Source organism: Cavia porcellus, unplaced genomic scaffold (genome assembly GCF_034190915.1).
Source record: "Cavia porcellus strain 051 isolate PalLab524CR breed Dunkin Hartley unplaced genomic scaffold, mCavPor4.1 scaffold_30, whole genome shotgun sequence".
Taxonomy (NCBI): domain Eukaryota; kingdom Metazoa; phylum Chordata; class Mammalia; order Rodentia; family Caviidae; genus Cavia; species Cavia porcellus.
This window is the reverse complement of record NW_026947513.1, coordinates 39,606,418-39,750,596: the sequence shown is the minus strand read 5'-3', so window position 1 is coordinate 39,750,596 and position 144,179 is coordinate 39,606,418. Positions and strand designations below refer to the sequence as shown.

The window sequence follows — 144,179 nt, the reverse complement described above, 5'->3', positions numbered from 1 at the left end:
GACCAGTTTCCCATTAGTGCATGTCAGAGATCTAGTGTTTCCACCATCGGACCTTTCCTTAACATAGCTTTGCAAGGCTATTTGAAGAAGACAGACATTTTCATCATTTGGGCATTGCTGATGCATTGCAATTCATGTAAGGTGAGTGACATGTCTTCATCATTCATGACCATTTGGATGTACTTCAGGTTATTCTGAGGCACTGATTGGTATGATAAGAAGTTTAGAGATAGACAAAAGTTTGCAGGCCTTTGTTGGTATGGAGTATTCATTTGTTGCTTTGGTTACTTTTATTTTCTCTCCTCTTCTTATCACTTTTCTTCTAGGATGGTGAGCAGGTTTTCTTTACCATCTAGAAGTTGTGTCCTAACTCAGTGTGTTATAGTCAGGTTTTTATGATGATGGTACTGCCACAGGAGTATCTTTCCCACTATACAAATGTAAGGGGTCCTGTTTTGTGATACTTCGGAGCACTCAGGTTGGCCTGGGTGCATCCCATGTTGACACAGGTGTACCCTTTGAAGAGGGTGAAGTTTAAGCCGGTCCACAGAGACAATACATGTCCTTCCTTTCGTTGTATTTGGGGCTTTATGTAATCTATTTGGGGTGTTAAACCTTTTTGGGGCTTTTTTTATAAACAAAACTGGAGTTCAAAGTTGTTGAACTGTTTGACAGCACAGTTCGGTTTAAGAGACTTGAAGCAGCTAGGGACACTGGAGTGTGTTTGGAGACTGTTTATGATCTGCTCAAGAAGAAGATCTCTTGTGCTACTTCCTAACTTCTTAGTTACCCATGAGTACGTAATTTTATTATTATATTACATGACTGTGGCATTGAAAGTACAATCCAATTTCATGCAGTTGTCCATAAGAAGACAAGTTAAGTTTTGAAGACAAGGTAAGTTTTAGAGTGACTTTGAAGACAAGATAAGTTTTGGAGTGACTTTGCCTAGGGTAATATTCATAGATGCTTTGTTTGGTCTTTTCTGGCTTGTGACCATGCATGTGTGTTGATGATAGAGATTTCTTATCAGGGTTTAAACTTCCCTTTATTGTGGCCAAATGACATTGATTCATTCTAACTTGGTGGTGCTTCAAAATATTTTTTCAAATTACTGTTTGCTAGAAAGTCTTTGTCTCTTGCCACTTCTTTAGCTAGAAAAATGGAGAAATTTGATGTAAGATGGCTTGACTTGATATTTTTGTTCGTCAGTGGAAAATACTGTTCTTAATTTTTTTTTTTTTTTTTTTTTTTTTTTTTTTTTTTTTTTTTTTTTTTTTACTGGAGGTCTTTAACAATGGAACCAGGACAAAATGTGTGAACTTCTTGTAATATATCTTAGAACCTGAGGCAAGAACTTCTCCAATTGATTCTAGGATCTACAATAAATTAAAGCAGAGAAAAAAATTTAAAATCATATTAACTATGCAAGACTTTGCCTTTGAAAGCATTTCTAACCTTGCTACAACCAGTAATCTTACCTTCAGACATTTAAATTTAAGAGTAAATATTTCTTCAGACTGTAAAAATCATGCGAATATTGTAACCTTTTAAAAAATAGTAAGTGGGGAATCCAAGGCTTCTTTATACATATGGAATGCGTATGTGTATTATATGTTCTGATTGTGAGTGTACTTGTGTTAATGTATTGTTGAGAAGATATAAGATCAAGGATAAGAGTGCACAGTGAATAAGAAAGCATGAAACCAAATGCTCATTTTTAAATATTTAAAGCGTAAGATGTCTTTAGAATAGTTAACTTGCACTATGCCTATGTTAGTCCATCAGCACTGTATTTTAGGAATTCGACTTTTGAAAGAAAATTTTCATTTTTAAGTGGTTATAAGAAACACTGAATGGGGGCTGAGGGTTTAGCTCAGCAGCATAAGCGCCTGCCTTGCAAGCAGGCAGTCGTGAGTTCGATCCCTGGTACCGATAAAAAACGAAAAAGACAAAAAAAAAAAAAAAAAAACACTGAAGGAGGTAAAGAAAATATAATTAATTTTTGAGCATAAATAAGGACCAAAATATATAATTGATATTGTGAAAAGGGAAGAAAGTGTTCAAATGGGACAGAGAACCAGAGGGGTGAGGGGAAAGGAAAGAAAGTAAAAAAAAAAAAAAAAAGTGACTAGAAAAAGAGGAAAAATCAGAAACAAAACTTTTGTAAATAAAGAGAGGAAGAGGGCTTGAAAGGAGGGTAATGGAAAGGACAAAAAAGGAATCAAGTTCTATCATGCACATGAAAAAATTCCCCAATGAATATGCTCATTATGTATCCTAAAATGTGCCAATAAACTTAGTTAATTATAACAAAACCAAAACAAAACAGTGAAGGGAAAAAAAGTCTCCTGGGAATCTGAGTCAGCTGAGCATTGAGATAATGTGGCACAAATGATAACACGGTGTGGCTAGACACTTTTTGAGTTTAAATGGTTTAGTTTGCCCCAAAATATCACGTAACTATAGTGTTTGTGAATACTGCTTCTGGCATTAAAAGAAGGGCCCTGAGAGGCAGGATTCTGCTGGACTGTAGATAGGAGAGTTGCCAGTTATAAAGAAAGTGGCTTTTAAGTCCCTGATTGTCTCGGGGGAGAAAATAAAATGAAAATCATCCTCTTCGTGAGTACCAAGGCGGGGCATTGTCTGCCTGTTCCCCTCCCGAGGATGGTCTTGACTACACAGATTTCAGGATTTTCTATTTTATGAATCCTCCCAGGAACAGTTTCTTAAGCAAGTGTTGCTTACCTAAACCAAAAGCTTTTACTGGGTTGCGTTGTTCAGCAGAAGTTGAGTCAGAAACAAACATCCTGCAAATAAAAACAATCCAAAAGTTATTAGATGTGCCAGACATGGTGGTGCAGGACTGTAATCTTAGCACTCGGGAGGCTGAGGCAGGAGGATCATGAGAGTCTGAGACCAGCCTGGTCTACAAAGTGAGCTCAAGGCCAGCCTGAAAGGCATGGCAAGACCCTGTCTGGAAAAACAAAAACAAACAAAAAAAAGCCAAAAAAATAAAAATTTATTAGACCTCATCTAATAGTATTGCTAGTTTATTATTATTATTCTTATTCTTTTTTTACTTTTAGATGTTCGAGATACCTTATGATTATATTCACTGTACATAATGGGTTGATGTACATACCACATTTTAATTTTTACCTTTCTTCAACCCCTTTTAATTATTTGAATATCAAGCTCATTTACTTATGAGACGTTTCAAAGTTAATTATTACATGTGCAGATTGAAAACCAGATTAATAGACAAAAAAATATGGAAATATGTAAAACAATAGCACTATGACATCAAGTACATTTTAAAATACATTATCCATTGTGGATTAAGATACCTCTTAATTTTTTCTTTTAATTCATTTTATATACATATGAAATTTTATATATCTGTATTCCATTATAGATATATATTATACATTTCATTATATATTATATATTTTAGATAAATATATTTTATATATACTATATATTTTCATTATATATCATATACTTTATATTGTGTACTTTATAATATGTAATATATTCATTGTATATTTTTCATATAAAAGAAGCCAAGTGATGTTAAACTTGTGTGTCTTTTTTTTACTTAATGTTATGATGCAGTGTGTTAATTACATTTATTTTTCCACAAATGACTCAAATTCATCCTTCTTTAAGGCAAAGTAGTACTCTTTAGTACTCTTTTCTGTAGAAACATCACCTTATCTTTCTCCATTATCTGTTAGTGGACATTCAGATTGTTTCCAAGATTTTGCCATCATGAATTGTGCTGGTACAAACATGGGGAGATAGACATCTCTGTGTAATGATGCTTTTAACTCTTTTTGAAAGACAAATAGCAGGACAATAGCATGATAAAATGGAATTTATCATTTAGTTTATTGAGGAACATCTATCCTGATTTCCATGGTGGGTCTAATCTATTTGAGAGCTTCCATACTAAGCCTATAAAGAGAAATTAACAGCTTTACTTCATGCATTAACTTGCATGTGAATAAATTCTGCCCAAACTGCTCCTTACCAGTTTCCCAAAGAGCTGGATTCAAGTTTCCATGGATACTTACTTCCATAACTCTGGAATGACACATGATGCAAGAGGTGTGAGGTGGGACAGATTTTCTCTTCTGTAGTTTATGGATCTTTCTAGAGCTTGTGGAGTTTTCCAGTTTTAATGCCCATGATTAGTAAAGTTTCTTTATTGCTGTTCAAGTGGGCCTTCTTTTATCTAGCACCATTTGCTTTTGCTAATACGAGAATTTGATTAAAGCATAATTCATTGTGATCTATTTAATATTTGAGTTCAAAGTCCCAAAAATGACTTCAAAGACTTGCAGGAAAGTTTTCTATGGGAGAATTTCCACATGTAATTTCCAGGTAGTGACTAAAATTTTGAATTTGGATATAAACATTACCCTGTGCTTTTGAGATGTCTTGTATTTCATTGGCAATGTAGAGGTAATTGTTAAACCTAGATTAGATGCATATGTGAACAAGGCAGTTGAGTTATTTATAATTAAAGCACTAAAGTTATTTGCTAGATATAAATTAATGTATTTTGATTCTTAAAATTTATAAATGATAATATAATTGAGTCTATTGAATTATTTAATCAATACTGACATAGATGTATAATACTGATATATGATTAAAATATATGTGAAATTTAATAAGCTTCAGAATAACTGGTGCAGAGGGGCAGTAAGTACCAGAAATTGAAAATTTGTGCCAAATTATGTTAATAATTTAAAAGTAAACTTTAAATATTAAAGTTAAAAGATGTTGAGAGTTGTATTTATTCATCATTTTAAGATCTACTAAAGTTAGTAAATATATACAAGCACAAGCCAGTTAGTAATCTAATAAGTCAGTTTTAAGAAAAAGATGTTTTACTGTGAAGAGATAAAGGCTAGGATTTAGCAGGTCTATTAATGGATTTACCTGCAGGACCTAATTTGAATCTTTTCAAAAGATACTGAAAAGATTTGCTATTGTGCAAAGAAAAGCCGGTATTATTTTACTGCCTAATCTTGCTTATATTAAACACTTTGAAATGTATTTTATTTTATTTCATTTAAAATCTTATAAAATTTAGTAACAAAGATTCATACTTTTCATGTCCCTAGTGTGTTGTGTATTCTTTTCTTAGTTTATAGCACATGTATCTGTATATGACACTTATAAATTTGGAATATAAATATGAGAATTATCGTTCTTTTTAAACTACTGATCATCTGTGAGTGGCATGGCATAATTTTAAAATGATCTAAAATTTATGTTTTGTTGTGAATTGGTCATACATTTTGACACTGTATATTTAGGGAAAACTTTCTAACTAGAGTCAGATTTTTTTAAGAAAAATATTTAAGAAAAAAATTTAAAATGTAATATCCCAGGATAATGTCATAAATTTTGTATTTAAAACAGCAAAGCTTTGCTAAAATCCAGATTATTCACAGCTATTTTGTGAATATCTACACTAATATGCTGGAAGATTTAGAAGAAACATATTTCAAGATTTGAATTATTAAAACTGAACCAAGACAGTATACAAACTCTAAGTAATCCAATAACAAGCAGTGAAATGGAAGTAGCAATAAATATCACTGCCAGCTAAGAAAAGCCCAGGTCCTGATGGATTCACTACTCAGTTCTGAAGAAAAGATCTAACACCAAAATGTTTCCAAACTTTAATATAATTGAAAGCAAATAAGTGCTCACAAAGTCATCACTGGAATCTAGCATTTGGCTAAATCCAAAATCCAAAAATAGACAATGATTCACAAGAGTGAGAGGGGAAGAGAGGAAGAGAGAGAGACAGAGATAGAGAGAGAGAGACCATGAGAGATTTAATATATCCCAATCAAAATACCAATAGCATTTCTTATAGAAGTAGATAAAAAATTCTGAAACTCATATAGAATCAGAAGTGTTATAAAAGCAAAATTGGTACTAAGAATAAAGTAGAAATCATCAGTCTCTGATTTGAAGTTATATTTCAAAGCTACAGTGACTTAAATAAAAAGCACGTAGCAGCACAAAAAGCAGACATCCGCTTCAATGAATAGAATAAAGGGTGAAGAAACAATACCAGGCAAACTCAGCAGTTAGATGTTTAACAAAGGGCCAGAAGCATACTTTGAGGAAAGATAGATGGTTCTGGTAAAAAATAAATGGTTCTGGTAAGAGTGGATATCCCATACAAAAGACTGAATCTAGACACAAACCCCTATCCCACTATGTACTAAACTAAAAATAAATCAAAGATCTAGATGTTAAAATAATTTACTGTGACATGAAATAGATAAATTGCTTGAAGAAAATTCTAGCCATGGACTACATGGACTGAAAAGAATTTCAAAGACATTTAAGAAGTACTACCAAGAAATATAAATTAAATATTAAATTTTAAAAATCTGCACAGTAAGGAAGAGAATGAATACATTGAATTGACAAACTGCAGAGTGTAACCAAGTTGCTAGCTATTTCTCAGAGAAGTAATATCTAGAATATTTTGAAACATTTTTATTGGCACTTTTTAGATATACAGAATGATCCCATTCATTACAGGGAATTTGTACCTATACATGGTACCTAGATTCTTCTTTTTCTCCATATGTTCCCCATCTTTCATTACAAATTTTGTTTCTAACATGAGTGAGCATATATCACTGTGATAGGCTGCTTTTTTTTTTTTTTTTTTTTTTTTTTTTTTTTGGTCTTTTCATTTTTATCGGTACCAGGGATCGAACTTAGGACCGCACACTTGCAAGGAAGGCACTTATGCCGCTGAGCTAAATCCCCAGCCCCCGATATGCTGCTTTTAATATTTTGGGAAGATTCCAAGAGAAATGTCTGGATTAAATAAAACCACTAGTCTTAGTTTTTGAGGAATCTCCACTAATTGCTGTGGTGTTAGTCTACACTCCCACCAACAGTGAAGAAAGATTTCTTTTTCTTCACAGCCCTGGAACCCTTTGATATCAGTTGATTTGACAAGAGTCGTTCTTTGTGGAGTGAGATGAAATCTCATTTTTGCTTTAATATGCATCTCTCAAATGACCCAGTGATGTTTCACACATTTTAATATGTTAATTTGCACTTTGTACTTTTCTTTCTGAGAAGTGTCTATTTATTTCGGATGCTCGTTTTTGGACTGGGTCATTAAATTTGGCAGGTCTGATTTCTTTTAGTTCTTTATATTTCCTAAATGTTTGTGTTTTGTCTGAGGAACAGTTAGCATAAATATTTTCCACTTCATGGATTGTCTCTGCACTCTGTGGGTGGTTTCTTTTGCTGTGCAGAATCTTTTGAGTAAGATTAAATACCAGTTGTTGATATTTTGTAATATTTTCTATGTAGTTGGAGTTTTTTTATTTTCTTTTATTCACAAACTCTTTGCCTACACTTACATCTTCAAGAGTCCTACCCTCCACTGGCCAGGGATATAGCTCAGTGGCACAGTGCCTGCCTGGTAAGCATGATCATGAGTCAGATTCCTGGCACCAAAAATAAATAAATAAATAAATAAAAACAAAGATAAATTAAGAGTTATACCTTCCAATAGACTTAGTGTTTCTGTTTTAATATTTATATCTTTCATCTATTTTAATTTTGGATTAGTGCATGATGAGATATGAGTTTAGTTTTAATCTCTGGCTTGAGGAAAGCCAGTTTTTCCAGTGCCATTTATAAAAAAGTCTTTCTTCCAGTGAACACATTTGCACAATTTCTCAAAGATCAAATGGCTGTGTGTGTTTGACTGAGTTTTTCTGCATCTTCATTTTCTAATTTGTTCCACTGATCCTCAGGTCTATTTTTTTTTTAACAGTATCATGCTGTTTCTGTCACAGAAGCTCTGGAGTATAATTTGAAAGCAGGAGTTGTGATGCTCACATCTTACCTTGGTTGTCCAGGATTGCTTTTGGTATTCTAGGTCTCTTCTGGTTCAAAACTATTTTTAAGAATGTTTTCTCGCTTCTGTTAAGTATGCCATTTCTATTTTTAATGAAACTGCATTAAAGGTGTATAACAATTATGTAACTGGAGCAATTTTGATTACATTTCTTCATTCTACCCCAAAACAAGGGATTTCCTAATATTCTGTAATATCTCCTATTTCAGAGTACTGTGGCTTTTAATACAAACATATTTTACTGCCTTCCTTAGATTGATTCTGAAGTATTTCCTTTTTCCCAACTTTTGTGCTAGGGGCACTTTTTTCTGACTTGTCAGTGAATTTTTATTTTTGAACAAGAATGCTAGTGAGTTTTGAGTTCTGACTTGGTTTCCAGCTATGCTACTGAATTTGGTTATTAAACTAGAAGTTTTTTGTGGAGTTTTTGGAGTCTTCTTTGTATAACGTCATACCTCATCCACAAATAATGATAATTTAACTTCTTCCTTTTTTATCCCATTTTTAAAATTAACTTTTTGCCTACTTGCCCCAACTAATGTTTCCAAAACTATATTGAATAGGAGTGGCAATGCTGGTCCATCTTGTCTTGTTCCTGATTTTCAATTGAAAACTTTCAGGTTTTGACTATTTTGTACAGTGCTAACTGCTTGTTATAGATGGATTTTATCAGATTGGGATTAAGGCCATTTATTCCAATTATCTGTGTTTTTTTTTATCATGAATGGGTGTTGGCTTTTGTCCAACTCTTCTTCTCCACTTTTTGACACAATCTTGCTTTTTTTATTGTTTCTGTTAACAGGATTTTTTTGTGTCTATTCATTAGACAAATTGACATATAATGTTTGATAGAATCCTTCTCTAATTTTGGTATCATGGTAATGCTTGATTACGGGAATGAGTTGGTAGTATTGCTTATTGATTCTCTTTCAATTTCATTAGAGATTTTGAGGACTAGTAGCATTATAGATCTGAATTTCTATGGAATTCATCAGTTAATCAGTTGGCACCTCTCATTTTCTTAGTTTGAAGTTCTAAAATTATACTTGAATTTCACTGATACTCATTTATTTAGAATATTTCTTATTGGTTCAATTTAAGCAAGTAATATTTATCTAGGAATCTATACAATTCTGTTTTCTATCTTAGTAGAATAGAGGTTCTCAAAGCAGGTATTAAGGACCTCGATTTGTGCAGTGTTTATTGCAATGTCAACTTTTTGATTTCTAATTACATGGATTTAAATCATTTCTTTTCTTTTTTGATGAGATTGGCTAAGGGTTGATTTATTTTGTTTAATCTTTCAAAGAAACAACTCTTAAATTCATTGATTCCTTGCATTGCTTTCTTAATCTATTTTCTGCTCTGAGCTTTATAATTTCCTCTCATATGTGTTTTGGGCTTGATTTGTTCTTCTAGGAGCTTTAGATTCAAAATTAGATTGGTGGTGATCTCACTCTGTTTTTCTGAAGCAAAAATTTAACATTTCTTTTTTAGGACTGGTTTTATTAGAATCCAGAAGTTCCAATAAGTTGTATCTGAATTACTATTTAATTGTAGATAAGCATGGGATAATTCCACTTCCTTTGCATCTTCTTAATCATGATCTATGAACTAGCATGTGGACTATTTTGTAGAACATCCCATGTGCACCTGAGAAGAATGTGTATTCTGATGTGGGGTGAAACATTTTGTAGACAACTACATCCATTTGTTCAAAGGATTGGTTTAGTTCTAGTATTTCATTGTTAATTTTTTTCTCTAGATGATCCATTTGTGATAGTGCAGCACAAAATGTGACCTGGTGGGTCTGGTTAGTCTTAGTGCTTGTTTGATTTTTTGTGTCTGTTAAAGTTTACTTATACAGTTGGGTAAACTGGCATTTGTTGCTTATTTTATTGTTATTTCATCCTCATACTATTCTTTTAACAACTTTAGTGACCTACTTTGTCTCTCTGGCTCAGTCTTGATTTGACATTCATTTTGTCTGCAAGTAGAATAGCTACTCCTTATTTTCTAGAATTCTTTTTTTTTTTTTGGCAGGTATGGGGAATTTTATTTTATTTTTTTAAATTTTATTTAAAAGGAAAAAGAGAAAAACAAAACAAAACAAGGTGGTGTAAGGGTACAAGTAATACAGACTACAAAAAAAAAAAAAAAAAAAAAAAAACTGTAAGAAATCACCAGTTAATAGATTACACATTATCATCTTAGAGACAGTTGCTCAAGTCACAGTATCAAAGCATACAAAGTGAACATTCAAACAAAGAGATTGCAAATATTTGTGTTCAATGATCCAACCAAAAACTTTAATGTGGTCATCTGTTAAACACCCCTAAACACACTTGCAGTTGTATCCTTTACAGCACTTTTTTTCCCTCTCTTTTTTACAACAAAATTTACACATTTTGGGTTTTATTACTCCTTAGTTCTTACTACTTTTTTTTGGAAGAGAATAAAGTCTAATATGGTAAAACAAAGCTGTCAAGCAAAAACAAGGGTAGACATAGCACATGATGTAAAAACAGAGTACAAGGTTATCAACAATGGTTACCATAATGCCTCTTGCTTCCTTAAAAAGAATTGTCTATCTCATTAGGTATTATAAAGTTGAACTAAACAGTAAAGAATAAGACCAATAAAATCTAAACATTGTAAACATTACAGGACATCCAAGGGAGATAATAGTCAAACCAGAATTGGCATCATAGTGAATCTTATTGCCTTCAAACTAGTTGCCTATACCCTCAAACTTGATACTATCATGCAAAATGGAACAGAGTCTAATCATTCAAAACAAGATAGTGGGAGTATTACAGGACTTCAAGTCAAGTTAATAGGAAATCAAAAATGTTACTATAATATATCCTGCTAATTTTTTAAAAATTTTTCACCTTAATTAAAAAATCATAAAAAAATAACTAATTTTTTTAATGAATGAGGGAGAGACTGAGATAAAAGAGATAAACAGCATAACAATACAGATCAAAGCATGACTGTTTCAGCAACCTAGTGCTTCACCACCAAATAACCCAACTTAATAGTAGTTACCATAGTGTCTGTCTTTTTCCTTTAAATATTTGAATATAACTTCATATTCTATAGCTTCAAATATTTCCATATCAAGCAGCCCAGAAAAAAGCTATTCCAATTAATAAGTGAAAACTTTACAAGGCTTCATGGCCACATAATGGGGAATCATGATTAACATATACTTTTATATATTTGAATCATTACTTACATTAGGGAAACTATTCGGTATTCACACATGCGAGATTGATTTATTTCACTTATGAGTATGGTCTCAAGCTGCGCCCATTTATTGATAAATATCTCAATGTGATCCTTCTTTATAGCTGAGTAATACTTTATTGTATAGAAACACCACAACTTTTTTATCCATTCCTCAGTTGATGGACACCTAGGTGGTTCAAAAATCTGGCAATTTCAAATTGTGCTGCTATAAACATAGGTGCACATATATCTCTGTGGTGTGATGCTTTCAGTTCTTCTGGGAATATGCCTAGAAGTGGAATAGCTGGAACAAAGGGGACTTCCAATCCCAGCTTTTTGAGAAATCTCGAGACAGACCTCCACAAAGGCTGTACCAGTATACACTCCTACCAACAGTGCAGGAGAGTTTCTTTCTGCCCACAGCCTCTCCAGCATTTGTTGTTGGTTATCTTGATCCTGGCCATTCTTTCAGGAGAGAGATGGAATGTCAGTGTGGTTTTAATTTGCAATTCTGTAATGACCAATGATGATGAACATTTTTTCATGTATTTATTTGCCATTTGTATTTCTTTATATGAGAAGTGCTTATTCATCTCAGATGCCCATTTCTGGATTGGATCTTTGAATTTTTGGGGTTTGAGTTTTTTAAATTCTTTATGTTTTAGACATAAGTCCATTGTCTGAGGGGGAGTTCACTAAGATCTTTTCCAGTTTGTGGGTTTTCTTTTCACTATGCTGGAGATTTCTTTTGACATGCAGAAACTTTTTAATAAGAGGTGGTCCCAGTTATTGATTCTGGGAAGTATTTCCTGTGCGATTTGAGTCCTGTTCATGAATTCTCTACCTACCCCAATGTCTTCAAGGTTTCTACCCAACTGGTCTTCCAATGGATTTAGTGTTGCTGTTTTAATATTCAGATCTTTGATCCATTTAGATTTTAATTTAGTGCATGATGATAGGCATGGATCTAGCTTTAGTTTTTGGCAAATGGAGAGCCAGTTTTTCCAACATGATTTATTAAAGAGAATGTCGTTCTTCCATTGAAACTGCTTGGCTCCTTTATCAAAGATAAAGTGGTTGAGTGTGTTTGTAGTTGTGATTGTATCTTCAAATCTATTCCATTGATCTTTGTCTCTGTTTTGGTTCCAGTACCATGTTGATTTTACTACTGTTGCTTTGTAGTATAACTTCAAGTCAGGGATTGTGATGCCTCCTGCCTTGCCTTTGCTGCTTAGAATTGCCTTTGCTATTCTAGATCTCTTCTGGTTCCAGATGAATTTTATGAGTGATTTGTCTAGATTTATAAGGTATGTTGATGGTATTTTTATTGGGATTGTATTGAATCTGTATAATAGTTTGGGCAGAATGGCCATTTTCACAATGTTTGTTCTTCCTATCCATGAGCAAGGGATATCTTTCAATTTTCTGAGATCATCTTCAATTTTTTCAGTGTATTATAATTTTCACTGTATAAGTCTTTCACTTCTTTCATAAGAGTAATTCCTAAATATTTCATTTTTTGCTTACTAGTGGGAAGAGTGTCGCTTCTCTTATTACCCTCTCTGTGATTTTGTTGTTAGTGTATAGGAATGAGATTGATTTCTGAGTAGTGATTTTGTATCCAGCTATATTACTGAATTTATTTATTATATCTAAGAATCTTTCAATGGAGTTTATGGGGTCTTCAATGTAGAGTATCACATCATCTGCAAACAATGATAATTTAACTTCTTCTTTTCCTATCTTTACCCCTTTTATTTCTCTCTCTTGTGTAACTGCTCTGGCTAGTTCTTTCAGTACTATATTAAATAGGAGTGGTGATAAAGGACATCCTTGTCTTGTGCCTGATTTTAAAGTAATGGCTTTCAATATTTGGCTATTTAGTATGATGAAACCAACAGAAACCTATTGGTGTCTCATAAATGGCCTTTATTATATTGAGGTAAATACTATCAATTACAATTTTCTGTAAAGTTCTTATGATGAATGTATGTTGAACCTTATGGAAGGCTTTTTCTGCATCTACAGAAATGATCATGTGATTCTTACTTTTGGCTTTATTGATATGGTGGATTACATTTATTGATTTATGTATGTTGAATCAGCCTTGCATTCCTGGGATGAATCCCACTTGGTCATGTTGTGTAATCTTCTTGATGATTTGCTGCATCCTCTTTCCCAATATTTTATTGAGAATTTTTGCATCTGTGTTCATTAGAGAGATTGGTCTATAGTTCTCTTTTTTAGTTGGGTCTTTCTCAGGTTTTGGTACTAGAATAATATTTGCTTCCAGGAATGACTTAGGAAGGATTGCTTCCCTTTCAATTTCATTGAAGAATTTGAGGAGTGTTGGTATTAGGTCTTCTTTGTATTTCTTGTAGAATTCTGCAATGAATCCATCTAGGCCTGGGCTCTTCTTTGTAGGTAAGGACTTAATTACATTTTCAATTTCGTTAATAGAGATTGGATTATTCAATAGTTTTACATCTTCTTGATCTAGTTTTGGTACTTCATATGTTTCTAGTAATCTGTCTATTTCTTCTGTGTTATCAAACCTTTGAGAGTGGAGGTTTTCGAAATAGGTGTTGGTGATCTTCTGTATTTCTGTAGAATCTGTAGTGATTTCACCTTTTTCAATTCTTATTGCATGAATTTGAGCTTTTTCTTCCCTTTTTAAAATAAGGTTGTCTAGAGGCTTATTGAGTTTATTTAATCTTTCAAAGAACCAACTCTTTGATTCATTGATTCTTTGGCTTGTTTTCTTAGTCTCTATTGCATTGTTTTCTGCTCTGATTTTTGTAATTTCCTCCCTTATTTTGGCTTTGGGCTTGACTTGATCTTCTTTTTCTAGCTGTTTGAAGTGTAGCATCAGGTTATTTATTTGTATTCATTCTGTTTTCCTGATGTGGGAACTCAGTGCAATAAATTTTCCTCTGAGGATGGCTTTCATTGCATCCCAGAGATTCCCGTAAGTTGTACCTTTTCATTTTCTTTTATGTATTGTTTAATTTATTCTTTAAATTCCTCTGTGACCCACTGATTATTCAATAGTGTGTTATTCAATTTCCATATGTTTGTGGGATTTTTGCAGTCTCTTTTGTCACTAATTTCTAATTTCAAAGTGTTATGATCTGATAACATGCAAAGGATGATTTCAAATCTTTTGCATCTGTTTAAATATGTTCTGTGAATTAATACATGGTCTATTTTAGAGAATGACCCATGTACTGCTGAGAAGAATGTGTATTCTGATGTTGTTGGGTGGAACATTCTGTTTATGTCTATCGAGTCCATTTGTTGACAAGTGTGATTCAGTTCTGTTATTTCTTTGCTCATTTTTTGTCTGGTTGATCTATCCCTTGGTGTCAATGGCATGTTAAAGTCTCCTGTTACAATTGTGTTATTGATAATTTGATTTTTCATTTCTGTTAATAGTTGTTTTATATAACTGGGTGTTCTGCAGTTTGGTGCCTATAAATGTAAGATAGTTATCTCTTCCTCTTGGAGTTTTCCCCTAATGAGTATGTAGTGACCTTCTTTGTCCTTTATGATCATTGTTGGTTTAAAGTTCACATTCTGCAAACAGAATGGCTACTCCTGCTTTTTTTTTTTTTTTTGATTCATGTTGCGTGAAATATTGTTTTCCATACTTTGACTTTCAATCTGAGAGTATCCTTCTGGGTTAGATGGGTTTCCTGTAAACAGCATATGGTTGGACTTTGTTTCTTGATCCATTCTGCTTGTCTGTTTCTTTTGATTGGTGCATTGAGGCCATTTACATAAATGGTTATAACTGTAATATGCTGGTTTATTGTTGACATGTTATCTCTCTGCTGTTGCATCTTTATCTTTCTGTTCTGTTTAATTATCTGCTTTGCTTAGTGGTTTTTTTCCTTTGTGTATCTAAACTGTCTCTCAATATTTTTTGCAGGGTTGTCTTGGTGTTCATGAAGTTCTTCAGCTGTTCTGTGTCATGGAAGTATCATATTTCACCATGGATTTTGAATGATAGTTTTGCAGGTTACATCAGTTTAGGTTGGAAATAATTTTGCTTTAGGATGTGGAGTACTTCACTCCATGTTTATCTTGACTTTATTGTTTGTGCTGAGAAGTCTGCTGTGATTCTGATAGGTTTTCCTTTATAAGTGATCTGTCTTTTCTGTCTGACAGCTTTTAATAGTCTATTCTTGAGTTGGATTTCTGGGATGGTGATTATATATCTGGGTGTAGTTTTATTTTGGTTATGAATATTTGGAGTTCTATAGGCTTCACTGAACCTGCTGTCGGTTTCTGATCTCATGCTTGGGAAATTTTCAGCTATTACTTCTCTAAATATCCTCTTGACATCCTTTATGTTGTCCCCTTCTTTTTCATTAATCAATCCCTATCAATCTTATATTGTTTTTCTTTGCATCATCTTGCAGTGGTTGAACTGTTATTTCCTGATTCCTTGTTATTTTTAAAAGCTCTTTTCTTTCCTGTTCACTAGCTGCAATCCTGTCTTTAAGGTCTGAAATTCTATCTTCACTTTCAAAGAGGCGATTTTTACACCTTTCAGTGGAGTTTTTTATTTCCAGTGTAACTCTGTGCGTTTGCTTTATGTATTCTGTTTGTTTCTTATATTGCTCATCTAGAGATTCTATCTTTTTGTTTAGCTCCTCCAATTTTTTAACTGTGTTTTCTTTAGATATATTCAGAATCTCTTTCATTTCTTTTATCATTTCTTCTTTTACCTGGGAGATTATTTCGAGATTGAATTCCTTTAACTCTTCCTGGATTTGTTTGTTTATTTCAGTAGCTATTATGCCTGATATTTGAGGTATATGGCATATATTTTCTTCTATATACATCACTCCTAGGGTTTCTTCAGATGGGCTGGAAGTTTGAGGTTTTAATTTCGTCTTTCATTTTGTCATTTTCCTATATTTCTGTGTTTCAAGTTTATTTGAAAGCTTCCTCAGGGTCTGTTGGCAATCCACTTCTATGTTCGCAGCTCCTGGGACTCTGGCACCCAGTTCCGCCAAGCTGCTGTGCCTCTAGAACCAGTGGCCCTCTTCTGCCTGTTTAGTACTCCATAGTTCCAGATAAGCTGGGCTCCAAGGACACTGTGTGCCTGCCTGCTTCCTGGAAACTCCTCAGTTCTCCCAGCGCAGCCGGAATGGGGAGGTGGATGTAGGCGCCTCAGACACATTTAGCCACTTCACTGCATACAGAAGCCTGGAGGGTTCCAAACAGTCTGGGCTTGGGGCAGAGTGCACTGGGCACTTACTGCAGGCCATGGGGCCTCTGTAACTGGTGATGCTCATCTGCTTACTGAGAAATCCACAGTCCTCCAGACACATGGGGAGGTGGATGCAGGCAGCCGAGATCCACCCAGCCGTTACTCTGCATCCAGATGGTGCAAGAGTCCCAAACGGGCTGGGCTTTGGGGATAGTGTGCACCTGCTTGCTTGCTGGAAACTCCACTTTTCTGGATTTATTGTGTAAGCAGTATTGTTTCCATCCTTTGATTTTAATTCTATGAGTTTATTTTTAAGTGAAATGTGCTTCTTGTATCCCACATACTGTTGGATCTTGTTTTTTGATTCATTCTGACAATCTGTTTTTTCCATTGGTGAATTGAGATAATTTACATTGATAAGTATATGTGACATGTATTTATTTGTCTTTGTCATATAATTTTCTTATTGGTACTCTTTCTTTGCCGTTCTATTTAATTGTTTGAATTCTCTGTTGGATTGTTTGTATTGGAGTTCAAGGTGTTATAGTGTCTGATATCTTTTCCTAGAGTATTCTTCAGAAAATTTTGAAATTTTGATTTGTTATTCATGAATTTCTTTGGTTATTATTTGTCATATAAGTATCTTATCTCACCATCAATTATGAAAGTTAGTTTTTAGGGGTACATTATTCTGTGTTGGAAGTTGCTTTCTTTTAGTGTTTGAAATTCTTCAAATTTTCCTTGACTTAAGTTTTGTCAATTGTAATTCTGATGATTTTCCATTTATGGATGGTTTATTTCTTTTCTCTGACAGCTTTTAATATTTAGTTCTTGTGTTGAATTTTTAGAATCCTGAGTATATGTGCTTTACTGTAAAATTTTTTTTGTTAGCATGGCTAATCAGAGTTCAGTGTGCCTCATTTATCTGTATGCTAAATTCTGTTTCTATGCATTCCTACTTCATTGTTAATTGTATACATCTGGTTAGAATTATAAACTTTAGTCCATTTAAATTTCAGAATGAGTGAGAGGTAAAAATGGCAGAAAAATTACTCCTGGTACCTGTTTAGAATGAATGATAGCCATGAAGCATGACCATAGGTGCCTGTCAATGAAGGTTAAGTTTTATAATTATATGACTGCAGACTCCTCAAAATGATTTTTAATAGCTTTAAGTATCTTAAATTTTGGCACACACATGTGAATTCAAAAATAGATACTACTATATTAAAGAATCTTTGAGTTTTCAAAGTTTGCTATTTCATAATAAATATGACTCTATTTACCATATTGCAGTCCAAATTATAGCTTGAAAGTATAAACATAATTCTTTGGTGACTGATTTAAAAGTACTGATAAATTATAGACATCTACACATATATTTATCTCTTTATGTTTATGTGTGATGTTATAAATATGATTTGTGATGTGATTAAATCTTTAAAGTGTTGGACCAGTTATATCAATTTATATTTGTAGCACTTTCATTGTGTTATTTAAATTCTGAGCGACTCACCTTTTGCATTTATAATAATAACTGTCTCAGAGTTAGTAAGTAGACAAGCCCTGAGTGCATTTCCAGTCTATAATAAGCCTCAGATGAGCACTGGATAATATTATGCTAATGTAAAGTATTCTAATAGATCTAACTTTAAAAATACACTAACCCTTGCAAATATTGGGTCATAAAATCTTTGTCTCAATGAAAACCACATGATAATCCTAAGGATTTATAAGGAAGATGATTTTCTATATAATGAAAGAAAATTTTTCAGCTTCCTGAAAAAAATGACCTTCATATATCTCGTCATAAAACTTAAAATATTTGAGTCATGCTGTATATATCTTCATAAAATACCATTGCTGATTTGTATCTCTGATATTCATTTTATTCTTATTTATTAGTACATGTTTGCAATACATGAATTTTATAGTCATCTTGGGGAGTTGGTATGTATACATAAGACAGTTTGATTCTTGTTTTAATCCTCTTTTTCTCTCCTGTATTAATCCTCCTCTAATGTCCCTTTCCAATTTTTCATTCTTGTTGATATTATTAGTCTTAGTTTATGTGTATAGCAAAGTCCACATTTGGTGAAGTTACTAGGGTCCTGCCCATGGCTTATATTCACTTCTCCTATTTGCTCATGCCTTCATTGATTTTTAAATTATGAGGGCACACAGTTCATTTCCTTATTCTGTACTGTACTTTCCTTATATTTCTGATGCATTTTAAATTTTCACAAAGATCTATGCACTGGCCTTAATCTTTTCCCCGATAAACAAAGAAGGTACGTTTAACAAAACTAAACTGAGTTTTGATTTTCAAATTAAACATTTAGATTTTGTTAGGTCATGCTTCTCACACTAGTTATTAAAATTACATAAGGAGTGTCTAATTTTGTTTCTAAATATGTGGACATGAGTGTTTTTATTTTCCCTGTTCTTTCTGTGTTGATGGAGGATCAGTACAGACCACATCAACATGGCAAGAAAACTCTGGAAGAAGATAGACAGACGTGGCTCACATCCCAAAACAAAAGGCAGCGTGCAGGACAGAGAAAAGCATGGAGACCTGAGGGAAGGGTGCACCTGAAAGTGTGAAACCTTCCAGGGTGACGCTGAGAACAAGAGAGGAAATGGCCCCAGGCACCTGGAGAAAATGCCACGGGCAGCACTGAGGCAAAACCTGCAACTGGGTTGTACTGAGTTTGTACAAATTGTTCGAGAAAAATTTTTTTTAGTAAACAGACTTTTAAAATATGAAAGGATAAGTGAGATAAGTAGGTATTTAAGGTGAGGGTTCACCGGGACCAGAAACTAAGTTTGGTCTGCACTTATTTTTCTCTACTCTTTCTTGGATATTTTAATTTTACAAGAAACTGGACTAATTCCTCATTTTCTTATAAATGAGTAAATCTCCATCCATTTTTTCTTGTTTTTCAGGAAAATATTTAATTGTATGGTAATCTTGATGAAATAGTATCTTCTTCTCTAGTCTGATTTATTAATTAAAAATAAGTTTACAGTGTCCCATATTATACTTTTATAGACATTAACTGTATAATAACCACCTCTGGGAATTATTACAAAGTTTTCATTTCTACTTGTTTATTATTACTGATTTTTGCATACAGAGAAAACATTTAAATACTATTTGCAAAACACAGACACAAAATTGGATAATGTTAGTAGTAGTCTCATTTCAAGTTAAATGCAATTATTATCATATCTAATGCCACATAGTGCACAGTGGCAGAGTTGGAACTAAGGTCCCCTCTGTCACTTTGAACCTCACAGCATTTTCTCCGTATAACAGTGACACTTACTGTTCTGATAAAGCAAATATCACTTTTCTGCCATCTGAATTCATTTACCGATCATTATTTCTTTCCATAATTCTAGACTATCAGTTCTAATCTGCAAATGTATAAAACTGACATTTTTCATATTATAATGACTATTCTTCATCTCTTTCACTCTCCTGCTATTATATGTGATATTCAACTAAAATGTTATATCAATTATTATCTTCTAGTTGAAATATTAACATTACTGAGTTAAATGTTACTGATTCAAAAATTTCAGGAATTTATAAAACAGATCAAGATAGAAAATATACATTCAGGAAAAATCATATCCTTTTGAAATTCAGAAAATAATTTATTTTTGTATCTAAGGCCCTTTCTGCATTTAACCTAATGAATCAGAATTCACTAACAGCTCATTGATATTACTACAAATGGGAAAATCATAGAAAAATAATGCCATATATTACACTTAAGAGAATAACATATTTAGGCTAATCAAGGGATCTGGACTAGTGCTGCTGTCTGCCTACTTATGCATGTATTACTGGTAAAGTTCAGCTTTCTATTCTATTATAGTCTTTTAAGTTCATAAAGGTAGAGAACAGGATAATAAGATTATTCAATGACTAGACCATTGATCTGAACTTTTGGGCAACCCATTGAAATCACATTGCATGTACTAAACATCTTCTATTTTCTGAAATGTGTTTACTTTTCATGAATTGCCCTATTACATTTCATAAAAAATTATAAGAATCATAATATTATGAAAATGCAAGAGATAATGGGAAATGTAAGATGAACTATTAGTTAGAATAAGAAATTTATGAACCTGTGAAATTTTTATAAAACAATGCTATTTTCTAGATGCATATTGCTTATATTTAGATTAAGCTAGTCAAGAATACTATAGTATGAAATATGCTGTGATGTTCACTTATGTCTTATATTTCTTCTTTTTTATAATTTTTAATGAGAATAAAACCAAACAAAATAAAACAGAAAAAATCCAATTAGAACAAAACAATATAAGTGATACAGGATTTCAAAACAAGATGATAGGAAATCACCAATGGCTACTATAATGCCTCTTTTCTTCAAGATAGTTGCCCGTGCCATTATATGTAGTAAAATAGAATGAAACAGAACAGAGTAGAACCAATTAAAAACAAAACAATGAACACAATACAGGACTTCAAATAAAGTTAATAACAAATCCAAAATATCTACCATAATATATCTTATCTTTGACATAGCTGTGTAGGCCATCAGATATAATACAATTTAACAAGACCAAAGCAGAATAAAATCAAACTAAGCAGTGAAAAGATTCAGAATGTTAAAACAACGTAACAGGGAATTAATAATGGCTACCACCTTCAGAAGGAGATCCCCCAAAGAGGCTATATTGTAAGTTGTTATCCTCTAAATAGATGATCAGACTACCAGCTTCAGGCCTGCAAAGTCAATGAAACACTGAACACTATGAGCATTAAGCTTTAGTTTTCTTCAATAGCAATCGTTTCTGCTTGTGTTTCACTTGATCACCTGGTCGCTCATTGGAGAGCAGGGACACGTTGGCTCTCCTCTGTGCTGTAGACACCTGGCATCTGGTTCTCCTCCCCGTGGCCCACAAATGGTGCTGACCCACAGAAAGTGGCTGGCTTCTTGTTCTCCTGATGATTCTCAAAAGATGCCAATTCACGGAGAAGGGCTGGCGTCTGGTTTTACTCCCTGTGGTCTTTGCGTGGCTCTGACTCAGAAGAAGGGTCAGGCTTGCTCTCCTTCCCACTTCCCGTGAATGGCACCTGCCTTGCAGGAAGGGGCTAGCAAACTGCGCTCCTTGCAGCTCTCAGGTGGTGTCGACTCACAGGAAGAAAGTGACTTCTTGTTCTCCTCTATGTCTTTCTAAACTCCATTTTTTAAAAAGTCGTAAAATTTTCTCATTCTCACTGATGCACTATAACTGCAAGTCATTTAAGAACTACATCTTTGGGGCTGGCGTTTTAGCTCAGTGGTATATGTGCCTGCTTGGCAAGTGCGAGATGATGATTTCAATCCCCCGGATCAAAAGACAAAAAGAAGAGTCACATCTTTTTCTCACTCATCCATCTATCCCCTAGGTTCAGTGTTTTTCAACATTTATTTGGATAATATTACATGCAGATTAAGAGGATAGATTTTGTTTTGAAGTCTTTTTCACCACTTCTGAGACGGGTGGTGCATGCCTATGCACCAGCACTAGAGAGGCTGAGGCAGGAGGATCGTCACGAGTTTGAGACCAGGCTGGGCTACAAAGTGAGCTGAAGTGCAGCCTGAATTGAATAGCAGGACCCTGTTCAAAAAGACAAAAAAATTAATAGTGCTGAGTAGCTATTATAAGTCAAGAATTTTTCTATAGTTTGAATACAAAGTTTTGGAAAAAATAGATCTATTTTCTGTCTTACACGTCTTATGGTCTGCTGGAATTGTTGGCTGTCTAAATAGTGCAGATTTTTGGGTGATTACAAAAATGCTTTCTTTGTTTATTTACTTGTTTATTTATTCATTTTGATGTTTTGAGACAGACTTACTGTGTAGCCCAGCTGGTCTCAAATTCTCAATGATCCTCCTGTCTCAACTCCCAGATACGAGTGTTGAGTTTGCCAAATATGTTATTTAGCTAGACTATTGACCAGTTGTTAAGGAAAACTGAATTCAGAAAACTGAACTACTGTCTACAGAGAAAGCTAAGACATAGTTATGAAAACATACATAAATGCATACAGATATTCAAAATTCAGACACTAAGCTTTAAAAATCTATAACGCAATTATGGAAATAAATGCAATATATACACTTGTTCTTAGCCAAAAAGTAGAGGAAGGAAAGCAAATGATTCTCTGTGATAAAAACTGAATTAATAGGCAGAAAAGTTAGAATATTCCATGTAATGCTACAAAGCAGAACACGTCTGTTATGAGTTGAAAATAAGCAATACCCAGTATTAAGACTTATTCTGAAGCTATTATAATAAAATCAGTATAGTGTTAAGAAAAATAATGGAGTATAAACACTGAAAATTTAGAAATAAAGTTATACAAATAATATCAGCTTGTCTTTGACAAAGAATTGTTGCCAATTCAATGTGGAAATGACAGTGTTTTCAAATACTGGCGTTGGACTTACTGGAGAATCTTATACCTTTCACAAAAATACCACAATAGGAATTACAGATGTACATGTAAACACAAAACTATGTACCTTCTATAATGGAGTATAAGGAAAATCTAGATATTTTATATTTGATAATCACTCTTTAAACATACATAAAATACACAACATACAGTTTATATAAAACATTTTATATTATAGTTTATGTTATAAACTATTACTGCCAAAAATAGCCTGCTAAAATATTGAGGCAAACAAGCCACACATTTAAAAGAATATATTTATAAAACAGATTATTTGAAAAAATATGCAAAATATATTTAAAATATAAAGTGTCTGAAAACTCAACTATTTGGAAACAAAATTGCAAAGTGAAAAAAACCCCTGATTATACAACACAAAACTGAATTCATGCAAATTGGAACCCAGATTGGTAAAATTACTCACCATCATATAATGTCAATGAGCAGCACATTAAAACAGTAAGACAACATGCTGTGATACACCAGTGCAATGGCTAAAATCCAAAGCACAGACAACTTCAGTCATTCTTAGTGACATTGCAAAATGGTGTAGACAATGTGGAAGACACTTTTCTGTTTTTTATGAAGCTAAATCTAAGCCTACAATTCAACCTGGAATCATTACTAGGCATTTGCTCAAATAAATTTTAAATTACATCTTCACAAAGACCTGCACATTGATGCTTATAGCATAGAAATTACCTTTCAATAAGTGACTAGACAAATGAAATAGGTTGCCCTCATGTGATGGGATATTATTTAAAAAAAATAATGAGCTCTCAGTATTTAAAAAAAAAACAAAAAACAGAGGAGACTTAAATGCATAATGAAGTGGAAGAAACCAGTCTAAATAAAAATCACTCCATATTGAATTATTCTGGAAAAGTACAATTATGAAAATAATAAAATGACCCTTCAGGGTTCAGGAGTTAAGAAGTGATGAACAGATAGAACACAGTATGTTTCCAGGTGAATAGAATTATTCTATTTTTATATTGTTATGGTGGACACATGATTTTATCTATTTTAAAAAATTTGTACACCTGGAAAACATAGTCTAAAGGATGTTTGTTAATAATAACCTTTCTTACAGCTTGCATTTAGATGACCCCTGAGTTTCACATGCTCATGGAGGCAGCTGAGTCTAGCATTTGTGCTTGGTTCATTGTGTAGCTCTGGACTTGGTAGCCTGAGTGCTGCTGCATCCACCCGGGGCGGTAGCTGGTGTACAATATACGGGAAGGAAGAGAGTGTTCTTTTCCTTTTTGTATCCCTTTTGCTCTTGTTGCTTGTGGCTGCCATGAACAGCTGCCCCTTAGCCACACTACCCTGCCTTGGAACCAGCGAAGTATGGACTGAAACCTCCTAAACTGTAAGCTAACTAAACCTTTCTTTCCTTCATTTTGAGTGTTGGATATTTTTCTCAACAACAAGAGAAATGTGACCCACACACATTTCGATAGTCTTTCTTCAATCATAAATAAAAGCATTACATTATGCAAGTTGTTAATAGGAGAAATTGTGCATTGAAATTAACAGTGATATATAAAAAACTATATTTATGTATAAGTTTTGTATAAATTAAAACTGGTTCTCAAATATCTTTTAATCTTTAAAATGGACTGAGACGTAGCTCCTTAAACAAACAATAAGTTGAAGTAAATGTTTCTGTTAAAAGATAGAAAGCTATGAAAGTAAGAATAATGATATCTCAATCTTTTATTTGTCTTGATTTAAAATAATTAATGCAATTAGAATAAAGATTCCAACTTTTCACCAAATCTTTTTGTATCATTTTTTAAAATAATACTTTGAATTTCTGTATATTTTATATATTGATCTGCATATTCTGGAATTCAAATATTAATTTAGAGTGTCCTCACTATGATTTATATAATACTAATGTTATGTAATACTATACCAAATAAATATCATTTCATTTTAAAAATTACTGCATATCTACACAGAAAAACAATAAGTGGCATAAAATCTGAAATTTCTCTCAGATTGTTAATTGACATAGAAGTATATACATGATTTTACTCCTTTCAGTTCTGCCTTTTCCTTAATTTTATTTTTTATATTCTTTTTCATATTATTATTTTAGTGGGTCAATATTTGCTTTGCAAGTTTCATTTTGGAATTATCTAACAGTCAAATTTTGAAATGAAAGTAAAATGATTCATTCGGGGGCTTTTATTTTTTAGTCAACTTTTCTTAACTAGATCCAATTATGGAAACTCATAATTATTTGGGATGAAGGGCTGGTAAATTAACTGCAGATGTTTCCATTTCACCAGGTTTCTTCTCATGTCCTTTGGCTGGTATAACTCTAGGAAATAATTCAGAATAACACATTTTCTTTTGCTGTTACATCTCTATCTGAGATGTAACTCAGTTTTCTGATTTGTCTCAGGTCCCTAATTATTCTTTAATTTTCATATTCTTGGCACTTTTGAAGAGTACTCTTCAGGTCCTTCATCGAATGTCCCTGAATTTGTCTCTCATATGTCTTCATGGGTAGACCAAAAATAAGTTTTGAGAGCTACCGGGAAGTAAGGCAACCTTTTTTTTCTCTGGAATAGTGGCTACACAATAGCAAAATGATTTCTCATAGTGACATTGGCTTAGTCACATGGGTAAGTCATGCTCAGTCTGCCATTATTCTACCATATGAAAGTTTTTATCTTAATTACTTCTCATTTATTATTTATATTAAATCTGTGACTAAATGCAAACTTCTCTTGAGATCATATACGTATATTACTTGGAGTTGTGTAAGAAAACGTGTCCCTTTATTTATTTATAAATAAACCTGTGTTGTATATCCTCTCCCTCTGTTGTTACCTTGGGATCATAAAACCTATGTTTCATATCTAAGTTACTTGGAATCTGGAATGCAATCCATCTGCCATCCATGTAGCTACCATTTAAACATCAGTTTCACCTTTACTGCCTCTGCAAACAGGTCTTCCTGCTTCAAGTTTAGCCTGTCTACAGTGATTTTTTTAAAGACAATAGCTTGAATGATCTTGCTTTGTATTCTAGAAGACAGTTTCATAATCTGTTCAACATACTACAGAAGTTTCTTGTGTTTCACAAAGACCTGCAAAGCTTTGTATTGTTCTGTACCCTGTTTTCTCTCTAATCTCATCTACTATACTAATTCAATGTATGTTTTAAAACTGACACGCATTAAAACATAAATAACTCGTTTGTTTGTTCTTGAATATGATTAATTTTGTGTGTAGTGCTGTGGAGCATAAAATGTTAATGGTGTACATCTCAAGTGCATAATGTCAGGTAAGAATAAAATCTATAGTATTATATTTATTTATAAAAGGAAAAAAACTAGCTTCACACAGGCAACAGAAAATCTCTCTTCATAGATTTATTTTTTATTTATACTTTATAGTAATATTCTAGACTATTTTTTATTTATACCTTTTCAAATTACAGCAGCATATTTTTCAATTGTTTGTTCTCCTTATATCCATGTCCAACTGTATAGCCAATCTCTTTCTAAAATCCCTTTCCAAATTGTGTTACATTTCATTATTCATTCTGAGACTATCTGTATTTGCCATAACTTAGTGTTATGGAAATTAGTTTTATAGTGTATATTGTATATGGTTTCAATGATTTTATAGACCTCAATGTGTAAAAATGTTAATATAAAACTTATCTCCTGTTTTCCAAGTCATGACATAGTTCTATGCATAGAGAATCTTAAAGCTTGCCATATTTTACTTCTTTATATGAAGAATTTACTATATCATGCTATATAAATTACCTTCTTAAGCTATTTTACATGTATAGCACTGAATGATGTTTATTTGGAGCTTTAATAATACATATGTCTATCAAATATATATGATTTACATCTGCCAGTAATTTCTAATTCGCACTGACAATATGTTAAATAATAGACTTTTTGTAATGAGAAGTACATAACTCTGCTAAACTTAAATATATCTAAATTTCAATGTGCATGTAATCGTGTGCTGTGTTTGAATATGTGTGCATCCAGAATTTAGAGATACCAAGAGCTATCTATTCTTTCTTTGTTTTGGAATTTCAGATAAGAGTGGCTATATTAAGAATCAGAGATAAAAGGGGGAAATAATTCAGATGCTGGTAAAACAATACGCCACACCACAGACTTCTCAATAGTGCTATATATAGAAATAAGATCAGCGTTGTTTTCAAGCCTGCTAAATAAAACCGGACTGTCGGGATGGCATGGCACTTGACTAACCAGTCTGTTTACAGGATAGATTCTCCATCCAGTTTGCACAATGTTCAAAAGGCAAAATTTCCTTCACTCAGAACGCAAAAGAGAATCATTCTTTCAAGGATTTGCAAGGTCCTCAGTGAGCGATGACCTGAGAAGTTTTCACACTCTGTCGCGGTTTGTACTCTCAGCATGCCCTCTAAGATCTCCAGTCCTCAAACATGCAAAAACTGCTCACTTTGAGATTGAAATACTTGATGCTCAAACCAGGAAACAGATATGTATTGTGGATAAGGTGAGTTTCATTTGTTTATTTATTTACTTAAATTTTTCTAATTTAACTCCAACATTAATGACCACTTGGGTAAATGCTGACAGCCCTGCGTAAAATGAATTGTTCGTTTTTAATTTTAATTTTAAGATGAAGGCAGAGATAGTTTATTCACGGTTTAAGGAGAAAGTGTTCGCTGCCTCTTTTATACCCACTTTAAATTAATTACATGATGACTAACAAGTAGGTTCTGGTTTTCCTGACCCTGTTGACTAATGTCCAGAAATAAAATTCTTACTGACTGATATCTCAGTCTACATGATAATTACCTTTAGATCTGTTCTTAAAGCACTTCAATAAATATAAATATTATCATGGAGTTTTAATAATGTTTACAGAAAAGAGGGAGCAAAAGGCAAAGATGTCACTAATAGCATTATTATGTATATATCACAAAATTTAGGCATTATATGTTTGGGCTACTCAAATATATGGTACCAATCTATAGTCGTATTAACAAATGTGTCACTAAGCAATGAAAAAATATACACATCTTGGGTTAGAAAATTAAAATATGAATATATGTATAATATATATTTACATATAATGTATGTAAAAATAGATATATGTACTCATGGGTAATATTCTAAACATTTTTTCTTACAAGTATGAAATAAAAATACTAGTTTAACTTATGAAAAAGATTAATATTTTTAATATAAAAAGAATAATTTGTGTTACCATGCAGAAATTTTAAACAAGTTTTTGTTTTTACCTTAAAAATAAAATTTAATCATTTATCCCACATAACCATTCTCTAGTTGAGCTTCTAGAGAAAATGAAAATAAATTGCTCACTACTTTAAATTTCCAAGAAGACTATATATGTAGTTTCATGTTTATTAATTATAACATTATGGACAATTGCATAATGTTTATTTTCAGATATAAAAGAAAGTTTGAGACATTTCATAAGTTTATGTGGTTAATAAGTATGAGACGCAAATCCACTTCCTTATATATAATTTTAAACAGCATACTTTTTCTATAATTCTACTGGAGCCAAATATAAAACAGAATTTTGATATATGAATTTTATTCATGATATAATTTATTTCTGTTTATTGCATCAGCAAATTACTTGGATTTTTAAAAAAGTTTTATTTAAATCTAAAACCTAACTTTCTCATCCAGAAATTGCCAATATTTACAATAATTCACCATAAGAGTTCAGGACTGAGGAGAAAAGCATTTATTGAATCAGGAGAAGATGGAATGAACAGAAAATAAGTCACAGATTTTCACTTTGGAGTAATAAAAAGCAAATTGGTTTTTAATGATTTCTCATCTGCATTTAGATTTTCTGCTTTTGAGAATTTATTTGAAGATAAGAGGGTAACCTTACAAATCTGAGTATTGATTAAATTGAGAAAATTATGCATTCAGCCAGGCATTCTTCTTTAGCGATGAGAATTTTTCTTGGGAAGCTCGTCTTTGAGCCTGAGAACTTGTATTTGCCTCTGAGTGGTAAAACCTAACAGAAGCTCAGTAGGCTCAACAGGGATTAACTGGATTCCTGGACACGGTTCCTGCACTCACGTGTGTGGCATTCAGTTTGGTGTACTCACATCTGATTTTGCAGAAAAAATAAGTTTGTGTTGTGTTGTTATTTTATAATTGTTATTTTATTGTTTTATTTTAAAATTATATACTTTATAATGTTATTTGTGATATTGATTTACAGTAGTAGTGGCAGGGTTAAGCAAAAAATGGATCAATTTATACATTTTTCTTCCAAGTTTTAGTCTTTTAAATGTGAAACATAAAAATTTTAATTTTTTAAAACAACATAATAGCTAAGTAGTAGGATGGGATAAAAATGCAATTTTTTTTTTCATTTGGATGAACCCAGTATATAAAAGAAGTGTTGTTTAAAACTTTGTTCAAATCTTTCAGTACTTGCTGTGTTATGAAATATGATGAGCTAAGTGAAAACAATGAACTTTGGCATTAAGCATAGCTGGACTCAATTCTTTCTGAGTCCCTCCTGTATATCAAAGGTTAGGAAAGACAGTTGCTGATCCCTAGCATTCTAACATATATTCATTTAGTGTGTACCCTAATAAAACTTTTCTAAATCTTACAATGAAGAGCAATAGTAATATACAAGGAAAGCTCAGAATAATGCCTGGACCACAATCTACAATTGAAACAAAATTACTTTTTCGGAATTTTTAATAATCATCCTAAAATATGCGAAATATATATATGTGTGTGTGTGTGTGTGTGTGTGTGTGTGTGTGTGTGTGTGTACTTAAGAAAAGTTAAAGGATGAGTCTTTTTACAACCAGCACAGAATTTAAATTTTATTGCTTGATATTTGATTATCCATTGATATGATTTGTTGTAATGCTTACTTTAGGTGGAATATTTTCCAGTATTTTGAGTAGACCTCATGTATCTAGTTAAATTTGCTTTTGCAGAAAATTTCCTTTTTGTCCAGACAGTGCAACTCAAAATTTAAGATAGACTAAGCAGACTCAAAATATTGTAGTGATAATTTCTGACAATAAAAAAATACATGAATCCTATTCTATTACTTAAACAGACACTCATATGTACAAATTCATGCAGATAGACAACAATAATCCCAAACTATTCCCCGGCTCTGCCCCTTTTTACCACTGCCTTACTGGAGTGTTCCTGCTGTGTCCTCCTTTCTCTTCTCATTCTGTCTGCAGCTAATCCTCTGTCAGGACTCTGAACTGAAACCTGCTGAAGTCTCAATAAAGCAGAGGAGATACATGGCTAAATCTGTAGGTGCATTTTAATTTTGTATGTCAGTATACCGGTAGTGTAAATCACACCTTCCTGTCTAAAAGTCATTTGAATTTCATTTGAATTATATATTCATATAATGTGTATATTATGAATGTGTATGCTTAAGTTCCTATACTAACTTACAGAGAATGTCATTAGCTTTTTTCTTTTTTGTCTAGTGACTCCTCATCATCTTATTTACTACCTATAGATTGTCACGTCAGTCTTCAGAATTTTTTTCCATTTCTAGAACTTTAGCATACTGAGCCACAGAGTGTAAATACCATGTACTTATTGATGATGTATAAACTTAATGAATGCACCTTTCCTTTTCCCCCAAGCTCTAAAATAATCCTGTCCCGATCTGTCTGTCTGTCTATTCATCTGGTTCTTTCTCAGGTATCTCAGAGTTAGCACATTTACAACTGAGCACTTAGTCCTCTGCCAATAATTTTCCACAGAATCCTCCAAGTAAGTATGTGACAACTAACTACATCCTTATAATTGCTGAGGCCAAAGACTTGGAGGAAACAAGCTTCATCTCTGACACTCACACCCCACAAGCAATCCATCTTCTTGATAATACCATCAAAGGTCTCCAGACTGGCAAATGCCCATGACCTCTCCTGCCTGCACTCCCAACACTTCATCCTGCTTGTCCTTGGCAACTTAGTATTATCTCCACACAGCAACCAGCAGCAACCTGTTAAAGCGTGTCAGGTGCTACCACTCCCTCATCAAAACTAGTCTGTACTTGCAAATACATGACAACTGTCACATACTCTTGTAGGCTTTTCTTAACTATGTAAAACTGAAAAGTCTGCCAAGTTTCCTTAGACTCTTTAGTTTTTTAATGCTCTATAAGACCTATTACCACCTAATCACCTAGGTGATTTTATTTGTTTATGTTTGTTTTTTAATGCTCTATAAGACCTATTACCACCTAATCACCTAGGTGATTTTATTTGTTTATGTTTGTTTTAACTCAACTATCTTTTGCATTTAAAATAGTGCATAGCAGAAAAAGTTTACCCAGCGACTGTCAAATAAATGAACATTTATGAAGAATAATTAGAACTTGCAATGCATTAATGTTTAACAGAGACAGCTTTAAGGTACAGAGCTGTAATAATTGAAAATAAATTTTATATTCAAATTAAGTTATTATTCTAGCTTGTTTTGAATAGGGATGCACATAATTTAACTTTGTATTTGTCTATAATTTATTAGTAGGTAATCATGTTTTGATGATTCAAGATAACATTTTTCACTAAGCATATGGAAAATATTTATTTTAGTTACTCAGTTTATTTCCACGTATGATTAAAATAAGTAGTCAAAGATGATAAATTGAAAAGGTATAATGGAGACTCTTAGAAGAAAAACTAAATTTTACCAGTGAATTATTTCTGTTTGTTGCCTATCCTTGTCTCACTTCTATTTTTGAAAATGTCAGGAGCTTATCTCGTGATAAGTCATTGATTCAAGAGCATGGCACAGCCGCTCAAAACAGGGCTGATAAATGTTCTGAGTATCTTCCCATTCGCTTTCCTTTGATCTTTCCGCAAGGAAACTGAGCTTAGCAGTCCTCTTTTTTTCTAACATATGTTTTCTCTATATTATAACTCTCAAAAATTTTACCAAAGAATTCTAACATTAAACATTGAAGCATTCACTAATTCTCCAGGCTTGTTAATCATAGTACTTTTTTAAGGGGAGGCACTGGGGATCAAACTCACAACCTTGTGCCTGCCTGGCAGCGCTTGTGCTGCTGAGCTAACTCCCTGGCCCTGGTATTACTAATTGTAAAGACACTAGTCATCACCAGAGAAGAGTAGAGGAAAGTATAGAATAACAAACCAACAATTGTACTTCACTAATTTACTTAGAGATTTGGAGAATATTTAATTGTGGACACTGTTACTTTTAATGTTTTAAGTTTCACCAGACACTTGGCACATTCATTCTTTAATGTCATTATCTGTAAATTTGAAGTGGAATTTGCATTAGAATGACCTCTGACAGTGTTCAAAAAACCATGCATATGCCAATGACCCATGTCCCCTCTTTCCCTTGTTACTTTTCCTCTGTGTAATCCTTCCCTCCATTCTAGTCTCCTTGCCTCTTCTCATCTTTTACGAGGCAGGATGACCTGAAGACTTCTGAGATTTGTGTTCAGATAGACTTGAATTTTAAAATAAATCTAACAGTATATTTTTGTCCTTGTGCATAGCTCAGTATCTCTGACCCTTACAATAGTTTCCTACAAATGACTTAGAATTTCTCCTTTTTAAAGAGGAAGAAATTGGGGCACAGAGCTGAAATGATACAAGCATATGGTAGAACCAAGCTTTAAAACCAGATAGCACATAATGTATGCTTCACTTTTCAAAGTTTGATTTAATAAGTTTTTAAAACAAGATCCTAGCACACTGCCCCTGAGAGCTCTTACTCATCTGACTTCTGACTCACATAGGATTTTTAAGGACAGGGAAGTAATTTCAAAAGATACCTATTAGCACTTCCATTAGAAATAAAGAAGGGATCTTAAGTACCATATTTTATCTTTAAGATACATGTAGTAAAGATATGTGTGTTCATTTAAACAAAGGAATTAAATCTGTTTTTAAGCCTGTAATATTAAATTAAGGGCAAAAGGCAGAATCACAATTTTATATTTTAAAAAATCATATGATATTAGTCATCCCTCTGAAGCAAGTGAATGAACCTAAACTTTTCTGGGCATATAGGCAAGACCCAGTATCCATCATCACTTTCAAATGTAAATGTGAATTATATAAAACAGCTTATAGCTCTAGATTCCAAAGATGCAATGTGTATGTATTAATATAATCTATCTTGAATTAAATTTCTCACCCCAAATGGCAGATGTATTATGTTGCAAATATTTTTAATGTCATGAGAGACACAGTGAAGCACTGGTTTATGCCTACAAATTCGACTTATTTATGTTTGTATTTAAGCTTTACAAATGCTTATTTTACTATCTGAACAAGTTACTTTGGAGACTGATGCTTGAGTTTCCTTCAATCATGATTATACAATCACTCTATATTGTATGTGAAATGTACATTTGTTTAATGATTAGTGTTCTGTAAGTGAAAGTTATACTTTAGATCTTAGCAACCTTTAGATAGTACTAACCTGGAAAGTTTCATTATGCTGAGGTGTAAAACAAGTAATACATTTCTAGTATGTCTATTACACTTTATTTTTTGTATAAAATTCATTATATTTATTATTGTTATCTGAAATGGTTAAAAAGGGCTGTTAGTATTTTCCAAAGAGATAACCTCTTTAAAGTTTTTAAATATTTTTGAGATTTGTTTTATTATTCTCAATAATTTCACACTTTTTGAAGTATAATGTTACAATATCATAGACATGTGCACTGCAAAGTTATCAAATTAGGGTATTTGCTACATAAATAAGCTCAATATTTATCTTTTTGTTGTGAAAACTATTCATATTTTCTGCTCTATTTTAAACTTAAAATAATCGTTATTAACTATATTCATCTCACCATGTAACAGAACACCAGAATTTGTTTTTCTTGACTATTATCTAAGTGTAATTTTGCACATAGTCACTAATGTGTCTTTTATCTCCATCCACTGCTACCCCACAGGGGCCATTTCAATACCATCAGTTCTTGCATTTCAAATCCATCTGTCAAGTTCCAAAGCACATGCACCTGTTACATATGCAATGAGATACGATGTGTATAGAGATGTAAATATTGTATAGCAAATGAATGGTAAATATAGGATGAATATGATCTAGAAAAGTATGCATGAGAAACATTATAAATAATTATATGCTGTTATGTGCATTTCAGCAAATTCTGGCTATGATTTACATTTAAATGTACCATCTATCATGTAAGCATAGTTTTTGTAGTTAAGCTATGGTTATTAGTGCTTTCTGAAACATGAGATGCAATGATTCCCTGTTTAGAAGTATCTCACGGATAAATACGTTTTGGAAGATGCACTTAGGAAAAGTATATCTGAAATATATAAGATCCATGACTTCCAAAGTTTCAATACTTATACTTGTGAATGTTAGACTTCATAATTGGTTAATTATACATAATTATTTATTGAGATATCTGTTCACGGGTTTTATTAAGTGCTAATAATTATTGCCTCAGAAATAATTCCTATTCTCATATATTTTATCTTTTCCTGAGGAAGACAAATAGAGTAAACTAATTTTAGATTTAAAGACACGTAAACATTGCAAGGGAGGGCAAAGTAATTTGAGTGGTAAAAAAAGGTAGATAACTTTGTCTGTGGGTCAGGGAAATACCTTAGAGAAGTGATATCGATGCATGTCCTGGGCAGCACGTGAATGAATGGAATATAGGCAATGATGGATACTTTGAAGTTAGAAAGAAGAAGACGTGATTGATTGTCAAGGGTGAAGTTTGGGAAATGTGCGTGTGTGATGCCATTGCCCTCAGTAACTGAAGGCTCTGAGAATGGTATAATTTACTGTGTCTGTTTTATGGTACTTGATTTCTTCGTTTTTCATGGAGGCAAGTCGAGAGGCCAGTAGAAAGAACTGTATTGGAGACCTTTGGTGAGTCAGGCAAGCAGAGAAAATCAGTCATCTTTTGTTGGTGAAGATTTTTTTTTTTTTTTATTTAAGAGGAAAAAGAGAAAAACACAAAACAAACCAAAGCAGTGTAAGGGTACACGTAATACAGAACTACAAAAAAAAACAAAACAAAACAAAAAACAAACAAACAAAAAAACATAACAGTAAGAAAACACCTGTTAGTAGATTACATATTATCATCTTGAAAATAGTTCCTCAAATGAAGATTTTGAACTCAAGAGAATATTTATTTTGAAATTAAAATTGTAAGTTGATCCATCAGTCCATTAGAGGAGAGAAGAAAAACTGTAAACAATGGAATAAGTAAAAAAGGAAATAATTGACAACAGCAGCCTGGTGATTTGTAATGCTTCCAAGAAAAGCAAGTAATAGTTTGATTTCCAAGATAAATAAAGAAGACAGAGAGACAGGGAATGGGCGTCAGTCAGACAGGCAGGGAAAATGGAAAAAGTTGTACCAGAATGGCTTCACCATGAGAATTTCAGTCAAAAGATGAGATTAGTAGCATCATATTTATGAAGACGTACAGTCTTTAAATACTCCAAACATTTCTTGTATTGAGTATTGTAGTGGTCATTGCTGCTTTTAAATAAATGACCCCAAAAATCGTGATTTGAGGAAAAATCCAATCTGGAATTTGGCATTGCAATGCACTGTGGGAAATAAATCCAAATGTGCTGGAAAATACTTTGTGGCGCCAGATTTTTGGACGATGTACTGATACCCTTCTTCAGATCTATGTTCCTTCTTACACTGTCTGATCACATTATTGGGATGGCTTTCAAACGCTTCTTAATCTCTGCATGTGTTCAAAATGCTGTGCTACATACCATTGCTGGAACACATTTTGTAATTTCCATTCCACTAGTTTGGGTCAAATTTCTTTTTCCTACTGTTTATGTTCCAGCCTGTTCAAATTCCCATTACTTCGTAGGTCACATCATTTCATATGTCACATAATTTCTTATGTCACACCATTTCATATGTCATTGTATGCTACTTGTCTTATAAATGGATGTGTTCTTCATCTTAGTAACACTTGTATTTAGTATCCACCGTGTGATTTATGTGGTCTAGAATTCAATAATGCTTTTTTGCAAACTATTTCAGAAAATCAAAATAACAACTTTGTATTTATTTAATCTCATAATGCTGAGTAAAATGAGGCTTGTATTTAAATACCTATAACTAGTTTTCAGTTTTTTTCATGTATTTTTAAAATATATTGGTCCATAAGAAAACTGAAGTGAAAGAAAACTGATCTTCCTGTATAGTTTGCAAAACACTGATATACACAGATGATGTAAAAATGACCTTTTCAACATTATCATGGTTGGACACATCAAGTGCCTTAAAGTTGTAAAATAAATATACCCTGGATGTAAAATTAAAACATGGCATGGATTCTCTTTGATTTTATTCCAAAGACATCATTTACTTGATAAATAATGACTTTGAATGATTTGTGTTTTAAAATAGAAAACAAATTACTGCTAAAATTTAATTAAATTTTGGACCAATGAAAAATGAGAAAAACCTTTTTTTAAACATCCTGCTCCAGCAAAGTAAACTCGTTATACAAAAAAGAAATATAGCCCTTTAACAAATAAAAACTAAGTTGAGTGCATTATACATTTAATGGAAAGTGTGTTTCCTATTAAATCAAAATTAAATGAAGAAAGTGAATCACTGAAAACACATGATTTAAAAAAAATCTATTATCTTCTTTTGAAGTCCTGTAATGTTTACAATATTTAGGCTTTATTGGTCTTGTTCTCTACTGCTTTTTTCAATTTTATAATACTTAATGAGATAGACAATTCTTTTTAAGGAAGCAAGAGGCATTATGGTAACCATTGTTGATAACCTTGTACTCTGTTTTACGTCATGTGCTATGTCTATCCTTGGTTTTGACTGACATCTTTGTTTGCCATATTTCACTTTATTGTCTTCCAAAAAAGTAATAACAACTAAGGAGTAATAAAACCCAAAATGTGTAGATTTTGTTGTAAAAAAAGAGAGTAAAAAGTGCTCTAAAGGATACAACTGCAAGTGAGTTTAGGGGTGTTAAATAGCTGACCATATTAATGTTTTTGGTTGGATCATTGAACACAACTGTTTGAAGTCTCACTGTTTGAATGTCTACTTTGTATGCTTTGATACTGTGACGTGAGCAACTATCTCTAAGATAATAATGTGTAATCTATTAACTGGTGATTTCTTACTGTTTTTGTTTTTCTTTTTTTTTTTTTTTTTTTTGTAGTTCTATATTACTTGTACCCTTACAACGCTTTGTTTTGTTTTGTTTTGTTTCTCTTTTTACTTTAAGTAAAATTAAACAAAAATGTGTGAGCTTTAGATCATATTTCTATATAGTAAAGCTAGCAATAAAGTCTTAATTATATCCAAGCTAGATATAAAGATTTGAGTGTTACTCTGTTTTTCAAATCAGATAAGCAACTGCTTTGTGACTGGCTACTTTACTGAGCTTCCACGCCATTAAAAATCAAACATCACCTTACCATAAAATACATGAATACTTGGAGGGAAAATTGTAAATTTTAAAACAAATTGTACTTTGATACACAAGTTTAAATCAAATCATACTAAGAAAAGAGGAAATAAGTATTTTGTCTAATATAATTTCAGCATGATGATGTGAATCAAAACTTATCCAATTGTAGAAGACACTTAAAAATCATAATATATGCAGTTCAGCACAGTGGCTTGGCTGGTACAGAATGACCTACCCAGAAAGAAGAATTAGCACACTGAGCCAAAGATGCAGGGGCGTCAGAAGCAAGGCTCGGGGTTGATGTAACTAAATGTGTGGTGTCGTGGTGTGGAAGGAGCCAGCAGAATGAAGTGGCATATTTAGGACTGAGGGAGACTCCTGATGAACGTCTAAGACACTCAGAGTCTTTTCCTACATATTGCCAGTCACTTCTCACATCTCCCTTCAGAAAATCAAATACAACAACCAGGAGGAAAGTAGAATGAGTAAGAGAAAAGTTGAAGGGAATTCAGTAAAACTGAGAGCTCAGCTTTGGGAGCCTGTTCAGAAGTGCCACGGTTGGGAGCGAAGTGACATTAGGACCTGCTTAGGCTCTGCAAGGCCTGCAGGACTTGTCACCAATAACCTGCTTTGGTGTCAGGCAAGGTCCTGGTATTATCTCCCCTTGCATTTTGTGGAGATAACTCATCCTACTGAAGGAAAGCTGAAATACCACATATGTCATAGAGACCTGAGTAAATTAGCACATAGCTAACAAATTGAAATACAAATAAGTTAATGCAAAATTCTTAAATATGTTATATTGCACACGTATCATTTCAATAGATTTTTACATTGTAAAGAATGTACTAAAGATCATTTTTTCTGAATATGTGTATAATCTGTTTTTGCGAAAAAATATAGAGCAGCTTGAAGTAAATATAAACATTTGAGCACCTCTCTAGGATGCCCTTAATTCTTAGGAAGTACATGTATATTCACAAACACATACATGCACAGACTTTCTCTCTGTCTCTCTCTCTCTCTCTCTATCTCTCTCTCTCTCTCTCTCTCCCTCTTTTTCTTTTTTCCTCTAATTTAATCTTTACTGCCTACCAACCATGTATTACTTTAGTCAGTTCAGGCTGCTATAATAATATTACCACAGACTAAATGGCATGATAAAAAAAATTAGAAATTGATGTCTTACAGTTCTGCAGGGTAGAAAATCCAGGATTCAGTCACCAGTGGATTCAGTTTCCAGGTCTGGTGAATGCCCTGTTTCTGTTGTGAGCTAAGGCAGTTCTTTGACTCATTAGAAAAGGAAATTAAAAATAAAGCACATATTTACTGAAATAAGAGCTTTACTTGGAAAGTCAGAAGGAAGAAATGTTTCTGCTAGGCTTCTGGGCGGGCCACACGCAGGGTTCCAGGCCGGCCCACCTGCTAGGAGGCCAGCTTTCAAAGGAGGATGTGCACCAGGCTCTGGAAGAGCACTGTCTCGGTGTATCGCTGGCACCCACGTGGCTAAGGAATGGTTTTTCTCTCCAGGAGAGGACTGGCTCTTTCTGTGTGACCTAGACATGTGGTCTTTTGTCTTTCTTGGAATCCAGGTGATCATAGGTTTAGGGAAGCAGCTGGAAACTTCTGAGTGTAGCTCTGTGTGCCTGCACATTTCTTATTTTGATGTCCTTAAACTTAGAGAATGCTATCCTATAAATTCATCGCTAGTCAAATAGCTCCATAACAGATACCTTCTAAATCATCAACGTATCATCCATTATGGGGTTGAGAAACGATTTGACCCAAGATTTGTAGTAAACAGGGATACAAAATGAAGATTAAGATGCATTTGGCTTTTAGTTTAACACTGCACATTTATAGGCCTGAATAAAAGTCCTGGTTCATAAGAAAATTGTTTTTTAAGTCATCACTGTCCCCAAAGAACACCCAAGTCATGCTTTCACTGAATAGCATGTAAAGGCTCAGCACTCTGCCTTTTACCATCCTTATGGTGTCCTGAAAAAAGTCTTGATTCTGTCACTTCCTACAAAAACAATCATTTCCTTCTTATGTGCCCATAAATAAGACGGAGCTGGGGAAATCTGCACTCACTCTTTTCTGGGGAACTAATGTAATGCGTGAGGTTAATTCTTGTTATTAAGAAAATTTTCTTTTCACTAACCTTTGGCTCAATGTCATCAAATGTTCTTTTCCTTCAACTATTCTTTTTATTTTTTTTTCTTTCATTTTTACCGATACCAGGGATCTGCTTGCAAGGCAGATGCTTATGCCACTGAGCTAAATCCCCAGCCCCCTCAACTATTCTTTATTAACCAAGATTTTCACAAATTATCAGTGATTTAAGCAACATAGGAAAATAAATGTTCCATTATTTTATATTTTAAATTATCTAAACTTTAGAGAGATCTGAAACTGTAAGCTTTCAGCAAGTGGAGGTTTCTGGACCCAACTGATGCTCACTGAGATCTTATGCTTCCAGGAATGGAAGCTTAAATAATTTTAATTAGCCGACTCGTCAATTTAATACTTTGCTGAAAACTATGCAATGAAACATCTAATCTCTACGTATTCTTGAGTTACAAAATCATAAGTAATCTAAAATTCACATGTTCTTATACTGCATCTTTTTGCTGTGGAAATTATGCTATGTGCAGAGTTATATGAGAAAACTCGAAGTTTTGGAGTGAAATCGTTGTTTGAGGGTTATGTTACCCCTAGCGTTTGTCCCATGTGTTACCTTCAAGGCTAATTATCATAATTCTAGAATGTTGCTTTCATTGTTTCCTTTCTTCCTTTCTCCTTGCTCTTCTTCCTTTATTTCCTCCATCATATTTATATTTTCTGCCTCTGCATCCACAGGTTTACTGGATCATTGATTGAAAATTATTTAAAGTGGTATAAAGTGGTCTGAACATGTATAATCTATAGACTTTTTATTCTGCTCACCATTCTTAAATTATGATGATATAGTAACTATTTATACAACATTGACATTATGTTCCATATTATCAATATTCTAGAGAGATGTTTTAAATTATAGAGGAAGATGAGTACAGAGTATAAGGATGAACAAATACTAAGTCATAAGGAACTCAGTCAGCAGACATTGATTCTGCTGTGCTGGTGTGAGGTGTGGGAGTCCTAGAACCAAAGACCCATAGATACCAAAAGAAGACTCAGTGGAACTTTGCCAGCTGCTAAGCACTATAACAGACATTTGCAACACCGGCATGAAAACCAAATCCAAAAAAATTTTTCCTGCTTCTTAGATGTTCATACAAGTTTAACGAATAATCACATGTAAATATCAAGCATAAATTGTATAACTCAAGCTAAGAGACAGATCTGATTACTGTGCTGACTGAGCCCAGATAATAGTTTTCTTTTCTGCTGAAGAAATTGTATGTAACTTTAAAAATCTCTTCCAGTTATAAATAGTCTTGACACAGCAGAATTGTCTTGTGGTTATCCCTAATAGTAAAGGGCAATCTCCTAAAGTAGAAATTGTCTTCTCTAAGCGCCTCACATCGTTGGCCTTTCAGGCTTTTGCTGAAAGCAAAATGTTGCAAGGACACCTTTGGAAAGTTTAGAAATTAGTGCCAAGTTAAATTTATTACTCACTTAAGAGTTTCAAATGTCTGATCTTCTCAGGCTCAATACCATTAGTATATTATATTTTATTAGTGGATTTTCAAACCGCCTATCATCCAGTAATTTTCAGTCTCCTTTGATTTTCTGGAATTCAAGTGAGAAATAACAGATCAAAATCCACCACCACATAAACCTTAGGAAAGTCATGCTCATATATTTTCTTGCCAGAAGTTAGTTCTCTCTTAGATAAGCTTTTAATTTTCTACTTTTCTAGATAACAGATACTAGACTTGATAGTTGATATTAATTTGAAATAAATGAATGATTTGCTTCTACTCACTTGCAAACTTCTCATTGAAGTATCCTGTGGGGAAAAGAATGGATTAATTACTATCTGTACTTTCCTTGTTTCTTTCTAATCTGTATATATTTTAAAGCCTCTAAATGACAATAGTAGAATTGCTGTCTGTCTAACTCAGTCTATCATTTCTCAGTATTGATCAATGTACTACTGAATGCAGAGTTATTATTGCCTTCTCATAAACTTCTTTTAATAATTACTGGTTATAATCAGAATTCAATTGAATCAAGGATTTAACAGAATATCATGGCAGTACAATCTGCTACTAAACCTTTTTTGCTGATGGGAAAAATTTCAAAAAACATTCTAATATTATTCATGTAGTACCTTTACTGTAAGAGCTATTTTATATATATTTTTAAATCTTGAGATAGTAAGGCTACAAAAGATAAAAACATTAATAGTATTACCTATTGATCATAAACACAAAACATACTTTGTATTAAAGTGAAAAGAAAAAATAGATTTTTCAACATGTAAAGAATAAAGATATGCGTTTTATTTTACATTTCAATGAAGAATTTTGACATTTTATAAACATAATCTTTTCATAAAGCCGTTATATAAAAATGATGTCTTTAAATTAATGTCCCATGTGTGACAGCTTAAACATGTAAATGCAAGTTGTGACCTCAAGTATGATAAGTGCCTAAAAAATGATTACAGTAAAGAATGAATCATTATTAATATACTTCAAAATACTCTGCTTTGTTTCAAACACACTTATCCTACCTTTTTTACCCTTTCTAACGCAGTTCTGGACAATCTTTTTTTTTTTTTTTTTTTTTTTTTTTAGTGTCTTTTGTTGTAGTGCTGTGAATTTGTGAATGATTTAAATTGATTTTCCTGCACCTTTCTATTTCATTTTTTTCACTATATAAGGTTCTTGCAGGGTTAAAAACTAGATCCAGAAACAACTATCTGCATGAAATTCATTTTGTATTTTAGTAATTGTGTAACCTTGATATATTATTCAACAATTTTGAGTCAGTTTTTTCATCCATAAAATGGAGATAAAAACTATAGAGATTATTAAGCTATAGAGATAGTATGTTCACTAAATTATTTCATGAAACTAAAGTTCTTAGTAATGTCGTGAATCCATTAATTATTTAATTACGTTATTACAAGAAGCATCATTGTATATGTTTTATACTGTTATTTCTTTTTCACATAATAATTTTAAATATGGAAAAAAATAAAATAAATATTTTAATTATAGCTTAATAGTAGCCAATAAATTCATTTCTGAAGTAAGTATTGAAATCTCTATTGAAGTAGCAGCAAAGAGCATATATGATAAAGAAAGCGTTGAAATGGACCTATTATAGGACTTGTTAAAAGCCTATAGCTATTCCAGTAAGAAATTTCATGTCTATGGGAAAAGAGACAAAGCTACAAATCAGGATAGTTCTTTTTATCCTTATTTCCTAGCTTATGTATTCATATCACTTCTTTACATTTACCATTGCCTTGCTTTGGTTATAAATTCTACAATTTTCTTTTCTATATTTGAGTCAGTGCAATGAATGTACTTTTGAAAGCCACTACACAAATTCTATGGATGATTTTTTTTTTTCAAAATGGATTCCTATAAGGTACTGAAAAGAAAAGAAAAAAAAACTCATCTTACAAAGAAAAGGTTGTTGCTATCATGATAGTTACAATATTGCTATTATAAAGGTCAGAGACTGTTTCCAGACATAGTAAGAGTGGGCAGGAATTTTTATTAGCAAATGAAAAACATTGAAAATACTATGTGTATATTATCAAATCATAGTGTGATGAAACAAATCAATGACAAATGATGCCATAAGAGCTATGCAAACACATAGGAGTTAATCACTGCCCTCTTGAATAATCAGTGGGTCACAAAAGAAATGCAAGATGAAATTAAGTAGTTCCTACCGTCAAACAATGCCAATATGATATACTGCACCCTGTGAGACATAAAGAAAGCAGTCTTAAGAAGAAAGATTATAGTGATGAATATTTGTATTAGGAAAACAGTGAGTACAAATAACCTAAGTTTGAATGTCAAGGTCCTAGAAAAACAACAATTTAAAATCAAAACTAGTAAAGAAAGGAAATCATAAAGAACAGAGCAGAAATTAATGAATTTGAAACCTAAAAAAGAAATCATTGTATCAAAGAGTTGGCTCTTTGAAATAAATAATATAGGTAAACCATTAGCCAATCTTATTAAATAAGACTATCTCAGCCCATCCTATTAGAATTGAAATAGGCAAAGAGCATGAGTTATCGGAGATCAACCAGGAAGATATAAAAACCCCAAATAGTCCAATAATGGTAAATGAAATTGCAGAAGTAGTTAAAAAAGTCTATGAACTAAAAAAAGATCAGAGATTCCAGTGAATTCATTGATGAATTCTGCAACAACCTTACAGAAAATCTAACACCTATACCCTTCAAATTATTTAATAAAATCTAAAGGAAAACAATACTGCTGAAGCATTCCTAGGAACAAGCCTTACGTTGAATTCATTACCAGATAAGAACTCCATCATGACAGAAAGCCATACATCAATGTCTTTAATAAATATAGAGCAGAATTCTTCAATAATTTATTGGCAACCAAAATACAGCAAATAACACAAGAATGTCATACATCATGACTACGTAAAATTCATTCCATAGAAGCAAAATAGTAAAAGTAATACACTGCTTAAACAGAAGTAAGGACAAAAGCCTGGTCATCTCAATACATGCAGGAAAATATATTTGACAGACACTAAGATACATTGATGATGCAAACTCTGAGGAAAATAATTATACAAGGTCACTATCTCTATCTGATGAAAGGCATCTGATACAAATCAATTATCCAAATCATATAAGGTAAAGAGAAGGTGTAAACTTTCCCTCCAAGTCAGGAACAAGATAAAGATTCTTGCTATTACTGCTGCTTTTGAACTTAATTGTTGAAATGATAGCCATTATTTGGAGATGACATGACACTCTACTTAGAATACCCCCAAAACTTTCCCAAATACTCCTGAATTTACATCTCAATTCAGTAGAATGGCAGCATACAAAGTTAACACTCATAACAATAACATTCCAATGCACTATAATAAGTATACTGAAAGAAAAATTAGAGAAACAATGTCATTCATAACATAAACAAAAATTAAATCCTTAGACATTACCCTAACCGAGGATTGAAAGAGCTTTCACTGATTGAAAACTACAGTTGTCTGAAAAGAGATTGAAGAGACTATTACAGAAATGAAAATATATGCCTTGTTCCTGGAGAGGCAGAACCTAGATAGTCAAAATGGTCGTATTTCCAAAATTATGGTTTATGGAAATCTCAATCAAAATATTAATGCTATTCACCACAGCACTAGAAAAAAGAATCATAAGTTCATATGGGAACCTAAGGAGACTCAGTGTAGCAAAAGCAATTGTACGGCTTTTAAAAATATTAATTAATTAATTAATTTATTTGTTTATTTTTGGTACCAGGGTTCAAACTCATGACCCCATGCTTGCAGGGCAGACACTTACGCCACTGAGCTAAATCCCAGGCCATAGCAAAAGAAACTGTGAGTAATAAGGGCAATACAAGGAGTACCAAGTCACAGTGATAAAAACATCATTGTATGGTCAAAAGCATAGAAATGTGTATCAGTGGAATAGAATTAATAATATAGAACCAACTACAGGCTCACCATATGTTTAATAAAGGGGTCAAATGGTTTTGCCTTTTTAACAAATGGTGCTGGTAAACCTGGCTACCTACATATTGAAGATTAAACCCAGACCCATAGCTCTCATTATGCACTAAACAAAAATCACAATGGATCAAAGATCTAAGTATTAGCACAGAAATACTTAACCTGCTGTAAGACAAAATAGGTGACTCTTGAAGACATATCTTAGTCAAAGACATTCTGAGTAGAACTGCAGTTTCACAAGGCATAACACCAAGAATCAACATCAGGATCACAGCAAATGGAAAACTTTCTGCATAGCAGAAGAAGACTACCTTGGGAGAGACAATCTACAGAATGGGAAAAACTGTGTAACTCCAACTCTGCCTCAGACAAAGGACTAGTATGTAGAAGATATCAATAAATCAAAATATTAGACACCCAAAATTTAAAGATCCAACAAAATTAACACGTGACACAGAATATATCAGAAGAAAAAAAGTACAGATAACCAGTAAATATTTGAAAAGATGTTAGACATCATTGGCGTGGAAATTATAACAACACTGAGACTCTATCTCAGGAAAGAATGGCTCTCATCAAAAAATCAAACAGTAACAAATGCTAATGGGACTGAAAGGATAAAAGGCATTCCTTCATTATTTGTGGGAGTGTAGACTGGTACATATGCTACGCTAATCAGTATAGAGATACTCCACAGAGCTAAACATCTATTTGACTGAGCTATTTCCCTTCGAGGTATCTTCCCAAGGAATTCAGCTCAGTGCCATAAGCACCTGCCTGGCAAGCACAAGGTTTTGAGTCTGATCCCCAGAAAAATTTTTTTAAAAAAAACTAGATTAAAACAATTTAAAGACATCATATTACATAAGCAATACGCGTATCCATGTTTATATATATAATATATATATATATTATATATATTATATATATTATATATTATATATAATATATATATGCCCTTATTTATATGTATATTCATGTTTATAACATCACAATTCATAATAAATAAATTCTGGAAACTGTCTCTCTTCCCATTAACATATGAATGGATAAAGATAATACAGTCGTTATACACAATGGCATAATATTATTTCACAAAGAAGGGTTAACTTTTTGTAGAAGAGTGAACGTATATGACCATAATATTATGTAAAACTAATCAGTTGCACAATCTTAAACATTGCATGATATTCCTTATATGAGAAACCAAATATACAAATAAAGTACAATAAGGAAATCAGGAAAAATGTGCTATATGCTATTTTTATACCAAACGTTGAAGTCAAGATAAATTTGGAATGCCTTTCCTTCTTGTATTTTATATACCAACAATGCTTTAGATGGTCAGTATACATGAACTTCTGTTTGAGATGTGCATAAAAAGAAAAGAATGAGCCTATGAAGGGTATAGAGCATGATCTGACTCAGAAATCAAACTTTATTGGTGTGAGTGTAAAATTTTGAAAATCCTTATTCTAGAAAAAACCTACACTATCTTGACTAGTGCACAACTTAGTACTAAGAACAGGATAGGATGGAACATTAAATAATGTTACGTTTTAGGTGTCCATCGATGGATACAGAGGAAACATCGTAAGTTAGACAACTGAAAATCCAAATGATACAGATGTAAAATAAATTGTGTGTTTCTCATGGTAATTTGTAGTGTACAATAAGAATGAAATAAAGTTGCTTATATAAAGAAAGACAGCAAGAGATACATGGGTCACCATCAGGACTCTCCCATGGGTAGCTGGTGTGGGTCAGGAGAAGAAAAAGCCAGCCCCATTCCCTTGCACATAAAGGCTGCCATTGGGGCATCCTTGGCTATAACCAGTGTGGGCTGGGAAAACAAGCAGCCAGCTCCACCCATGCACATGCACCAGCTACCATCGGGAACCTTCTAAGGGTAGCCAGTGCCAGATTGGAGAAGAAGCAGCCAGGCCTGTCCCTTGAGCCCGATGGCCACCATTGGGGACCTATAGCCAGTATGGGAAGAACAACCAGCTAGTCATGCTTTAGAAACTCCATGCATGCGTGGAGTAGCCAGCCCCACACCCTAGGAATCTAGGTTAGGAGAAACACAGTTACCTGACCCATTCCCCTATACTGTGGATGGCATCCGGAGGATGGGTGAATGAGCTGAATGAATGAGCAGAAGGCAATAGGCCTACAGTCCACACAGAACACGTCCAGGATACACAGACAAGGAAAAGATGAAAGTCACACACCTGGAATTTCTGGAATGATGGCAACCCAAGTAAGGAAACTGCTTCCCGAGGCTGTAAAAAAATTTAATAAGAAATAATATCTCAAGTAAAAGAATAAAGGACAAACATAATGAAAACGTTGCTGTGTGTATATAAAAAGACAAAGTGAAAAAAAAATAAAATAAAGACGGATCATCGCAAAATGAAGGAAACCTAACAATAACAACAACAACAACAAAAAAAAAAAACCGAGACAGTGAGCCCAAAATGACTCAGCAAGCACAAGAATGCAGCCTTCCAAGTCATGAGCTTAGTGATTCATGTCTTTCAACCAACCTGGCCCCACTTCCTAAAATCACATTAAATGTGAACTCATCCATGAATTAATTCCCTGGTGAACACGGGACCCTCATTGTCCAATCACGGTCCAAACCTTCACATTTGCATACACGAGTCTTTTGCAGGCACATTGGATCAAACTACAGCAACTTTCTTTGTAAAACTTAAAATGCATCCTAAGCTTAACTGTAAACCATTAAACAAAATAACACGTAGAAAATCCAGAAGAATGTGAATTTGTTGATGGACTTTTATTTACAGCACTAAAAATATAATTTAAAACAAAGAACTGGTAAACTAGAATTTTAAAAATTAAAAATACGTCTTTACAATCACTCTCAATAGAGTGCAAAAATCAGCCACAGAGAGGAAGAAATTATTTGCAAAAGTTTTATCTGACAAATTATACATGATGTATGAGAGAAGTAAACCAAGAATCCTAAAATCTAGCAATGAGTAAAGAAATAACCCTATCAGAAAATGGGTTAAACACTATGGAAGAAACGCTAACTAAGGAGATACAAAATGAGATTCTATAGTGTGATTCCATATTCTGCAAGAGGCAATGCTAATGGAGGCTGAGGCGTATGTGGGGTAAATGGGTAGGACACAGAGGAGTTTTAGGGCAGCGACATGCTACACATTTGTCTAAATGCAAAAAATATCATAATACCAAGGGTTCACCCAAATGTAAATCACTGACTTGGACTGACTATTCTATGAGGTTGATCAAGTATAAAAATTACAGCATTTTGGTAAAGGATGCTCATAATGGAAAAAAGCCCCACACATGTTGGGGCTTCTGTACACAGAATATATTTGTGCCTTACATTTAATACTGCTGGGAAACTAAAACTGTCCCAGGGAATACATATAGTAAAAACTAGAGGTAAAGTAAACCAATACATTTCAGTCATTTGTGACTGATCTATAGACTTTACTTATCTGTGGGTTTACAATGGTAACGCTCAAATTTAATATGAATTTTGGAATCAACACTTGTTATAGCCTGTGGCAGAAATTTACTGCTTACCAAAAAATTAACAAGGCCAAAATTACCTATTTATCACCTCTATTCTCTTTTAGTTATATATATGCTCATTTGCTTATCCCCTAATGTGAAGGCTGTAATTCTAAATAAAATTCTATATAATTTACTGGGAATAATACTCATATTTACACAGGTAAGCAGCTTTAGTGTGTGGATGCATGTGTTTAAACACTTAATGTTGAAATTTATTTTCTTTTTGAATTGCAAAGGCAAAGTTCATACTGTCAAGATGTATTAGCAATATATATATATATATATATATATAATAGCATTTTATATGATATAAGAAACATATGCTAGTTTATGTCGATATGCTATTTTGATCTTCTATTTGACATTATTTTGGTTTATAAAGGAACATAACTGATGTAGTTAAATATTTCTTATTTCTTAAATAAGAAAATATAATTAAACTTTAAAATTAAATGTTTTAAAACTGACATTTCTGTAGTGGCTCAGTTTTATTCATAACAAAAATTCTTGCTATCCTATGCACTAAAACACATTCTAAATTTGTACAAAATATTTCACATAGGTCACTTTATATTTTTGTTATAATTATGGAGAGTACCTAATACATCTGGGAAATCTGAAGAAAATTTTCAGCTTCGCAACATTTTTTGCAAAAAAAGCCATTTAATGGAATTTTTTAAATGTAATTTTAAAAAAATTTCTTATTAATCAACTCTGAAGCATTGTTTCTTCTAGGTTAGTAATAATGCAAGAGGTTGTCAGTCAGTTATCCTGTACTGAGCATTCTGTATTTGAGTGCTCGTGTGTTTGTGTATTTATACCTCTAGATATGATGATTTATTTAGTTTATCTTTTTATTTATGATTAAACATACAGAAGAAAACTAAAAAAGCAATACAGACAACACAAAACCAAGTACAATAACAGTATGGGTTTACAAAGCAAGATGATAGGAATTTGACAATGGTTGTAATATTGTACATTGTTACCTTCAAGAGGCAGATTAGATTAACTGCTTCGATTAACAGACACAAACATGTAAAAGTGATCTAAACATCTGAGTATTAACTGTTCTTTTCTGATAATTAATACAAATAGTATAATCAGGTTAGCTATTATATATGTATATGTATATTTATATATATGTGAAACTTTAGAGATAAAATTATGTTTGAAAATTTAGAGATAAAATTTCACTTTAAAAATACCATTTACCTTGTCTAGTTTCTATTTCAAAATCAGTTTTCTTTGATGAAAAATAAACAATAATTAAGAGAATTTTGTGTTTTTTATGTAGGAATACTTATTTCTCCCATTTGTAGAAATAAATTATGATTGTGAAAATGCATACAGTAAGTGATGCGTTGATCATTAGTCTTTTTTTAACATATTGAAAAAGTAGAAAAGCAAAAGTCATTATGAAAAAACTTTTGAAGACGCCGCTGTTAGCAGAGAATCACATATGCTCTGTTAATGGCCATATTTTTTCTCTTTATACTGTGAACACCAGATAAGGTACTGCAAGAGCAGATAAGCTGAGGATTGTGGCTGATTAAATGTCTGAATCACTCTAATGTTTCATTTTTCACCTAAAAAGGCCATTGAAAGGACAGTCATGAATTTTTTTTTTTCAAATCACCACTTTAAAACATGTTCAAGTCAACAGGAATTTTAAAAATTCGTTATTATGAGTTTGTAATACAACCTACTGAATATGTAAATTTATTTCAGGAAAACATAAACTCAGCTTTGAAGATGTACAAATCTGAGAAAATACATATATTAGATTGTCCTTACAAGTATCCTGCTTTAAGGAAAAGCCACAGATTTTAAAAAGAGAAGTTTGTGAAAGAGTACTTATCTTATTAAAGAACTTCAAATTGTACTCTTTTGAGGGGACTACATGCACAACTACATTTTAAACTTCCACAAAATTGATTTTCTTATGTCTATTATATTACCTTTTGACATAGAATCTATTCTTGCTGTTGATTTTGTCCTTAATGTACTTATAGGTTCAGTAAGCAATGTGTAAACATCAGAGAATGTGGTTTCATAATATACTCGATGAACACACATCAAACTGTAGTTGAAGGATTACTGATCATGTAAATTATTTATATCCAAACTAGATGCCCCCTAAAATAATAAATATACTATAAAAAACAGCCTGAGTGTTAGGTTCCTCTGTTAGAGGAAGCAGAAAGCAATATGTAAAAGATCTAAATAAGTAAATAATATTGAGATAAAATAATGAACAACACTGAAATAAATCATGCTTATGTAATGGCTATAGGTATTCAAGGCCAATACTTAAAACTCAAATGAAATATCACATGTACCAGTGTAAATATATCTGCTCTGCAAACTCTTTTTCAAATTTTATCTTATGCATCATTCACTCAGAAATTATAAATATTTCATATCTTTAAAATTTTCATACATAATGCTTTCATACATAATGCTATACATAATGCTTTATGTATAGCATAACACAAATGAAAATTAATACCATTTTCTAGTGCTTACTGCTTACAATTCTTATTATTTTTTTGTACTGGGGATCGAATTCAAGATCTCACGCTTGCTACGGAGGCACATATGCCACTGAGCTAAATCCCCATCCTTGGTATGTTATTATTTTAATATAACATATTACAACTAAACATGTTATGTATAAATTCACAATTATTCATATCTCTTTGAAGAGAAAGAGTTTGAAATAAATATATTCATTTTTAAATTTTTAGTATATTTAAAATATTGCTTATGGTATAATAATTTTGATAATATCCTGCAGATTTATTGTGTTCTAAGCATTTTATATATTTTTCCAATTGTTTCTTCTTTAAAAATCATATGAAATTTTTAACTAAAATTAGAAATAAAATATATACATGTTCATTATACATTTCACTGGTACACTATACATGGTCAAGGAAAGGAAATACATTTTTTAAAAGATTAGTGGGTGAGTTTTTATCAACAAAGAGGGATAAGCGGTGGAGGGGAATTTTGTGTTGCAGGTGTTGTGAAAAGTCAAAAAATATTATGAAGGTTTGAGATGCTTTACTTGAACCATCACCCTCAATATGTTTATAACATATGTCAATAAAACTTTTATTGATTTTTTTTCTAATTTAGAAGTAGCATTTTTAGTGGCTGAGAATCGAATTTTGGAAAAAAATATAATATGTGCTTAAAGAATACAAAAATAATACATGTTGTATGTAATTTAATGTACCTTTAAAACATATGGCCTATTAGTAACATAATTACAGGGTTCGTGTAGGAGATTATTATCTCATGATATTCTGAAGTAAATTTTTCCTTGTCATGTCTGTTAATCTCAAATTTTCTCCTTCTGGAGTGTTGAAAAAGTCTTTTTCTTTTGTTGTGCATTGTCATACTTTTAATCAATTGTCTATTGAATTTTTATAAATGAAGCTAAATATTTGGACAGAAGAAATTCATTGTGTATTTTAAAAATAAAAAAGTGGTTGAATGTACATAACAGCATCATTATTGATAAGTATAAAACATTTTAAAATTAATTTAACTAACAATATTATAATTATAATGAGTCAAGTTTATGAAATATATCAAACAAAAGCTAATGGAAATTATGTATATTGTGTAATATTTCCCTGTTTTATACATAATGTTTTCCTCATAAATAGATGAATAAAGTTATTAATATTTGACTTATAGTTTGTTCTATTTTTCTCTTTATTTCAGGTGACACAATCGTCTACTGTTCATGATGTTAAACAAAAATTTCATAAAGCATGTAAGTCTCATCTGTAATTTAGAGTTTATGTTGATATCTTTTTTCCATTGGTTCAAATATATCTGTAAGAATAAATTAAATATGATGGTAAATTGTAATGCATAGAAAACATTTTGCAGAAACCTCAAAAATGGTTTTATATCTAATCTTGACAGTAATACAGTCTAAGCTAACTTATTTTTAAACTTCAATGTTCTACATTTCTATTTTTATGAAATATTTTCAATTCATATTTCAATTTTGTTTTTTCTAAAAGAAAAATTCATATGTATCAAAAGCATTAATTACTATTATTCTTTAAATTTAAATATATTTAACAAAAATTCTATTACATTTATACTGGACAGATTTATTACATGTGGGAATTTTCAACAATAAATAAAATTTTTATTTTTTAATTTTATTAATACAGAGTTTTTAGAATTTATTTGAAAGTGTTTATATTTTATATGATTAAACTACATTTTCATTTTTGTAGTTTTTCTGGAAGTTTATACCAATGGTTCAATGTAGCAAAAATATCTGACATGTGGATATCTCCCAAATACTCATGACCCAGCACACATGTAGATTTCACATTATAAACGTTCCTTATCTGAGGAGCGTATTTGAATATGCCTAAACCATTACATCATAATGACCTAAAGCACTGAAATTCATTCTTCCTATTGAACCTCTATCAACTTTTAATAAATTTGGATTTATTTGAATAATGTTTCTTTTGTAAACTTCTAATTCAATTCATTAAACTTAATTATGCTTGAGTGTAAAATAGACTAATTGTATTATTTTGTGAAAAATAAACAATGTTCATTGAATATTTTTATATAATATGTAATGTATAATAAATAATTCAGTGAATGTAGAGGTGTTATTATTAAAATATGAACAAAGAATATAAATAAAATTCTATAAAATTATGTACATAAAATATTTAAATAATCAGGACATGTAACATTTATAGTTATTTACAGGAAATCTATTTAGAACAAATAAGTGAAGCAAAAAACATATACAGGAAACAACAGAATTGTTTTAAGTATTATTATCCAGACCAAAGTTTTGAAGACGCTTAGTTTGAGTCAAATAAACTGAAATAGGTTAAAGATATGCAAAATTTGGATATGTTAAAAAAAATAAGTGTGCAAGCAAAGCATCATGCTAAGGAGGGAAAAGAGAGAAAAAGAAAAGATAAATAATGAGAAGAGAACTGAAAGTATTTTTATTATAGAATTAACATGTAAGAAAATGTGTACATTTAAAAGATAATGTGCTAGAAAACATATTATTTCTACCTTCTGAGAATGACAAATCAAAGTCCCATCTATGTCCTAAAGAGCATGTATCATCATCTTGTTGGAAAATTACTTTTGGTACTCATATAGAAAATTATGTAAAATCTTAAAACTATAAAGATACTGTTATACTTTTAAGTGATCCATGGTCTGTTTCTAGTAATTAGCAAGGTACAGGTAAGCAAAATGTAGAAACTGTAGAAATATTAAGTTACTTAACTAGGCAATTTAAAATTGTATACAAATACAGTTAATTTTAACTTTTATATTAAGATTTACTACTCTTATTCTCTTTTACAAACACAGCTTTAACCTTTTAAAGACTTCAACTATGACCTTTTCAACTTCTTGAAAATTACTATTATTTCAACAGTGTATCAACTACTTGAAAGCTAGAAATACTATTCCAGCATATGTACATTCATTACACAGTATTTCAAAATCTTATTGTAGTTTAGTATTTATAAAATTCAGAAACACAAAAACATTTTGGCTGTACTACAATATAGAAAATATTCAAAAGTTAATTCAGTTGTAAACAGTGTTTAGCGTATTAAAGTAAAAATCTTGAGAAGTATTGCAAACACTGAGCATCTGAAACATTTGGATAACAGAAATTTTTTAAAGAAATATGGTGATTATTATAAGACCTTAACTTTTCTTAACATATTTTAAATCAAATAGCATTGAATTCTTTTTCCGATGAGTAAACATTTGCAAAGGACAACAGTCATGTGCATATGAAACCACCACAATCAGGCTTTGTAAAGCTACTTATTTTCTGAGAGCAACTGATTTTTTTATTTGACATTTGTGACATTATTTTTTCAAGCCCTGGAGTTAGAATACACATTGTTAATCTTAGAAATAGGTATATAAAGAAATCAGTCTTATCGGAAAACTGTGTTCCCTAAAGGCAGAATTCCTCAGATTATCATATACCAATTGATACAATTGTTCCAATCCTATGAATGTTAACTATTTTGTTCTAAGAACTTATAGAATTTATAGTATAATCATCTTAGCTATCCTAAGTGTGTTTATAAAATTTTAGATATTTTTTCTTTTCCCTTTCTTTTCCTTTTTCCTCCTTTTCTGTGAGATATTATTTTTCTCTTTAAGCAGATTCTTATCCTTTCACTGTATTTATTGAGTTTGTGGCTGGTAGTTTCCTTTACACTGGCCATTCTTTCATTGCAATTTTAATTTGTGTTTCTCTAATGATGAATGATGCTGGACATTTTTTCATGTATATATTTGTCATTTGTATTTCTTCATCTGAGAACTGTGTATTCATTCCCGATGCCCACTTTTGAATTGGGTCTTTGAATTTGGGGTTCCATTTTTTTAAATTCTGTGTGCATTCTAGACAGAAGTCCTTTGTCTGCGGGAACATTCACTAAGATTTTTTTTCCCAATTTGTGGGTTTTCTTTTCTCTATGCTGTAGATTTCTTTCGACATGCAAAAACTTTAATGGGATGCAATCCCAGTTATTGACTGTATGAAATATTTCGTGTGTGGTTTGATTCTTTCTCATGAATTCTCTGCATATCCATTTGTATTCAAGAATTTTACCCACTTTGTCTTCCAAAGATTTAGTGTTTCTCTTTTAATATTTATGTTTTTGATTTTAATTTAGTACATGGTGATAGGCGAGGGTCTAGTTTTAGTTTTAGTTTTCAGCATATAGAGAGCTAATTTTTCCAACACTATTTATTGAAGAGACAATCTTTCTTTGAGTGGACACGTTTGGCCCCTTTATCAAAGATAAAGTGGCTGAGTTTGTTGGTAGTTGTTGTATCTTCAACCTATTCTACTGATATGCAGGCCTGTTTTTATTCCAGTACTATACTGATTTTATTACAATAGCTTTGTATTATAACTTCAAGTCAGGGATTGTGATGCCTCCTGCCTTGCTTTTGTTGCTTAGAATTGCCTTTGTTATTCTAGTTCTCTTCTGGTTCCAGTTGAATTTTAGGAGTGATTTCTTTAGATCTGTGAGGTATGCTAGTGGCATTTTGATGGGACTGCCTTAAATCTGTATAACAATTTTGGGAGATTGGCCGTTTTCACAATGTTTGTTCTTCCTATCCATGAACAAGTGATGTCTTTACATTTTCTGAGATCCTCTTTGATTTCTTTCTTCAGGGTTTTATAATTTTATCTGAGTAGATCTTTTATATCTGTTAGATTAATTCCTAAATATTGAATTTGTTGTATGCTATTATGAAGGGTGTGGCTTTTCGTATTTCTCTCTCAGTGGTTTTGTTGTTAGAGTGTAGGAATGCTATTTATTTTTGATGGTTGACTTTGTATCTAGCTACATTACTGAATTTATTTATTATACATAGGAGTCTTTCAATGGAGTTTTGGGAGTCTTCTATGTGGAGTATTATGTCATCTGCAAATAATGATGATTTAAATTCTTCTTTTCCTAATCTTACTCCTTTTATTTCTCTCTCTTGTCTAATTGCTCTGGTTAGCACTTCCAGCACTTAATTGAATAGGAGTGGTGATAATGGACATCCTTGTCTTGTTTCTGATTTTAGGGAAAAGGCTTACTATTATTGGCTGTTTAGCATGATACTGGCTGTTGGTTTGTCATAGAAGGCTTTAAACATATTGAGATAAAGATCATCTATTCCCAGTTTCTGTAATGGTTTTATCATAAATAAGTGTTGGACCTTATCAAAATCCTTTTTTTGCTTCCATAGAAATGATCATGTGGTTCTTATTTTTGGCTGTATTGATATGGTGGGTTACAATTAATGATTTGTATATGCTGAACAATACCTGAATTCCTGGGACGAATCCCATTTGGTCATGGTGTATAATCTTCTTGATGATTGGCTGAATTCTATTTCACAATATTTTATTGAGAATGTTTGCATCTATGTTCATTAGGAAGATTGGTCTGTAGTTCTCTATTTGGTTGGATCTTTCTCAGGTTTTCATATTAGAGTAACATTTGCTTCTAGGAATGAGTTAGGAAGAACTGTTTCCCTTTCAATTTCATTAAAGAGTTTGAGGAGTGTTTTCATTAAATGTTCTTTGAATTTATTGTAGAATTCTGCAGTAAATTCATCTGAACTTACTGGACCAGGGATTTTCTCTATTGATAGGTTGTAATTACACTTTTCATTTCATTAATTGAAATTGTGTTATTCAGCAGTTTTACATCTTCTTGACAAAGCATTAGTAATTCTTCCATTTCTAGGAATCTGTCTGTTTATTGTGTTATCAAGCCTATGAGAATAGAGATTTTTCAAAATAGGTATTGATGATCTTCTGTATTTCCACAGGGTCTGTAGTGATTTCTCCCTTTTCATTACTTATTGCATGAATTTGAGTTTTTTCTTCCTTTTTAAAATAAGATTGTCTAGAGGTTTGTCAATTTTATTTATTATTTCAAAGAACCAACTCTTTGATTCATTGATTCTTTGGATTGTTTCCTTAGTCTCTGTTGCACTGATTTCTTCTCTGACCTTTATAATTTCTTCCTATCATTTTGGTTTTGGGCTTGACTTGCTCTTCTTTTTCTAGATGCTTGAGATGTTGTATCAGGTTGTTTGTTTGCGCTTGCTCTGTTTACCTTATGTCGGAGTTCACCACAATAAACTTTTCCTCTGATGACTGCTTTCATCGCATCCCACAGGTTCTGGTAAGATGTATTTATATTTTCATTTGCTTGTAAATATTGTTTAATTTCTTCTTTAATTTCCTCTCTGACCCACTGATTGCTAAAGAGTGCATTATTCAATTTCAAAGTGTTTGTGAGGTTTTTACAGTTTCTTTTGTCATTAATTTCTAGTTTTATGGTGCTATTATCTGATAACCTTCATGGGATAATTTCCATACTTTTGTGTCTACTTCAGCGTGATCTGTGGGATGGTATATGATCTATTTTAGGGAACATTCTATGTACTGCACAGAAGAATGTATATTCTGATGTTGTTTGGTGGAACACTCTATATATGTCTACTTACTCCATTTTTAACAGGTGTGATTCAGTTCTGTTATTAATTGCTGATTTCTGTCTAGTTGATCTTTCTCTTTGTGTCAGTGGCATGTTAAGGTCTCTTGTTATAATGGTGTTATTGCTTATTTAAGTTTTCATTTCTCTTGTATAACTGGGTGCTTTTGAATTTGGTGCATATATATTTAAGATTGTTATTTATTCCTCTTGAAGTTTTCCCCTAAGTAGTATATAACGCCTTACTTATCTCTTTGGATCATTCTTGGTTTGAAGTTCACACTGATGGCAAACAGAAAAGCTACCCTTGGGTTTTTTTGGGAACCCTGTTGTATGGAGTATTGTTTTCCATCCTTTGACTTTTACTCTTTGAGTTTCTTTTTGGGTTAGATGTGTTGTCTGTATACAGTACATGGCTGAATGTTGTTTCTTGATCCATTCTGCCAGTCTGTTTCTATTAATTAGTGAATTGCAGCCATTTACATTAATGGTTATAATGTATATAAAATTATATATATATATATATATATATAACATATATATACATATATATAACACATATATAACACACACACACACACACACACACACACACATATATATATATATATATATATATATATATATATATATATATATGTTTACTTTTGCCATGTTATCTTTCTGCTGTTGATTCGTTACCTTTCTACTCTGTTTAACTGCTTGCCTTGCTTAATGGATTTTTCCTATAGAATGTTTTTCACTATTTGCGCGTTTGGTGTGGTGGTCGTGAAGTTCTTCAGATGTTGTTTATTATGGAAGTGTCTTATTTCTCCATCCATTTTGAAGGACAGTTTTGCAGGGTACATGAGTCCGGGTTGGAAGTCATTTTCCTTTAGGATATGTAATACTTCATATCATGCTTTTTTTGACTTTATTATTTGTGTTGAGAAGTCTGCTGTGTGTCTGGTAAGCTTTACATTATAGGTTATCCTTCTCTTCTCTCTAGTAGTTTTAATATTCTGTTCTTCTCCTGGATTACTGGGATGTTGATCATTATATGTCTTGGTGTATTTTTATTTTGGAGTTCTACATGGTTCACTGATCTGTATGTCAGTTTTCATTCTCATGTTGGGGAAAGTTTCAGCTATTATTTTCATAAATAGGCTTTTGAAATAATTTGTGTCATCACCTTCTTTTTCATTTATACCTATTAATCTTATGTTGTTTTTCTCTGCATCATCTTGCTGTTTTGCATCTTTGCAACTTGAATTTTTATTTCTTGCTTCCTTGTTGTTTTTAAAACACGTTTCCTGTTCACCAGCTGCAATCTTGTCTTTGAGGTCTGAAATTCTATCTTCACTTTTATTGAGGAAGTTTTGCCAACTTTTAATGAAATTTTTGATTTCCTGTATATCTCTTTGAATCTGCTTCATGCATTCTGTTTGTGTCTTATATTGTTCTTTCAGAGTTTTGCTCCCTTTGCATTGTTCCTCTAATGTTTAACTATGTATTATTTAGATGTGTTCAGCATTTTTTCGTTACATTTATCATTTCTTCTTTTACCTGGGAGACTATTTCTGATCTGAGTTCTTTTACGGCTTCTGGAGTTTTTCTTTACTTCAGTTGTTATCATTTCAGGCATTTCAGGTATATGGGTTATAGTTTCTTCTGTGTCCATGTCTCCTAGGCTTGCTTGGGTTGGGCTGGAATTTTGAGATTGCATTTTGCTCCTTCATTTTCATCTTTGTCGTATATTTTTGGTTTTGGAGCAGTGTTTCAAAGCTTCCCCCATGTGCTAGGAATTACCTGGTCCACTTTTAACTCCCAGAGCAGACTTCAGCCAACTGCTAGCTCCTTGGAGTTCATTGGGCCTGGCCCAGTTAGCACCCAGGATACCTCCCATGCATCCTCAGGTGACTTCTGAAGCGAGGAGTGAATTTCCAAGACTGTGCTCTGTGATGAGATTCAACCTGAATTCAGTGCCAGGGATTGAATTCAGACCCCTGATAGCTGCTTGGAGTTTCCTGGGTGTGGCCCAGTTCACAGTTCATTATTTCATTCAACCTATGTTTCCTATTCTTTATAAGAAGTGGAATTTTTTATTTCATTTAGAAAAACCTTTCCTTTACTCTGTAACTTTACTTCTCTTACAGAAAGATAAACACTTCCTTCCTCACATGATTCAAGTGTTTGTGTTATGGATATTCTTGTCTCTGTATCCATTGAGGATATCATTAAAGTCTAAATTTTTTCAGCATCTCCAAATACTTGCTTTATAACTGTTAACAGATTTTTCCTGCTTACAACTTACCCTTAGCAATTGATGAATTCTTTTCTCTATCCATCATTAACATTGATCTTTTATTTTTTACTTTTATTACTATAGTTTTGCAGTACACAATGATTAATTCATTGCAGTAAATACACACGTGTATGTAACACAATTCGTTTTATCTTCTCCACTGTTATTTTTCCATCATCAGATTTATTTGTCTCATAAAGCCTTATAATGTTAATTATCATTTATAGAGATCAAAACGCAGATGAATAGATCAAAAACATATAGAACACATAAGACAATGACACTATGTCTAGGTACTCTTCTAGATATCATCTGTGCTGGATCTCTCTTTCTCTCTCTGTCTCTGTCTCTTTCTCTCTCTCTGTCTCTGTCTCTTTCTCCTCCTACTGTCCTTTATTTCATGCTTTATTGAGTTTCGTGAGAGAAATCATGATAGTTTTTCCTTTTCTAGCATGTAAATAATATTAATAAGGATAATTTTTGTTTCATAAATTTAAACTGATATTAATCATTTACGCATCAGAGTGTAAAAGACTAAAATGAGGTACTGGTTTTTTTTCTAGAAGTTCCAAGAAAAAAGTGCTTTAGTCCTCTTATTCAGCACATTGCTAGGGAATACACAGCTCTTGGAGATCCCCTGTATTCTCTGCATGGCCTTCATTATCTTCGGATCAAATCTTGTTTCCCATCTTCCCTGTACTTTTTTATTTTATTTTATTTTATTTTTTGCATTCAGGGTCAAATTCGTGACTTCACACTTGCAAGTCAGGTGCCTATGCCACTGAGCTGAATCTCTGGCCTTTTCTTATACTTTGAATTTAACTTCTGGGTATTTATTCTACCTGCATAGATAAGGAAAAACATGCTGTTTTCATTTTATTTTCACAACCTTTTAACCATTTAACATGCCAGATTTATAAATCTGATTTAGAAATGGACATCTTATTATGTTGTGGACAATTCACAGTGGAAATAGTAATTTTACATATTTCCCTATGCAATAAAAGGGAGGATTACTGGTACCACTCATCTGAGATTTCCCATTGACTCTTCCAAGCATTAGATCATCTATGCCTTCTTAAATTATCTCAGAATTATACTCCAGGTCAAGATACATCTAAACAAGATTATCTATTCTCTCTGGAGTCTTAGGATGAGTTGCAACCCTTTGCTAGCCCCACCTGTCACTGTCCACAGTTAATAAATAGTGGCTGCTCTGGCAGTGGGAAGGTTTGGATCCAGTGACATTGACTTCCCAGCTGTTGTTGGAATATGATACTTGACTCTCTTACTTTATTTCTCTCACCACATTCTTGAGATTGACAGTTGGGGACAGAGCCCAGCAGTGCAAGCACCTATCTGGCAAGCACAAGGTTGTGAGTCTGATCTTCCATACCAAAAAATATATAAATAAATAAAACAAACAAGGGCCATTATTTCATTTACTATACATAGTTCCATACTCTTGTCTCTTTTTAAATAATCATTCAGTAAGTATATTATCATATTTGTACATGTGTATATCAATTTTTGGGTGAAAACAAGGATATAAAAATTTACTCTTATGTTTATTGTTGACTAGATACTATTATGTGCATTTAATATCAAATGCAAAATGGCTTAAATTTTGCATTTTTTGTCACTGCTATTTCAAAATAAAATTCCACAATTTATTTTCCAATTTTATTTTTCATTAGAACATGTTTGCAGTACATAATGATTATATTCTCTGTGGGGAATAAAAGTATTTACAGTGTTTTGAAACCAGGTTTAATTTTACTACAAGAGAAAATTCATTGCATTAAATATAGGTGTTTTAGTGAATGGAGAAATTTATTTTGTCTCATATGAAATGATCAGCATCAGTAAACTTTTCTGTTTTTAATATTTTGTCTTGATGGCTAGAAAGCATCTTCATCAGAGAGGAGTGTATTATCCTAGTTACAGGGATCATGTTAAATTGGATTCTATTTTGTTTATCTGTCTATATGTCTCTCCTCTGGTGGCACAGAGTTTACTTTGTAATACTGGCTTTTGATGATGATTGAAGACTGTTTCTAAAAGTAAATTCTCTTTACTTGTCTAAAAGCAGTTTGCGCTGTGCTTGGATTGATTCTTAACCAATTTCTCAATGCACTGGAACAATATTTGAATTATTTGTGACTGTTGGAAAACTGTGAGGATCTTGAAGTAATGGACTGTGTTCCACTGCAATATTCTTGATATGAGAAAAACATCAGCTTAGAGAATGAAAGTTCCAATTTAAGAACTAAAAAATAATCATATGATCAATATCGGTTTAATTTACTTTTTCAGGTCCCATGAGGACTTGACTCAGCAACTTTTCACAAATACTTATTTTAATCATGACATGATACCACCTCCTTATGTACATTAATAAAATTTAGTGTATTCACTGGAGTGATTTCAATCATAATATTTTGTTCTAGAACAATACTATGTATTGAAATAACTTCTAAGGTATCTTTTGCAAAAGTAAAAGTACATTTTAAAAAATGCAAAGATAAATTTCTTATATAATCAGATTCTTATCCTTTTCAGTAATCAATTTTGTATGTCACACCATGTTGTAAAATCTATAGTGTTTGTACACCCAAAATATCTTTGTAACATGTATTTCATTGTTATTTGGCAATAATTAAATGAACTAACAGCTGAAAAATTACCTAACATATTTTAAAAATAAATATTTTGCAAGCAGCAAGACTATGCATATCAGAGTTGTTAGAGATCTCGGGAGAAACAGAACCAACTGTGTGTGTGTGTGTGTGTGTGTGTGTGCGCGCACACACCTACATGTTTGGAGATAGAAACAGAGAGAGAAAGAGAGAGAGAGAGAGAGAGAGAGAGAGAGAGAACAACTGCAAATGCACCGTTGTTCTGTATCTGTGAATTCACAGTGACAAAATGTACAGTCAGTGTTAAAGATACTGATGCTATCTCTGTCTCTAATTTCATATAGCACCAACACATTTACACAAGAAAAACTACTATATGAGCAGGGATGTGTCATATTCTAACTAAACATAGTGGTTCACAACCGAGTGAAAACCTCAGCAGAAGTTAAAATACATCTGTGTGAAGCAGTGTTGTCATTCAATGTCGGCCATGTGAACAACTTTGAGGAACTTTGTTTTCTCCTTTATCATCATCCCAGGGCTGCAGTAGAATGATGCCATCACCTATGCTGATGGTCAAAGTCATCTCTCTCCTCCCAGCTCACACGGATCCATAGCATGTGTATTAATTATGGTTTTCCAGAGAAACAGCACTAACAGGATCTGAAGAGATAAATGAATACAGGAGATTTACTTTGATTGACAGTCTCATTGCATTATGCAATTTGAGAAGTCTCAAAATATGTAATCCTCATTCAATAAATAGAACCACAAGGAGTTGTAGCCCACAGCCTTAGAACCACCAAAGCCTTGAATGTAAATCATACTCTAAGCCTAAATAGTGAAGCTTTCAAGTGTCAGCACTGGAAAGGTGGAAAAGGTAGGTGTCCTGGTTCAAGATGAATAAATTTACTCTTGCTATGCCCTTTGTTTTGGCAGTCCCTTAACAGATCAGTAACTGGCTATCCACACTGGCAGGCGACAACTTTTTTACTGGGTCAGCAGACGCAAATGCTAATGTCTCCCAGAAGCATCATCACGACACAACCAGAAATAATGTTTCAGAAGCCATCTAGACATCCCTTAACACAGACAGACAAAACCAAACCTAAAGTGTTTGTCAGCCACCCCAAGATTCTGGGAAGATCTCTGGGTTTCTAGGCAGCAATTCATGAGGCAAATGAACTCATGATGGGCCTCATGCTCTTTTCTCTGACTTCTAGAGTTTGGAAAGAGTTCTCTTTAAACGAGAACTGTCATGATTTGCTATGCAGAAAGCCATGGACAATGTTAGTTGAAATTAATTCATCATTAATTTATCCAGGCTCCAAGTTGCCTGCTTAAGTTGTTCTGATATATGAATAATTCACATCATTTTAAGTTAAAGCAAAGAATCATTCTTGCTTTGTTTCTGATTTTAGAAAGAAGGTTCTCAGTTTTTTTCACTTAATATGATTTTGGCCATTGGCTTGTCATAAATGTCTTTTATCAGATTGAAGTCCTATCCTTTTAAACTTATTATATCATGAATGAATGTTAGGTTTTGTTCAAGCTTTTATCTGTGTATACTGATATGATCATGTAATTTTATTCATGCTTTGTGTGATGTATTTATTGATTTGTGTCTGTTGAACTATTTTTACATTCCTCTGATATAACACACCTCATCATAATGTATCATCTTTTTGACCATAAAATGTCCACTGTCACAACTCCTGTACAGTATAATATTTGAAACATTAACCTGAAAATCAGAAGTAAAAGCGCTATGTATAAGAAAGGACGAAAACAAATTATTCTGATGAGCATATGACATGATTCTTTATGTAGAAGACCCAAAGAATTTACCTCCAAAGATTTCTAAAGCAAATAACTAAATTCAACAATGTAGCAGAATAAGAAACCAATACATATATGCCAACAGTATACATGTACACAAATGCCATGCTTACTGAGAAAAAATTAGAAAAAAATACCGTTCCCAGAGTATCAAGAAACTAAATTCTTAGGAATGAACCCAACAAAGGAAGGGAAAGTTCTCTACAACAACAACAAAAAAACATAAACTCTGAAAAAGTATATTGGAGAGAATATCAGAAAATGGGAGAGCATCCCCTGTTTCCTTCACTACAGGAACCAATGTTATCAAAGTGTCCAGACTTCCAAAACTTACATGTTGATTTAAGGTAATTCCAAGCAGAATACCAGCAGCATTCCTCACAGAAACAGACCAGACAATCTTCAAATTCATATAGCAATAAAAGAGAACCCAGGAAAACAAAAGCATTTCTGGATAACTAACAAAGCAAGAGGCTTCACAATCACAAATTTCAAGTTATATAATAAAGCTATTGTATTAAAAACAGCAAAGTTCTAATAAAATAAACTGACCTATGCATCGGTGGAAGAAGATAGAGAAACTCTTCCAACACATGCAGATCCATGATCTTTGACGAAGGGGCCACAGATGTGTGCTGAAATGTAGTCCCTTTAGCAAATGTCAGTGGGAAAACTGGCTATCCTAATTTTGAGGACTGAATCTAGATTCATATCTGTCTCCATGTAGAAAACTAAATCAAAATGGATCAAAGACCCACCTAGTAAAACAGAAACACTTAACCTGCTGGAAGATAAGGTTAGTTAGACTCTTTAAGTCTTAGGCATAGTAAAGGACTTACTGAATGGATCTGCAATTACACAAGAAACAACATCAAGTGTCAACAAATGGGATTATGCCAAATCAAAAACTGCTGCACACTAAAGGGGACAACCAACAGAATACAAGGGTAACCTGCAGATGGAGAAAATTTTGCTAGTATCATTTCAAAGGACAAATATATACATATATATGTATATATTTGTCCTTTGAAATGTGTCCTTTGTGTATAAAATCTATGTATTTTAAAAATCTAGACCACTAAAAACCTTAAATGAAAGGCAACTGAAATGAACAGACACTTTTTCAAAGAATAAACACAAATTTCCCATAAATGGAAAAAATATAACATGCTGACCATTAGAGAAGTGCAAATTAAAACTACACTGAGTTTTTATCATACTCTAGAACCAATGGTGACCATCAAGAAATCTAACAAAAGCAAATGCTGGTGATGCCAGGGTGAAAACTGAGCTCTCCTGTGATGTTGGTGAGAATATAAACTAGGGCAGCCATTATGGAAATCAGTGTGGAATTTTCCAATAAATTAAAACCAGAAATTCTATTTAAGCCAGCAATTTCACCATTAGACATTTAACTTAAAGGTTAAAGACATAATATTACATCGACAGAAGCATATCAAGGTTCAGAGCAGCCCAATGCACAACAGGCAAAGCTTCAACGCAGACTAAACAAGTGAACTGATAAAGAAAATGCGGTGTCTATACATGGTGAAATAATACTCAGATAAAGGATGAGTGTGGGCCTTTTGCAGGAAAATGGAAGCACATTCTGTACATATTGTTAAAAGAAACAAATCCAACATACACTGTTACACACCAAATATTTCCCTTTTTATGAGAAATCCAAAGTATAAATCAACTGAGGGGAAAATAAAAGATAGATAAAAGGTAACAGGGAGAGAGATCTATTGTAGATGGGAAGGGGCACAGGGGACAAGAGAGGGTGAACATGGAGAGAGGGAAAGAAAAGGCATTAAGATGCACCAAGTGTGTGTGCCAAATAAGCACCATGAATGTAACTGTTTTTATTACAGATATGTACTATTAAATTAGAATTTAAAAGCCATCGTCATTCACACCACTCTAACACTAAAAAAGAAACAAGTCAAAATCATTCTCAGGCATTTAAAGATTGTAATTCCTTCTTCCTTTATTTTCTCTTACCAAGTGTCCTCTGCTGATGTTGATGGTTGGCACTGCACATCTGCTGGGCCATTTTCTTCTGTGACTCAGAGCCATCACTTCTGAGCCCAGGTCTGTGCATTAAATGACACTGGAAACTATTGGTGTTCTGTTCAGGACACAGCACTACTGTTTGTGTATGTGCACAAACAAGCCAGTGTGTTTGATGCCTTTTACCATGTTAGTTTTCCAATCTTAATTAAAATACATTCCTATCCTGTATATTCCTATTATTCACACAACATGTCATACAGTGGATTATGTTCCATGAATACAGCATTTATCATAGTTCATAAGTAATTTCTGACTCCAATATTATAATGAAATTGAAAGCCTTAGTTATCTATCTAAATATTCATCTCTATAAAGACAATAGCCTATATAATAATACTGATACAGATATATGATGTGATATATTATGCATATATAGAATATATATATCCTCAAAATAAGGATTATGCATCGGATTTTCACCTGTGATTTTGCTTCATTTTTTCCCATTTTACTTGTAAATACAAAATTGACAAAGGGAATTGCATCAAATTAAAACACTTCTGCACTGCATTGGAAATTGACAGTATCAAAGAACAATAGAATTATATGATTTAGTGGTTTGCTTTATGATCACTTATGCATTCCACAAATATGCATAGTGCATTGTGTGTAGAGGTAAAATACTTTCTTGTCTACAAGAATTAAGGATATTTATTTTCTTCTATGTACCTGGACACTGAGAAGAAAAGTGTTTTCTGGGAGAAGAAAAAATGTCCTCGATAGGTTATAACATTGTACAGTCTCTATTTTTTCTTTTTTGTCTAAAAAGTTATAGGCTGTCTGGGCCACCCCCAGGGACCCTCTCTTAATCCAGAGCACTGGGCAGCCAGATGTGAGAGTGTCCATGCACCACCCCAAGCCCCGGGAGAGTTTAAGATCATCACTCCCAGTGGTCAAGGACCCACTCAGCTTCCAGCCACCTAAACTCTTCTAGGTTTGTGGGAGGTTTTGTGGCCCAACTAGATTATGAGAAGTGACCTTCTTCAATCAGGGGAATTGAGGGCATGTGAAGTGAGTTTCAGAACATTGGTCCTTGCCCAGGGAATGCTTTGGACTATCATCCACAGTGGTTAGGTGCCCACCCAGCTTCCAGGAACACCTGAGGTGACACAAGAGGTCCTGTGGGCCTGACTGGACCATGTTCAGCTACCTCCATTCATCCCAGGAGCTGAAGGCATAGAAGATGATTTCCAGCACACCCAGGGGAAGCCTTGGAATAACACTTGAAACACAGAAATATAGAAAAAGGATAAAACAAAGATCAAAATGCCATCTCAAACCTCCAGCCCATCCCAAGAAAGCATAGGAGCTATGTACATAGAAGAAAATATATGCCATACACCTGAAATACCTGAAATAATAGCAACTAAAATAAAGAAGCAACACTGGGAAGCTTTAAAGGAATTCGAACTAGAAATAATCTCCCAGGTAAAGGCAGAAATTATAAAAGTAATGGAAGAGGTGCTAAACACATCTAAAGAAGACACAGTTAAAAAATTAGAGGAACAAAACAAAAAGAGAGAATCCCTGGATGAACAATATAAGAAACAAACAATACATGAAGCAAATTCAAAGATATATAAAAGAAATAAAAAATTCCTTTGAAAGTTGTCAAAACCACCTCAACAAAAGTGAAGACAGAATTTCAGACCTCAAAGACAAGATGGCAGCTAGTCAACAGTAAAGAAAAGATCTTTTAAAAACAACAAGGAATCAGGAAATAACAATTCAACAGCTGCAAGATGATGCAAAGAAAAACAACAAAGAGATAAATCAAAAAGAAGGGGATAACACAAATGATATCAAGTGGATATTTATAGAAGTAATAGCTGAAAATTTCCCAAACATGAGAACGGAAACTGACATTAAGATTAGTGAAGCATATAGAACACTGAATAGCCATAACCAAAATAGAACTACACCCAGACATATAATGATCACCATCCCATAAATCCAACATAAGAATAGAATATTAAAAGCTGCCAGAGAGAAAAGGCAGATCACCTATAAAGGAAAGCCTATCAGAATCACAGCAGACTTCTCAGCACAAACAATGAAGTCAAGAAGAGCATGGAGAGAAGTATTTCAGATCCTAAAGGAAAATGATTCCCAACCTATACTGCTGTACCCTGCAAAACTGTCCTTCAAAATCGAAGAAGAAATAAGATACTTCCATGACAAAGAACAGCTGAAGAACATAATGAACACCAAGTCAACCCTGCAAAAAATACTGAAACACAGTTTAGATACACTTAGGAAAAACCAGTAAGCAAAGCAGACAATTAAACAGAATAGAAAGATAAAGATGCAACAACAGAAAGATGACATGTCAATGATAAACCAATATATAACACTTAAAAACATTCATAAATGGTCTCAACTCATCAATTAAAAGTAACATACTGGCATAATGGATCAAGAAACAACATCCAACAATATGCTGTCAACAAGAAAACCATCTAACACAAAAGGAAACTCATAGACTGAAAGTCAAATGATGGAAAACAATACACCATGCAACAGGAAACCCCTTAACAAAGCGGGGTTAGCTATTCTGTTTGCCAACAATGTGAACTTCAAACCAAGAATGATCAGAAGAGATCAAGAAGGTCATTACATACTGATTAGGGGAAAACCTTGTAGAAGAGATTACAATCTTAAATATATATGCACCAAATTCCAGAGCACACAGTTATACAAATCAAGTATTTTTAGAAATGAAAAATAAAATAATCAATAGCACAATTATAACAAGAGACCTTAACAAACCATTGACACCAAGGGACAGATGAACCAGACAGAAAATCAGCAAAGAAATAACAGAACTGAATCACACCGGTGAACAAATGGACTTGATAGACATATACAGAGTTTTCCATCCAACAACATAAGAATATGCATTCTTCTCAGTAGTGCATGGGACATTCTCTAAAATAGACCATATAATAGCTCACAGAACATATCTAAATAAATGGAAAACAGTTGAAATTATTCCATGCATATTACTGGCTTATAGCACCTTGAAATGAGAAATTAATAATAAAAGAAACTGCAAATATCCCGCAAACATACGGAAATCATTCAATACACTCGAGTAATCAGTAGGTCACTGGGAAAATTAAAGAAGAAATTAAGCAATACCCAAAGCAAATGAAAAATACAAATAAAACTTACCAGAATCTGTAGGATGCAAAGAAAAACAGTCCACAGAGGAAAATTTATTGCACTGAGTTCCCACATGAGGAAAACAGAACAAATACAAATAAATAACCTGATGCTACACCTAAAACATCTAGAAAAAGAAGAGCAAGTCAGCCCAAACCCAAAGGAAAAGAGGAAATTATAAAAAATCAGAGCAGAAATTAATACAATAGAGACTAAGAAAACAATCCAAAGATTCAATGAATCAAAGAGTTGGTTCTTTGAAAGAATAAATAAAGTTGATGAGATCCTAGCCAACTTTATTTTAAAAAAGGAAGAAAAAGCTCAAATTCATGCAATAAGGAATGAAAAAGGCAAAATCAGTACAAATTCGGTAGGAACACAGAAGATCATCAAACCTGTTATAAAAACCTCTACTCTGATAGATTCGATAACACAGAAGAAATACACAGATACCTAGAAACATATGAAGTACCAAAGCTGGGTCAAAAGATATAAAGCTAACGAATAACCCAATTTCTATTAATGAAATTGAAAATGTAATTAAGTCCTTATCTACAAAGAAGAGCCTAGGCCCAGAGAGATTCACTGCAGAATTCTATAAGATATACAAAGAAGACTTAATGCCAACACTCCTCAAACTCTTCAATGAAATCAAAAGGGAAGCAGTCATCCTAAGTCATTCCTGGGAGCAAATATTCCTCTAGAACCTAAACCTGAGAAAGGCTCACCTTAAAAAGAGAACTACAGGCCAATATCCCTAATGAACCCAGATGCAAAAATCTTCAATATAATATTGGCAAACAGGATGTAGCAAATCATCAAGAAGAGTATACACCATGACCAAATGGGATTCATCTGAGGCATGCAGAGATGGTTCAACATATGTAAATCAATACATGTAATTTACCATATCAATAAAGCCAAAGTAAGAATCACATGATCATTTATACACATGCAGAAAAAGCTTTTGATAAGGTCCAACATTCATTTAGGTTAAGAACCTCACAGAAAATTGGAATAGATGGTCTTTACCTCAATATAATAAAGGCCATCTATGACAAACCAACAGCCAGCATCATGTTAAGTGGCAAAAAACTGAAGGTCTTTACCTTAAAATCATGCACAAGACAAGGATCTGTTTTATCACCACTCCTATTAACATACTATTGGAAATACTAGCCAGAGCAATTAGACAAGTGAGAGAAATAAAAGACATAAAGATAGGAAAAGAGGAACTTAAATTATTATTTGCAGATGAAATGGTACTCTAAATAGAAGACCCCCAAAATTCCATTGAAAGGCTCTTAGATATAATCAATAAATTCAGCAATAGCTGGATACAAAAGCAATACTCAAAAATCAATAGCATTTCTATGCACTAACAACAAAATCATTGACAGAGAAATAAGAGAAGCCACACCCTTCACACTAGCATCCAAAAAATGAAATATGTAGGAATTAATCTCATGAAAGAAGTAAAAGATTTATTAAGGGAAAATTGTAATGTCCTGAAAAAATAAATTGAAGAGGATTTCAGAAAATGAAAATACATGTGTTGCTCATAGTTAAGAAGAATAAATATTGTGAAAATGTCCCTTCTCCCAAAACTGTTATACAGATTCAATGCGATTCCAATAAAAATACCATCAACATACCTCATAGATATAGAGAAATAAATCCTAAAATTCATCTGGAATAAGAATCGACCTAAAATAGCAAAGACAATTCTAAGCAGCAAAGGCAAGGCACGAGGCATCACAATCCTTGACTTGAAGTTATACTGCAAAGCAACTGTTGTAAAATCAACACGATATTGAAATAAAAACAGATCTGAAGATCAGTGGACTAGATTAGAAGACTAAACCACACTACAAACACAATCAACCATCTTATCTTTAATAAAGGGGCCAAACATGTTCACTGGAAGACCAACAGCCACTTTAATAAATGGTGCTGGAAAAATTGGCTCTGCATATACCAAAAACTAAAACTAGACCCATGCCTATCACCATGTACTAAACTAAAATCTAAATGGAGCAAAGATCTGAATATTAAAACAGAAATAATAAATCTGTTGGAAGACAAATTGGGGAAAAACCTTGAAGACATAGGGGTAAGTAGAGAATTCATGATCAGGAATGCAACCTCACGGGAAATATGTCCCAGAATCACCATAACTTATATAAAAGTTTCTGCACATCAAAAGAAATCTCCAGCATAGTGAGTAGAAAACCCACAAAGTGGGAAAATGTCCTAGTGAACTGTCCCTCAAACTAAGGACTTCTGTTTAAAATATATAAAGACTTTTTTTAAAAAATCAGATCCCCAAAATTCAAATATCCAATTTAAAAATGGGTATCTGAGATGAATACACAGTTCTCAGATGAAGAAAAAAATGGCAAATAAATATATGATAAAACGTTCATCTTCATTGGTCATTAGAGAAATGCAAATTAAAACAACACTGAGATTCCATCTCACTCCAGAAAGAATGGCCAGGATCAAGAAAACTACCAACAACAAATGCTGGAGAGGCTGTGGGGAAAAAGGAACTGTCCTGCACTGTTGGTAGGAGTGTAGCCTGGTGTAACCATTTTGGAGGTCAGTCTGGAGATTCCTCATAAAGCTGGTTTGGAAGTCCCATTTGATCCAGCCATTCTGCTTCTAGGCATATTTCCAGAAGAACTGAAAACATCATACCATCGTGCTATATGTGCACCCATGATTATACCAGCATAATTTGTAATAGCCAGATCTTGGAAACAACCTAAGTGCCCATCAACTGAGGAATGGAGAAAAATGTTGTGATATTTTTATACAATGGAGTACTACTCAGCTACAATAAGATCACACTTAAATATTTATAAATAAATGGACACAACTTGAGACCGTACTCATAAGCAAAATAAATCAAACTCACATGTATAAATACCATATAGACTCTCTAGTGTAAGAAATGGTAAGAATACATAAAAGTATATTGTAATCGTGATTCCCCATTATATTACTTTGAAGCCTTACAAAGTTTTCAATCATTTACTGGAATGGTTTTATCCTGGGTTACTTGATTTTATTGTCTATGATGGTATAAACAGCTATTTTGAAGAAAACAAGACATTATAATAGCCAGTGCTGATTCAATATCATCTTGTTTTGAAGTCCTACCATGCTTTTGTTCTTCTATCTCCATCAGTTCTATTGTGTTTTATCTTATTGGATTTTATTATGTGTGATAGTATAAACAAAATTTTTTATGGACAAAGAGATAATATAGTAACCATTTTTCATTTTCTGTTATTTGCTTCTGAATGCCCTGTAATAATTTGATTCTCTTAAGTGGTTTTATACTATTTTGTTATGTTTGATACTAAAATGTATGAATGTATACTCAAATATTTCAAGGAAAGAGACACTACGGTAGCTACTGTTATGTCGGGTTGTCTTGTGGTGAAATACCATGTTGTTTAAATTGTTCTGTTCTGATCTGTTTTGTTATGTTCTCTTTTATCTTTATCTTTTTAAAATAAAAATTTATAATAGATGTTAATTGCCTCAAACATTAAAACAACTAAAAAGACTCATTAAGCAAAATACACTATCCTGACTTGAAATATTACTTGAAAAATTTTTGACAAAATAACATTTTCTTTATAGTAACATGAAATACAATGAATAAAATTTCCTTTTGGTAGAAAACTAAATTTGCTTAGCATGTCTTAGGTAAATGTGGATGAAAAGTGTATGTGTGTGCATATATGCATGCATATTTTTCTTAGTGTCAGTAAATAAAAATCCAATTATTGGGTGATTTAGGAATGATGTAAGAAATGTTTCTTGATTTATTTTGTTAAGCAAAAACTGCATTTGATTTTTAATATTTTTAAACAATTATATTGTTTGCTTTATACTGAAAAACAGTAACTAGAACTTCATAAATAGAATAATGATAACAGTAAGATATGGGTTTTGCAATTGTTCATGTATATTTTGTGGAGACGTTGTATGGTTTTATAATACTAAGTTCACAAGTTGAATGCTATACTACGTGAACACATGAAGATGTAGATTATTAATAAATATTCTTATTACAGTATTCAACTTTACCTGAGTCAGTTTGGCAGATAAGCGCAAGATTCTTAACTATTTTATCCTTATCTTTGTTAATTTCAGCAATAGCACATCTTCCTTACTGTTATTTACTTTACATTTTTACTTTATTCCAGAGATGTAAAACTCTTTAATTTTATATGTTGTTCATCTCTTAGGAATCCTTTAACTGCTTGTATATTAACTATGATTATTACTTTTTTCTTATTGATTATTTTTTCTTATCTCTATTTCATATTACACATAAATTTTAAATCAGATTTTTTGAAAGATATAATTCAAAGATATATGTCATGTGTTAGTTGTATTCTTAAAACTAAAAGTTTTTTCCAATAAATAAATGTTTCACAAATAAATGTTATACCCTAATGACTTCTTATATATTTGACCATTATGCTTTGTCTCACTTATGTCATAGTATTGTAATAGACATATTTATCATTTCTAATAATTATTTTTTGTTGCTTAATAAATAAGAGGTAAGTTTCAGAGAAATAAATTTCCCCTAGATAACAAGACAACAGGCAGGTAATATTCTATGATTTAACCATAGATCATCCTTACCTATGGACTTGGCACTCAACCAGTAACAAAACAGTCTTGGAGAGGAAAATAATTCATCACAAATAACTAGTCTTATGTTTAGTGAAAATCATGATGCATATATAATTTCTCCAAAATATGATTTGAAAATACCATGTATTGATTGAAATCTCATAAAATCACCCATTTCTCTGTGTAAGGCAATCTTTTAATCACTGTGTGTTGAGTGGTGATCAAAATTATCACAGGTACCTCTTCTTAGGGACAATGGTAAGGAAAATGCATGGTAAATAGATTCATAGATACCTAAACTAACTGTACAGAGGGGAGAATAAAAACAGGATCATAAGGAAAACAACAACAACAACAAAAAAAAAAAAAAAACTCTGTGCTGTGCAGCTAGGACCTGATCCCTTTGGAAGTACCAGGGGAGTTCTCTCTGAGTAATCAGCAAGGTAAAGAGTAGAAATGGAGGGTAACAAGAGCTATGGTAACCACTTTGCAAGATGGAGAAAGGCTAGGGAAATAAAGTAGTCCTAACTGCCATGGTTGAATTCAGACAGGGACCATAGAATAAAGCTTATGCAGAGAAAAAATTTGGAGAAATGAGGAATTTATCGTAGTGATTATGGTAGGATTATTTCTGGCAAGTCATTCTTGATCTGAAGAATATTTACTTTCCTTTTCATATTTTAGCACATATTCATAATATGGAAATTACTTTTATTGTAACATTTTCATAAAAATATTTGAGAGAAGATGTTAGTATATGTAAGCAGAAATAAAAGTGATTACCAGAAAGAAGGTGCTGATTTTTCTTTTGGGAGTTATTTGTTGGCTAGCATAAGGCTCTGCAAAAGAGGCACATGGCAACGACCACACTTGAATGGATGTAGGCTCTAAAGAGGGGGAAAATCAGGGAGCCAGGGATTCAGCTCAGCAGCTTAGTGCCTCCCTGGCAAGTATAAGGTCATGAGTTTGATTCCAGGTACCACAACTAATGAAAATCAAAATAACATTAAGAAGCAAACATTGATATGGAATTTTAATGGCAGAAAAAATATTCTGAGATAAAATTATCAGGTATTAAGGTGAAAAGACAAGAGCATAATATGTGCAAGAAGACAAGTTAACTATCTTAGTTACTTTTTACTCATTACCGAGACAAAATATCTGATTTCCAAAATTGGGAAAGGAAACATTTATTTCTTAAATTTTTTGAAGGTTTTAGTCCATACTCTCCCTTTGCTCCAAGGCAGGATGGCATGGCGGGGCTCCAATACATGGGACCTGCAAACAGCAAGGTGGAAACTGGCAGGAAGGAAGACATACCATCCTGCCATTACATTTTATGTCCGCCCCACCCCTATATGGGTGTAGTACTAAAACCATTAATTCATGCTGGACAATGAACCAATCACAAATGCACAATGCAAATGCATGAGGCCTGAGGCCACTGTCATATACCATGACATTATACCCCTGGCCCCCATATTTATGCAATTCCTTTATCCAAAGACAATGAGTCCATCTCTAAGAGTTGCCAAAGTCCTAACAGTTTCAACACTGCTGAGAAGTCTAAGTCTCAAGTCTCTTCTGATATCTATGGCAAACTCCTAACTGTAACATCCTGTACAAATGAAACAGGGTTAAACATATCTGAAATGCAAAGGCACAATGTAAACATTACCATTCCAAAAGTTACAAACAGGGGAATATAAAGCACTGCAAGCAAAACAATTCAATATCGAGCAGGATGAACATTAAATCCTAGAGTTTTATGTTCTGCATTTGAAGCAATCGGGTTGCAAGCTCCAAAAGGCTTGGTTGATTCCAACGCCAAGGCACTTCCAAAGATTTCAGCTTTGGCAGCTTCTCTGTTAAACCCTCTCTGCACACTTTTTGCAGCTTTCCTTGGATTATCCACATTTCTGGCTTTTCCAAACTTTGGGGTTCTCCAGTGCATATTTGCCTTCACTTTATATCTTTACAAAATGCCCTCTCAGGGGCACACTGATTGGCCTCCCAGGCCCTTTTCAATCAAGGTGGAAGTCATCTTACCCTCAGAATTTGTGCATTTTCATTGCACCTAAAATCAGCACCATGTGGATGCTTCCAAGGTTTGCTGCCAGCTGCAGGAGTAGCCAGGCTTTTTTCTCTCTTGGCTGTAGGGCTCACTGGGCTCTGTGAACCTGATTGTGAAAAAAGCTTCTCTGTGTTGCTGCCATTCTGGAACCTCATGAGGCCTCCATTGCTATTTTGAAGCATAGTGCTCTGCAACATTTTCCTATGAGCAAAGTTTTTCACTTTTGCAGTTTTGAGGCTGTAAGGGATGTAGATCTGCTGCTTCTTGGGATACCCTCTGGCCATCTTTCTTATTGCTCCATGTTTTTTCTCAGCTCTCAAAGTCTCAGCTCTGTCTTTGCAATTCACAGCTTTACTAGAGTTTTTCTTCTCCACAAACTCACAGAACTTTAAATTATTCTGCTGGGCTCTTTTCTCTTGATTTGCAACATAAGATTCGCCAGAATCCCCCAACAATAGCCATGCCACAGCTTCAACATTTGCCTGCCTTGAAATTTCCTTTGCCAGATTAATCAGTTCATCATCCTTAATCTTAGTCTCAGGCAAAGTCTTTGGGCATGAGCAAAATGCAGACGAACTTTGTGCCAAGCTCTAACACACATCATAGGGAGTCCAACAACCAATGCAGTTCTTCTTCCCAGCAGAAAACTCCTAAACCTTGTCTTTAACATCAGGCTTTCTCTCAGCCTTTTGATCTCCTGAGCTCTGACCAGAATCTCCTCTACAGAACACCTTAAGTTGCTCTAGCTTTATGCATCCAGGCAATGTGTCTGAAACTTTCCAAACTCTGCCCACATGTCATTTCTAATACCTCTTGAAAAATATGGTCAGGTATAATCACAGCAACAACCCCACTCCTGGTACCAAATTCTGTCTTAGTTACTTTTTACTTTTCACTGAGACAAAATACCTCATGTCCAAAGTTGAGAAAGGAAAGGTTTATTTCTTACAGTTTTTGAAAGTTTTAGTCCATATTCAGTTGGCTCCAATGCAGGGTGGCATGGCAGGGCCGCAGTTCATGGTGACAGCAAATAGCAAGGTGGAAACTGGTAAGAGAGAGAAACATACCTTCTTCCTGCCATTATATTATATATTAGCTCCTCCCCTAGTGGGTATGGCACTGACACCATCAATCCAAGTGCTAGACAATAAACCAATTACAAATACACAATGCAAACACATGAGGCCTGGGGGTCACTGACATAAACCATGACATTAACATTAGTAAATTTCTGCGCTATGCACTTTCCATTAAAAATAGAGAGCACATTTTTAGAGCAGTTGTTTGAAGCAAGGAGTGCTCCTCACACATAGGGTGGCACACAAGTGAGTTTCTCATGAGTGACAAAAATTGGGGGAAGACAATTAAAAGAAGTTTTATATTAAATAAAAAAGGTAATTTTAAAGTAAAATTTGATGATGTAATATGTTATGCAGTGACAAACCCTGCATATCTGGAAACATCAGAGAATCCCTGGACAAGTGGATAGTGAGGTTAGATTAGTGGTTTTAAACAAAGAAGCTTAGTAAGTGCCACTGTGCTAATGGATGCTCAGGGAAGTTTGTTAGCTGGTCATGTTTAATGTGAATGGAGTGCAGGTGTGATGCTCAGGGCTGCATGGTGCTTCCTTACAAGTTGGTGAGTAATCAGATAAATAGACAGCTTTCATTTTAATTAGTGAAGATAATTGGTTTAGTCTCTATATATTTCTTTCTATTTCCCACAATTTTTATTTTGCACCTTGCATAGCACTGTATTGTGTATTTGTTGTTCTATACCTCTTTCTTTCATCCTCTTCACAATTTGGGGTTTTTGTTTATACAGCTTTGAAATTGTGTTTTTAGAACCATATCTTTATTTTCACACCAAAGCCTTGCTCCACAGTTGCTGATTATGCAGTGTGATAGCAGCCTGTCACTCTGATGAGAGTGCTTTGGAGGAGCACACTTTCTAGCTGATCAGCAAAACCATACTTTTTATTGGTACTGATTCTCATTAAATTTAAGTTGCCTTTGAGTATGAAAGAATTACTCCGATTTTTTAGGATACATATACATTATCATATATTTTATATTATTTATATTGTATATTATCATATACATTATCATATATTTCATAGTTGAAACATTAATGTCTTCTTGGCACCCTTGTTTTGAAGGTTGATAATTACCTATGTGGCATTTGGAAGACTGCAAAGAAATAGTTTTCTTACAAGGAAAAAAAAGATTGGCTTATTTCTAGTGAAGCTTTACACTGAATGAACTATTTGTAACAAAATAACTAATTCACCAGTATTCTATCAACAAAAAATGTTTTTTAATTAATTAAGTTTATTGGTATATTATAGGTATACACAATGATCACATTCATCACTGGGAATTTGTACTGTACATGATATATCATGAATCATTCTGTTTTACCATTACTCTAAGATACCTTCAATTTCTCTTACTGTCTTATTTACAAAAGCTTTGTTTCCATTTTTTCTTCTTTTCTCATTTTCTTTTCTTTTCTCTTCCTATCCTAGTCCTTCTCCCTAGTCACCATCCCATTTGAACATTTTCTTCCTATTTCCTGATATCTATTATATATTTTGGTCTTTATTTATACTTTTAGTTTCTTGCACCAGAGAAACCAAAGAACTATTTACACACATATTTCCGATGAATTTCACTTATGGTTGCAACGTGAATCCATTTACCTATAAATGTATCAGGTTTATCTTTCGTTATACATGAGTAGTAGCCCATTATATTAAAAAAATCCCCACATCTTCTTTATCTCATCAGTTGATGGACATTTGGGGTGCTTTCTAGACTTATTAATTACAAATTCTGCCATTATAAAGATGTATATGCATATAATATTGTGGCATGATGCTTTCAATTCTTTTGGGAAGATACAAAGACATGGAATACCTGGGTTGAACAGAGCCTCTAGTTTTACTTTTTTGAGGAATCTTCACACTGATTTTCAAACTGCGTACACCAGTCTTCACTTCAACCAACAGTGGAGTGGGGTTCCTTTTATCCATCATTTGTTATTGGGTGATTATAAAAGTAATTCACAACAACAAAGGCAAAGTGGAAAACCTCACAATCCCGGGCTTGAAATTATACTACAAAGTTACTCTGACATAAATAGCATTGTATTTGGGAAAAAAGGTACTGAGGATCAATGCAATAGATTAGAAGTTGCAGAAACAACTTCAGACAGACTCACCCATCTTATCTTTGACAAAGGGGACCAACTTCTTCACTAGCAGACAGAAAACCTCTTCCATAAATGTTTCTGGAAACATTTTTCCACACGCTAAAGATTAAAACTAGACCTATATCTTTCATCATTCGCTAAACTAAATTTGAGATGAATTAAAAATCTAAATATTAGGACAGAAACACTAAATTTGTTGGAAGACAGAATAGACAGAACTCAAAGATTTTGGTGCAAACACTTATCAACAAGATCCTGATCTCAAAGGAACTATCATGAGAATCTATAACAGGAACTATTATAAAGAATCAGCTCATCTTACTAAAAAACTTCTGCACAGCAAGAGAAAACACGAACAGAATGAAGAGACAACCCACAGGGTGGGGAAAATTTGCCATCTCTCTAGACAAAGGCTAATACATACAATTTACAAAGAACTCAAAAATAAATCGGATTCCTCCCAATTTTAAGACCTAATCCAAAACTTGTTATTTGAATCCAAAACATTTGAGATGAAAAATTAAAAACAGCAAATAAATATGTGAGAAAATGTTCAAGCAATTGTCATCTGAGACATGGAAATTAAAACAGATCTGAGATTCCATCTCACTCCAGAAAAAAATAGCAATTATCAAAGAATCGACCAAAAAGTCAATTTTGACACATTAAAAATATAATTTTGGTTAATAACATTCTTAGGAGACATGAGAAGAATTCATGATCTTTTGCTTGGATTTTAGAATTTCACTGCTTATAAAAGATGTAACCATACTGATAAAACAATATTCTGACGGTGGCAAACGTAAGACTCTGCCATGCCACTGAATTTTCCCGATCTTTTGGTAACATTTCCTATCACCTAATCACATTTCATACCAGTGAAAACTTTCCATTGGAACAGGGCTTTTGTCAGGCAGGAAACAAGAAAGTTACACACAGTGTAAGAAAAAATCTGAGGGAAATATGAAAAAAAATTAAAAGAAGTGTTAGCTTGGCAAAATACGAAATTTTACTACAAACTTCACTCAATTAAAATGATAAATGTTTTTATTAAAATATAAGCTTAGTCAATATTTTACTAATATAAATGAAACATAAGAATCATATTTAAAATATTTTAATGCATTAAAATACATTAAATGTGAGAACATATTTAAATTTGTGCTAATTAGTTTTATTTATACTACTAGATTTTATTTCACTAAAAACAAAGTTTTGTGTTAACATTTCTTATTTATAAGAGAAAAATCTTTTTGTCACTCTATTTACTATGAATACTTTCAAGATAATGAAACACATTGTAAAACTACTGTTCTTTTCTTATTACTTCATTACAAAATTTTATCTTTATCATTTCATAAACAAAAACTGAGCAGATAAGTTATGAAAATTTTAAATAATTAGGATAAATAGAAAAATATTTTAACTCTTCCTAAATAGTTCAAGGTTTTCAAAATGGCTTATCCAAAGAATATTTCCCATTTTGTATATCATGATTGTGTTAAGTTTTGTTTTACAAGTATTGTTAATATTAGCACTATTATCATTTAATCAGATTATACAAATAGTCTGCCATTTTTATAGGATTGCTCACACTTATCACAGTTTGTGTAATATAAATTAGTTTATCCCATTCTCCCCTTTATAATCATTTTTTCATTTTGAAGTTGATCCTTTAGAACTTCAGTTAATGGCAGAAAGAATTTAACTGACAAAAAGACTCATCAGTATATTTTCCTTTTTAATTTGACTGTAGTTTATTTGAAATCTTATTGTCAAATACATTGTGTAGCATCTGTCTTCCAATTCTAACACTGATATCCTTATATTTCCTAATATATCTTGTCCTTAGTTTTTTTTACTGTATGTTTTTCTGTTTTTGTTTTGTAGCCCCATACACACACACACTTAGTAGCCGTTATATCTTTCAATAGTGCTTTTAATTACTTTTTTACATTCTGCTTCTAGAATTTCAGTTTTATACATGTTAAATTTTTCTCATGGCCCATTGTTTTTATAACCTATAGCTTTTTCTATTCCATAGACTTACCTCATTTTGTTTCAGTTGAGAAATTTTGCAACTTGGAGTTTGATAATTTTCTCTCAATATTGAAATTATACTCTCTAAATGCATAGAATTATACTCTCCTCTGCAAAGAATTCTTAAGTTCACTTATTTTAATTTGTAATTGTTTAAAATGGTTTGGGGTTTCTTTCTATAGTTTCCAGATGCTTTTGAAAAAATCTCCAATTTTTTCTTATTTCTACATTAATCATAGTTACTTTAAGCATATGTCTAACATACAGTGATAATACTAGACTTTAAGATTATGGGTCACTTTAATGCAAACAGGGACTGGGATGACTCACATTTGGGCTTCATTCCCGGTAGGAAATGATCTATTCTGACTTGAAGCTTACTTTAGGCTTCTAAGTGGAAAACTGGACGTTCCTCAGGTCTTCACCTCGGCTGCCCATAGAGTTGGACAGTGTTCAGCCATTTGTGGGTCACTGCAGTGCTCTTCCCAGCTCGTCCGCTTTTTAGTGACTGTATACAATAATGGCAGAAATCCGAGGACAGTATTGCCCCAGAGTTCCTTGGTTTTTCCTCCATCCTTAATCTTGGCTTATTAGTATTTCTTCTTAAAATCACTCCGTGGAGAATTTGATAAAATAATTGTCATACGTTTATAGTTTTGCCACTAGGAGGGAATGAATGAAGCATGCAGATTTCCATTACAGCTAGTGTAATATTTTTGCTTATGTTCTGAGTGACTGATGACATGCTGTCATTTATGTTTAGTTCCTGTTACTTGATCTGTGTGCAGTGTATCTGCATGCAGGTCTTGTGCTATGTGATCTACACTGAATTCAAAGAATTTCTTTGTCTAATACTAGACAAAGAAATCCATTCTTTTTCTTTTTTTCGGTTTTTGCTTTCATTAACATGCTTGTGGAACAGTCCTCATGAGGAGCTGGTAGATGCACATCGCACATCTTAATTCATTTTCTTCCCCTTCACCCTCCCTCTCTCCTTCCTCCTTCACTCTCTTGGTCCTTCTCCCATTTGTAAAAGATCTATCTACCATACTGTCTTAATCCTTTTATCTTTGCACCTTCAAAGTAATTTTTCAAGTTTATCTTCTAATTGACCCTGCAGTCTTTTGCCTGTACTATAAATTGACTATGCTATTCTTCTATTTCGTTTTCATCACATAGAAATGTGTCTTATTTCAACAAATTTAATTTGTTCACTTGTCAAGTCTGTAATATTTATAGTATCATGCTTCTTTTCTTGTGTTTTTGGTTCTACTTGATAAATCTTTAGGCATCTTTATATAAACTTCAATGATTGATACTCTTCATTTCTGATGCTTTCTGAAACTCAACTTGTTATTTATGGTAGTCTTTGGATCTTCCTATTTGTAAATTAATGTTCATATCATTCTTAAAATTTAATTTGCTAGGGCTGGGGATGTAGCTCAGGGGCACTATTGCCTGTCGGGCAAGCACGAGATTCTGAGTTTGATTCCTGGTACCAAAAAAAAAGAAAAAAAAGAAAAAACAAAAAGTTAAACTGATAGCATATTTGCATGCAGGTCTTGTGCTATGTGATGTCCACTGAATGACTGGCTCTCCAAAGGATTTCTTTCTCTAGTATTAGGTGCCTCAGAAGTAGTACAGCTTTAGTATTTCAATTAAATAATTCTTAAAACATAGAAGAAATATACACTTGAACACCAAAACCTAATGTTGACCCTCAACTGAGGGTTCTTCTGCTCAGTTTGACCTGAAATCAGGAATAGACTAAACGCAGCAATATTAGTGTGAAAAGATCTGAAGTTACAATGTCAGAAGCTATCGGTTCTTAGAGTTAATAGTCTTTCTTGCTACTTGGAGATAGCAGTTGGTGGGTTTTGGGGCCAGCAGTCATTAGTGTCATCCATTTTAGTATCAAAAGTCAGATTACTTTCTTTGAAATACAAATCTTGTCAGTGTCAAATCTAGTCAAAATGTATCACCTAAAAAAGAATCTACTGGGATTTATGCAGCAGTGTAAAGAAGAATGGCGCACAGAGAGATGGAATGGAGGTATTGCAAAGTTCCTTATATAGAGAAACAAAAGTGCTTACACATTTGCAGTGTGGGACTTTCTGTTTAGGCATGCACATGAGAGTGACTCCTTGAGACTGGACTGAGGATGTTGCAGATCAGCTGTGAGATGGGGTCACTTGGGAAAGACTCATGACCTTAGCTTTCCACAGTCAAAGGGAAGATGAGGAGAGGCTTTGGGGCATCCGATATACCCAATGCTGGCTGCAAGGCATTTCAGACAGTATCCACACAAGAAAATGAAGCTCCTTTTGGGGAGTGTTGAACCTTACCCTGCTCTTCACTATCAAAGCACGACCTGCTGGTTACAAATTATCAGGGAAGAGGGATTTTTTAATCTATGCGTAGGGAGAGAGGAGTATATTTTACCTGTGCAAAAGGGGGAATTTGTTACCAGTTTTGTACTTTGTAAAAAAGTTTGTTCAAGAGAATGCATATCAACTCAGGTGCACCTCCTAAGATGTTGCACCTTTTCGTGACACTGCATAGGAATTAGAGAAACCGTGTGAACAAAAATAACATCAGTTTTCATTTTTCTTAAGACTGGTTATTTCCTCTTCTGGTTTGTCATCTTTTTATTTTAGAACCCATTTTATTTAAAGGAAAAATATGCTAACATAAAACTTCAAAACACATTAATCAAGGGCAACAGTGGTACATGCAGTGAACATTACCATCCCGAATCATTCGCCTAGAATACAAAGCGTCTGCTTACAGCTGCCTGAAAAATATCAGCACGAACTTTCTCTTCACGGAACTCAAAGATGGCTCAATATTTTTATTAGCAAAATTTCCACTTTATCTACAAGTAATAAGTATGTCTATTCTCTGTATTCCAACACAAAATATATTTTCTGCATTCCCAAAGATTGTGGTAGTGTTTTGTTAATAGAATTGTCTTTTCCATTGTATAGATTGCATGCTTCAAGAAATAATTATCTTTTTGCTTTTGTCTAGAATGTTTCCTCCCATCCACCACCTTTATTTTCCCCCCGCATCAGTGTAGCAGTTGACAGTGTTGATACGATTGTGTTGGTACTTGCTTGGGGATTGGAGTATCCAAATCCTGGGTGCTGCATAGGTCATGGGAGCAGAGCTGTGGAGTCCTCTCTGGATCCTCACCCTTCATCTGTGTTCCTTGTACCATTTCCTGCCTCAAAGAGCTTCTCTGTCCTGTTATTAAAATGTACAATGTCAGTAGATGAATTTTAAACATCTATTTCATATTGCATATGAACATTCTTTGATAATGTTTTTATTATGTTGCAAATTAACCTTAATGTATGCCTTGAAGTTTACTGAAAGGATATAATAAGAAGTTTCTAAATATTATTTTTTGAAAAGTACAGATTTTTTGTTTTGTTTTGGTTTGGTTTTCTTGAGACAGGGTCTGATTGAAGTTACATATGGATTCAAACTCACATATCCTGTTTCCCCACCCTCCAGAGTCGTAGGATTACAGGCATGTGCCACTACATCCTGCTGCATGGAGTGGAATGTGAAAAGAAAGCAATGTGTGTCTTAGTGCTTTCAGGTCACCTTTGATATCTATTATATATGTGACACGGAATCAATTTTAATTACTTTAATTTAAAAAAAGTCTCAGCTTTCAACAAAAATTAATCTTAGCATTATCTTTCTGAGTAACCCCATTTTTATTCCATTAATAATGTTTTGTCTTCTAAAAATAGTTTCCGCTTTCCGCAACTTGATCTTTATATGAAGCATATTATGCTTCAGAATCATCATATGCGAAGCCACATCATGACCTGGTGTCAAGATAACTCTTCCTGTCACTGGTCTCTTCCTTAAAGAGTTGCATCTGTAACCAGGTGCAGAATTCAAATAGGCTTTTATTTAAGCATGAAAGTTCCATTACCATTTATTTTTTTGAAAATTAATTTACTTTTCTTGTGCTTATTTTTACCTAATTTTTTAATTCATTCACATTATTCTCTTTATTTCTTACCTGATAAGATTATTGTGAAATGTGATATTGATTTTTTGGTGTCAATTTAGGACATAACTTACAAATGGGTCATTAGTGATAATTACCTCATTAAAATATATTTTTCGATGTAGCAAGATATTTCTTCTTTGTAATTTTATTACATGGATACATGAATAGTTCCAGTTATCAAGGCAAGAATTGTAAAGAATGGTTGATGTATGATAGCAATCACATACTGTGATATAAAATACTGTGACATAAAATACTGTGAGAGCACATGCAGGGAGTTCGAGTGTTCCTCATGCAGCTGTGAGCCAGTTGGCCAGCAATAGTATACTCAGCATTATACATAACCTGCTAATTGATGCAGCTTTCTGTGGATCCTCCCATTACACATGTGCTTTATGTTTTATAGATTTCATTTTCTGCTTTTTTTCCCAGTCTAATCCTCTTCATGCCAAGAGTCCAGTTCTTACCTGCCTTGAATGGGAGTTTTAATATAACATTTACATTATAAAGCATTATGAAAATGATGTGTGAAATGAATATTATTAACATAGGCGAAATATGCCAGCTTATATATACTTTTCATAGTAATTCAATTATTGTAAAATACAAATAGATTTGCAAAGGTTTGAATTTTGTTTACTACTCTTAATCTGCTTATGAACTCAAAAATCTGTGAGCATTCTCTGTAGTATTAATTAGATTGTCAGCTTTGGTAGATTGATTTTTATACTAGTAAATATCAAAAAACAGTAAGTGTCTATCTAAATATTTTCTAAAATGTATACAATTTTAAAGTTTTGTGCATTATTCCTCTTTGTAATATTGTGATTTTTTGCTTAGAAATAATTGAACATATTTAAATAATAATTAAACATATTTAATAGGTCATTGTCCTTCTTAGCTATTTTTGAGTGGAAACCTCCATGCTTTGTTTTTTGCAGTTCATAAAAAAATTGTTTTCAGAAGCTCAGTCTTATAATGTCACATTATCAACACTCTTGTTTACATGTTAAAACAGGAAGTTTTGAACATAAAAATGGTACTTGTGGAACATTCCTGTACATTTTTTCAGTTTATTGTATATCAGATAAATTTATTTAGCATTGGACGTCAAGTAATTAAATATTCAATAAATATTTTAAAATAAGTGATACAGAATTCAAGTAATGGATTATATTCTGCTACTTATGAATGAATTTTCATTATGGAAGTGTATAACACAGATGCGTTAGTTTTCTTTACACAAAGCATTTTTTAAAATTTATTTCTGACAATGGTATAAAGAGACTATACAAAAATGATGTTTCTGCGTTAATCAATACATTGGTAATTTCATAAATAATAGCTTATATCATCCTGACAGAGTGCCTCATTTTCGTACAGAAGATAATGCACTCTCAAGTGAAAAAAATTGATACATATGATGTGAGATCAAAGGTTCCTTGTGTTAGGTAAGTGTGGTGATTTTGTTTGCTGATGAATAGAGAACATAAAGTGCATAAGTCAGAGATGACACAGGTTGGTACAGGTTCGAAACCGGAACTTATCTATGTAACAGGTAACAACATCAATATGCAGAAAATCACCAGTTTGAAGCCTCCCTTACAAACTATTTCATTTGCTGTGCAGCTCTGCGGGCCCATGCCCACTAAAAGAGGTCACCAGATGCAGCTTTGATATTGTATAAAAAATTTATTCTCTTACCAAGAGCTACACATAATCCGTTTTCCAGGGGGAAATGTTAGATTTTTAAATTATGTTCATACTTTTCCTGATGATCAAATGTTATGTTTCATTATCAGGTCCAAAGTGGTATCCTTCTCGAATTGGGCTACAGCTGGAATGTGGTAAGAATCAATTTTCAGTGATCAGTGTGTTGAATTTAGAATCCCTTTTCTATCATGAATAGCAGACGTTCATCATTTGTTACAGACTTATTTGATCTTCTCAAGAAGGTAGTGCTTCGTTTTTACAGCTGATAAAGTTAGTATCAAAGGGGTGATACAAATTTTCTGTCTCTGAGTCTCACAGGCAACTTCTAAACAAACATCCTTTTTTTCTCCAAACTGCTGAGCCATTATTCTCCTGCTTTTTAATATATTTTCAAGGATAATACTTGTCTCTTTAACTGGTTTTAATCATGCTCCTGCTATAAAGCAAAAACAGTGAACATGGAAAAGTGTTATATCTGCTGTTATACCTCAGATTTCTAGAAATTATAAATTTTATTGTTTTAGAAATGTATAATAGATATCCTCAAAAATTAATCCTATTTAAGAATTATCATTGTTGATTTTACATCAACTTGGTATTAAATTTGGAATTTGTAATTTTAATGGAAACTCTGAGTAAACACATTTTCTTTTTTATTTGTCTTTTATTTTCTTCCTTTCCTTTTATTTTTCACTGAGGGGAACAATCACAATTTTTTTTCAATCACAATTCTTAGCAACTGTCAATCTGTGGGAGGCACTTGACAATATAATTCAATTTTTAAATTTTCCATTATATAAAAAACTGAATTTTTAGGGTGTTTGTTAATATTTAGGCTGCCTGCTCTCATATATTTTTGAAAGTTTAAAAATGATTCTATTAAATTTCTTGAAATTTTGTTCTCATTATTTTCATTAACAGTCAGTCATTCAGGAATACTGAATCACTGAAAAATGAAACTGGAATCCAGAACATTTAAGAAGTCACAGTTTTCCATTACAAGGATTGAATCCAAGGCTTACATCCCCAGCTCCTCTCTCTCTGTCTGTCTGTCTCTGTCTGTCTGTCTCTCTCTGTCTCTGTGTCTGTGTCTCTGTCTCTCTCTCTCTCTCTCTCTCTCTCTCTCTCCCTCTGTCTCTCTCTCTCTGCTGCCATGGTCTTCCTAGATTGTTATGGTGTTCAGGTTTGAACTGGAAATCCACTCGTCTCAGCCACAGAGAGATTGGATTACAAACCTGATCCACAACACCCAACTAGAAGTCATACATTTGATCATCTCAAAGTCTTTCTTACTGAAAGATGTCGGTTTTCCACTTGAGTGGAATTTAGGCGAGAAAAATCACTGTCTTATTGTTCTGTCCATGGATCCTCATACATGCATGAAATGAAATAGTTGTGAGTTTTCAGATCATGACTCAGTACAAAGAAAGCCCACAAAGAATGCATTTGGCATCGATGTTAAATATAACTCCTATTTGACAGCACTATAAGGGGTTGAAAGATTTGTTACTTCAATTCTAGGTGGACTTTACTTTTTTGTTACATTTATTTACTTGTTCAAGTGTGCCAGAATGTGATTAGAGAAAAGAACAAACATTTTCTTGAAACTTAGATAAAAGTATGGTGATGCATTTAGTAAATGAGTCAAATAACTTAATAAAGGAAGATATAAAGCATTTATTCAGATAAACACAGAATTCTAAACTTGTTTCATCTATTGACCTATCTATAGTTTTCATTTGTAAGGTAAATCTGATAAAGATTAAAATCCTTTCAAATTTTAAATTACATTATGGTGATAAAGTATGCAATCATTGACCTCTCTTTTCATCACTGGTTCCAAATAATACATAAAGCTTTATTCACAGTGTTCATGCTAAAGCATCACAGCTTCAACAAATTCTTAGGTTTAGGATTATGCAGCACAAAGCCTAGTTCATTCTTGCAAACAACTATACAAAGTGAGGCTTGAGCTAATTTGGGCAAGAAAGTTGAGAACCTTAACAGGGCCAAGTATGTTTTAAAGAGTAAACAGGAGTTCTAGGTTGTATTTCTCTTGGTTTCACATATTTCTCACCATTTGGAAATGCACAAATTCTTGGAAAACTGTGAACATGAATCTGATTCCTGAGTCTGAGAATTGCATGATTCATAATACATCTGGATTTTTTTCTTTCAAAATAATATATTGATCAGAGATCACATTTTAAAAATGACATTGATGAACTCTTCCTTGAAATGAGAAAGAGTGATAAAGGAATGGAAACCAATCTCTCCAAGGGGACCAACAAATGTGCATTGGAAAGCTTTCTCCAAAGCAAGGTGGACTAATCTGTCAAAATTTCCTTCCCCTGCTAACACTTCCTTACATGTGATTGCCGTGTTTTATGGATAGTTAGGATATAATATTTACAGTATTTCCTTGATCCATGTTAGTGTTGCACACATGTTAGTGATGCACACTACTACAAATTTAACACAGATTTACCACAGTCCCTTTGATTAGGCTGAATTGGCGTTATGGCTGAATTCACTGCTCATGATGTAAGGAGACTGCTGCAACCCCTTCCTGAAACTCCTATCTTCTTTCATGTTAGTGGAATAACTTGCATTTTTTAATGCTTGTATTTTTTGTTTCCTTTATGCAGTTGTCTGACAAGGGTCCTTTGTTGTCCTGTGAGATGTCAGCTCCGCTCTACGAGGCCACCTACATTCTTCAAAGCTGGCCTTCTCTGTCTTCAGGCTGAGGGTGCAGTGACACAATCTTTTTAATACAGAGAATCTCTGAAGTGTTCTGTTTCTTCACACTTCTCAGAGACTATAAGATCTCATATGATCAGGTCAGATCCATCTAGATAATCATTAAAAAAAAATCTGTGCAGCATAACCTAACCAAAAAAAATAATAATGTAGCCTATCATTGCTAGAATCCCACATTATACAGAGGCCAGGAATTTTAGTGTCTAATAAATCCACAACCACATTCATCTCTTTAGCCAAAAGTACCTACAGAATTGCATATATTGCTATGCTCATCTAAATCATCTATCTATTCAAAGTGGATTCATCAAATTAACATCTTTAATATAGCAAAGCACAATCATACACATATACATATTTATTTTACTTTAAATTATCTCCTCTTATAGATATAGTTTCTCATATTCTAAAAACCATCCCATGAGAGACACTAATTAACAGTTTAACAGGTTTTTTTTGAGAAATTAGACTATGACACCTTCATATGACAAGAATAATATATAACAAAGTGACCTAAACTAAAATTGAATAATAATAATAACACTGCATCTAAGAAATTAATTCACTTTTGTACATGTAGCTCTATGTAATTATCTTTCTTTTTGCAGAGTCTATGTTTATTTCAATAAAACAAAATATATTTAGATTAGCTTACTGAGGATTATATCACCTTTTTTGCAATACTTTTGCTGTTGTAAATAATGCTCAAAGTGACTTTGTTCTGTATCTTCCCATACACCCAGTACAGACATGTCTTCTCTTTGTCTTTACTAATGAAATGTTTAATATCTTCCAAGACCTATTTTGTGAGTGGCTCCTTCTCAATCACCTTTACTCTGTCTTCTCACTTGCTGAGATGTGCTTTAAATGTTAATCTACAGCTGTACCTACCCAGGGAGTTACCTACCAAGTCTTCCTTGAATAACTAATAGATTTTATGCAGTTAACATCGCATACAGCAAAACCCTAAATACTTACTCCCTCACCCTGCTCCTTCTTAGTCTTCATGGCAGTTAATGAAATCATAAGGAATTTAAGTACTTGGAGCAAAACTCTAGAAACTGCTTTATGTTCCTGCAGCCTCTCCACTCCACTCCACCAGTTTTTCAGCAAGTTGAATCTGTGTGTGTTTAAAGATAGCTGCAGCTGATAACATACAATCATTTCTGCCAGGCACACTGCAGTGGAAGTGAGCATCGTCCCCTACTTGATCACTTGCTCTCAGTGTCTCCCCGGTGGGCTCTTTCGCACCGCCTACCTTTCATACAGCATTCAGAGCAGTATGTTAGAATGGTAACTCATGCCGTTCCTGCATGCTTTGGGGTAACCGCTAGATTCCCTCTGTCCTCTAATTTTAACCTTAATGAAACCACTTCAACAAGACCTGAGATTCAGATCTATTCGCATCGAAAGTAATACCATTTAAAAAACTCTGTGCCTTATTTTACTAAGACCTAAAGAATATTGTCTCAACGGAACAGTCAACATTTTGTTTACATAGCATTGGGAAACTTTTGTTCATTTGGAAAACTGCTATCTATGTTTTCTAAAATGGATTGTTCACACTTTATGTTAAATTAATGAAACACTGTGCTCTGTAATTTCCATGTAAATTGAATTATTAGCAGTAACTGTTAACACAGTGAACGATTCCTTATCATTTTCCCTTGGAATTATATTTATAAACATTTTATTGTTATTTTTATTTTAGGTGGGCCCTTCTTGAAGGACTACATCCCTATTCAGAGTATTGCAGCATCTTCAATCGTTACACTGTACTTTACAGACTTGGGTCGCCAAGTCAGCTGGACCACAGTAAGTGGCAATTTCAAATGCAAAGCACGTGCTCCATATTTTGTTTTAATTAATGTATTGACAGACTTGTTCCAGTAAATAAATTCACAATGAAACAGAACAATATGTTTTGAGTTGTATTTTAAGTGTTATGCTTTTAATATGAGCTGTAGTCAAGGTAATGTTGAGAAGTTAAAATAATAAAAATATGTGTTGAATAAAATAAATGAACACTTTTTCTTAAATGTCAATTTAGCTTATGACTGGGTGTCCTTTCCTGCTTCCTCTGTGTCTTATCAGTGGAATAACAATCTCTCTTTTTCTTCTAAACGTCGAGAGGTAGCAAAAGACCTCAGTCTGTTGGGTAGAGGAGGAAAAACAATATTCAATAGAATAATTTTTTAATGGAGAGGAGGGACACTTTAGAAATGTGGGAGTAAAGAAATGAGACTTTCTCTAGAGCATGATGCACATGTTTCTGCTCTTTTGGAGGATAATAAGAGCTCTCAGTGACCAGCTCAGAATGCCAAGGAAGCAGAAAAAGGGCATTGCTCTAAAGGATATGAGTGGCTCAAAATCGTGAAAACCCTTTACAGGTTCACAAATCCTAAACTGCTTACTGGCCATGGAATAAACAAGGAAAAAGCTTTAGCAGTAAGAGCAAACAGGACTTTTAGGAACAGAAGCAGCGAAAGAATTAATGTGAAAAATATTTTGACAATGCTATACAAAGAATATAACATAATTTTGTCAATGAATGTTTTTTACAAAGGGCATTTTTAAAGAGCATTATTTAAATTTGAAAGTTTTTGCTTCCAGTTGCATGCATTCAATATTACAACTTAGCTACACTTAACATTTACTAAATTCTAATGGTTTTGACCAGTCTTAGCTGTCCACATTATTATTTTTCCTACTTTGAATCTTTTCACTTAGAAATAAATAACCAATTTTAACAATTATTAAAATATATTATAATATATGTATTATTGATTCCTGAAAAGAGGAACTCAGATTTAAATTTATAAATACGCATTCCATATTTATTACTTTTTAAAACAATTTTCTCTTTTGAGATATACTTTTCTGTATTTGATTTTGTTCTTTTTTATTGTAATTTACAGTTGTTAAATATTCATTTTATTTACACTGACTATTGAGCTTTGGATTATTAATTTATTGAACTGAAAACTGACCTTATAATGGCTTGAAGTCTTTGAAGTATATTATAATATTTAGTAAACATTTACTGGTTCATGTATTCTGTAGTGTTTAATACTTAGATTTGACCAATACACACCTTGGTTTAGAGCTATTAGATAGATCTATAAAGGTTAAGATGTTCCAGATCTTTGTTTCCTCTATTTGTGGTGAATGAGATTTCCGTTTACAGAAATTTGTGCCAGTCTGAGCAGCGTTAACTGTGAGTTGATTAGATATCTCTGGCTGCTTCATTCAGATGAGCACTGAGAGGAAAAGCGAAATTCTATGACAAGTGTACCAGAAAATTATACTCTGTGTGAAAGGAAATCTATTTAAGTGACAAAAATAATTTGGAAATACCTGTGTATTTTTAAATCAAACTAAATCCATACATTCTTTTGCTCTAAATGCATCAGTCCTGTTAAATGCTGACATTATGTACATTAGATTATAATCATGCCCACTTTATAGAAATTAAATTGTGATTACAATGTTTCATTTTATAAGATAAAACATTTTAATATTTATACAACATTAGAATGTATTTATATAATCATTTTGTAAATTTTTAAACTAATTTAACAAGGTCAAAGTTAAGATTTTTTCCTAAATATATAATGTCTTCACTATGTAAGACTGAATAACATTTTTGCTTTACTAAAAGATGAGTTTAAATGTTCACATGATAACATAATGATTCTCATAATACAAAATATTAAATAAAGATCTAGAGTTTCACCATTTTTGTATTCTTCTGACAATAAAAGGGAAGAGGTAGAGGGAGAGAGAGAAAGAAAGAAAGAGAGAGAGAGAGACAGAAACAGAGAGACAGAGACAGAGACAGAGACAGAGACAGAGATAGAGACAGAGACAGAGACACAGCTCTAATTTCCCTTGAATAAATTCACACATTGGATTTTGAACCAAATGTCTGTCATGTTACCCATATATATTTATTCCCTAATGTGAGACAGTCACCAATCGGTTCTCCATCTCTGTAATTCTGTTGTGTGGAGAATACTTAAAATTTAAAATAAAACATTTGTATTTATTGTTCTCAAAGTATTGTAGTCTGGACTTCCATTTTGGTTGCTGCATGTTTTAATACTTGATGTCTTTTCATTTGTTTGTTTGTTGATTTATTTATTTTCTCAATACCTGGAATTAAACTCAAGATCTTGTGCTTGAATTGTAGGCACTCGTGCCACTGGGCTGTATCCCTCACCTTGTCTTTTTATTTTTGAGTACAGTAGTATTAAAAGTCATGATAATTAAGTTCATTTGATCATGTACCATTTGAGATACATTTGATGGTTCTTGGTAATTTATGACAAATGAACCTGCAATAAACATCTGTTTATTGGTATTTAACTACATAATTTTCCCATAGTTTTCCTCCACAGAAGGAAAGAACCTAGGACACTACATCTAGGACATTACATCTGCTAGGCAAGGGCTCTATTCCAGAGCCATAACAGCAGGCCAAGTTTTAAATTATCGAGGACACACTGCTAAGTTCTGCGTATATTCTAAATACACGTGCTAGGTTTTTATGGAGTATGTATATAAAATTTGTTTATTTTAATGAGAATACAGAAAAGAAAAAATATATAAGACAAACAAAAACTGCTACAACAAAAAAAAAAACCCAAAATATAAAAATATAGGTTTTCAAAACAGGATGACAGGAATTTAAAAATGGTTACTACACTGTATATTGTTATCTTCTAAAGATTTGTTTATATTACTAGATCTAGACATGCAAAATTGATGAAAATATATGAATGTTAACTGTTCTTTTCCATGAACTAATAGAATTAGTAGTATAATCATTTTAGCTATCTGTGTACACACACACACACACACACACACACACACACACACACATATATAAAACTTTCTATACACACACACACACACACACACACACACATGTGTTTTATCTTTTATCTCTTCCCTTCCTTTTCTCCTTGCCCCATCACAGCTTTTTTTTTTCCTTTAAATGATCTCTTACCTTTTCACAATGTCTATTATACATTCTGGATCTTATTCATTCGGTTTCTTACATTAAGGAGACAATATGGTATTTATGTGAATCTGATTTATTTCACTTATAAGTATGCTCTCAACTCTCATCCATATACCTATAAAAGTCTTGACTCGATCCTTTTTTATAGTTAAGAAGTACTCAGTTATATAAAAATTCCATATATTTTTATCCATTCCTCAGTTGATAAACATTTGAGTTGTTTCCAAGACTTGGCTATTACAAACTGTGCAGTTATTAACATGAATGCACGTATATCACTGTGGGGTGATGTTTTCAGTTCTTCTAGGAAAATGCCCAGAATAGGGGTAGATGGATCAAATGGAACCTCTCATTCTCACTTTTTGAGGAACCTATGCACTGTTTTCCACAGTGGTTGTACCAGTATACGGTCCTAACTAAATGCAGAAATATTCATTTTTCCTCACAGCCTATCCAGCATTGATTTCTTGATCTTAGCCATTCTTTTTTAAAGTGTGGTGGAATTTCAACATTGTTTTAGCTTACATTTCTCTAGTGACCAGCAATGCTGAGAAGTTTTTCATGTATTTATTTGCCATTTGTATATCCTCATCCATGAACTGTGTATTCATTTCAGATGCTCATTTTTTGATTGAAGAACTCAATTTTCTTCCAAATTTTATATGTTCTAGACGAAAATGTTCTGTCTTAGGGACTCTTGGGAAAGATTTTTCCCAATCTGTGGGATTTTTTGTATTCTGTGGGTGATTTCTTTTGATGTGCAGAATTTTTTTTTTAATAATGAGATCTCGATTGCTGATTCTTTGAAGTACTGCCCATGATGCTTGGTTTTTGTTCATGATCTTTGTGCCTTCATCTATGTCTTCAAGATTTCTACCTACTTTGTATTCCAGTAAATTTAGTGTTTTCGTTTTAATATTTAGATATTTGATTCATTTTGACTTTAGTTTAGTAAATGGTGATAGACGTGAGTCTAGATTTTAAGTGTTTAGCATGTGGAAATGAAGTTTATCCAGCACCATTTACTAAAGATGCTATTTTTCTTCCAGTGAACATGTTTGGTTCCTTTGTCAAAGATAAGTTGGCTGAGTGTGGTTGTAGTTGTGTCTGTATCTTTTATTCTGTTCTGTTGATCCTCAGGTCTGTTTTTTGCCAGTATCATGAAATTTATTGCAGTAACTTTGTAGTATAATTTCAGGTCAAGGATTGTGATGCCTCTTGCTTTGTGTTTGTTGCCTAGTATTGCCGTGGTATTCTATACCTTTTCTTACTGAAGATGAATCTTAGGAATGATTTCTCTAGACCTGGGAGTTAAATGGTATTTGGACTGTGATTGCAGTAAATCTGTACAACATTTTTGGGAAACAGCCATTTCCACCATGTTGATTCTCCCAATCTATGAGCAGGGAATAGCTTTCTATTTTCTGAGATACGTTTCAATTTATTTTTTTGAAAGAACTATAATTTTCAATATGCAGATATTTCATTTCTTTAATTAGACTAATTCTTAAGTATTTCATTTTTTGGATGCTGTTGTGAAAGGTGTTGTTTCCCTGGATTTACTCTCAATAACTTTGTTGTTTGTATACAGGAATGCTATTGGTGTTTGCTGACTTTGCATCCATCTACATTGCTGAATTTTCTGAATAAATCTGGTATGCTTCTGGTGAAATTTAGGGGGTCTTCTAGGTAGAGTATCATGTCATTTTCAAATAATAACTTATCCTTTTCCTATCCTTACTTTTTATTCCTCTCTTATCTGATTGCTTTCATTAATGTTTCCAGAATTATACTGAATAGGAGTGGTGATAGTGGACATCCTTGTATTGTTCCTGATTTTAAGTTGGAAACTTTCAGTTTTTGTCCATTTAGTACAGTGTTGGCTGGTGGTTTGTCATATATGACTTTTATCAGATTGCGATAGAGACTCTCTGTCCAATTTTTTGTATGGTTTTATCATGAATGAGTGCTGGATTTTATCAGAGGTTTTTTCTGCACCTTTTGAGATGACCATATGATTTTTTTTTTTTTGCCTTTGGCTTTGTTAATATGGTGTTATAAAATTTTATTTCATGTGTGGTGAACCATTGCTGCATTCCTGGGATGAATGCCACTTGTTCATCATGTATAAGCTTGTTGATAATTTGCTGCATATTCTTTGCTAGTATTTTATTGAGAATTTTTGCATCTATGTTAATTAGAAAGACTGACCCATAGGTTTTTTTTTTTGTTGTTTGTTTGTTTGTTTTGTTTTTGGTCTTTTTCTGATTTTGGTGCCACGGTATGACTTGCCTCTAAGAATGAGTTAGGGAAAATTGCTTCCTTTGCAATTTAATTAAAGTGTTTGAGGAATCTTGGCATCAAATCTACAAATTTCTTGTAGAGTTTAGTCATGAATTCATCAGGATATGGGCATTTCTTTGTTGGTAAGTTTTTAATTATGCTTTCAATTTCATTAACTGACATTGTGTTATTCAGAATTTTTACATCTTGATTCAGCTTTGGCGTTTCATATGCTTTTAGGAATATGTTTATTTTTCTGCATTTTTCATCCTAAGAGAGTATAGCTTTTTGGAGTAAGTATTGATGATCTTCTGAATTTCATAGGATCTGTGGTAATTACACCCTTTTCATTTCCCAAAGCATGAATTTGATTTCATTTTTTTCTGTTTTTGATAAGGTTGGCTAGATGTTTTTCAATTTCATTTATTCTTTTGAGGAAAAACTCTCCAATTCATTAATTCTTTTTATTGTTTTCTTAGTCTCAACCGAGTTAATTTCTGCTCTGATATTTATAATATCCTCCCACCTTTGGACTTTGGACCTGGCTTGCTCTTTTTTTCTAGAAGGTTTAGTTGTTAGCATTAGATTGCTTATTTGTATGCACTCAGTTTTCCAGATGTGAAAATTCGTTGCTATAAATTTTCCTTTTAGAATTGCTTTCATTGCGTTCCACAGGTTGTGGTATGTTGTATTTGAATCTTCATATGACTGTAGATGTTGTTCCATTTCTTCTGTAATTTCATCTGTGACTCACTGGTTGTTCAGGAGTGTGTCACTTAATTTTCATATGTTAATGGAGTTTTCATAGCGTCTTTTGACGTTAATTTCCAATCTTATTGACTTATGGTCAGATAATATTCATGACATAGTTTTAATTCTTTTGTATATATTTAAACAAGTTCTATAGAAAATTCTCTAAACATCTGTTAAATCCATTTGTTCACATATTTCATTCCGTTGTTATTTCTTTGCTGTTCTTTCATCTATTTGATTAGTTTTGTGACAATGAAATATTAAGATCCCCCATTACTATTGTGTTATTGCTTATTCAACTTTTCATGTCTATTAATATTTGTCTGTCATATTTGGTTCATAAACATTTAGGATTGTTATATTTGAATATTGAATATTTTCCTCTAACAAGTATGTAGTGACCTTCTTAATATCTTTTTTTGATTGTTTTTGGTTAGAAGCTCACAGTGTCTGCACACAGTATAGCTACTCCTGCTCTTTGGGTCCCTGCTGCACAGAGTGCTGTTTTCTATCAGTTGACTTCCAATATGAGTTTCTTTTTGTGTTAAATATGTTTCTTGTTAACAGCATATTGTTGGCTCTTATTTTATGATCCATTCTGCCAGTCTGTTCCTTTTGACTGGTGAAATGAGATAATTTACAATGATGATTATAATCGATATGTATCTGCATCATGTTACTTGCCTGTTGCTTGTTTCCTGTTTTCTCTCTGTTTAATGGCTTGTCCTGACTGAAGGTTTCATTATGATGTTGTTCTTGGAATTGTAGGGATTTTTTCACTGTAGAGTATCTTTCAGTGTTTTTTATAGGACTGGATTTGTGCTCAAGAATTTCTTCAGTTGTTCTTTGTCATGGAAGTATCTTATTTCTCCGTTAATTTTAAAATATAGTTTTGCAGGATACATCAATCTAGATTGGAAGTTGTTTTTTTTTAAGGGCTTGAAATATTTCACTCCAAGTTGTTTTTAATTTAAAGAGTTGTGTTGAGAAGTTAGTTGTGATGGTAAGGAGTTTTCTAGGTGATCTGTTTCATTTCTTTAAAGACTTTTAATATTCTGCTTTTGTGCTGAGTGTCTCCTGTCTTGATTATTATATGTCTGTGTGTGGATTTCTTTTGGTTATGATTTTTTGGAGCTCTGTATGCCTGGCTTATCTGGATTTCAGATTCTTCTCCCATGCTTGGGAAGTTTTCTTCTATTACTTCTGTAAATAGTTCTTCAATGTCATTTGTGTTGATTCCTGTTTCTTCACTGGCACCCTTAAGTCTTATGTTACTTGGTATTACTTATATTGCTTGGTGTTGGAGCTGTTGAATTGTTATTTCCTGGTCCTGTTCTTTTTTTTTTTTTATTGGAGATTAAACTCACAACCTCACATTTGCCAGGCAGACACTTGTACTGCTGAGCTATATCCCTGGCTCGCCAAGGTTTTGTTTTTTTTTTTTTTTTTTTTTTTTTTTTTTTTTTTTTTTTTTTTTTTTTTTTTTTTTCCCATTTTTAAGAGATCTTTTCTTTCATGGTCAATCCTGCTTTCAAGATCTGAACGTCTATCTACCTTCAGGTTTGTGCAAGTGGTTTTTGCAGCTTTCAGTGGAACTTTTGATCTACTGGATATTTGTTTGTATCTGTTTCATGCATTTTAATTCCTTCTTATATTGTTCATACAAGATTTCCATCACTTTCTCGTACTCCTCTACTTTTCTTCTCTAGCTATGTTGAGAATTCTTTCATTATAGATGCCATTTCCTTTTTTTTTTCCAGAAAGATTATTTCTGATCTGAATTCATCTTTAGCCTCATAGATATTTTCTTTACCTCACTTGTCCTCTTTTCAAAGATTTTAAGTGTATTTCTTACAATTTCTTCTATTTTGATGTCTCTTGTACTTTTTCTGGAAGGGCCAGAGGTCTGAGATTGTATTTTGCTTTTTCATTTCCTGATTTTCTCCTATTGGTTCAGATTTCAGTCTTTTCCATCTCTCTCATTTCGACTGTGTGTCCTGTGCAACACTGTCAGGGTCTTACTGTAAGGCTGGTTTTCTCCCAGTTACCCGTCCTGGGTGGAGGGTGGCAACACTGGCCCAGAAATAGTCTCACTGCAGTCACCTGGGTGGAGGGCAGGATCAAAAGTGGCATCACAGTTCCACTAATGTCTCCTCTATATATAATTTTTACTTTTAACCTTTCAACTTTCCATTTTTCTATAGTCTTAGTAAAATTCCATGCTGTGCAAAAATTTTTCAAACAGCATAAATTGTGACAGTATTAACAATTTATGTTTGGATCATAATACTGAAAGGTCCTTTGCTTAACCCTAGATTGGGGAGTCTTTTCCTCTGTCTCTCCTAGTATTAATTTTTTAAAAAATTTTAATAATGATAATGTTTAAATGCTTTTGTAACTTTAAATCATCAACTTTAATATTTTCACTCAATTTATCCCATGTTGTTTAATCATATTTTATGGTTCTATTTATTTCTAAGCTCATTTCAATTTTTTTCCTGGCACCAAGGATTGAATGAACAACTTCATATTTGCCAGGCAAGCACTTGTACTGATGAGCTAAATTCCTGGCCCTCATTTTGAATTTTGATACTTTTATTTTTGTGAGTTCTCCATTATTATAATATTTACATCTTCCTTTTAGTGCTTCTTGTGGTTGCATAAGAGATTATGTTGCACATCTTAGAATTATGAAATGCCAAATTATTCCATTCTATTTTACAAATAAACTTTATAAAATTTTGAATTACTTTATAGTTGAAGTCTTCCTGAGTTATCATGGTTTATTTATGTTTTTGATATATTTTAAAGCCACAATGTTCACTATTATTTCATCTGTTCAAAATGTATTTGCATTCATCTTTTTCACTATAATTTTATGTCTTTCTTCTAATGCTGAGCTTACATCTAGAATCATTATCCTTTGCCTGAAGATACCTATAGTGCTTTATTCAAGTCCAGTCATTGGTGAATGATCTCAATTCGCGTCTTCTTGTAGTGTTTTTGCTTGGACAAGATTTTCTTTCTTGCTGGAAATTCTTTTTTGTTCACAAACTTCTTTATTTGAATTTTAGTTTTACTATTTCTGTTGCTAATTCACCTCTGCTCTTTTTAAAATAGTCTGTATCTTCATTAGCTTATTTTAAATTTTGCTTTTTTGTTTATAAGTAATTTGACTTTGCCTATGAGATTCACAAGTATGATCATGTTTCTAATTTATGTTTATAGTATAGAGAATAATGATCTATAATTTGAATTTTGTTTCAGGAATGGTTGCAGTAGTATGCCATTTACCAGCTAAATATGCAAATATGTATATATGAATATTATCTGCACATATATGCATATGTGCATGTGTACATATAAGTAGATATTTGCATGTGTATATAATTGTATTTTTATGAGTTACTTGTCTCTTATCATTCTTATATCCTTTTTCTAAGATTCATATTATACTTTTAATCATCTGAAATTCTCAAACTTATCTTTCAATTTTTGAATACAATTTATATATGTGTGGTGGGTGTCTGCTGTCTCTGTTGCTTTTTATCGTAATGCCTTTGATCCTGTTTTTACTGTACACTTTTTATTAAATGTAGTAAATTGGGAATTTTATGTAAACAAATGTCAGAGATATAGAATTACTCATCCTGGTCCAGGTCTACTCATGTCTCTACTGGATCTTGACCATGTTGATGGTCAAATGAGTGAATTGATGTCATGCTGAGCTTTGGTATATTCTTCACAAAAATTGTACAGTATTTATATGGCTACATGCATCCTTGAGAAGTAATAACCAAAGGATTTTTTTCCTCCATTCTTCAACATGGTCATTGAAATCTTTTATTTAAATACTCTTATCAGGTTTTTAATCCTAATTCAGTCACTTCTTCAGAGCTCCTTTTCAAAAAACGTGACCTCTAAATTTATTGGATATGTTGGTTATTTGAGGTACTTGGGATCAAAGCCAGAGTCTCAGTAATACTGAGTTAAATACATTTTGACGTAGGCTATTGATAGGTTGTCATTTGACATCTTCCAACTTTAGCCCTGTGAGTAATTGAATTTACAGGAGTGTATTACCATCAAATCAGACTTTCTTTAAATTCCTCAACAACCCAAGTAGTCTATGAAGACTGAAAATCTTATTTTTATGTTTTGAAAAAATAAAACATTTCATAACAAAATGATGAGATCAACAATAGCTATAATACACTGTATAATTATTCTATACAGTTACCCAGAGACAAATAAGACAACTATAGAGCAACTTGAATATTTCTCAGTAATTCCAAGGACTCCCATGTCCTTGCTTGTCTAATAGACATAATGGATTTCATATGAAAAGGAACATACTATAAACAAAGATAATTTTTCAAAAGGAAAAAAATCATGACTATAATTCTGTAATGCTTCCAAGTTGAAATATAAAGAAAATTAGTTTTTTCAAAGTTTTAAACTTTGAAGTTTTAAACTTTTTTGATATACAATATCTATGTCTGTATTAACATGCAGTTGACAGTTTTAATAATTTTTTTGTGATTTGCTTGGTATGTATATCTATACCTATCTATTTTTTTGTATTTTATTTGGGTGATGTTTTCCACATATTTACCAGAAATGCAATTTAATTTTCATGAGCATTTATATTAATATTTGTCTATCTTGTCATTATTTTTATAGTGAATTATTTATTACTAAATTAAAAGATTTTTAACCATTTCTTAAGTGTATACTCAATGAACACACTTAATGATGCATTGCTAAGAAGCAATTTATTATCACTCACTAGTGCGTGGAAGAGTCATACTTATACCTTGGTATAACCTTAACTGTTCTATTTCAACAGAAACAATATTTAGCTAAAATTATGGTCTCAATATATATATTCATGTACGGTAGCATGCTTAATTTTCTCTATTCAAAAGAAAATTCATTTGTCTGATAGAATTATTATTTTGAAAATAATTAATAGTGTCATTTGTTCCAGGTTAAGTACCCAATTACCTTTTCTCTTTGCTGCAACAAAATGCCCACACAAAATTTAACCACTTAGTAGTTTGCCTTGAGCATCACTTGAGCAGCACATTTGTTTATGTACTGACCACACCATCCATCACTCAGCAGCTGTCACGTCAACCAGTTGGTTTACCAGGGACACATTCTTATATCTGTTTGTGTTGACTATGTTTGGTATAATTTATACTTAGAATAGTATATTCACCTTTGGTTTTTGTTTCTAGTGAAATTGGTAAGTGCTAGTTATTTTCTTTTAATTTAAATTATATTTTTGAAAAATAACAATGTTTATCACAATCTATAAGCACTTTTATCATAAGTATACGAGATATAATGTTTATACATCTGATATTCTTCTGCAGTACAGTAAGTTTGAGACACAGTGACCGAAAAGAAGAAATGCGGAATTATCTGCAGGAGAGAAAATGAAAAAGGGAGAATCCTTAGTCTATCAGAAAGGAAGTCTGTTAAGAAATGGAAAGACAAAAAGGACGTTTCCTTACTTTCAACTATTCACAATACTGAAATGACAGAACTTAAAAGAAATGAAAGTTTAAAAAATTCAAATAAAGGTTAATAATAATGAAAGTTTAAAAAATTCAAATAAAGGTTATTAATTATAATAATTCTGACAGTTGACAGTTGATCAACATCCAGCAAACTATAATTGAAAAAATATTACTATAAAGTACTTATGTACCTTCTTGAGCAAGTATAGAGAACATCTGTTATTTATTTGAAACACGGGTGTTTAAAATGTCACCTTCAATTTAGATTGGGGATATGAGACCAAATAATTGAAAAATACAGTATAACAAAATGCCAACCAATGCATCATTGACATCCTCACCATTAGGTTAACTGGATAGACATTTATTGAAGTTAAACCACACAAGAAAAGAAGAAAATCCAATACCACAGCGTTAAATGTGTTATTCAAAGAAAGATAATAATGAAGAAAAATTTTCAGAGACAAGATTCTACTGTCCATGTTGTATACTGCACTGTGTATTGAATATTTTAAATATACTATACATGGGGGAATTATTCAATATATTTGATAGAATCGTTTTATTTCTTGTTATAAAAGTAAACGAATAATGCAAATTTTTGTCACCCTGTACCTAAATAATTGTATTGATAAGTAATTAAAGGGAGAAAGATAATTTATTTGTCTATTTGTTTATTTTCCTAGCTCACAGGTAATAGACATTTCAGTTCATAGTCAGTTGGCTCCAAAGCAATGCAGTAAGGCAGAGGGCCTCACAGAGGAAACAGTTAATGGGGTGGCAGACAGAAAGCAGGGAGCAGTAAGCAGCAGCAGCAGCAGCAGCAGAAGCCTCCACTCTCTCCCTTTTATATTCCATCCCGACTGTAAACCTATCGTCTGTCGGACGGCACCCATGCCCAGGACAGTGCTTGGGTTATGCATATCCTTAATTCCAGCATTCACACTCCTAATTCCAGTGTCACACAGCCTAGACACAGCCATCTAAGAAAAGTCCCACCTATAACCACATGAAGGCTTGGGAGGACAATCAAATACAAGCCATAACAACTGCTGTTCACAATATTGATAGGTTCAGATGTATGCTTAGAGAAATTTCTCAAATTTGACATTATTAGATATGATACTATTAAAATAAAACCTTTAAACTTTCTATAGTATCAAATTGCCTTTCTTTTTATTTCAAAGTATGGACTAGACTCCACCATTAGATATTCAAAGTGACATTTTTTATATTTTATATATTAGATATAAGTTAACAACATACAAATTTACCTTTAAAATAAATTGATGAAATACTGTATTTCTTTTACCTTCACAAATATTCTTTTATTTAATATATATGAATATATATACACATACTTAAAAGACTGAATTAGAATTGAGGAAACGAACATGTAATTATTTGCTTTATGTAAAACTATATTACATTCTTTATGTATTTATGCAATTTTATAAAACACTCATATATACTATGCATTTAAATCATATATCTGGTAGGAATTCTCACTCAGACTCTAAGTGATTCTCTATGAGTGTGCACAGATAAATATTTTATCAAACTGTGAAGATGCAATTACGTTTTCTTCAGAAAATGCTAAAAATGGGTAAAGACAAATGAAAGTAGGTAATGACATTGATGTTTATTTTTGTATATTTTTTTCTCTTTGGCTACTTAGGATTAAGTTATTTTTCCATCTCTGAATATTATAAAGAGGCTTTAATCTGTAGTCAAACAAAATCAAATAATGGGCATCTCTTGCATTCAGAAAAGCTGTCAAAAAATTAGCCAGCAAATAAAACTTCCTTCAATCACATCATCTTATCTCAAGTCTTTTTTCAGATTTCACCAGTGACCCTGGAGGTGAGACATCTCTCTTTACTTGTATAATCACCTGAGTCTCTGATATTCAGAAGTTGGTATCTTTGCGTAGATGACCAGACTTAAATCATAACTTATCAGGAAGAGAGGGCTGAATTATTTCAGTTGGAGCGAGGACACAAACAATAGATAAAGATGGCAGAGGCGTGGAAAGAAAAGAAATATAAAGAAAAAGCAAGACAAAAAGAAAAGTGCATGCTGTAGGACATTCCATACCAAAAGGAAATACAGAGGAAGAATATGGATAAAAAAATATTTAAAAGTTTGTTTCATCAAATACAATATTCTTTATAATTATGCTATTTCTTTTAAAAAGTTCAATTGCTTTTTTTTTTAAACAACAAACTCTATGGTATCCAGCCTCATTAACACTTGACTGTTTCTTCCAAGGAAAAATTGAGTTAGCATCTAATTTCTTTTTTTTAATACAGAAAAATTGTAATGAATACAATGTAAACGTTTAAAAATATATAAAATTGCAATGTTTAATGTAAATAATGTTCCCATTTTCAGGTGTTTCTGGCTGAATATACAGGACCTCTGCTAATATACCTCCTTTTTTACTTGCGGATTTCCAGCATATATGACCTGAAAGACAGCGCTAGAAGCCTGCGCCACCCGGTGGTACAGTAAGTAACACCCCCGCCTGCAGCTTGCCTTGCTCCTAGTTCTGTTAGTCAAACGTCAAATAGAAGGTCAGTATTTCTTAGTTGGACAGCTGTTTCTCTTCCTTCCATCACCGAGACTTTGTTAAAAGGAATTTACTCTCAGCAACTCATACTTAAAAATTTTACGTTCACAGAATCATGTTTTGTTTTTCTTTCTTTAGGTTCATATTTCATAATGGACATATTTAGATGCCTGGTCTATTTTTGTCTTTAACCCATTACCTGCCTTACAGGAAACGACCAACAGAGTGTTTGAATGAATGGAGGCTAAGTATATATATGCAGGTATATTTTACCTCGAATGCTTTGAAAGGATGGAAGGGAAATTCTACTGGAGCTGGCATTTTTAAGTGAGATGAAAACCATTTTCTTTGTTTCTGAAAGGATGAGTCAGATTTCAACTACTGAATTTGAGAATGTTTCACATGGAAATGGTCTGTGGTACAAAGTAAGGTAGTAAAAAATCACAGGAGCAGAAAGAAGGCTAGAGTGGCCTGGCAGAGAGGGGAGGAGATTTTGGCTCTCAGCAAGCATTCACAATACTAACCTCTCTTTTTGTTAAGTGAACAGAGACATTTGGTTCATTTAGAAACACCATAAGGTTGAGAACTTGAAAGCAAAATGTAATTAAAAAAAACTCATAACATGTATCACAGAATGAAAAAGGAATCTTGTTAGCTGCATCCTGAAAAGTATTGCCTGAATGTGGTTTCTAACCTTAACACATGCTTAGTAGAAAGTAGTGATGCCAAAGTTTTCCAAAAGAGCAAATAAGTTATCATTATATTCAGTTACTTCAGAGAGGTATGCATGAACTACTTTTGAAATTGAGCAAATGTTTATAGAAATAATTTTAAGGTTCTATAGATCTCCAATTTCAAGGGTCATTATTCAATAAGGTTTCAAATACCAAAACATGTGACCTCATACTCAAATGTTGTTTACAGAATCATTTTTACTTATATCAGAGTCATATATATGGTGCAAACTTAGTGTTATCTTCATGCTTCAGCCTCCCGGGCACTAGTATTATTATAGGTACATCCCATTAACAATGGACCGAAAGTACATTTTTACTAAGATGATGCAAATTTCAAATACCTGTATGTGACTCAGTGCCACAGATTTATTTAGTTCTTTGTGGAAATATCTACTCCAGAACCTCTAGATCCATTGTTTTTTTTAAACATAAACTTATTACCTAAATGTTTCCTTTCTTTTCTTCAAATGAAACTTGGTGCACTCCTTTCCTCCCAGCTGTGTAAAGCTGAAGTTGTGGTTCACTTCATAGCTCTTATTTCTGGAACCTTAAATAATAAAATATATGAAATTTTCAACTATTATGATTGAAACAAAACCTGTTGGACCTAAGCCAATTTATGAACTTACAGTTAGATTAGCAATGGAGAAAGAGATAAAGTGTTTGGCAGAAAGGCAAACATAATTTTGAAGAATATTAATATTGGAGAATGACGAATATTAATATTGGTGAAACTTGTTGGGAACCAGTACTGTGCCCCGTGGCACTCAGCTAATCACCTGGAAAACTGGGGTTGCTGTGCTATGTTGATCTCGGTGCCCTTGGGGAAAAATATAACACAAACAAATTTTCTAATTTTGAAGTATCTTAGCTTGAGCCAGAATTTCCTACTTAAATTTTGGTATTTTTGCTAGGATTAACCTAAATTCCTAATTTTCTTACAAATAGTTAATTTATATTAATTGGAATTTTTCATAACTGCTTCCACAAGAGAAACAAAAAAGGGTGAGATATCAATTCTTCCACCAGCCCACGAAATTTAAAAGTCACATTGTTTATATTAGAAGCTTTGCATTTTCTTTTCCTGTTTCCTAGAAGGCTAAGCAGACCCTGAAACCCATCCTGCTTGATATTTTACCTTTCTCAGAATTTATTAATTGTAAATATACACATTAGTTCTTTGAGGACATAGAACCTGTATAATACATAATATGTATGTGCTTATATTTCATAAAAGAATAAATAATGATAGACTTGTTGATGATTTACCAAATTAGTGTTGTATTGTTACTAAAGTCATTGCTTCCAAAAATCACTAATACATTTTGGGTAAAATAAATTCTCAGCCTGATAAACTCAATATCCATTTTTACATATAGTAAGTTGCATACTTTTTGGGCTCAATCAATTAAAGTATGTCATTTGAGTTCATATTAATTTTAATAATAGTGAAACAGGCTTTGAGATTTTTATCATTTCCTTATAACAGTAAATATAGATGTTAATGAAAACTATATCACTATAAATCAGATTTGACACTTATTTTTAAGTCATTATGCAGAAATGGCAAGATAAGGTATGACCTTAGAACGTAATGACAAACAAAGAGATAAAATGCTATAAGACAGAAGAAAAGCAAAGCACAAACTAATAAAAACCAAATGGTGCATTATGAGTGCATAGAAAATGAAATTCATTTACAATCTTAGTACCTGCTAAAGGCCAATCAGACAATTAAGAAGTTACTCTGTATATTTTAAAATGTCAAATGCTTCATAAGTAGCATTTGGATTTTTTAAAAACTTGTAAGTTATATGCTTTAATCTTGAGGCATTTTGAAGTGAACTGCAATTAGTATATTTAGGCCTACCCCTGAGGCAGGTGTGAGCATAACAGTTTATGAATGATGTAATACATTATTTCTGTATCATCATAAATAAATTTACAGTCTCAGATGCCATTCATTATTAAATAAAATTTTTAAATTTGTAGTTAAAATATGAAACAGTTTTATTTGATTAACAGGAGTAATATGTTCTAAAAGAACATTTTATATTAATAAAATATTTAAATATCTCATCCATTAAGCAAGCCAGAAGTCAGATGGCATTCAAAATTGACATTTAATTTCCTTTTTTCCAGTTTGGCTTGCCTGTGTCATTGCATACACTACATCCGGTATATTTTGGAAACTTTATTTGTTCACAAAGTTTCTGCAGGTCGTACACCTTTGAAAAATTTGCTAAAGGTGAGAGTTAATGCATTTTATACTTTATTTTATTGATAAGTTATATATGTTAGATCATTTGAAAACATTAAGTTATGTTTTTGCCCCCTACACTAGAATTTTTGTGTAGCTGTGTCAGGCTTAATTATTAATTAATTATTCTTGTGCTCCTGAAATTGACTATTTCTTTGGACCTGCCCCCAAATGGTAAGTTCACAGAGTATGTCTGTGGCACTGTGGTAGAAAGTAAATACGTTAAGCAGTGGGTTTTCTTTAGGGGATACTTAGCAATGAATTCAGGTTCCTTATGTGCTACTTAAAAAGGATGAACCTCACATATTCATAACCCTGAAATAGACATCTATGTGATTAAAGTACAGATATTGTATCCCACAGTGTAATGCCAGAGTATTTGCTCTTCCAAAAAACAGTTTTCAGCATTCCACTGCCTATGGAAAATGCAAAATTATTTGGAAATGTATTTCAGACAATATATTTTACTTCAGTTTTCAATTCGAGTATAAAATAATGTTCAAGTTAAAGTTTATTTTCAAAAAAAATATATACCATTACAAAAAATTCTCAGTTTTGGCAGTTATCTACTTTTTTATAAAGTTCCAAGAAAGCCATTATTCTATTGTCATGAAATAAAATAGACTGCTAGTACCTCAGAAATTATTTAGAAAACTTTCTTTTTTGATGAAAATATTGCATAAATTCTAGTAAGATGAGAATGCTATCACCTGAGACTCTTAAATCTTAACACATTTCTTTTTCTAATAAATTGAAATACGTTACCACTAGTGATTAAGAATTTCATTTTTAGTCACTTACTTTTAGAATATATAACACAGGGAATCAATTATTATTTTTATTTTTTCATATATTTACTTAATTGACAAAGCCATTTTAGAAAATCTAAAATATAAGAGTACATGTAGCCTTGGGCCTGAATATCCATTAATATAAGAGTAGAGAATAGTAACGTAATTTTTACTAACATTCAAAAGGTAATTTTAAAATGCTATATTACTAGGGATAGAAGTATTCTTTTTATCCAGCATAGTCATCCAAACAGATTGCAATTCGTGAAATTAATGTATATGGTCGTATTGAATTACGTCTTTCATAACTTTCATTTTGTTGTGTTTAAATTTTAGAGTTGTGCATTATATTGGGGTTTCACTTCTTGGATTGCCTACTACATTAATCACCCGCATTACACCCCACCATGTAAGTAGAGTTTCTTCACAACTAACCCAACACTAAATTACAAACTCAATATTCTGCATTAAATCAATATAAACAGAACGAACTGGCATCCTTAAAGTAACAATTGATAAAAATGCCAATATTAAACTGCTTCCATATTATAACCCATTATACCTTTATATAGACTGAAAATACTAAATTTGACTGATATACGTTGAATCTTAATTTATGTAGGAAATCTAGCAAATTTATTAGTTGAACATAAAACTTAAAAAGAAAATATAATAAAACTGAACTGCAAATACTAAAATAAAAATTATAATTATACATTTATACACAATTAACCAGTTGTCAGCTGTTTTAAAAGTCAATAGCAAAAATATTTAATTGTTATTTTAAACATGATTCGCTGAGAATAAACAGGTAATTTTCCCCGTAACTTATTGGTTCCTATCCAACTGGATTTATTGAGTTTCTGATTTCCCCTGACTCAGACTAGCAATGTGCAGGAAATGCAGCAGGTCTCTCCCAAGTCCTGACTTCCTGTCCTCAAGAAAGCAGGCCTATCTCCATCAAGGATCTCTGTTTCTTTATTTCAGGTGCAAATTTCCTTTCTAAGCTTTTACAGTCTTCCTTGAAGTGCACAAATCAGAGCCCATGAATGAAATGCTTTCCCATTTCATAGACATTATTTTTGTGTTTATTTCTGGTATTTGTGAACTGTACAATAAATGGAAGTGAATGATATATTCCAGCTTAATGTTAGTTTAAGAAAATAACACTCTGGTCTAGGATTTGTTTTTGTTTTTGTGCTGAAGTATTGCTAGTTATTCAGGGTCTTACATGCATTCAATGAACTAAGCTGAGTCTGCGAAGACAAATAAATTACAAAGTTTAAAATTTTAACATTAATGTTAATGTTGAAGAGGAAAGATTCCTATTTTCAGGTAATTGATGTTTTAAATATTTTACAACACAATGTAGTTAACTATGGAAGAAATACATTTGTTCCAAACTATGTTAATAAGAGGATCCTGTGTGAGAAATATAACACATTGCATACCAAATAATAATAGATTGACTTAAACCATTTATTAAACATGGTATTTGCTAAAATTGTAAAATGGCTCTTTTTGATCTTAGAAAATAATGTCTTAATATCACCCTTATAGCTGAGGGGGAAAAACCTCTAAAGGTAATTTCACTGTGCTTGTGAACCTTAAATGTATCAAGCTAAGGGTTCAAATACCTTGAAAGCAGGAAATTACCATGTTTCCTCTAAGAGGAAATAATCTGGTATAGGGAGTCCGTTATGCATTTTTCAACTGTATGTAAATTTCCGTTATTATAGCTCACTTAAATAATACCTATTCCCTTTACCATGGTTCAAATTTCAGTTACTTCCACGTGTGATTCACAAATGTGTGAAGCTCAGTCCGCGTGATTTCCCATAGGGGAAAAATTACTGATGAAAACAAGATTCCACCCTCCAAGAACATAAAGGGTTATTACAATGTAATATAACATGAATTGAGTCAGGCATTGATTCCTCTATTCAACCAATACTCGCAGAACATCTAACCTGGGATTGTGCTGTGCACAATAGAAGAAAAGACACCCGTAAGACTTAAATTCAGACTACTGATGTGGTTTTTATTGGATTTAGCATAGTATTCTGCCAGCAGCCAGTGTGCCTTTAGCACATATATTTCTGTAACCACAAAGGAACATAATGTCCAGCTCATGACGTTGCATGAAGACTAGGGAAGAACTGACGAGCACGTTTCTGTGAGTCTGTGCCGTCTGCAGCAAGACATGTGAATAGGAGCAGTGGAGGGTGTCACTGTGTAAACAGCACGTGGTAGGATAACTTTCCTTCATTCACCCAGTAAAGCAACTATAAATTAAATATTATCAGGACAGCCTGTGTTGTGGTCACCATGCAAAGCAACATTTTATCACTTCAAATCATTAAGAAAATGTATCATTATTAGTGTCAGGAGAGATGCCTCACATCTGTAGTCACAGTACTCAAGAGATCGAGTCAGGAAGATTTCTGTGAATCTGAGGCCAGCCTAGGCTACATAGTGAGTTCAAGGCTTGCCTATACTATATAGGGGGACCTGGCCTCAAAAAAAAAAAAAAAAAAAAAAAAAAAAAAAAAAAAAAAAAAAGAAAGGAAGAAAAGGAAAAGAAAGAAAAAAAGTACCAAGCATGTCTCCATTTGACTGATACTACTATAGCTATATTTCCACTTCTACTCAGCTAATAACCTGTACAGAATCCATAGTTTAGACCAAGAAAGTGATAACCTGAGAAAGGATACACATTATTATAGAACAGCAACAACAAACAAAGTAATGAACTACATAAATTTGTTCTTGAGTTTTGATCCAGGTAATAGAGGTTCCTATTTATTAAATTTATAGAGACATGAGATCAAATTAACTAGCAAAATTAGTCCACATTACAAAGTCCTCTAATATCTGAACTGCATGTCATGTATTAGATTTTATGATTTTGAATTCATTTTTTGTATTTATGCTAAAAATGATCTCCCATTAAATTTATTATCTTTTCCTGACTGTTGAAAAGTTCCCTTATCCTTTTGTACTCTTTGATTAGAATTAATAAATATTAAATTCAGAAAACATGGATCATATATTAGATCATGAAAATTTAATGGTACAGCAAAGCAGAGTCTAAAGTACATTATCTGTAAATGATATAAGAATTTAAAAGTACAACGTAAGTACAAACAACTTAAAAAACAAAATTCCCCATAAAATTCAAACTAGAAACTGAAAAATCACTCCTAAATAACTATTGAGTTAAAAGCAAAAAAAAAAAAAAACAAAAAACAAAAAACAAAAAACAAAAAACAAAAAAAAAAAAACAATTAATGACAGAACAAACCACAACAATGTAACTGGAAATAGAACTCATAAAAGCTGTTTTCAACAATGCAATTATAATTCTGTGTAGCATTGTAAGTAACAAGTCCAAAAATTTTTTAAGTATATTTCACTGTAGTAGGTTCAGTATTAAGCTCATGTACTTAAAACTGGAAAATAAAAAATTCATCTGGATTTTACATGTGGTTACATTTTGGGCTTATTTTCCAGTACATGACTGCACATTACATATGTTATTTCAGTTACATATTCATGTATTTCATTTGAGATAGTATTTCTTACATTTGGGATTTTTAACTTTTATGTTTTGTACATGCTATCCTAGGTTTTGTTCTTATTCTTTTCCCTCTCTATCAATTGGATTTGTTTTTAGTCTTCTTTCTTTAATCTCTGTTTTAGTCCTGACAATTTCATGATCCTCATCACCACCCTTTTTCAATAAACTTAATTTGGAATGATTAATAGCACCTGTATGTTAACATGTTATCTTATGAATGAAAAATGTAAAGGATACACCTCCCAACACACAAGCTATTTTCCATTTGAATGAAATTTAAAGGTAAAATAATTATTGCATTGAAAAGTAATCAATGGTGAGAACATAACATTATTACAATCTATAATGCATATGCCTAAAATCAAAGAATGATTGCCAATTCATTTTTTTTATCAGGAATTGAACTTATGACCTTGTATTTACCAGGCAGTCACTATGCTGCTAAGCTGTATTTGTGGCCCTCATAGATTATTTTTGTTAACCAAAATATTATTTTTTCAATTCTGGACATCAAACCTATGATCTTTCTGATCGCACTTATTGCAAGTCCTTTATTTCAGTTTTAGAGTTAATTAATACACAATTCCTTTTGGTAGCACTTAGGGTCCTAAACTATAATTTGCTATCCTTTGATACATCTTCTTGTCAATTACAATGCAAGTTTGATTTTACCAGGAATGGAATCTGAAATTGACTGTGCACTTGTCAGGCTGGCTTTTAGTTCAATTACACTAAGATTATATTTGGTTTTGTATTTAATTTATTAAAACCATTCTAGTGTAGTGTTTGCCATTTGAATTTTTAATCACTATTGGTAAGTAAGTGAAATTTGGTCAAATAATATGTATAAATAAAATAATAATGGTAGATAGAAATAAATACCTTCCAAATATTATATTTTACAAAAGGTCAGTCTTTAAGGAAAACATGTAATGTAAAGAAATTTACAAAATTGTTACTTTAAATATTATAAAAATATACAAGAAATGTACATCTTAAAAGAAATCAGAATTATGACTGATTTTAATGACTGGTGGGAATTTTACTTACTGTACTTTCTTTCTGTATGTATTTAATTTCCCCAAATATCTCCCATCTTGTATTTCTTTTAAAAATTGGATCTAAGTACACTGTATAAACAACCTACTAGTCTATGTACATTTATTGTATGTATCTTATAATATATGCATCCATGCAGTCTTTTTTATGTGTTACTTTGACTAAAACACACTTTCTCTTTTCTAATAAAATGAAACAAAACTTCTGTGAAAGTTTAATTGATAAGACACTCAATGCATTATTATTTTATCATACATGAAATAATTTTCAATCTTTAAATGTTCATTTAAATTCTCAGATCTTATAAACAATGTTTTATATACATTTTCCCTACTGATTATACAGAAAATGGTTAACAATTAATGTTTTAAGAGCCAGTCAAATAATTGATTCTGTCATAGTTATGATGAGTGTTTCAAAGCATTGAGAAAGTCTTTAATATATTTTTATTTAATGAAACTTTCAAAATGACAAATGTTAATTTATTTCTGTTTTTAAATAAATATAATAATCTCCATGCATGCACACAAAGAATTAAAAACTCAACGTATGTTGATCATATTAAATCATTCCATTCATAATGCTCAGAATATTGTATTTTAACTTTTCCGTCATGTGAAAGGTATATTGAGGATATTATTTTACTTTGCTCATTAGTCTTTATGTGATTGTGGGAATTTGAATAACTACATTTAGTATTTCATGTATTTATCTTTATTATAAAGCACTTAAACTAGTGCCTGTGTTAACATCAAAATTGAGTAATTTAATTTAAAATTGCTAAGAAATATACATTTTTTTTAGATTTTTTTAAGTTGTTAAACATTTCAAAGAGGTGTTATGGGGTGCTTTCCTGTAATCAGCCATACTATTTGTTTTAAAAATAAATGAAAGAGAAAAAGTCTAACTATAAAAAGTTTAATACATTAATTATATATCCTATCCATTCCATTCCAAATGATATCTATTAAAAATCTTAGATCTATTAGAAAAACGCACCTATTAGAAAAATGTAAGTGGAGAGCAAAAATATTTTCTGCACTTTAGATTGCAAAAGTACCATTTCAAAAGTTAGAGGGCAATCCACTCTGGACCCCTTCTGTCTCTCTCTCAGACAGAAACTTTCTTTCTCTCAATAAATATATTCTGTTCTAAAAAAAGATCAATTATATACTTCAGATCACTATCAATTAAAGAGCAGGTACGTACAGTAAAAATTGAATTATATGGATAGTGCAACAATTCAAAATACAATTATTTGCATAACATTTTCTTTTTTTACTCTCTAGCATTTGGAAACAGACAAATAACTGTATCTGCTATCAATTTCCTGGTATGTATCATATGCATTATTTATTATGCATACACTAATTTTGTTTTTGAGAATAAAAATAAATTTTATTTTAAGCATTTTCCATATAAAACATTCTATGTCTTTTTAATTCTGTAAAAAAAAAAGCAAATCAAATAATCTAATGTCATGCTACTGGCCTTCAAAAATTTTATTGAATGTTATTAAAAACTGTTATTAAGTACTTTCCTGTAAACACAACATTGAATCTTCAAATCTTTTAATCAAAATGTCATAGCTATCTATGGATGGCTCTATAGATAGTCTTTTGAACTGTAATACATATCTATAAACACACAGCCAATAATTTTTCCAGCTTATAAGATTCTATGAGAAAAAAACCTTGTTTTACATGTGTAACAGGAATCCAAAAACCTTGTTAACACAATTGTTAAGCAATTCAATGGAAAGAGAAATTTTGAATGTTGTATTTTATTTTATTTATTAATATGGTGCTAGAGATGAATCCCAGGGTCTTGTCTCTTTCCAAATTGCTCTCACTTGTTCTTTTGACAATACCATTTTACTAAACACTGACACACAATGCGACTTGATGCTCCGTCCTTTGTTAAAGCAGTTCTCCCATGAGTCTTCTTTACATACCTGAACCTCAGGTGAGTCACACACAACTTCATCTTCTGTGAGCAGTTTCACTGAAAGACTTGTATTCCACTGCCTAATACAAGGAATACGTAACCCATCACACTGTTAGAAATTGTCCGCTCTCACAAGTTTGTTCGATATAGTTCTCGAAATTTTACCACAATAAAATAAGACTAAAAAAAAAAAAAAAAAATGAAGGAACCAAACAGGGAAGGGAAAGGTAAGATTATCCTTTTTCTCGATACTTCAAAACTCTAAAGATTCCACCACACACTGTTTTTGAGCTGCTTAAATTAACTCAACAAAGTAGCAGGCTATAAAATCAACATTAAAAAATCAATAGCTTTGCTGTACACCAACGGTGGATTAGATGAGAAAAATGTCAAGAAAACAAGTCAATTCATAATAGCTTGTAACATGCAATAAAATTCCTAGCATCAACTTAATCAAGGTGGTGAAACGCTTCTACAATGAAAATTACAGAACATTGAAGAAATTAAAGAAAAAAGTAGACTATGGAAAATTCTTCCATGTTATTGTTCTGGCAGAATTTATATTATTAGAAAGGTCATAGTATCAAGAGCAATCTACAGATTCAATGTAATCCCCATCAGTCCCCAGTGACATATTGTTTCACATAATTAGGGAAAAGGAATCCTCAAGTTTCATATGAAAACAGGAAAGTTGGCAACATAATCTTAAGCAGAATGACTAAGACTTGAAACATCACAATACCCAGTTTAAAATTATCTTTCAAAGTTGCTGTAACAAAATTAGCCTGTTACAGGGATAAAGATAAGCATGCAGCCAATGAAACAACCCATAGGACTGCAACCATCTGATATTAGACAAAGAAGCTCAAAATACACACTGGCAAAAGGACAATCTCATTGACAAATAATGCTGGGAAAACATGATATTCACTTGAAGAAAAGGAAAACTAGATCCCTCTCTCACTGCATACAAAAATAATTCAAAATCAATGAACTATCTAGGTATAAAATGTGAAATTCTGAACCTCCTACAAGAAGAGACAGAGGAAATACTTGAAGTCATGGGTATAGGCAAAGACTTCCGGAAAAGGATCCGCATAGCCCAGGAAATAACAGCTGAAATCAACACCTAGACTATGTCAAACTAAACCAGGAACAAAATGAAGGAGCAGTCTACAGAATGAGAGAAAATCTTTGGCAGTTTCTTTTCTAACACAGGATTAATTCCTAGAAGGTAAAAAAAATTAGAAACTAACACCAAAAGGTGAAACACCGAAATGAGTAAAGGGACAAATGAACTGAAGAGACCCTTCTCAAAAGAAGTATATATGGTCCGTACAAGTATGAGAAAATGTTCAACACTTTTAGTGATTAGTTACAAGCAAATGAAAAATTACACTGAAATTCTACCTTACCCTACAGAATACTGATCATTAAGAATATCAAAAATAAAATTTAAATGCTGTAAGGATGCGAGGGTTTTGGAGGGGGAACCATTCTAAACTGCTGGCTGGAACATAAATTAGCACAGTTACTATGAAAATCAATTTGAAAATCCCTTAAAAACTAAAAATAGACCTACAGAGGAGTATAGCACTCGTTGGTATACCCTCAATTAAAATAACCATAATAAAGCACCATTGCTTACTTGTAGTTGTTGTGACGTGATTCACAATTGCCAAGACATGGAACCATCTAGATGCCCGCCATCAAACGAATCTGTAAAAAGAAACTGTGGTGTATACATATGATGGGAGCATGGTGCAGCTGTAAACAACAAAATTCTATCATTTGCAGAAAAATAGATGGAAATGGCAACCTTCATTTTCAACAAAACAAGCAAGACTCAAAAAGACAAATATTACATGTTCACTCTCCTTTGTGGAATCAAAAAAGATGGCAAAACTACAGAAAGGTAGCTATTAGACAAAAGAGGGAGCAAAAAGAAAAGGGGATGAGATGTCAGCACAGGTAATGGGGGATAGAGAGGAGCAAAATATTTAAACTGAAATCTTCCCCCAAACTGTACAGGGGAAAATAGGGTGAGGCCAGTGAGATTGCGGAGGAGAAAACAATGGGTGAAGCTTTTACTTGTTTTGCATTTATTGTAATGTTTTACTGCTAATTCACGTTTTACCAAGTCTAATGTTCCCACTGTGATTTTATTTTCAATAATTAAGATTTTCAAAGTTTCTCAACAAAACCAAGAACATTGATAAATGCTGAGATTAAGTAAAATACTCAATCCCCCAAACAAAACAGCAATGGAAATCAGTGTACCATGTTATTATTACTGTGCTCTGGAGCATTACTCATTAGCATTTAAATATCAAATAAATATTCAAACATCAAAAATGACAAAAAAGTAAAAGAGAGATAATTATTAGAGAGCAGGAAGGGTGTACAGAGAGTGGAAGTCAGTACAAGGATGAGTATTATGGGACAAACATGTACAATGTGAGAACATTCATAATTATTGATGAAAGTATAATTTTAATTTCTATAAAATATTACCTTATTGCACTATAAGAATTAAAATTTTTTGTCTTTTCATGAAAATTTCACTTTGCAGTTCAGGTTGGCCTTGAGCTTGCTTTGTAGCCCAGGCTGGTCTGGAACACTCAGTGATCATTCTCCTCAGCCTCCTGAGTGCTGGAATTATAGGCGTGTCCACCACACCTGTTAAGGATTAAATATTGTTTATTGTGGAAGCCCATAGCATTTCCAAAACAAAAACACAAACCCTAACTATTCAGTGGCTACACATTCTTTAATATAATCCTTGAACTTTGGACTTGGTTCTTCAGAGAAACCATTTCCAGAAGTTTAAAGAAGAAATAGTTTAACATGATGAGGTTGTAAGGAAGAACAACACTTTATACAACTGATATAAAAATACATCATTGTAAGTTTGTCTCCCTTGAGCTTTGTTGGTCCTTGTCATTGATTATTGGTCATTGGAGTCTACAATTATAGCATACTATGGAACAATCCAATATCCAGTAGTAAACAGTAAGAATCTTTACTACCGAAATCTCATGTTTTGATCCAATTGTGTTTTTCAATCTGACTAAAATCAGATTGAACAGGAGATATATTCAAATAAATTTTATAGCACACTAACATATGCTATATTATTTCCAAAAATTAGCCACCGTCTTTCCTGAACCTGTTCATTTGACAACTAATTTGTCCGTTCTTGAATATTTAGTAACGTTGGTTAAAATCAAAGTATCACAGAACTTTGAGAAAAGAGGTAAATGTGTTTTTGTTCCCTTTCTAATTGAAAATGTGTTTAAAAAGGTAATTTTTAGGTGGGAACATTATGATTTTTTTCATGTATATTTACTGCTAATGTAATATTTCACTTTTATCCATATGATGATATTCCAAGATAAAATCATGGGTTTTAGTAACTAGTCGTCAGCTATAATTCAAAAAACACTAAGTGAAATAGATCAAATCTTTATTGCTTACATTCCTAACTAAAATTGTCACTGTTTTATTGAGGAAGTAAAATGAACCAGATACTTGAATTCATTTAATCATCATACAATTCTATAGAGTTAAAAGTTAATATTTTATCTAGATGAAAAAACAAAATTTCATAATTGTAATTCACTTGCTTATTATTTCACAACAATTACATAAAAGTTGTGGCATGAAATCACAAGTCAGTAGAATCAAAATCATACATTTGAACCCATAATTTGTAAATTAAAAAATACAAATTATTATCTGAACATTCAAAAGTTAGCTTTGACTTCATTATAGCATAAGAAACTGAAAAGTTTTACAGTTATTTTGTGTGATTATTTTTGTATGAAATTAATAGATTATTTTCTAGATCTTCAAACATTGTTTGAGTGTATTTGCACTATTTAACAGTATCTCACCAGAGAATTAACCTATTTAAGCTGATTAGCCCAATTTGCATTTTGTATAACAGATAATGGGAAATAGATTTTTAATTTCATTTTCAATTTATTTTTCCCAAACTTTGATATCACTGAAATATAGCAAAGTTATTTTGTGCGAGTTACACAGAAATTAATTTCTGTGGAGCTGCTACTGTATTTGAAGAAATAAATGTGTTAAGAAACAGTTGAAAAGACAGTAAGAACATTACCTAAGAGAATAAAACATTAGACACTGGTTTACAATTATGCTCAACACTGGGAATACACTAGAGATAGAAAATTAACTGACTAAAAACATTTGCACAAACTAATCTGTTACAAATAACGAAGTATTTCTTTTTGAACACATAATTTGTGTTGTATCAGCTAAGGCAAATATGTCAGACAATGGAAGGATCTTAACTTCAAAGAGGACACAATACAATGTGGGAATATTATTGGTTCCAAGAGCCTGTGATAACTCTTGGTTTACTTAGAAAAAGAGGGCAGATGCCAGACAAGCAGTAAATGCATCCGTAAGCAAGCACTGCTCACAGGAGGTCTTCCAACTAAGCTGAAAGCACCTCAGAAGCAAGCAAGCACCTTGCACTGGGAATATTTCTACTGCGTTAATGACCTGAGAATACACACTTGTATGAATTCTGTCTTCAGCAACATTCGCCATCTCCTCATGGTAAGGAAAGCCCATGCAGAGGGACAAGTACAAAGCAGATCATCAGCACTGTTTCATCGTTCAGGCAATTTGAGCCTGTTAGCAACATGGATTAAGAATGTCACTGGAATTGGAAACAGATGGGTGTCATGGCTGTAGCAGTCTTTGGGATCCTGCTACTTGACGTACTGAGGCTCTCAATTTTGAGAATAGCTGCAGTAAGTTATTGAGATCCATAAAATAATAAAAACCATTAAGTGTTGTTACCTGAGAGGTCTCTTACGTTTGAACCCCGATACTGAGAAAATAAAAAAAGACAAAACTAGTTGTATATACTTATATTGGATTCAACAACATCTTGCATTGTTATAAAATTTCCTCTTCTTAAAATAAAATATGTCTTGCATTTATAATCAATGTATCACATGGACAATATGTATATGTACAATAAAATTTTAAAATGGCCACGGCTATATCATACTGAAGAGTTTTAATATATTTTGTAGATTTGTGAAGCTGGGAATCATTTCATCAATGTAATATTGGCTCACCCGAATCACACAGGTTAGTTTATTTTTCTTTTCATTGTTTTCTAGACAATTTTGATAATTAAAAGTCCCCTCATCAGGCTTGTATAAAGTGTAAGTAACAATAGTTAGAAACATTTAACTACATGTGCTTATAAAGGGGCCATGTAGCTTATTTAGCTTTTGTTTTATATCCATATACCAATCAATTCTTCTCGGAACTGAGCTCAACCATCTCAGTGTTGGATTTCGTCTTAAAGGAGAGTTGGGAAAATGTTCAGATTGAAACACACACATTGATTCCACAGTAGAGTGTGGCATAGGTGTCTGGAAACCTACTAACAAAATTTCTGGTACATTGTTATCTTACTTATGTTTGATTTTAGATATAAAATTTCCTTTATAAATGCATCATTTCTGGACCCAATAACTTTGATTCTATCTGTATAAGGTAAGTCATGATGCCCAATTATGGCTGCACGGTCATATGGAATCTGTTGAAAATGGTCTTCACCTTTATCAGGATTCTGTATTTTAAACGTCTTTTCTCAATCAGATGTTGTTCTCCATTACAAGCGGAGTGTCCTTGTTCTCAAATGTCATTCATCATTGTGATAATCATTTTGGACTTGTGAATAGCATTGCATATTGTCTTTTCCTACTGCAGACAGATTTAATATGTGGACTCTGCCTATCACAAGGTTCAGTTGCAGGATTACCTGTACTAAAACCTGAGCCTCCTTCAATTGTCTGCCTGGAGTGATACTAAAATGCTGCACATTTCTCCTATGTGGTGTATGACTCAAGCCAGATTTGCCTGGTGTATAATATGAAAATTTCATAACTAGAGTTAGGCCTACAAACTTTCTTTCTTAATTCTTCTTTCTGTTGTGGGTGATAGAAATTGCAGTGTGTTCTCATTTTGGAAGAGATGTTTCACAATTAAAGGTTTTTGTGCATGACTCCTAAATCTTGGTGGTGTTTCTTAACTCCCAACCCCAGTCCTGGACCAGACACATCTGATAAGGCATTCAGGTGCTGCCACTTCTACTTATACAGCATAAAAACATAAAATCAATGCAGCCAGTGGATTTTCAGTGAGATTCTTAATCAATACAGATTACCTTGAGGCATTTTATGAAGTCCATTAAAGTAGCCCCACAGAACAATATTATAAATGTACTCTGGGGAGAATTGGAGAATGAAAAAAATAATTATATATATTATCAGTTCCTCATGATAAATGTAATTACTATGTACTGCAAACATGTACTAATAAAAATAGTGTACATCATTCATTCTAAGGAAAATAAAGCTCCCTTGGTCCTCCTTTGCTACAGAGATGGAAAATCGCATTTGTAAACTGTTTGCCTAATGCTGAGCTAATCTTCTTTAGGAAAATTTCCAAAAATGTTGATTAGTTGCAGTGGTAGACAATTCTTGATCAATTTGCAATATTTTAATGACCCCCCAGTTTACATCTGGCTTTTTAAAGAACTATAGTAATAAATTAAAAGTGAAATAATGGAGAACATTTTTCCCAAGCATACTTTAGATCTTGAGTGTGACCATTATCTCTCCATAGGTACAATATTGTCTTACATCGGAACTGGGCTAGCTCAGAGATGTGCAAGGACTTTTCCCATTGCCATAGCTACTGATAAACACACCATAAAATCACAACCATGTGAGCTTTTGAAGCTATTATGATCTGTTAAAAAAGTCCAGTTTGCACCTGCAGGAGTTAATTTTTGCAAATGTTTTCAAAATGTAGGGTTAATTTATATTCTATATCATATAGATAATCAATGTCCAAAATAAACGACAACAGTTAATTTAGTGAGGTTCTTTAATGAATGATTAGGCAATGATGCTTACACTTGTTTTGTTGTTGCAATGTTTGTTTTTTTTCTCAGATTCCAGACTATTTTCCATCTGTGGGTTGACTCTTATGATTTATTTAACCCTAAAAACTGGGAAATGTATAATTAACTTTATATTGTATTAGTCTCTCCCAGTTTCTTGACTGTTGATCTATAAATATTTTATTGGAATTCAATGCTAGGTATTCATTTATTAATCCTTTATGGACACTGTATTAGATAGCCAGTCATAAATTTGTGTGGGTCAAGCCCCCTCCAGAATTTCTCATGATGGCATATGGCTGTCCATATTGTAACTCAAACTGGCTTCATTTTGGAGGAAGAGGAGAAATCCTCTTATCCAAATCACTTCTCATTATCTCAGTTCTAAAATGACTTATGTGAGTGAGAGTCAGCCAGATACAGCAAAGGGCCAACATTACTCACACTGAGGATGCACCTTTCTCACTAATAAATTCCAGAAAGCTAAAGGAAAAAGTGCATGCTACAGACCCACCCCTGGAGCACGGAAAAGATCATGAGAATGAGGCACACGAGGAAATCATTTAGAAAGGGGCTCTTCAGGCTTTCATAGAAAATATGCCCTAGAAAACCTATCCCACCACACCATTTCCTATTTCTCTAATCTCTGAATTCCTTCTTTACTTGCCTGTCATTGAAAGTCTAACATTTATTCTTTGTTACCCAGTGCCATTTCTTTGTATGTGTTCTGGGCACTGTATTTCTACCAGGATATTTAATCTCATGAATCAAGATAGAACTTTAAAATCAGAAACCTACTTTTATCCAATCAAGTATTTTTTCCTCTTATCAAGCACATTGAGAATCCAATAACATGCATATTCTATTATCATGTTGGCTAGGTCTTTCATATCTTCTGTAGTATAATCTCTTTTTCTATTATTTATCCCTGAAAAACACCTCAGGAAGGTTAGAGAGTAACATGAACCTGACTAAAAGTTAAAAACTTTGAGTGGAGAAGGGAAAGATCTGTTCTTATAGCATAATGGTCTCTGTAGTGCCAGGAAAGAGAACCGTTTTAACAGGTATTGGGAAGTTCAAGAAAATCTATATGTTATGATATTTTTGAACAACATTTAGACCTTACCTTGGAACAGTAGTTGTATATTCTTGCAGCTTAAGTTTTCAGTAGGTTATGGACCTAGTCTTCAGTTTTCAGACTTTTCATTGCAAATGGTTGGAGCCTCTTTAAGGTGCTTCCAAGTAGTATCTGTATGCTACAGTAGGCACGCTACTGTAATCGCAGCACTGGAGAGACTGAGGAAAGAGGATTACTGCACGTTGAAGGCCAGCTTGTGTTAAATAATCGAGACCAAGGCCAGCCTGAAGTACGTAGCGAGACCTTGAGTCAAACACTAAGCAACGAAAATAAATAAATAAATACAAGAAAATAAATGAAATGAAACAATAAAAACTAAATTATTACTTCCAAAGAGTGCATTTAGTGGTCACATTCAACTTTCGCTTAATTGCTGACCGCCCTTTCAGTTTTAGCTAACACTGTCAAGTACAATCTCAGAAACTGCCATGTAATGCCACTCTTCATACTGGACAGTGTAAAATCTTCCCTTCCACCAGTAGAACCTATCAGTACACTACTAGCAAGAGGTTTCATGCTTGAACCGACATTGTATTCACCGACATTGTACCCACAGCTAGTTATTTTGAAGCTTCCAGCAAAAAGAGTTACCAATCCTGGATCTCCAGTATGGTATTTAACTCTAAAACCTCATTCATGCAGCTGTTCTTTGAGCCAGACTTGTTGCCCACTCGAGATCGGGTTTTACTGGTATATCAATGCTGAGATGGTGGCTGCTGCTCACAGTCTTACAAAGGTAGTTTATGAAGAGGAAAAACAAATCGGGTTTAGATAAGAAAATGAGAGCACTACAGTCTAATTAAACATCTGCAATACACACATGGAAAACGCCAAAGCTCGGATGAATAATCAATGCTATGTTGCAAATAGGGTCATAAATTTCCCGTATTGATAAAATATTGAAATAAGGTTAAACCAAGAAATAACTACGACCTTGACTTTGGTTGCTGACGTCAGTCAGAAAATCCCTATCGGAAAAGCTTGGAGTGAAACTTTCCAGCCAGCACTGGAAACCAGAAGAAAATGCCAGTTATGATCCATGACGAATTTGGGTAGTGTAGAACCTTACTGCAAAAATTATTTCAACTTTTCAGTTAATGGAAACGCAATTGTAATGTCTATAGACTCAGTAAACCCATCATGGAGAATGTAAACATTAAAATAATGTCATAAATTTATATATTATAATTAATAGCAACTATACACAATTTAAAAATATCATTCATTTATTAATATTTCTCTGGGTTGTAAGACATATTCACTATTTAATATAGATCTGGATGAAATTGTTCATTCTCAGGTCCAGGGGCTGAAAACTCATAAAGACCTGTAGCTGGTGGTCAACTTAAACACCAGCTGAACTGAGTCTGAATAGTACTGAGTGTGGATGGACCACCTGAGGACTGTGGCCAGCATTAAAAGGAGACTACAAAGGAAGAGCAGTGTTGTGCGTTATCCTAAGTATTGCTGTTTGGAGCCACTGGTTCTCCTACAGGAGCTTATGCTGGCTCCCCTGATATGAACTCAGCTGTCATCACTGGAGGAGCTCGGGACCTTGTAGTGGAGAATGGCTGTGGCATTTTGGGGGAGCTTTGGTCCTTACTTTGAGCATCACTTCCTGGCTCTGGAGGGAAAGATATATTCTGTTTAATTTCCAGGAGAAGTGTTTCATGCTGGTTGTCTGATATGTTCTCATTGTCAAGAGAAGCTCAGGACCTCACTATTGCTGAGGATGCCTGTGGTACTATTCAGGGGAGCCTTGGTCCTTATTTTGAGCATTGTTTCTTGGTGTCTGCACAAATCACATCCTGCTGGCTCAGATCCTTCACCCCACTGGCATACACTTTCTAGTTTCCACCACTGACCTTTGACTCTTCCTGGGATAGACTTGTATGGGTCATTGTCATGGGCTCTGGGTTTTCAGCTGAACTCATTAAGGTTACTGCCATGGGATCCAGACCCTTGGCAGGATTTTGTGGACAGATTTCCTGCACCTTTTGTATTTGACTCCTTGAGTGACCATTATAAATAATACTATATGTTATGTGCCCTGTATGTAATTGTTCTCCTTCTAATCGCTCACTACAAGGCCTAAACTCAGGTCATATTGTGTACATCTTACAGCTCTAAAATTCAATAAATATAATATGGGTAGGTTCCGCAATTACCTTTTTTTTCAATTTATATATAGGTATCCCCACACGCAGGTGTTTGCATAGTATCATAAGAGAATCATTAGTATCAAGTGGTGTTATGTGTTTATCCTTATTTTGAAATAAGCAGGTTACGAAATCTGCATAGTACTTAATATACTTTTTACTTGATATTTCAAACAGAGCTATAATTTTGAAAATAACACACTGACATTTCATTATGACTTTAGTTATAACTAGAAGAGATTAGTGGATTTGTTATCTGATGAAATCTTGCTAGGGAGAATATAACAGTAATTTTATAATTCATATTTACTCTACAAATGTCATGTCTCAAAGTTCAACCTGAAATTATTATAAATTTATTTTCCAAAATGTTTCTTGAAAAAAATTTTTCAGGGAGAAAAATAACAAAAATCACGTAACAATATGTTAAATATAATGAGAGTTGTAAATAACACTCCTGATTGCTAAGCAGAAATAATTTGTGGGGTACTTCTAACTATTAGGTACACTGACTCAGTTTAATACTCTTCCAAGAGATTTTTACATCCTTCTGACCTAAGTGATATTGTTTAGATTTCAGTTTTTTTAATAAAAAGAATTTGTGATAGACACACTGAGAATGTGAAAAGGTATGCAGTTGTCAAAGCACATTTTGTAAATCAGTCTGTGATATTGGTGCACTTATTATGATACGTGAAATAAATAAATATATATATATATATATATATTATTTTATTTTAAAACTTTCAGAAATGATTTTCTTTATATGATATGCAATTTTATAGGAAGAGAGCTGTAGATGCCTCAGAAATGACAAGTATTCTTTCAGTCAAAGGTCATAACATTTTAAATGGGTCCTTTCTGAGCAATTATGCAGTAGGTTGCTATAAAAACCCCATGACATTTTGTGTGGTGTATAGTTGTTATTGGAATTCAGGATTCTATAATAAGCATATGTTCATATTTGCAATGTGTAATATCACTGATCTTTTGCTCTCTTTTCTAAAGGAAATAATGCCTGCTTTCCAAGTGCAAATTATAACCCCTTCACATGGATGTTTCTGCTGGTTTCATGTCCAAACTACACATATGAGGTATGGGATTCATGTACATAAATAATATAAATTTAAGTATAGATTATATACTAAATGTATTGCATGATTTTTCATGTATTATAAAATAGCATACATGTGACAAAAAAAAACACATTAGTCTTATCTATACATATAACTACATTCAATTCAAGTTACAGACATAGGAAAATAGCACATTTTACAAAGAATTCACTTTGAAATTAAAGAAATATGGGATCATAAATATATTTGCTTTTAAGGAATTTTTTTGCAATCTTCATGTAAGATATTTTTAAAATTTTCAGAAATTTAAGTTTTCTAGTCTTTAAAATGATATTCTCTGGTTACTCATGAGTATGGTATTATTTTATGGACGTTTATTGTCCATTGAATGCAAAAATTAAATTACTAGTTTTGAAAGTTTATTTTCTCATAACTTTGCAAATGTTTTAAATTATCAAAAGTCGAAACCTAAAAAATGAGTGAAAATTTTTGTTAATTGTGTTTTAATATAACAGATTGGATCATGGATTAGTTTCACAATCATGACACAAACACTACCAGGTAAGAGCCGGTTTACTGACATTTACTCAAAATGAATGCCCTGTTGGGAGGACTGAACTCTGAGAACAAGTTACTCTACTACTAACTTGTGTTGGCATAAGGATTTCTATGGTGTTAATTTGATTCTGATTTTTAGCAGTATTAAAAATATTGAATTACGTTGCTACTTAACTGTGTATAATTAGTGCTTGATCCAAGCATGAAAATATTATTTAAATATATTTATTAAGCAATGAGACTTTGTTAAATAGAAGTAGTAGCAATTCATTTCACATGAATCTATCTTCTATGCATGCATGTAGGCACGTGTATGTATTTTGTTAATTATCCAAGACAACCTGCCAAGGTCAACTGGGAACATGAATGTAGGATGTTGAATACCAGGCCTTTTAACACATACTAGAAACGTAAATTACATAAGCTGTGTGTATTAAGTGGTAAACATGTTACATTCATTTGATCCATTTGTTGTTCCACTGTATAACAAATTTGAATCACAGTGTTGCTTATCATATTTTATGTGTATATGTTTATGTTATATACAGGAATATTATATACATTTGGGATAGTTCAGTTGAGTAAAAACACTTTTGAAAATATTTTGAGGCAAGAGGGTTTTCAAAATGAATATTACTAAGTATTTTTACATTTGTTCTTCTGTATAATGAACATTGAGCAAACATGTAATATGCTAGGCATTATCAGAAATCAGATGGAAACATATGCCATATTTGAGAAATACTTTGATGTGGAGTATGTCACCTAATATATCTTACATCCATCATAGGAATACAAAAAAGGACAATTCTTTCTTTCTTTTTCCAGCTGGAATTTTTACACTTCTGATGAGTATTCAGATGGCTTTGTGGGCAAAAAAGAAACATAAATTTTACCTGAAGAAGTTCAACTCATATATGCACAGAAAATCAGCTATAATCCCATTTGTACTGTGAAAATATAAGTATTCTAATATCAAGAAATACAATATATAAACTCACTACCTAAAACTTACTTAAGGGCAGTTAAGTAATGTATCAATTTATGAGCAACAATAGTATAATAACTAATTAAAGTATGAAATGTTAGAATTTATCAAAATTGATAGCTTTTAAGACTAAGTAAGGAACAGTGGGAATCATAAATATGGACTACCAAAGAAATGTCTTCACACCTCAGCAGTTCACTGCATTAATGTGTATCTGGAAGCTAATGGTGAGCTCTTCTTGCAGTTGTGGAGGTAAAAGGTAATGTGTTATTTTCATGAAATCTCAATAAATTTAAAACTAAAATATTCATGCAAGTTTTTCTTTTTCTGTGGTATATTTTTGTGGTACTCCCTGTAATTAATGAAATACAAAATATTTCTAAGAAGTTAATGTTCAAAAACCTTTGACTCCATTAATATATTATGAAGTTTTTAGTGAACATTAATTTTCATAGGTTAATTAATGAGTTATGAACTAAATACTTTTAATATTAATTCAAAATTACTTGAATTTTATATATTAATTTGACAGCAGTTTAGTGTTTTATTGTTCATTGTGTTATTAAATATCACATCTTACTATTTTAATTTCTTGTAAAAATTTGACCCAAAATTAAAAAATAAAATTTGCAGTCATTTATCTTATTTATTTATAACATATCCAGTGTATGCATTATTCTATGTTTATTGCAATAAAATGTTTTTATAGATATTTGTGATGGTTATTCTTTACTGTCAACTTGATTGAATTGGGAAGTACATGGGTATTTTAAAAAAAGCAGAATTCTGGGTGTCTGTGAATTTTTCCTAGAGAATTGACATGAAAGAAAGAACACTGAGGTGAAGACATACTGGAGTCTTACAATAAAATAGAAAAAGAAAGCATGTTAGCACAGATTTCCTCTCATGTTTATCTCTCTCTCTCTCTCTCTCTCTCTCTCTCTCTCTTTTCCTTTTGCCCACTGAAAGGTGGTGAGGTGCTTTTCTCTGCTTTATCGTTTGGTCATAATATTTCTCCTTGCCAAAGGCCTAAACACCTTAGAGGCAGCAAACCATGGCCTGAAGCTTCTGAAATCATAAGCCAAAACGGCATGTTGTTCTTTAAATTGCTTTCCTCGGTATATTGTCACAGCAATAGAAACCTAAAATATTATTTGGTACATCTTTTTCAATATATATTTTGAATGCATATTTATAAATGTTTGTTTATATTTTAGACAGACATATTTATATAAATATATCTAACCATATAAACAAGCACTGTCATTTTTGTGATTTTAACATTTCTCGTACATATCAAGCTCTTTCTAAACAAGTTTATTATCTCCAAAATATTTCTCCCCCTTTCAAATGCCATATTTCCCACACATCTATAGTTATGCTTTAAAAGTCAAGGAGGAGTTCAGTCACTCTTGAATAGTTTCTTAATAAATCTGTATAAGCTCTAAAACGTAAAATAATAATTATAATAAAACAGTAATAATATGAGGCAAATAAATAATATGCTGCAAGTGAAAATGTTATCTATTTCTTTCAATGTAAAGCAGATATTTTTGAAGAGCTGACATATTTCTTTTCTCTTCCAGTGGCACAAATCTAGGTAAATTAAATTTAGCTCATGGGTTCTAAAAAGGCATTGAATATTATATAAACTAGTTACAAGTATCTTGATTATATTTACCTTCTCTGTGTGTTTGATGTCAGGGGAAAAGTTGATTCTAGAGATTGTTCAGAAAACTGAGTATTTAAACAAAGTTAAGGCCAAAATGTATTCAGTTCATGGTAGATAGAAGAATTTGCTCTGATTTGTAGAAAATACAATTTTTGTGCTAATATATGTATGGAAAGTATATATTCACCGGGTGAATCGACTATGAAATTTTTATTACGGTGTCACGACTGAAAACGGAAAGTAGTCCTCAAGGGGCACTTGGAAGATTCACACCAATAAATTCAGGTACTCAAAAGGGAGGGCGAGCAGAGAACCAAATACAGGAAGGAAACTTGAACAAGATAAATTCACGGATCTGGTACACTAAGGAAAAGCAACAGGGCTGTCTATGATCCTGGTGTGACCCCCAAACTGGTGAACTTGGAAATCAATCACACCACGAAAGAAGCTGGGCACAGCACCAGTGACCAGGCGGGAGCTCCTGGTGCTGAACCTGTAAAATATTGTCCAGTACTACAGGAACTAGCACTTCACTCTGTTAAAGGAGACTGGCGAGCCAGATGCCTGCAAATCAGGACACTAAAAAAGTAGAAAGCCAGAGAATCATTCAGAGGAGAAGTTGGGAAACAAAAGAACAGGGAGTAGGCAATCTCCTACAAACTCCGCAAACACTGGCTAGCCTTGTGTCTGGATGGTCCTCCAACACAGAGAACAAGAGCTCACCCTCCAATGAACGCTATAAGCTGAAGATTGTTCACTGGTGAGTACAAAGGGGGACATACTGGGCAAATTATGACTGATGTACCAAAAAGACTGACAGTACTACAGTGTGTGTGTGTGTGTGTGTGTGTGTGTGTGTGTGTGTGTGTATCTGTCTGTCTTCTCCTCTGAATAAATATATACATATATATGTATATATGTATATATATATATATATGCATACATATATGCACTACATATATATGTGTATATATAATATATGAATGAAACAGATGAGAAAACATGTGTGTAGAGAAATCAAACATGAACTTTCTGTCAGAACATTGCTTCCAACATTCTCACTGCAAGTATAATACTTATTACAGGAAGTACAATCTCCAATTACACTTGCCTCCCATTTTTTTTTTTTTTTTTACTACCTTAGCGTCTTAGTTACTTTTTATTCATTGCTGAGGCAAAATACCTGATGCCCGAAGCAAGAAAAGAAGTTTTGGATTTAACCTTACACTGCTTTGTTTTGTTTTGTGTTTTTCTCTTTTTCCTCTTAAATAAAAAAAAAAAAAAAAAAAAAAAAAAAAAAAAAAGAAAAGAAGTTTTTTTTTTTTTTTTTTTCTTACAGTTTTGGGAGGTTTCACTCATACTCAGTGGCTCCAAGGCAGGGTGGCATGGCGGGCCACAGTTCATGGCAGCTGCAAACAGCAAGGCAGAATTCAGCAAGAGAGAGATACACACCTTCTTCCTGCCATCACATTGTGTACGGGCTCCACCTCTATGTGGGTGTAGCACTGACATCATCAATTGAAACTAGACAATGAACCAATCACAAATGCATAATGCAAAGGCATGAGGCTTGGGGGCCAACGACATAAACTATGACATTTAGCATGCACCCTCACAATTTCCTCTCTATCTATTATTCACTTAAGATATAAAAATCATACCAACATCACCCTCCTTTCTTTCTTTGATTTATGGCTTTTTCCTTCTGAAATAATTCCTTTCTGAGTGTCTTTATTCCTTTCTTTATCCTCCCTTCACTATGTCACTATGCATATCATGACTTTTCTTGATTATTGAAAGCACGACTGATATTGTTAAAACAATCACCAAATTATTTAATTAATATGTGTTTGGTTTTGGAAAAAAAGGCATTCCAAATCCAAATCCAAAACATGAAAAAACAAAAATCTTTAGATTCAGAGCAGAAGTTAATGAAATTGAAACAAATAATAAAAATGATCAATGAATCAAAAAGGTGACACTTTGAAAGGATAAACAAAATTAATAAGCTCTTTAATTTAAACATATTTTCCAAAAGGAGCACAAAATATACATCACTGCAATTAGAGATATGAAAAGTAAAATTTTAACAGACACTGCTACATTCTATACGGTTAAGGAACACCTTAAAAACTTCCATTGCAGGCCAGGGATTTAGTTCAGTGGCAAAAGCACCTGCCTGGCAAACCTGAGGTCATGAGTTTGATCCCCTGTACTGGAAAGAAAATCATCTCCAATTATTTGGAGAAACTAAAGAAATGGGGAAATTCCTAGACATCCAAATTATCAAGGCTGAATTAAGAATAAAGACACTGGACAGACCAATAACAAGCAATAAAATTCATGTAGCTCTACCCATAAAGAAACTCTAAGAGTCAAAAACTTCACCAGAACTTCTGGAAGGGACTAAGGCCAACAGTCCTCAAACTCTTCCAGGAAATTATAAAGCAAGACCTGTGAAACTCCTCATTCCTTGAGTCTAGTATATTCCTGGTACTCAAAGCAGGCAAGATCTCAACAAAACAAAGTATAGTTCAACATCTTTAATGAATATAGATACGAATATTATCAAAAATATGGGAAAGCATGATGCAAAAAAAAATTTAAAAAGATTATGTATCATGACAAAACCAATCTCATCCCTGGAATGTAAGGATGGTTAAGTACATTTGAATACAATGAAGTAAAAAAGATCTCAGTAGATGAAAAAAAACTTTGATAAAATTCTACATATATTCTGGTAAAAGCCTCAAGGAAAACACAATAAAGGGTCTTACCTGAAAACAATTAAATTCATTTAGGACAATACCAATGCCAAAGTCATTCATTGGAACCTGATCAAAGCATTACCTCTAAAATCAGGTGTAACACAGGGTGTTCACTGTAACCATTTCTGTTCAATGAGTACCTAAAACTTTAGCGATAAGAAAAATTTAAAAAAATGTATTCAAATAAGTTGGAATCTAAATTATATTTAATTTTTATTTCTTCTTCATAGTTAATTCAAAATACTTCAGCAAAAGATAGTGTAAAACTAAAAAAAATTAGAAAAATTCTTGGATATAAAATCAATTGACAATTATTAAATAGTGTTTCTTGTATGCAAAACATGGTCCACAGAAAAGAAATCAGGGAATTATTCTTCCAAACGATAGCTTCAAACAAATTAAATGCCTGGTAATTAAACTACTACTTCCCTGAAAAAGGAAAATAAGGATACAGAATGCACAAGCATTAGAATATAGATTCATTCCCTATTCTTGCATAGACAGAAACACTGGTGTCAAAACAGCCATCCTGCCAAAATAATTATATGTAGATGTAATGCAATTATCTAAAAGATTTGATAAATTACTCTCAGAAATGTCTCACACTAAATTTTGATTAGATGTCATGTTAAAAGTAATATCATAATACACTTAATCAAATTATCTAATATCAACTTTTAGAATCATTGTTTGGAATAATACTTTTAAAAAATATTATCAAAGAAAAAGTGCTTTTCAACTATCATATCTTTATCTTTCACACATTTACAAAATAGTAAGTGTAAAAAATAATCAAAAAAATAAAAGAATCAGTTACTATATTATCAGAGCAAACTGGATCTCTGATCTGACTTTTCATACTTTCTACTACTAAGTGCTATATTTAAGATGTATTTGGATTGTTTGCATTTTAAAAAGTGTTTGGAGCTGGGGATTTAGCTCAGCAGCATAATCGCCTGCCTTGCAAGCGTGTGGTTGTGAGTTCAATCCCTGGTACTGATTAAAAAAAAAAAAAAATTGGATAAGTTTGACTAAAAATAGTTCTATTGGGAATTTTTATTTTCAGCAAACTTTTGTGCAAAAATGTTTTACTTTCATGTGTATAAGATACACACACAAAATCAGTCACTGCCAGATCAGTTATAAGCTATCTCACTTCTTAAGTGGAATGGTCCAAAGAATATATTTTCACTTTACATGTTCAAATTTATTTTTTGTAACAGTGCTACATTCGATACGTAAATCAAATGCAATCAATAAAACTCATAAATTTGCATATAAATGTACAGTCTTTCATAATTACACTAATTTTCAAGATGTTTCAGCTCAATTTTACATAACGGACATTCACTAGACTTCAACTCTTGATGCCAGTGTACAACCAATATAACATTTACGCTCATAAAATACAAAAAGATCTGTGCATTCATAATTTGATTTTTTCTGTATTTTTATTTCATGTAAAAGAAAAGAAAACTCTGTACTTTTAGATTTTAAGCGTGATTATAGTAAATATTATTTTACAAAGACAATTAAAATCAATTACGTATTTCCTGTATTACAATAACTTGAAAAAACACTTATATTAAAGGTTGCTTAACAGTTAATTTTTACTCAGGTGCATAGTGAAGCTTACGATTTGCCTTCAGAGTAGAGTTTTTACAAGATACACACAAAAACATTTCCAAAGAACGAGTTCCCTGGCAAAAAGGATTTAACTCTTCAACTGTATTTTGATAACAGTGTTTGAAACAGTTAAGGAAAAAAACCACTCAGAAATAGTCACAAAAAATGAGGGTACTTATCACCTCAGGTTTATTTTCTTGAGACCATGAAAGACATATTATTATACTGTATATTTGAGAAAAGAAGTTTTCTAAATTTGGTCCTTTGTTTTGCCCATACAAGAAATAGTCACAATAACTACAAAGTTGTTTATCTACATTTTCAGCCACCTTAAAAATCAACATGATTTCTTTGGTGAACTCTTGAAATTCACGTCCTTTAGTAATGATCCCATACATGCTACCCATGCTCCAGATGATCAATTTTGCAAAAGCTTTCTCCTTAAATAATCTTTAATGTGAAATTATCAAATTTTAATCAATTGATTATTACAGAACAAAACAATACATATATATATATATAATCTCAAAGATAATTTTTCAATTTAAACAGGGTTAAAGAAATATTAGTGATATTCAAATATAAGGAATTTAGGGATTATAATTATTTTATTTACAGCTAGCACCCGTCAGGCTTTGTGGTGCATGCCTGTAATCCCAGCACTCAAGAGGCTGAGGCAAGAGGATCATTTCAAGTTTCAAGCCACGCTGGCCTACAGTGTGACTAGTTTGAACTGCATGGTGGGACCCTGTCTCAAAAAGGCAAAAACAAATCAAAACAAAACCTGACACTGGCTAAATTTGTGTACATACTCACCTATGAGTTTTTTCTTATCTGAAAAAATGAGATACTAAATCAAATAACCTATCATATTAGTTGTTCTATATTCTTATAGAAAATTGTACAATGAAATAATTTTCAATTTTATTTTCCTGTAAAATTTGTATCATAAAATTAAACCTTACATGAGCAATGAGCATTTTTATATAACATCAATGAATTTATCAAAACTATTTCTTAATATTTTGTACAAGAGACCAACCTGATCTGTTCATTTGTGGACATTTTTATTTGCAGTAGAAAATTAGAATATTATTCTTAAATGCTTAATAAATAACTTCAGACTGATTAATACTATAGAGAAACCAGCTATAGAGAAAGAAGCAATACGAGAGTCATGTGATACCATCATAAACTGAGTCTCAAAGGACAGCACCTTTCAACTGACATCTTTGGCAGAGTCATAAAGGTGAAAGATTGTAGCTTGAAGGTGTTAGAGCAAAGACAGTGTGATGTTTTGTGTTTAGGTGTCTCCCCAAAGCCTCATGTGCTCATAAGTGGGGATTTTCAGAAGCAGCTGTTTCTAGGGGTGTTATGTGGGAATTAAACTGCGCGATGCTGTGATTAATAGTGTGTGATTGTTAAATTAATCTATTGATTGGTTAAGCATAGTTCTGGGCTTTGATAATGCAAAAGTCTGTTATGGATGTAGTAGCATAACCCAAAGCCAGTTATCTTGGAAGATACAAAGGCAGGCAGTCAGGAGGTAGCAAAGGCAGCAAACAGTGAGACAGCAGCAAGCAGCAGCAACAGAAGCAGCTCAAGGCAGAAGCCTCTCCATTTTGGCTTATAGCTGTGGACTGCATCTCCATGTGTTACCCCCTGTCATGCTCGCTTGCCTTGGAGTCAGCAAACCATGGGCTACAAATTGGAACCAAAAATGAACCTGTCATCTACTAACATTGTGTTCATTATTTTGTCTCAGCAAGGAGAAAAAATAATCAAATCAAATTTGGTACTGAGAGTGGGGCCTTTGCTGGGTCTGTACCTGACCAAGTGACTCAAGCTTCTTTGGAACTGGCTTGTTGGTGAGTTTGGAAAGGTTTGGGGATGCAGGATGAAGAAGAAGCCCTGACATGCTTTAAGAAATACTTAATGGAAACTCAGAAGGCAAGAATCCTGATAGGTATGCAGCTAGTAAAGACCAGGCTCAAGAGGTTAGAGCTAGGAGCAACGACTACATGGGCTGGTAGACTCCAGATCATGTGTGTTATGCTTTGGCAGAAAATTTGTCGGTATTTTGCTCATATCGAGAAACTTTACCTGACTCTGGACTAACCAAAGGCTGTGGACTAACTAATGGGGCCGAAGTTATTTCAAAGCAGTTGAATGTTGAGACAGTGGCATGACTATTTTTTGGGGACTTTTAGTCAGGTATATGCTGAGAATAAGAACAAAGAGCCCAGTAGAATGAGTTAAAACATTGGGAGTTTGGCCCAAAAGAAAGATGTAGTAATGTTATGCACCACAAAGATAAAGAAGAAGGGAATTTGGTTGCTGAGAAGAAATAAAACAATACAAGATGGTGTGAGGTCATCACGTGAACCAGAAGGTTCTAGTTTTTTTGTTTTTTGTTTTTTTTTGCCTTTTTGAGACAGGGTGTCACTATGTATTCAAGCTTGCCTTGGGCTCACTATGTAGCCCAGGCTGGTCTTGAATTTGAAAGGATCCTCCTGCCTCAGCCTCTCAAGTGCTGGGATTATAGCCCTGTGTCACGACACCTGGAAAGCTCTAGTTTAAAATTGCAAAGCTGCAAGACTGAGCTGAAAAGAAAATTCTAATGCAATATGCTCCACAGTGGGAGTAACTATAGAGAATGTGTTCCTTGGTATTGAAATCAGAGTGCCCTGTGATCCAGGCACTTGACCCCTATAACTAAAAGAGAAGGAAGCCTGGCTACTGTTAGAGGTAGTGGAAGACTTTGGCATCATCCATGTGATGCTGGGTTTCAGTGCATGCAGAATGCAAGAGTTGTAGATCAGAAAGAATTCCACCCAAATTTGGACTTTTTCAGAAATGCTAAAAATGTTAGAACTTTGACACACATAGAGAAAGACTGAACGCCTTTTTCATAAAGGGATGTGTAAAAGTCTTTTGTGAGGTAGGGTTGGAATGTTATGGGTTGTACCTACAAGTTCCCTGAACACATCATGCAATCATTGGTAAGGCTTTTCAGAGGGGGCTTTATCTAAGGGGTAAAATGCTGGGATTAAATTGTGTGATCCTGGGATTAAAGATCTGTGATTAAATTAGTGCATTGATTGGTTCACCATGTTTCTGTGTATAAATAATGGGAAGGTCCAGCATGGATTTGGATGACACCACCCAAAGGGCAGGTAGCCTGGAAGAGATGACAGGAAGGCTTCTGCCTTGCTGATTGCTGCTGCATATGTTGCTACTACTTCACTGCTTTAATTCCTCTTCTTTCCATGCTTTGACCTTTACTGTTTCCCACTTGCCATGTCAGGCTGCTTTGAATTTAGCTGTCTATAGACTGTAACCTCTACAAATTAGGAGTCAAAATAAATCCTTCCTCCTTTAAATGTGAGTGCCAGGAATTTTCTCTTAGATACAATAAAGTGGGTAACACAAATAGCAAACAAAGACACAAAGACTAACAGATGTGTCACTGGGACTCAAAATATTTTAAATTAAACCTTGAGTAAACCTACTATCTTGGTAGTTGGAATGTACAGATTAAATGAATTTGACTGTATACACTCTAATTTGACAATAATGAAGTGACATGGCATGTGTGGTCTTTAGCAATGCTGCTTTAATGTATTATTTTTAAATATTCAGTTCTACTATAGAAAATTAAAAAAGCAAGGAGTTGAAAAGACATGACAAATCACAGCATGAAAAATTCCCTTAGCATAGAAGAGAATTTAAATTTTATTATAAAAGTAAATGAAAAATTATGCAGAACAATTCATATACTGTGATCTGATGGAAGTTTTAAAAATACATCATTTTGCATTCTTTTCTAGAAATGTCAATGTTGTGGAACAAGATGTATGCGATAACACATAAATATTCAGTAATACATGAAAATGTATTTACTCAGTACATGGTACTCTAAGTCTTGCTTTTGTAAGATCAATGCAATAACATTTACAGGACTCTCACTTCCATCTATGGGGCTTTCTAAATACAGGGATCTATGCTCATAAGGAAAATGTGCACCTGGATTTCTAATTTTGAAGAAGAGCTTTTATTTACTTCAGTAAATCGGAAAACATCCCACTGCCAATGACTCCTTGTGACTAAGAGTCAGTAGCAGCTTCTCATGGTTCTTGTTATAACTGTATTTACCAAATATGTCCCAGGATTTCCTGCTCAGTTAGCATATGCAGGATTTGATCAAACATCATGAGCTTATTTTGATATAATTTCTGGAGAGATTGGACATAAAAATTGAGTATTTCCAGCACACAGAGTGGTTCTGAGGAAGAGAAGGTTTTAGAATTTTTGATGCATCCCCCTTAAAAACAAAAATGTGATTGATCCTTACCAGCTTGAGCAGTGCAACCACATAGACGGACTAGCCCATCCCATTGACCATATGAGATGAGTAGATTGTGTTAGTCAAGCATAACTCTGAACACAGTAAGATCCCTAAGTTCTATAAAGGTTTCAAAGGTGAAATTCAGAAATTTTCATTAATTTGTAATTTTAGGAACATGGAAACTTCTAATAATTCTCCCACTAAAATAAAAGATTAACTATATTCTAAAATTATGATATGCTTCACTTTATCACTTTACAACAAAAGTATTTCAAAGTGAAAATTTTTATATGGCACAATATTGACATAAAGGCATAATTATATGTAAGATAGTAATATATAGCAGACAATAACAATGGATATTGAAAGGAAGTATAATCTCTCAATTTATGTTATAACTAATACATGAAATACTATGTAACTTTTGAAATATATATATGCCATAAATTTTAGCTGGCATTCAAAACCTTATATGAAATATTAAATATATATATATATATAATAAAAATGGATAAGAACTTTATATATAAACTATAGCACCTGAATAAGAGAAATTTTAAAACCTACCAAAAGAGAAAAACAATGTTATTTATATTATCGAAGACCTAACATAAATGCAAGAATAACTCAAAATTTGAAGTCAAAATATTCACAACTATTTTGGACTACACCTATTACATTTGTTATCTTTCAATGTTCTAATTATTCTAGATTTTGTGTTTGTAATTATCATCCATGCCAGTAGGAAACTTGAAAAGCTAAAAGTTGTACTAAACTCATGAGACTCTTTATGGACAAATTCCTGTATTGTTTCTCCAGGGTCATTTTTTAAATGTATTTCCTCATACAGTCAACGTGACAAAATATTGAATAATATAATGTGCATTGGACATGGTTCTTTCTAGATGTGTTCTTGATACTACAACATGAACTCCATTTAAAAACTTCAGTCTTGTTTTAAAATGTATGCAGAAATTAACCTTTATACATAAGACATATACCCCAATTATTTGCCCTTCTAAATATACATGAACTTTTGCAAATTGAACCTATCCAGATTATTTCAGAAAAAAATATTACCAGCATCCAAGAAAAATTTTTACCTAATATTACTATTCAGTTGATGAAATCCACATTATATCTACAAAATGTGAAAAGTATAAAACTAAATTTTGGTTTTGCAATTACGAAGGCCAATTATATTAATTTGGACTGCAATATTATCTGAATGATGTCTTTCATAGCCATGATGCATTAGGCTCTTCCTTCTAATTATAAATAAGAACAGACATAAAAAAAATTAGTAAATTTCCATTTAAGGTCTGTTGTTTTTAATTAAGTATGCTTGAACTGAGATAACCTATTATGAGATAACATAATGTGGAGTCTCACTGCACCTGTTTCAACTGCTACATTGTAACATTTTTATTCAGTTGTGATTATATGAAGTAACCTACACTTTTACCAACTTAGTTCCATTCATCTAACTACCACTTCATTACTAGCTAATCAGAGGACTCAAATTTCATGGTGAATATTAGATTTGTTCTTTTTTGGTTTTGTACTGGGAATCGAACTCAGGAATCATGCTTGTCAGGCAGCCTTTGTGCTATTGAGCTAAATCTCCAGCTCTAGATTTGTTCTTGATGATTTAATTTACCCATTATCTCAAAAAACACTTGCATTAATCAGGTGTTCTCATTTTTTCTTTTCTAAAAATGTCTAACAATCAGAATTCTCTTTATTCATAGTTTATTGTTCAAATTGATAAAGAAAAAATACATTACAATTTTAAATAATTGATTCAGAAATTACTTGAGAAATATGTGTATATTTAGTTTGTTGATAATATTTTGCAAGAACACATGTACATATTAGCATATAGTATAAAAAGAATAGATATCATAAATAATAATATTTATTGATAACCAAAAAAGAGTGTGTTCTCACACAAAAGTCCTAACTGCATGCTTCCACATAAGGTCCCTAAATAATTGAAGACAGTGAGTTTCAGACAAGGTGTATAGTGGTGGTTTTCATTACAAGGGCATAATATTTTATAATTAATTTATGGATACATTTTTGGTAGCTGCAACTTGGGATTTACCACATCTAGTGGATAGAGCCTAGAGAAGCTGTCAAACATTCTATAGTTTCCAGAATATGCCTTCCCAGTTAATATCTTAGTGTTCATTTTAAAACATGAGTCATCCTTCCAGGCAATATGGCGACACATTCCTTTAGCCAGAGCTCCTGTGAAGCTGAGACAGGAGAATTACTGAAAGTCCAAGGGCACCTGGGCTGCATAGTGAGACGAAGAGAAAGAAAGAAAGGAGAGAGAGAGAGAGAGAGAGAGAGAGAGAGAGAGAGAGAGAGAGAGAGATTGAAGGAGAAAGAGAAGGAGGGGAAAGATAAAAGAAAGGAAGGAAAAGAAAAAGAAAGAAAGAGAAAGAAAAGAAAGAAAGAAAGAAAGAAAGAAAGAAAGAAAGAAAGAAAGAAAGAAAGAAAGAAAGAAAGAGGAAGAAAATTTGAAATGAGCCGGAGATGTAGCTTAGTGCTAAGTCCTTTTGTTCAATCCCTAGTATCACAAACAATAAAAAAGTCACTATGCCCATATTTGCTGTCACTGTCTTCTGTGTAATATCTAACTTGTCCCAAATCCCACATTGAAGTATAATTTTCAATGGTGCTGTAATAAAGTTTTTCATAGTGTACATACATTGTACTTCACACTTCATTTCTTAAAATGACATAAATTTTTCTTTCCTTCATATCTTATCTATTTTAACGTTTCATGGCATTTAAACCATTCAGAGTGAATAAAGCTATCTTCCAAGCAATGTGGATAAATATTTTACAACAGTTAGTGGGTTAGAGTGTTTGCTGTCTCTGTGTGGGCGCCGTTAGTGCCTGCACCTAACGCATCTTCCTTTCTGTTTCATCCCCTTCCCCTCCCTCCTGCATCTTCTCTTCAACTTTAAGTTATTTAAGAAACAGTTATCTCCCTTCTATTGGCTATTTTTTTTATTTTGCTATTTATATTTTAGATTTCTTGTATAAGAGAAACTAGGCAATAATAAAACATATAGAAGTATTAATTTTATTTAACATAATATTCTCGAGATGATGCCATTTTCTTATGAATGATTTAAGTTTGTCTTCATTTATGGCACAGTAGTAATGTATTATGTGGAAATACCACATTTTCTTAACCCATTTTTCTGTTGATGAATACATGGGCTGCTCTGAATATTTAACTATTATAAATGTGTTCCCATAAACATAGATATGCATATAACACTGTAATACAAAGTTTTTTTTCTCTTTCAGGAAAATACTTAGAAATAAAATAACTGGATCAAATAGAATTTATAATTTAAATATTTTGAGGAATCTTCATTCTGATTTCCTCAATGATTGTACTGTGTTTATACAATGTAAATTTCCTTTTCCTTGAAACCTTTTGAGCATTTTTTTCAGTGATGGCCATATTTTCTGGGGTAAAGTGTAATTCAGAGTTAGTTTAATTGCATTTCTCCAATGACCAGTGATATTGTGCATTTCTTCAAATACCATTTGTATTTCTTGCGTGAAGAAATTCATTTCATTTATTCATTTCAGTTGCCCATATTTTGTTAGTTTTCATTTGGATCACTGTTATGGTTTGTGTGTAGATGTCCACTCAAACCCTCATGTAGTTTTGGGGTGGGTTTCTAGAATTTGTGAATGATTAATGATGGGATTATGGGTGTGAGTGCTGCACCTGCCGTGGGGCCGGCAGCCTGCACCCAATATAAAGGTGAGAAGAGGCTGGCTCTCACTCCTCCCATTTGCTCGTGTTTCTTTTGCTGTCTTCCAGCCACCATAAACTGGTGCTCCTCTGCTCCGGCATCCTGCTTTGGTCCCAGCTGATTATAGAATGAAACCTCCACAATTTGTGAGCTAAGCAAACCTTTTCTTCCTTAATTTAGGACATCAGATATTTTGTCTCAGAAATGAGAGGAAAGCGATCAAGACAGTTTGTCTCCTTTGTTGAGTTCTTTGTACATTGTTTGTATTCTAAGGTCTCAATACATTGTAGATCTCCTGTGTGAAGAATAATTTAAAATTATTTCCTGTTTTTCTTACTTTAGGTTTTTTTTTTCATAGTTTCTTTTGTTGTGCAGAAACTTTTAAATTTTATATAACCCTATATTAATTTTTGGTAC

At 32.7% G+C, this 144,179-nt stretch overlaps 1 protein-coding gene across 2 annotated transcripts; it reads left to right on the top strand.

Moving 5' to 3' along the window:
- Positions 1-27,072: 27,072 nt before the first annotated feature.
- Tecrl (trans-2,3-enoyl-CoA reductase like) lies at positions 27,073-130,248 on the top strand. 2 transcript variants are annotated; one of them, XM_063240723.1, is made up of 13 exons: positions 27,073-27,398; positions 30,115-30,189; positions 52,320-52,371; positions 87,468-87,512; positions 91,850-91,953; positions 106,123-106,238; positions 109,180-109,285; positions 110,425-110,497; positions 116,017-116,060; positions 121,753-121,810; positions 127,944-128,029; positions 128,527-128,572; positions 129,398-130,248. In XM_063240723.1, the coding sequence occupies exons 1-13, from the start codon at positions 27,168-27,170 to the stop codon at positions 129,523-129,525; spliced, it is 1,164 nt and encodes a 387-aa protein (XP_063096793.1). In that variant the 5' UTR covers positions 27,073-27,167; the 3' UTR covers positions 129,526-130,248. The 2 variants fall into 2 exon arrangements, with proteins under 2 accessions (XP_063096793.1, XP_003463817.1); XM_003463769.4 differs by lacking the exon at positions 30,115-30,189.
- The last annotated feature ends 13,931 nt before the right edge of the window (positions 130,249-144,179 follow it).

What these genes read in the sequence shown, in the direction of transcription:
- Tecrl (XM_063240723.1), top strand. Translation starts at nt 27,168, where the DNA reads ATGTTCAAAAGGCAAAATTTCCTTCACTCAGAACGCAAAAGAGAATCA. An exon ending in ACAAAAATTTCATAAAGCAT is followed by an intron (nt 52,372 to 87,467) that starts GTAAGTCTCATC and finishes TTTCATTATCAG; the next exon opens with GTCCAAAGTGGTATCCTTCT. An exon ending in CCCGCATTACACCCCACCAT is followed by an intron (nt 110,498 to 116,016) that starts GTAAGTAGAGTT and finishes TTTACTCTCTAG; the next exon opens with CATTTGGAAACAGACAAATA.